General features: G+C 29.1%; 1 protein-coding gene across 2 annotated transcripts; it reads right to left on the reverse strand.

Moving 5' to 3' along the window:
• Positions 1-2,752: 2,752 nt before the first annotated feature.
• On the reverse strand, positions 2,753-94,890 carry LOC129989050 (fibroblast growth factor 8b-like). Of its 2 annotated transcripts, none has more exons than XM_056097364.1 (5): positions 94,527-94,890; positions 27,910-27,961; positions 18,727-18,895; positions 11,434-11,549; positions 2,753-5,241 (listed from the first exon to the last, which is right to left on the reverse strand). In XM_056097364.1, exons 1-5 carry the CDS (start codon positions 94,538-94,540, stop codon positions 4,921-4,923), a joined length of 672 nt encoding a protein of 223 aa, XP_055953339.1. In that variant the 5' UTR covers positions 94,541-94,890; the 3' UTR covers positions 2,753-4,920. The 2 variants fall into 2 exon arrangements, with proteins under 2 accessions (XP_055953339.1, XP_055953340.1); XM_056097365.1 differs by lacking the exon at positions 94,527-94,890 and adding an exon at positions 33,548-33,655.
• Positions 94,891-144,179: the final 49,289 nt, after the last annotated feature.

Consider the following 144,179-nt stretch of genomic DNA (forward strand, 5'->3'; position numbering starts at 1 on the left):
ATGAACAAACAATTTCTTTTTAAATAACCTTGCCCATTAGGAAATTAAAGAAATTATGCATGTGCTTAAAAAATTATTAATTATAAATTAATGAAGAGATGTGTTTTATTAAATAAGCATTTGTTTCTTAACTTTCTCTTGTAAAACCTTTCTTTTTTTATATAAATAAAATTATTGACGGCCATTTTGAAACTGACTAGACCTACAATATTATCATTCATTCAATGAATTTAGTTAATTTTTTTGTCCTGTTATTAAAAAATTAAAGTTCTCAGAAGGGGATAATATATTAACAGCAATTAGTTATAGATGTATATCTCTTGGGTCTTCAAACATATAGCATTATATAAAAATTAATAACATACGCTTGAATCTCAAACTATTTCCATACTAAGAAACAACCACTTTCTATCTTTTAAACATTATTAAATAGAGGTGTTGAAATATCTGCAGTCGAACTGATGATTTTCGATAAAATATTTTGGATTCAGAGTTTTTGTGCGTGTTTAAAAATGAAGAATAATCCAAAATTAATGTTATATTATTATTGCACAATTCCTTAGAAAAAAAAATATGTGGGTACATGAAACTTTACACATGAGAATATTAATTGTCGTTCATAGAGATCCGTTTTAATGTTTTTCAAATTTTAGCTTCCATTTTTTTTTTTTTTTTGTAAAATCTAAATAATTGTGATGTGAAAAGTAGGAAATTGAAACAATATTCATGATTTAAAATCAAAACCTATATGTTGCAGTTACTAAAAGTAAATGATAGAATACAGGAAGAGCAGAGGTTTTTTTCAGCAGTATTCAATTTTTGGGACTTTCCACCAAACCGCAGGCTACAGGTTACTGGCCTCACCAAAGTTATACGACTCTGCTTTTTAAGTGCAACCCCGAAGATGACTGTTACCACTCCAAGAGTAACGAGTCGTGTGACCAGCTGTCTCCAGCCTAACCATATGATGATAACAAAATCGCTATTAATCGAAAGCCCTTATTTTACCCTCTTCATGGCCCCTTTATTCACATCTTTTATTGACATTTCATGAGGGGGGAGGGAGATTACGATTACCCCCCTTAGAAGTGGATAGCGCTTTGCCATCTGTTGCTTTTAAATGGAAATCGCTGCATGCATTCTATCGACAGCAACGATCTATCATGTTCAATACATAATTCGATAAACGGTTCAAATGCAAAATATCCAAATAATTATTCAATTTAAGTTAAAATGCAATGTATAATAAAGTGGAATTTATATGCCGACAGATGCTAGTCCTATTTCTATCCATAAAGTGTTTAGAAAGATGTCTATACTTTTCCCTTCCCAATAACATTCGAGATTTAATTTTTTTTTTATTGTGTTAAATCTCTTGATCTGTCTTTGCAAAGTTGATTGAAGTTGAATGCTGTATAAAAATCGACTGATATCTTAAAATAAAGAAACAATTATTTTTCTAAATATAATTGAATTGTTAAAAAGATTTAACACTCTAATGAAATAGCATGGATATATTAAACAAATTTTAAAAGTCAGATGTTTTACTTCGTTTACAATTGTCAACTCTAAAAATTGAAGAACGTTACGTTTACGTTTTCTAAAAAATCATTAAAAATATTCTATTTAATTTTTCTAAAAAGGAAGCAACCTTTAATAAAAAAATATTCTTTTCTATAATTCTAAAATTTTTGATTTAGAAAGTCATTACTACTTCTCAAATTTGATTTGGTTTTCATCCTTTTCGTTATTAATAGGGTTATGATTTCAGTAGTTAAAAGTAATTGGATGCGTTTGAGAGACAGAAGAGTTGGTTTCTTAATTCAAGAAAATTCATCATTGTCACTGATTGTGAGATAAAATTCAAATTACGATTAATTAAAATTTTTATTGCATATATTTTAACGTCATTTAGCGATATAAAATAGAAAATGTAATAAATATTATAATTTGATACAATTCCTTCACAATCAACTTTTCTGATCATTTCTTTTCATTATTTATAGCCTAATTAAAATTGATTTGTTAAGTAATGTGTTATGTAATTTTAGCTCCGTAGGGAAAAAAAAAAAAAAAACTCGTCACATGATTTAAATTTTATCTTTCCACATTAATATTCATTCATCGTTCTTCCTGGGTTTAAAGTAAAGTTTCATTGTGAATTCAAAGTAAGCCAAAATAATACGAAGTATTATTTTTTTTATAACTTTTATTGGATATAAACATTCCAGTAAAAGAATTTACCGAATAATAAGTGAATTCAAGCATTCATTACTGTTTGATATTCTTTTCGTATCGTAACGACCAAGATTATGCCATTTATATATTTGAATGCATGTTTTTTTCCGTTACCTGTTTTATAATATTGATTGAATGCCTTTTGTGCTCCCTATAGTGGAGGAAAAAATGCAATATTGTTAAAGTAAATGTAACAGTTTAAAAAGCTGCGAATATCTCTTTCCCCTCCTCTTCAATTTGTAGTGAGGAAAAGGACATGTGTTAGTCAGAATAGTGGGGGGGGGGGGTAAAAGGGACAGAAGTATGTAAAAGCATAATGGTACCAGCATGAGTGATATTTATAAGTATAAGGAAAAAATAAATATCTTTGAAAAAAAAAAGAATAAAATAAAACAACAGAGCATTTAAAAAAATTCAACAAAAATTCTGTTTCAAAGACTTTTCTATTTATTTTTTTTTACAACATTTACAACTCAGAATGAAAAGAGGTCTTTTTTTTTTTTTTTGAATGAACAGAAATGAAAGATGATAAAATACAAAATGGCAGTGTATAAAATGCAAAGAATTGCACAATTATTAAAACAATGTGGAGATTTTGAAAAATCATCCAATTTCAAAAACAATAAACATAATAGTTGAGATTTCTGTACTCTTCATAGCATTTTAAGATTTATATAACTATATTCATTTATATAGGGAAGAAAGCATAACTTTAAGGTTCCTTTCTTTTTACAATAACATCAAAGAAAGTAAAGTTATGCACTCTTCTTTTCCAAAAGACAAAATTTCTAATTTGGCTCTTTTCTCCTTTTATTAATTTCTGATTTTGAAATAAATGAAAGGAGAAATTAACCAATATGACAGAGATTAAATTAAAAAAGATAAAAAGGAGAAGAATCAAATAACTAATCCAAAAAATATTTAAAAATTACGATAACCATTTGAAGTAATAGTATGATTAAAAATTAGTTTTTTTTTTTAATTGGAAGCAAAAAATTTTATTTCATATGAAATAAAAACAAATTGTCTCTGAGTTGTTGCTTTTAAATTAAAATTATATAAATATACATAACCTTTAAAATAACAATTGAGTAATTGCGTTCAATTTTTTTTTTTTAATTTTAATATTCCTTTTTTTTTTTTCACGTATAAGTGATTTTTTCGAAATAGGAATTAGCACGTATAAAAACATGGTTTGAATATCATGAATATATATAGTAATTTCACATGGAATTTTTAAAAAAAAATTAAGTAGATATGAATCAGCAAGTAATCTAAATCTAGCTAATTATTATGACAACTATTTCCCTTCTTCAGAATTAAGGTTCGGTTCAAACTTTTGTGCAGTAGAACACTCTCAAATCCTTTGTTAATTTTCAAACAGCCCCCCTCCCCCCACAAAAAAAAAATTCAATGTTAAATATACATAAAGTTAAATAAGTTATTTAACTGTCATAAGTATCCGATAATTGTTAAAAACGTTCTAACATATTAAGCTATACAAAAATGTTCTAAAAAGATAAGTTAATATTGTTACTTCTATTAAAATCATAAAACATCAAGTTCATTAACTTAGAATAACTATGTACAAATTTATACATAAAACAATTAACAATACAACTTGGAAATGTAACATTTGTTTACGATTTCAGGCTTGATGTCAAGCGCACTTTTTTTGTTTTTACAAAATTCTGGACTGGCCACAGTTTGGAATGATTTGAAACAAACGTAAGTCATCTAAAAATATGAAAACAAAATACCATCAGAAAAGAATCTTAACCGATGGCACATGAATCGAACAACACACAAAACGAAAAATGTTCTGTACAGAAGTGGGAGACAATGTTTTCACATACATGACTCAGGTTGTCTACAGTCAGACTACAACCATTTCGCACCGATATTGTTATTTTGAATTGAGTACACTTAGATCTTTCTGTTGAAAAGATGTTATCCCTTCGAGAGAATATATCCTTCAATCACTTTCTTGGATTTTTGTTTAGTACTTTGCAGGGCTGGAGAGCATTTAAATGCTAGAAAACTGCAGCATGTACTGACGTGAGAATTTCTTGTATATTTTTGTCTAGTGCGAGATATATTGAAGATAGAAGAGGATGGATCATAATTTTAAGGAAGTTTTCCAATTTCAGTCATCAATAACCAGAAAAGAAAAATCACTTTATGAATCTAGTTTCACTCGGAACAACTTTCTGAACACAGTTAATTGTAACAATTCCTAAAAGGTACTAACATTGCAATAAATAAATTTCTACTCTGAGGATAAATAACATTTACTTCAGGAAAATACTACGTATAACATTAATGTCCTATTCTAAGGTAAGAACTTCTGAGAATACCTAGTTGCATTTGAACATCGAGGAAAATCCGAAGAGATATTAGTTTAATACTCTTAGGGGGTTCCTAAGAACACAAAATTGGCACTTCATTTGCAATAACACAAAGCCGATCCCCAGCTAATGTCCTCAAAACAGATTTTAAGCATGATCAGCCACACACTGGTGAACATCGAAGCGTCAACGAACAGGAAAACGCACAAGGCCTGCCCTGGCATCTTCATCTATTTCGAAAAATTTTAGTTAGAGGAAAAAGAAGCAACAACCAAAAAAATTCGAAATCTAATATCTGAAGCACGACATTTATGTCGGGAATTCCACAGAAGTTTCACCTCGTTGGCGTTTTTGGCACTTTTCTTTGAGGCCGAGATCGATGTTGGCCATTTCCAGTCAACAAGTCTTTTAGTTTCCACGGATTTTTGATCTTGGGGCCAGGTGGTGTGTATTCATCCATGCCATAGGAATAATCTCTTTTGACGAAGTGAAAACAACGCTGCATTTTCGCTTTGGAGTACAGACTTCCTTTGAGAGGTTTACCTCTCCTATTGAAGCCAATAAACCATGTTGAATCGTATAGTGACTGTAACACTGTGTAGTGATCTTCGCCAAAGGTTTCTCGAAAAAGGCATAACTTCTTCCTTCCATTGAACTGAAAAGAAATAAATAAAAAGTTTTAGCATGACTATAGATATGGCGATAAAAGTTGTATTTCATTAAAGTGAGAGAGAAAAAAAACACTATTATATTTATATGAAAATAAATTATTTTTCATGAACAAACATCTTTAATTCCTACGTCGGCAACCATACATTATAAAATCCAGAGTCGTATACGAATAATCCATTACATGTGATCCTAGCTTCGTAAATAATACTTAATTTGGTTGCATTAAGCTGTTTTGCAAATTTACTTGGGATTTAATAATTTAGTAATTTCAGAGTAATGGGCTGAGGCTGAAGAGAAAAAAGGAACACCCGGATGCTTGCTGTGAGATGCAATTCTTAGAAATTAGCAACGTCACAAAATTAACCATAAGTAAACCTTATTTGGCTAATGTGACAATAATAATTGCCGTCACATGTTGCGACAGCACGGCAATCTCACAGAGAAATAAAATTTTTAAATTTTTAACAGTGCAGATGATTCAGGTATTACCAGAGATTTCCCAAACCGCGACGCCCCCGAAATGGGCACATACATTGCAATTCGTCACCATTTCTCATTCATAATGCGACTTTTTCAACACACACCCACGCTGTGAGGTTATGAATGTAAACACGTATGCGTGCACAGAAAGATGGGACAAAAAGTGGTCTAATATAAATGGAATCTGAAGAAAGACGTCGGAGACTGAAAGTCTGACGCCCCAGTGGGAGGAAGAGAATAATAAATCGGTAGCACTACGAAATTTCTAATCGTGTCGTGCTTTTATGGTCACCTTCATTAGTATGCTTAGCCCGCCGTTTGATGACTCCCTCTTTAATTGTTTAATATATTTTGTTTCCAAAATCTTGATCATAAGATAATTACCATAGCGCAAAATTATATTTGCCCGCGTCATTAACAATAGACATCGAAACTTATTTTAGCCCTAACGATTTTCACATATGCTCTTTTAAATATGTTTCAAGAAATATTCCAATATAAATGCAAAATTATGAAGAAATAATAAGGAAAAAGTTATTTGCTTATTTTATTCAGAAGTGATGATTCTCATGATTATATTATTTAGTTTGATGAATTTAAAAGAAATATTTTCATTCCCTTCATTTAACATTAATTTTTAAGGGCATATAAATGACATCCATTCAATGAGTTTGATTTTTTCCCCCTTAAAGGGTTTGCTAATGGAACGAAAACTAAATATGTAATCCATTTAAAACACTAGTATGCCAGATAGGTAGTAATTAAAGAAAAGTATAAGTCACAAATAAGTTAATTTTCAGTTCAATACTTAGTACTCGGAGGAGAAAAAAAAATTCTAATTTAAATGATATCAGATTTAAATGATGATAATGATAACAAATCGATAATAAAAGAAATTCAGTCATCACAGAGAAGAACTTAAAAATTTCTAAGGGAAAACATATTTTTAAAGCTGTATTATTTATTATTTCATTGTGCTGCAAATTTGTATTATTCCATCCATTATAACTAAAAAAAAAACAAGTCCAAGAATGTATCAAAAATTTCCACAATTGTTAACTAATTCTCAGTGGGAGAGAAAAAAAATGTATCCAAAATATCCGGTTTTCAAATAATGATACAGTTGCACGGTAGCAGTAATAATAACAGTAAAAATGGACTTGAACTTCTTAAGGTACTCATGAACGATAATAAGTTATTACACGATCGTAAGATGGCAGCACTGTCAATCATTTCAGAGCGATGAGTTGAAAAGTAAATTAGCGCTGAATTGAGACATAATAGGACCAAGAAGAAATAAAAGTGAAGCAGACTACCTTGATGTCTGTGTTTGAACCTGGGTGGTCAATAGTCATGTCGGCAGTTACATAATTGACCATTAGGGTGGCGTCTATGCGATTGGCGTTTTGCTATTCCAACCAATTAAGCCAGCATTAGGATTCTTTACTTGCGGGAAACGAATACGATTGTGAACATTATTGAATAACTAAGTTGATCCACGCAAGGTGGGGAACGAGGGGTGAGCTAAGTATTGCTTATCATGAAGAAATAAATATGTAAACATGATCTTTAAAAAACATTTGATTTACATTAATAAGAATTTTTTGCATTTGATTGCATTATAGAAGTGTTGTTTCACCATCTTAAAAAGATTTGCTAACGTATATCTAATGAGAATATTTTTTTCTTAATGAAATGAATTTTCATGACGTCGCAGTTTAAAAACAATGTTTAAATCAATCTTTAAATTGTCTTTAAATTGATGTCATGGTGACATCATGAAATATTTCCTCCTATAAGATGAGCAGTCGATTCTAAATGTAAAACATTGCATTTGACGTGCATCATGCGAGCTTAAACTAATTCCTCTTAATATTTATTTATAGTCATTGATCAGACATACGCATACTATGCTTTAGAAAGCATATTAGAAATAACAATGTGTAAATAGGATACAATAGGTACAGACAAAATATTACATTTCATTTATGATAGATAGTGCTTTCTATATTTTTTAATGTTTTATTATTATAATATTACACTATTTTATTTGCTAACATTTTATTGATATAATCTTACAAGCAATTGCTGCTATAACAAAGAAGAAAAAAACTAATAGAACAAGTTTTACTATAAGGGGCCTGAGTTATTCATATTTTTAATCACCTCTTTTGCAAACAGTTACTGAGCGCCAGCCAAATAAAAAAAAGGGGCCTTTGATTCTCTAATTATGATTATGATTTCATTCTTTAATTACTTCAATTTGTAAAATCAATTCTCAACAAAATGCATGTGCGTGAAAATAATTCAGCACATAATTAAATTAACCACCGCCATTAACGATTTATAGTAAAATTCTCAAATGAAGTCAATGCTATAGAAAGACACATACCTAGATAAACAATAATAACAATTTTTGTTCCGATCAGAGATAAAAGGTCGTCTCTATCATCAGTGGAAAAACGCCACTTTGGTTTGCCAAATGATGGACAAATCTGTGACCAGATATCGCCACTGATGGCTGATTCCGCACTTTTGTGGCAGATAAGTGCTGTTTACAGATTAGTTCCAGGTCTCAGAGAGAGAGAGAGAGAGATAATAAGAGAAGAAAAGTGATAACAAAACAAAGAATTTTCTACGAATTCAAAGAAAATTTTCTAAAAGTGTAAAAAAAAAAAAAAAAAAGTTCCACCAAAAAACCTCTAGAAAAGAGAAACTTCTGCATTTCTCAATCCAGTTTCTCGGCAGTATATGAAGAAGTTCTTTTTATAATAACTGGTTTTCTTCAAAATATTGACACTATGAAAATTGCCTTTTCCTGCAGAAAGTTATTTCTTTCACAAAATTCGTTCCGCTTTATTACCAAAGAGGAATAAAAATCAATTTATACTATTTATTTAATATTTCTGACATTTATGTCAGTGCAAATAGCAATAAAATAACATAATTACGCTCTTCAAAGAGGATATTAAAACATAATTTTCATAATCAAAAACGCTAAGAAAAAGAACTTAAAAACTACCTCTGTAATAAAATTATGCAAATATTTTTTTAAAAAGAGAAACAATATTTATTTTATCTGTTTTATAAAATTGTAACATATTACCTATAAATTACAAAAACAATATATATATAAAAAATGTTTTGTGAAATGTATAATTTGGTCATCAAATTAAACAAATATTTAAAAAAAAATCAAATTTAAGTAAGTGATAATTATTTTTATGAATATTATGCTCTATAAAGAAGAGCATCACTGTAAAAAACTAGAATGTTACACATTGCATAATGCAAAATTACAGGGTGTGTACAAGTGTTGGACCTGATTTTAAAAATCTTATTTTCGAAACTACCGCACATATTACAATAAATGATACCAAGTTTTTTTCAGTTACAAATATTCGATGTGAAACCCTCTTGTTACTCGGCATACGTCCAATCTGTAATCCAGTTCGTTCCAAACATTTTGTAACATCACTCTGTTAATGGTTCTGAATGCTGCATAAATGCGTTCTTTAAGTTCTGGTAGTGTTTTCGGCATTGATGGCATATAAACAATGTCTTGTCTCAATTATTTCTTTGTGTAGGGTCATGTCAAACATAACAGACAAAACAAAATGCTTCAAAATGTTTGGAACGAACTGGATTGCAGATTCGACGTATGCCGTGTAACAAGAGGGTCACACATCGAACATTTACATCTGAAAAAAAAACCTTGGTATATTTCACTTATTGTAATATGTGCAGTAGTTTCAAAAATAGGATTTTTTAAAATCTGGTCCATCATTTCTACTCACCATGTATTTCCATTCTTATCTTTTCAACTAGAGAGGGAGAGAAAGAGAGAGAGAGAGAGAGAGAGAGAGAGAAAAATACCACCGAGATTTTTCTTTCGCCCTTTATGGCTAAAGCAAACAGCAAGAATTGAGTGGGGAAATACCGTCCTTGGTCTCGTACAAGGAATACCTTTAAATAACTAACCCTCTAAAACGAATAAAGTAACTACCTTTGATCAGGTGAGTTATATGAAAAGAACTGCTTTCAGCCCATGGAAGCCATCTTGTTGTTTACTACCCAAATGGGATATAGTAAGTAAGATGTCAAACAGCGAGGTGCCAGGTTCTTTGGGGCAGTCGCGGTTGGTGTTCAGGGGGTTAGCCCCTTTTTTACTCATACAAAAAAGGTGATAGATGTTGGACTCAGCATGGAGTTCGCTTCCGTCGTGATTTAAATGAATCCCGAATTTTCCTGAAACACGACCTCCATAAATTTCGCTGGTTAGTTAGGAACAAAAAGGATGGAAAGAGTGTCAAAAGATTTATAGTCGCGATGTTATTGTAAAAGAAAATAGAAAACTCTATATTAAAATGGTGTTGGAAGATTTCCTTAGTAATAAACAGAAACAAGGGCTTAACTTTTTTCAAAATTTATCTTTTTATTGGCGAATGAATAGTTTAAGGCGCTCAATAATTTAAAGACAAATCGGACAGATGAAAAATGAAATCTCATACTAATGTCTTTGTGATAAAAATATGCCGTCAAATAATATACAAACTTATTTGTAAAATAGCTGAATTTAATATTAACTAAATATTCCTTCAAAACTGATTTGCTTATTGAAATATTGTATAAAAAATGTGTTATTGAATTTGATTCTAAAATTATAGTTATATTTCTTTTCACATACAGTATTCGATGTTACAATTCAGACATGAAATATGCACGTACAGTTCTTTAAGAAGATAAGAGTCGCGGTTGATTTGATATTTTTTCAAACACCATTATTTTAAGTTACATAAGTTTGAAAAATATAAATATAAAATCAACATTATTAAAGCGTAAAGTAGAATGCTTAGCAAAAAACCATAATAGAAGATAGATAAATAAGAAGGCGTTTTCTTTATATTAAAAGAAATTCTTCGCCAATTCGTGATTGTAAGAAGTGGCTATCGGCCATTCAGATGACCTTATATCATTACGCTCTGGCCATTTATTCCAAAGTAATTCCATTCAATTTTATACCCACTCCGCGTTGTCCTCTTTTGTTAACATCCGAAACTCTGTAAACGCAAAAAACAGCAAGAAGAAAGTTTAAGAACTAAATGAAAAGGAAAGCTAGTCTAAAATAGACGTCAAGCAGTGACAGTAAAAGCGGCGGTGGCGCCCGATAGATAGGGACCCTTGTAGGGAAGAGTGTTATTTATTTACTTTTTTTCCTGAAAACACGCACAACCCGAGCTAGAGTGATAGATATCTCAGGTAACTCAAGACCTGTTTTAGTCAATAGAAGGCAACCGTGAATGATTGCGACGGCTGACACTCGCACCTTGGCGGGAAAAAGACACACTATAAAATGCTCCAAATACAAGTGCCGTTTCTTTTTAATGCGATGCGACTGGTGATATATGCCAAAACAAAGGGGTCGGGAATTCAGTTTCTGCTTAAAATATCACTTATTTAAAAGATATTAAATTAATAAGGAATATCTGTTAAAAAGAAAATCCTTTTAATATTTCTCTAAACATTAAAAATCATTCTCCTGAAATATAAGCAAAAGAGAATTTTCCGTAAACGTTCTAATAAATTACATAATTTATTAATAATTAAATTACGAGTAATACTAATTTCAATCATATCTAATAAAATATATCAGTCATTAATAAAGTTTTTATTATTAAAAAAATATGATACTCACCCTGACTATTAGTTTTCCTTTCTTGTTAAAGCATAGATAACGACCAGATTTTTGTCCCATAATATTAATGGCATTGAAATGATGCCTAGAACGGGCAGATATGAAGCTCATATTGGCTGAAAATAAAGAAGGAAAAATGAAGTAATAAATATTTCTGATTTAAAAAATATTTTATGATATTTAATAATATTTGTTAATTACCTTTTAAAAATTTAGGAGAACTATATATAATGTTTGTTATTAAAGTATTAATTATCATCACTTGCTATTTATGGCAGTAATATGCTACAAAAGACTGTTAATTACAAAGGGTCGATAAATGTACAGGCACATAACGAAAGTTGACTCTTTTTTTACTTTTTTAATGAAAATATACAACGTCAGTTTTGTGTATAACTAGTCTCGAAAAAAATTTTAAAAATTCGAAATTATTCACATTTTTATCATAAATGAAGTCAAAAGCGCTCTTTCATTTCTGCATCAATGGCAAATTGCTTTAAAGCTACGCATGTTTTCTTTACGGCAGGTATAGTATAAATTTGTAAATCACCTTATCAGTGGACAAAGCACACCGTAAAAGAACATAGTAACAAGAGAATGTTAAGACTAGAGAAAGCAGTACAGAGGACATCAGTTCCCGCACTGCTCTGTAACAGGGAAAAAAATTACTTTGGATACGTCACTAGTTCCTCGTTTACAGAATTTCAAAAGCAAGTCTAATTTCCTTCACGTTTTCAGAATTCTTTTGCTCGTCAAGAAAGAATGTGATACGAATGATAAACTAGAATGACGTAGACGGGGAAATTCTTGAGCGTATTTTCTAAAAATATAAACTCATAAAATGCTATTTCATTGTGAAATTTCTGCCGTTTCGAGTTTAGTGAAATTTAATGTTTTACCAACCAACCAACATTGAAAACCAACCTTTTTCAGACAAACTGATAGGAAAATGTTTAAATCAATAAATTCTGACACTTTAATAGTTAAAAACATTTTTTTTTATTTAAAATATTTTTCGCAATAATTTTAAAGTATGATTATCTAATTTCACTAAGTACAGAATCGTGCTTTAGAGAACATAGTTCAGAGCAAATCTTTTATTTATTTACGAACATGAGACAAATGGAGTATTTTACGTCTCTAAATATAAATAAAAAATGTTATTCTGTAATATTAAAATGATTTTATCATTACAATATTATAACAAATTGTTAATACGCTAATTTTTGAATCAAAGTATTGTTGCTATTTCGATCTTTATAAATTTTTGAAACAACATTTCGTATTATTAAATTCATTTGGTCTTTCTGACTATTTTCCCGAGACAAATGTCCCACTCGTTTCACTTTTAGCTCTTTTCTGATATATTTCTTTGCTTATATCAACATGAAAAGAATTTCATGCATTTCTTTTTATAAAGAAATTAACTGTCAATCGAGTGTTTTTTGTACTTTCAATGCAAGCATTATTACATTATAAATATTAATGACAAAAAATTGTCGAATATAGAACAGAATTTTGTGCTTTTCGCGATATAATTACATTTTTTTACTTTTAAAGAGTGTATAAGGAACATTCTTTTTAAGACTTTATACTTATGAGTGCTTATTTTAAGAGGGAATACTTTTCCTTACAAGTGCTACATACTTTTAAAGAATGTATACATTTACTTACAAGTGCCACATACTTGTAAAGAGCATATAAGGAAAACTCATTTCAATAAATCAGTGACAAACAGAAAAAAAAAGATCATTCATATTTTATCTGAAAGTTATCAGTTCATTATACACTATGCCACACACATTCAGGCTGAAGCGAAAGGCGTCTAACTTCTATTCCTCAAACGAAATATCTTAATTAGCAGCCAAGCAAAGCTGCCTTTCCAACATGGAATTTGGCGCATAGCTAACTGCGTGATGCCATTTTAAACAGGAAGGTGGTAAATGTTCATGTGGTTTCGCTCTCTCATTTTCTACAGAACGGGCGGCAATACAGAATTTAGTGCGAGATCATAATTTAACTCTTCTTTTTTACTCCTTCACCTCGCTACATTGGATAGATATATTTCATGCTAATCAGGGAATCTTAAAAAGAATTTGTTGTCGCTGCAAGAGGTCATAAAACGTGTACTTCCTTTTCTCAAGCGGCATGCACCAAAGGAGGCTTATCTGATACTTAAATTAAATATAACTAAACATTTGAGGCTTAGTAAAAGAGTTTAAAACAGGATACAATATTCAATCAAAAAATTGTTCTTACATTTGTAATAAATAATTTTTAGGGTTGTCAGTCTAGATCAGTTAAATTAAGTGGACGGTGAACTCTATTAGGCATTTTTTTGAATTTTTCATTTAGAGTTATGAATTTTTTTAGATATATGTATTAAAATATAAATACGTCAAATTTCTTTTTTTTAAAATTGAAACGAAATATTATTTTTTAAATTGAAAGATATATAATTTTTCTAAAAGTTCAAAATATTCCAAACGACTCAATTTTTAATTTTTTCTATTATTTTTTTCCATATTACCCGATATAAATTTATTTCAAATAAAACTGTGAATTATTTTGGAATTCTAATAAAATGCCAATTTCTTAAAAATATTTTTATCCATTCTTACTGAATTTTCATAAAAATTTTATATTTGTCGGAACTAAAATTGACTTTTAACAATCTAAAAAAAATCGAATTATAAAATTCATACCTTATTCTCTTTTAATGTTCAATAGAAATCTTTATTAACAATTCTATTTAATGGAAAGTTTTAAAGATATTTAAATCTTATTACAATATCATTTTGAAGAAAGTAATCAAAACATGTTTTTTTTTTAATTTGGCTTTTAAAAAAATATATCTTTTATGTTTATATTCAACTAAAATAGTGTTATATTTTTGTGAGGAGGCGATAAAAATAAAGTTTCATGTTTCTGTTCGATTTTTGCTTATTTCAAATTTTACCGTCTCCTTAAGTTTTAGAAGCATAACATAAAAGAATCTTATTTTATGTAATAAAAGCTTTTCAAATATGTTATCTATACTTATATATTCGTAAAGTTATAGCTTCATGTGCCACTTTTGGGTTTTGTAGGCAGTGACAATATAGAAATACATGCTTGAATAAAGACATCCATATCTTTATAGAGTATAAGAACATTCAATGAGAGAAAAAAAAAAACATTTATTCCTTTACAAGATTTACACATTCATGTAATCTCTTTTACCTTCTTCTTTTTTTTTTTTTTTGTAATCTTATATTTTATGCACCTTACTATTAATTTCGAGTTACATTTCAATCCCAGTAATTACTTTGCATAAAAGTAAAAATTAAATCAGTCAAAAGTTGGATATATATAAAACTGATTGTATTAAATCTATCTCCTTCAGCCAAGCTATTGAAGTATAAGACGAATTTTGCAAATAAGATTGTATTTTAAAATTTCCATGTAATTTTATAAACAAAATTTATTCAAATGACATAGGAATATAAGAAGATAATATTATTCTGAAACTTCAAGATATTTTTCATGGAGTAGTTCATTTGGCTTCGTTACATCCGGAGCACGAACAACTGAAGCTGAAGAGTCTCTGCTTGTGTCAATAGGGGGGACAAAGGAAAGAAAGCATCTCGTGAAGTGGGGAGGGGGAAGTAAAAAAAAAAAAGAACCATAAATTTATGGAAGAAGAAATAAGAAGATGTTTCTAGATAGATAAGGAAGTGAAGATAAAAAAAAAAAGTAGAGAGAGGGGGAAAATATATAGTCTTCTATCAGATTAGATCCCAAGATTTATGATTTTGGGCCCCTTATTGATTTTTTGCCTTCCGTTTCAACAGTGTTTGTGAAAGATGCCACATAAGGTAGAGGAGAGGGGTTATTGAAAGCTTTTATTTCGGTTTAAAATCCCCTACCGTGTAAAATAGCTTTGTTTGTCTAAGTGAAACACCTCATTCTCGCTCCCATCATCAGATGGAGGGGGAAAAAAAAAAAAAGAGAAAAAGTTTGTGATGTCATACAGTTTATCGCTGTATCAAAATCAGTTTTAGTTGTATTTACAAAAGCGGTAATTAATTTGATATAAAACTAATTTCAGCCATTTTATTCATTTAATACAGTAAAATATCACACAAAATTACTTTATTTAAAAATTAAAAATACTTAATAAAAAATCCCAGCCTTCATGAATTATTTTTCTTTGCTTAATATAATACCACACCATTCTTATGTCCCAGTTCAAAAGTAAATAAAACATTAACCTGTTAACCGAAATTAAATTATATTCAATTCGTTTTGCATTGAAATATTTCGTCATACCCAGATCACAAATTAAAATCGTCCTAGAAATTTTCAATTTCTCCCACGCCTGTTTGACAGAAAATCACATTGTTGTAGTATATTTAGGGGCCTGCCTAAGACCGTTTCTCCTTTTTAACAGCAGTCCTTGTAAAAAAGTTCAAATTTGTCTATATCTTTTCAAACCCTTATTTGAACAAGTCTATTCTAATATTGCTGTTTTAAAAATTGTATTAAACAATCAATACGGTCTGTAAACATTTATTTTCTTAAGTGCAAACATCAAAATGAATGTTATCAAAAACATTTAATAAAAGATTATTTTAAAAGAGAATTTTCATATATCAAAATAAATTTAAACAAGCAAAATTAGGAGAAAGATTCATTATAATTACCGATTTATTTATTATTTTTAAACACTTCAACAGAATCTTACATAAGCAGTAAACTATATTTAAAGCTGACCAATATTTGCATTAGAGTTTATTACACAAGCGCTTGAAACACCGTTTATATTTTATGTCCATCACCTGAATATTTTTTTTTTTAAGCAAAGAAAGCACGCTTTTTAGCTTCAAGGGAGAGACATTGTCTTCTGAAGAGGAAACAGCAGAGCATCTTGAAACCGAGTGCAGGTCAAAGGTACTTTTTTCTAACAAGGTCGTTCTCATTGTGATTCGTCAAATGACAGCGAAGGTGAGGAGACCCCACGCGGTCTAGAAGAAGCACCCTCGCTTGCTTATCGAGAGGTTCCAAGTCCATCTGCCTCCCGCGTTGTTGATATCACGCGCTCTGTTAAGCTTCTTATCGGTGAATACCTCCACAATTACTGTGACGTCAGCGCATGTCACGTTTACAATTTTGGAGTATTTTTAGTTGAATTTTCTCGTAACTCTGGGAGAAAAATAAAATTACGGATGAAACTGTTTATGAATAAACTTAATGTTTTCAAAAACCGTCAAAAATACCTTACCGCTGTTTTTTATTTTTTTTAGGGGGGGCGGGAGGATTAAGTTCCATAATTTTGCTGTTTAGTTTTGAAATGTTTACAAAATTTAACTAATTGAAGGAGACAGTTTTTTACAGTAAATAATGAGAATACTGTATGTAAAAACGTAAATGAAACGTTTATGAAAAAACTTAGTGTTTTCACAATTCGTCAAAATTATACGGCATTTTTTTTGTTTTGTTTTTTTGGAAAAATTGCATTCTATAATTTTGCTGCTTTGAAATTTTTTACGAAATTCAACTAGTTGAAGGAAACTGTTTTCTGCCTTTAAAAAAAAGAATATTGTACGTAAAAACGTAAATAATAATTAAAAAATAAAACTAATTAAAAAATTACCAATAATCTGTTTGAATAATTTTACAGCATCTTTTTAAAATTATTTATTCCGATTTGTATTTCCGACTTTTTTTTTAAGTTTGAATAAATTGATAATGAATGGTTACATTTTTGTAACTGAAGAATAAATAATAATCTATTTTCTAAAAACATAACTAAGCAAGAAAAGAAATAGTAATTGTTATTGACATTAAGTTAATTGAAAATAAAATTACAAATGAACCTGTTAATGAAAAAAAAAACTTAATGTTTCCAAAAACCGTCAAAAATACCTTACCGCTTTTATTATCATTATTTGAGGGGGAGGGATTACGTGCAATAATTTTGCTGTTTAACTTTGAAATTTTTACGAAATTTAACTAACTGAAAGAAACAGTTTTCTGCCGTAAAAAAATGAATAATGTACGTAAAAACGTAAAAAAAATAAGAAAAAAATAAAACTAATTAAAAAAAGTAACAATAGCTTGTTTGAATAATTTTATAAAATTCTTTTATTTATTCTGATACGTATAGAAATAAACATCCACATTAATTTATAGGATAAATTGATAGTAAATGGTTACATTTTTGTACTTGAAACATATAATAATCTATTTTCCAAAAAGTAATAATGCAAGAAAAGAAACAATAATTGTTACTCCGAATTAATTGAAATTTGTATGATCTGTTAGTTGTTAGTTAAGAATGTTACTAATAATGATGTTCAGAAGAAGTTAACAGAAATAAACATTCATTTACACAGTTATTTTCCCCATCAGCAAAATTGGTAACAGGTGTGGATAGATTAAAACACGATGCCATTCTGTCGATGCAGTTTGAGACCACAGTTCAAATAATAACATTCAGTGCATACATTTTGGAATGAATGCATGGAATGCACAAGTTATACGTTTTTAAAACTAAACCATCCTTGCATTCATTCTTTAAAAGAAAATAACGAAACTGAATAATTTTATGCGTTAATTGCTCAAAACACAAAAAGAAAAAACCTTATACCTGACATCCAAATTGTATACAAACTTGAAAGCTGAGATTATTTACTGTCAAGCATAATAAGGTTGCTCGTTAGAAATATTCAGCTGCCATTAACAGTAAAAAAAATTCAACTGCCATTGTCAGTAAGTAAGATTTTATTTCGGGAAAATCAAACGAAATAATAAAAAAGTTTTATTAAAAAGAAAATTTTTTTAACAAGAAACTTAGTTAAGTATCATTGTATAAACTGAATAAACGGATGAGCTCGAAAATAAACATATGAGAATATTCTTATTTAAGAGGTCAGTAGGTTGTAAAATTGCAAAAAAATATGTAGATGTTATACATTTAATAGAATCTAAGACTTAGGGGGAAACTGGAGAAAATACAAACGCGTTACGTTTTCATTCATTTTTCAAATGGGCATTTTTATTGTTATTAGAAATAAAAACATATTTTCATTTGAAAACATTCAATGCTTTATTCATATGGTACTTGCTACAAATTGAAATCAACAGAGCTCTAATCAACTCATAGTATGTTTATACACAATAAAAGATTCTATCATCAATATATCAATTTTGTAGCCAATATTTTTGTTGCAATAACTTATAATCATAAAAAGAAATCACTATTTAAAAAGATAATGGGAGATTACCCAGCGTACAGTTTGCTACACTTACCATTTGGGCTGTCGGGACTACCCTTGGCGTTGACTGTTTTACCGATGATCTGTATGTGGTTTCCACTGCACTGATTGTAGAGCTTATACGTCCTGCGGACGTCGTGGGAATTTTTCAGAATCGACGGAGCTCCCCCCTCCAAATCGACGGAAAAACTCTGACACGATGCCTGAAATGAAATATTTTCGGTTAATTCATATAGAAGTTTATTGAGATAATTTTCAAATTAAAAATATGAAGTTAAAAGAGAGAATAGCTTTGATAAAATGAGAAGTTTTGACTCTAGAGAAAAACGTAATTTTCAGAATCTCAGATAGATGGACGTATCATAATGATCTGAGTTATCTTTATTATTAACTGACTTAGAACTGCTGAAATTTTTGATACAGATACAGTCACTCGACTTTTTCTAGATACTGTTGTACCTCGACACAGTTTTTAAGGGAGAATTTCAGTTAAAATTAAAATCTATTTAAAATTTTATAAAGGTCATGCCAGTTTGGAAAGAATTTAAATTTTTACAATATATTTGACAGCGCAATATAGCCGTACCAAACTCTTCTGTCTTCAAATATTATCTAATTTTTTTTTCACTTGTCTTGAAGAAGTTTGGTTGAGATCATTTAATATTGTTTTAATCATATATGCATATCTATAATGATTTTTGTTTATAAAGAGATTAAATAATCACATTTGCATTTAAGTTTTTAAACGAAAAATTTCATTTAAATCTAATTTGTTCATTAACTCTATAATTAAAATTATAACATTTGTTCAAATATTTTATAAAACAGAGCACACAAAGGCTTACTTATAAAATATCCTACTGCCACTAATCATTAACTATTCATTTAACGATTTTATTTCCACAAAATTACTTTTTTTCTTTCTCTTTCCTTTTTGCAAAATAACAGTCCATTTAATTATGTTTGAAATCTCAAAAAGCAAAACTTCCTTTCCCTTAGAAATGTCTTCATTCAAAATGTTTAAGGAGAAGAGGAAAATCAATCAATTTTTCTTTTAAAGATTCACAAAACTGTCACGTTCTGGCAAGAGCCCACGCTTCCAAAAACATCTATTCCCTCATGCCAACAAGTTACATCTTGTCATAACAACATGTTTCACGAGCGGGAAACAATGTCACACGCAGAAAGGTATTAAATTGTTCTTCGAAAGATTCAATAGTCAGTTGCCCCCTCCTACCCTGCTGCATCTTGTCGCAATTTGATTGCACAGTTCTGGCAGCAGTATCGGCAATCCAGACCGTCCCAGCAGTTGCTTATTCGAAGCACGCGGCATGATGAATTGTCGGGAGTCAAACCAGGGGGATGGTGTACCGAATACTTGACATGCAGAGCCGCATCATGCCGCCGATAAGGCTTGAAATGAATGATCTGACAAGTTGGTTTCGAGATCTGTCCCCGGCTGTAACGTTAACCAACCGATTCGAGGAAAAGGCGTAGGATGGTGGGGCGTCATTCAAAGGTCTAGTCGAGGTATCTATCGGTGCGATTTATATGCGCTGCATGTGGCTGAATATGGATCAAACGGTTTGCGGTAATTTAATGGGTACGCTTAAAAGGAATGTCTCGACATCTTTTGAACAAAGTGCGATTTATCGACAAGATCAGGAAAGCTGATGACTCTTATGTTCGTAAGATTTGAATGTAAATGGGTTGAGACGAGGTCTTTTATACTTTTTAATATAAATTGATGTCTATATTACAACTACCAATTCAGTTAGCAAAACCAGAAGTTGGCAAAACCTCTGTTTAAAAGTCTTCGAATCATTAGATTAATTTGCTTTTTATTTATCCTTTAATACAGAGGTTTTTTTTTGTTTATTTTTTGTGTGAATTAAATGCCTGCATAATGCGTGAATTAAATATTTTGCATCTATTTATTACAAAATTATTTTAAATGAGTGATTAATAGATTGTCAATATTTCGAGCACATTTTAACTTTAATTAGGTTGCGAAATCGAAGGTTTGTTGGAATTTCTTTTATATTTTTCAACAATTTGAGTTAGCAAAACCAGAATTTGGCAAATTCTCGATTTAAAAGACTTCGAATCAATAAACAAATTTGCTTTTTATTCATATTTGTAATACAGAGATTTTTTTGTTATTAATATAATACGTGAATTAAATATTTTGCATTTATTTATTACAAAAATATTTTAAATGGATGATTGAATAGATTGCCAATTTTTCGAGTACCTTTTATCTTCAAATACTCTGTGGAATCGAAGGTTTGTTGCAATTCCCTTTTTTAAAATCATTATAAAATATTTGTTGACAATAATCTGATTCACTCATCCTCAAAGAAGTCTTTGGAATAACATTATTAATTTTGAAAAACTTAAAATTTTCAATGGAAATTTCATAAAAGTATGTTTTCTTTAAAGATTCTTAATAAAAGATGAAAACCAAGGCACACTTTTCCTATATCTTCTCTGTTTTATTTTTCTTTTAAAATATTCAAGAAAACTATTTGATTAAAATATCAAAATATTTTGTAATTTTAAAATCCAGTTTATTTTAAAGTCAAGACAATAAAATACTCGTTGCCTTTATTCTGTTCCGAATAAGCATATATCATAAATAGAGAGAGAAAAAAAAACATAGTCAGTCACATGTCATATATATTTTATGTATGTCTGGAATTTTACTTTTGAAGAAGCGGTCGTAAAACTCATTCAAGACCTGAACACGAAGATATGATCTAACTGTACTAAGTCTCAGAGCGCATGGCTCAAGCCCATTCAGACATTTTCTTCTACGAGAATTTTCTTCTTTCTCAAAATCCGGCTCGTTTCCCGATGATTTGTAAGCCTATATATCAAACTAAAACAAAGCACATAACCATGAGCACTGTGCGTGTGGAAGGGAATATTTTAGATAGCGCACAAGAATGAAATAATATAGATATATATTGAGTATTATAGATTTATCATTTTCAATGAAAATTACGCTGTCACACGCGAAAACTTTTCTTGCCGTTTTCAAATCTTTATTTGCCCTTTTAACTTCAATCGGCGTTCGAATATCACAATGGGCGTAACTCTTTTGGAAAAGTGCCAAGTAATGAGGAGAAAAGTAATAATTCATGTCTTCCAATATACATATCTATGTAACAATAAAAACAGACAGGCGTTCATTGAAACATAAAAGGATAACTGTTATTAAGGCCAGAGTTCAGAATTCTTTTTTGTATTTCAAACCCGTTCATTACCCCTTCTAGTCTCAGCTGCCGCGTTTGATATTACTCTGACTGTCCACTGACAAAAAAACATTTGTTGCAATTCAATTATCACTTTCATAAAATTAAATTCTAAATTGTAAATTTTGTTGTTGTTGATGATGTTATCTTTTGTGAACAAAAATGCACCTAAATAGTAGCCACTCAATTATTATAAAATAGTTACCAATTTTCCAATATTTAAATATATACCATTTAGAGGAATTAGATACGACTGAAATTGATTAATAGTTTAGAAAAGGATTATAATATCTCGTGCTTTTTACTTGTTTTCTAGTACTACAACTGTCTTTATAAAACAAGTTTTTAAAAAATAAATATGATGCCTTGGAAAATGAATAATAATGATTATATTCAATATTTTCGATATTAAAAGAAAACTCATTCCGTTTGGCACAAAATTTTATATACAATTTTTTCAATGCATTTTCTTTTAGAACTTATGAGAGTTAGTTTCTAGAAGCATCATCTAAAGATTTTTTTTATTTAAATATTTTATCAGATAAGACCAGGTATTCAGTGCTAAATACAAATAGCAAGCACAACTATCGTTGCCATTAAATATCAAAGCTTAGATCACCAGACGTATAACCCTTATGTTCATTTTGTATTATATACCATACATACAACTTTATAAAAGTATACTACCATTATAAAATAAAAATATAAAAAAAAAAAGCTAAATAGATACATTTTTTTTTTTTTTTTTGCTTTTCGTCAAAAAAGCAATCTTGCCACGATAAGGGTTAATTAAAAGCCAAAAGACTATTTTTCGAGAAATAATCATGTGTTCTTGTATTTTTTCGACTAGTTTCTATAAGCGTCATCTAAAGAATTTTTTTTAAATGTTTTATCAGATAAGATCAGATATTCAATTTGCAATACAGATAGTCAGCAAAGCAATCATTGTCATTAAATGTCAAAGCTTAGATCACTATACATTTAATAGTAAAAAAAAAAAAAAAACGACTATTTTTTAAAAAATAACCATGCGTTTTTGTATTTTTTCGACTGATGCTAAAGAAGAAAATTTCATGTTCCACCTCTCTCTTTGTTTAATGACTTTCGAAAAAAAAAAGAAAGAAAGAAAAAAAAAGTCAAAGATTCTTGTGCCTGTTTTGTAGCCGCTAATTTTTCAATTTTTATTGCGCTTAATAACAGTAAAGTATGTAGAGGAATTTTTTCAATGAACATTATCAGCAACAATCATAGGTATACACCAAGGACTACAAAAGTGCAGTCTGAAGACTTCATGACAAATGAGCAAGTAATTTCAGGCAAGAAAAAGTAATTAATACCTCGAAGGTGACGTAACTTCAAAGCTAGACTCGCGTCCCATTAAGATAGAACAAATAATTACAAGTACTTAGCTGGGTGTAACTTTATATCCCCTTCAAGGAATGCTATAGCTCGCGGAATAAGCTAGCTCAGTTTAAAGATCTTATCTCCTAATTCTGATTCATTAAAGTTTATTTAAACATTGCAGCTTCATCATAAAATTTATGTACAAAATTAAAAAAATTAAATTATTAAAAAAATTCCCTTTATTTCGAAACTTTTTGTCCAGGTAATTACTGAATTGGAGGAAAATACAGACAATTACTATTCTCTTTTGGGACCTAGATATTGTAATATATGTAATTCAAGCATTCTAAAAAAATTCGACAAAATATGACGTACTGATTTTATTACTATATTTTACAAAATTCTAAAACATAGAATTCCAGATGTTATTATAGATTATCAAATACATAAGTAAAAAAGAATAAGCATTTGAAAGCATAAAAAATACACAATGAAAATTATGATATTTTTCTATCAGTTAAAGGTGTGAATTCTAATAGGATCAAAGGAGAAATTCTTTGTATTGCATTAGTTTCCTATCTAAAGAAACGCTTGATCTGCAAAATGCATTTTAACCTTTTGGACTCCACTGGGACATATATGTCCTGCTGATATTTTTAAATCACCCCAAGGAATAAATAAGTGGGGAATTTATCGAAGTGCATGTCCTAATGGTTTTTTGTGTTAGTGCAATTTTTTTCATATCCACTGTGTTTTATTTGATCACCTCAACCCCAACTGGACACATATGTCCCATTTAAAAAGACCACTGAGACACATATGTCCCACCTCCAAAATTGCACATATAGTTAATTTGTGTTTTTATTTTAGTAGAATATAACTATTTTTACTTTATTTGACCCTTTAGAACCCTAAATTATCTTAATTTTGAAAAAACAAAACAAAAAAACTTGGTACTGAAAGAATTCAGAATCTTAACAACGAATTCAAAACCGGATATGAGATGTCGAAACACAATGTACGTTCCATATTGTTCTGAATTCAAGAATTAGTGACACATTTCAATAATAAATAAAACTCCCAGCCTTCAATGGTACCGAAGTTAGACTTTCTGACTTTATAGCGTGAATAACCGACATTAAATTAAGATGCGCATCTTATTTACTTGTAAGATTCGGAAAAGGAAAAGAAAGTGGCGGGGGGGGGGGGTGGAATCAGTTTGAATTATCATTCCATGTTTATAATCTGAACCAAATCTAGCGGATGTCGGTGAAAATGAAGTCTTTAATCACGATAATGCTTCCGAGTTCTTTCTTCACCCCCAAGATTAAGATCGAAATGAAACCGGACACCCAGTTATTGTGCACTTTTCAAAATGGCTACCTCGGTGGCTTATAATATCTGATTTCAATGGTAGTAAAGTATAAAATATAAAACCTTGATAAAAAGTGAGCTTTCCTGATAAATAAAGAAATTATACTGCGGCCTTGATTTCACTCAAGTTGTGCCGCAATATATAAGGTTTTATAGATATTTATTTATCATTTGCCTGAGTAGATTTCCAACCAACATCCAACTTATTTTATAGTTTGCAGAGGGACAGTAGCCTGCGCTAGTTAGCAGAATCGGCATATACGAAAAGAAATTCTTTTTACAAAAGAACGGAGGGGGAAAAAAAGATAAATCCTTTGTTCTTGGATTCTTACGTGATTGCAGTTCATAAATTTAGCAGACGATATAATCAAATACTTCATAGCATTCCTCAGAAAGCTGGTTTGTAGAAGATGGCGTTTCTACAATTCAAATAAAATTGCTTTGCAGATGTTTAGATGAAAGAATATCTTTGAAAATATCATAGATAATAATAAATTTTGAAAGCAATTTATTCAAAGAAATAAAACTTTTAAAGAATTTTCAACGAAAAAGTTCATAAACACAAAGAAATCTACTTTAATCTTTAAATTTTAATAAAAATTTTCTTAGTGAACCTCATATGAAGTATAGTTGATAATTCGATATAAAATCTGTACAATTTTCCTGCAAAAATAAAACTAATTTTAAAAGAATTACATTATTTAATCTGTTTATACTTTTCGTTATCAAGAAATATTATTGAAGGAATTCTTAAGATTTACTATCACAAACAAATTCGCTATAAAGCTTTACAAACAAATTCGCTATAAAGCTTTAAAAACATGTGTAATATACATTTATAATAAACTCAGATATGTGTTTTCTGCCTGTAATTCATCTATAGCTTAATTATTTTCAATAAATTTCACAGATAATTGAAATTTCTCCAATTGTGAAAAACTAAAGGAAACTAGAACTTTTAAATTATACTTGGAAAGATATAAAAGGCGAATTAAAGATATCAAGTATTTAAGCATCAAATTTATAAATTTTCCATCATAATTTCAATTTGTAGTAGAATCTGCAAACTTGTATATGGCCGACAAAATTTTTACAATACCTCATATTCCCATTTTTAAAAAAAGAATGCATTTCAAGTCGTAAAACTTTTACAAAGAGAACGATGAAGAATGGAATGCCGAATAGATTTTAGAAATCATTGAAGCATTTTAAAAATTCCTGCATTCTTTTTTAATTTTAGGAATAAAAAGATAAGAATTTTGATAGTCTCTATTCTCGAGAGTCTCTATAAAAGGTATTCTGAAGCTTCATGGTTTAGGATTCACCATTGTTCCAAAAATGTACATGACAGGAAATGTTTTCTTTAACTCCTCTCATATTTTACACAAAAACAATTCGTTTCAGAACTTAAACGTTCAAATAATTTTCTATTCTTTCTCTCAAGCTTTCGATTGCACTGTAAAACGAAAAGCGCATAAAAATGTATCCATGCAGAACTGCAAGGGAAAGAGAAGACGTTGAGAACAAGCAAATCTTAAATCGATAAACTTTCCTTTCATAGTTTTATTGTAGTTGTAGATGAAGTCCAACAAGAATTCTTTTCATAATGAGCGTTTGCTGAAATCATAACTCTTTAACGTCAGAAAGTAAGGAATATCGTCTGATCTTTCTTTTTGATTGTTTCTATGGGGAAACATGAATAATTATAAAGAATATACATAACAAAAGCAAATACTACAAAAAGTCTGTTTATATTTTATTATACAGATAGCCCTGTTTTTCAAAATATTTGATACAAATTGCATGAAATTAAAAAAAAAAATGTTTGAATATTTTTTGGAGTGTTTTTGTAATGGAAATACTGATTACATTGGAAGACCAAAGATTTATAAAAATATTTTTTAAATAAATACTACTATCATAGAAAAGTTATCATTTTAAATAAGGTTACAGTAGGAATAATTCTTGTACATCTTTTAATGTACGTCCGAGAGATAACATTTATTATGCATCGCCTCAAATGACTGCTGATTTCTGTCAAATATATTTTATCAGTCTTAAACGCTATTTGCCTACCTTTCAAATTCGAACTAAATTTAGAAAGAAAAAAAAACAACCTTAGTTAAAAACCATGGTTTAAAATAGCATTCTTCTCATTATATCTTTTCCATTTCTTTAGTAGACAAATAATAGTCTAAAGAACAGCATATTCTTTTGCACTAATTCCTTTTCTAAATTTTAATTTTTAAGCGTTATTTCTACCAATAAATTTTTGCCAAGGAAATAACAGTTTTAATGAAACATAATATTCGTTGTAAAATGAATGCTGGTTAAGTAAAACTGCGCATCTGAAAGATTTGGCATCAGACTCCTCGATTTGTGCGGATTGGAATACTACAGAATGAGCAGGAAACTCAGTAAAAGTTTATTCGCTTGACACATCAAGGTCGAGTTCTATATGCGCATATTTTATTCTCAGCTTTTTCACTTTCACAATAGTTGTGTTTGGGTCGACTTTAAACAAAGAAATAAGAATCGCACAGTTCTACATTTGACAAACTCGTACTTGAACCTTTGATAATAAGAAATGACAGAAAGAAAAGAAACATTGACCGAAAACAATTACCTATTCCACCTTTCACCAAAAATTTAAAAAAAAAAAAAATCTTTACTTTGTTAGCTACATCAGGTAAATTGAAACTACTTGGGAATCTTAAATGGATCCTCATTAAAATGATTGTATTTCCGTAGCAGAAGCTTATAATTTATTTTTGCCTACCACCTACCAGCTTATCAGGAGATCCTTCTAATAACCATCCACGAAGCACTCGGGCATTCAAAAAGTGATTCTTATAATAATAACTTCTGACTTAACAACCTGTTAGATGGTAGATGGTTCTTTCGAGACTAAACCGACACCTTTTATTTCCCTTTTAACGAGTGGCAATGGCGTAATCGTGATGAAGACCGTGTCGTGGTTTCTTTTGTCTTTTTAGCGTCAATTCTTTTATGACACTCGAACTGTTCTAGAGCGAGAACTCCCTTTAATGTCTCTTGACAATGGCTTATTTTTCATTCTTCTTTCCGCACGTTAATTGTAAGTTTGTTATGATCTATACAAGTCGAACGTCAAGAGGAAAAATAATATTGGAGATCACTGGAATACTAGAATTTCTCTTTTTCATACCAGATTTTTTTCACAAGAAATAATGCTTATTTTTGAAGTAAGTAACAAAACTTACCATTTTGAAGAATATACTACACAGGTACGCTAGGGAGGCAATTTGAAGAAACCTGAAAAAAAATGCATCTTTGAGATTTGTGCACACATTCCACATAATTAAAAATGCGCATAAATGAAATACATTCGCCCACAGTGTAAAAGGTCGTATATCAGAATTTTATTCATTTAAAATTAACAAATTGGTATCCATTCATATTGCCAATGGATGCCAAGTTGTCGCCAATGTCATCTTGCTTTCAGGCAATGGTGATTTAGCAATATATCTTCGTGATATGAAAGAGGAAGACGGCGGAATAAAATTTTTCACATACGACCTTTTGCACTTTGGTTTTATATATTTGTATTATATTATGTATATTATTTTATATATATTATATATTTGATTCTTTGTACCCTGATAACTTTTAAAATGTATCATATGAGTACTTTCATTCAAGTACAGAAAGATAATTTAAATTACAAATATAATAATTTTTATTTATTGTGAAAAATCAGTATTCAATTTCTGAGTAAAACTTGAAATTCTACAAAACAATAATAATAATAAAAACACATTAGAAACACAGTACTATTTTCATTACTATTTATGAAAATAACAACGTATTTCAAAAGAGGAAGAAAAGAAGAATTCGCTACAATTTGAAAAAAGAAAAAAGAAACATAGCAAAAATATTTGTATATCGTATACACACATTTCTTTCTTCATTTCCAGAAAAAAAAAACTACAAAAAAAAAAAAAAATCAAAACAATCATGAAACCAACCCCCAACATACTTTTAACAACATTCTTAAGTATCAAAAACACGAAGGTAAATATTTTCTGCAACTTAAAGCAATAAATCTTTGCTCAAAGAAATGTAATCCGATTTCAACAAAAAAAGAAATAGCAGGCGTGAATAATGGAGCTTCCTTTCTAAAAACTCATTGTGATTCGTTTCTCGCCTCATTAGATATCTAAAACATTTAAATTGCGCAGCGCGAAAGAAAAATGAGAGAGAGAGACAGGACGAAATATTCACAGCTTCTTATCAGTCGAGAGATTGTTTGACGAATCTTCCAGTTTGTCAATCGAATGTTTTCACAGAGCCGACGCGTGTTGGTTTACCAAAACATGTTGTCGTGGGATATATTACAAGAGCTCCTACTGTTGAAATGTCAAAAAGAAAGAAAGAAAGAAAAATATGGCTCTAAATTAAGACTTCAGTTCATCATCAGTTTTGCATTAGAATATTTATTTTTCTTTCTATCTTTTTGTAATATACGTCGAATCTCGAAGAGAGAATTTTCCTTGATTATAATATGAAACCGAATTTCTGGATTTTAAATGTTTTAAATTATACATATCTACTCCTCAAATAAAATAATAAATAAATAAATAAAAATAAAAAGTAAAAAAAAATAGGATCCTATTAACATAAGATATTATACGATATCTACAAGATGCTATTAAATGTTCTGAATTCTGCACAAAATTGCAAAAATATTGCTAGGATTTTGTATTAATGAAAGAACAACAAATTTTCAAAAAATTAAATTCTTCGATTGTTTCAAAATTTATTTTAGGAAATACAACAAAACTGTTACCTTAGATACATTTTATCAAAAATGCTTTACTTTTTGAAATTGACTTTCAAATCCAGTAATATCTAGGTCGATCCAATATATTTAGGTTAAAACATCAGTTAGATCTTAGTCAATTTATCTCCATTTTTTTTCCTAGATTTATAATAGAAATTTTTTTTAAAAATATAATTAATAACGAATACATATTTGTTTCATATTTAGTAGACTTATTGAATTCCGCATAAATTTGTAAATTATTTCCAAAATAAAAAACTGAATAATTAACTCATTTTGCTTTAAATAAGTATTAAATAAAATCTTTCAAATTCAAAAATACATGATATTCTTCAAACATTTAAATTACATTTAGTTGAAAAGAAAGACTTTGACATTCACAATTTGAGAAATTTTGGAAAATTTGTTCAAGTATAGCTTATGAATAAAAATGTATAATGAGAGGCGATTTTTCTTAGATTAAATAAAATTATATATTAAAGTGCAGACGAAAAAGAAAACTCCTGGATTACAAGTTTTTTTATCACTTCCAGCAATCTAAACACAGATTTCCAACGACCCTGTTGAGAGACTTCACCACAATAATTTCCAAGACTCCTTTATTTAAAGAGAAGCACCTTAATAAGCGAGTTTCGCAGCTTTTAATTGGCTGCAGTGTACCGCCCGAAGATTTAAAGCAAGCTCAATTATTTCTCGCAGGTGTCTATCATTTCAACTTGTCTTCAATTTTCTCTCCCCACCCCACCACAAACCATCCTTTCCACTCTCTTTCTCACTAACCTGATGAAATTCTTGACATGTTATTGAAGTCGCTTGTCGGCACTGGTTCGAAAGAATTATTTTTTTCTACGTTGATCAATATCAAGAGGGATGCTGCTGTTTAATTAGCTTCGATGGTAGATAACGGAAGACTGTGTAGAAGACATTTTTCCATGAAATTTATGGTAGTTATTGCATTTGCTTTTTGGGAAATAAATTTATTGGGGATATTAGGAAAAGAAGTCTGCAGACAGGAAGCTATGAGGAAGTATGACTGCATAACCAAGACATATCAAAATAAATTATTATATAAAAATGTTTGATCTTACCGAATGTTGAATTAAAGTATATTAGTTAGATGATTTTAAATATAACGACTGCTGTTGTTCTGAAATAGTTATTTCACTTGCACTAAAATAATCGATTAAATAAATAAAAAAGAAACTAATATGTTTGAAATAGCCATCTTTTAACAGCAAAAATAAATAAATAAAATATAATACAACATTCATTTTTTTATTTTTTATATTTTCATACCCAGAAGATAAATTAAACATCAGAAAGTATTTCTATATTAAAACCAAGAAAATAATAATAAATTGTTTGCATTTCGTCAAAAATTAGAATAGTCTTTCACAAACATTTCAAATTCCGAATGAATAGTAATAAATAATAATGGATGGAAATAATAAGATCATAAATTTATATATTTTATATTATGTTTTTCAAAATTTTTATAGTTTTTGACACATTTAGTTTTGATACAAACTAAAATAAGCTAAGGCTATTTTTTTCTCATCTTGTTTTAATTGTATTCTCCTAAATAAATGGGTCATTAAATTTATATTTAAAGCTAATGTACATTGTGTATCGTTTAATCCTTCATATTGTGTATCTTTTAATATTTTTCATAACTAATATCTCAAATAATATGATCATAAATCGATTTATATTTAAAAAATTTTTTTAATTCTCTGATGCCAATTCTATGGGTTCTCCTGAATTGATTTCTCATAACCACTTTCATAGAGCCAGTTCAAGCTCATGCGATATACGACATATGCAGCCCTACTCAGACTTAATTCTGGAACACATTGTACGTCTTGCGGGGGGGGGGGGAGAATTCAGCATTACAGCAAAACGTAAGAAAACGCCCCGTTAGAAGTTACACTATAGGAGCAGTTCCGATGGTAGATTAATTCAAAATTTATGAGAAATGATTTCATTAATTACCGAATATTACATATGGTTTATCAAAAGCATATAAGCAAGAATACTCCAAAACAGAAAGACGAGAATTCGGAAAAAGAGACCCACCCATCAAATAATGCATTCGTAAGTATTCAAAATATAAACCATTACATTTGATTGCATACCCTATGATATTTACACTTTTCATTATTTTCAACCAAATACTGTATAAAACAACGACTCTAAATCAATTAAACGCCAAAAGTGGAAGTTCCTTATCGTACTGAAGTCACATGTGTTCATTATTGAAAACCAAGCCAACACATGGGTGACAAAAAAAAAAAAAAAAAAAAAAAAAAAAAAAAATCGAGCCAGAGCAGCATATTGGCAGCATTCAGCAAATAGCTTTCCTCCCCTTATTAACGAGGTTAGCCTTGATCCGTCACAAGTGTAAACATTAAGCACTTACACCTGTCTCGCTCTAACAGCCTTTAAGCTCCGCATGTCAGCTGCCAAAATGAATGGAGTTATTAGAGGGGAATAAATTACTCGACGCGCCTCTCTTCTAGTTAGTACGCTTTTCCTACCCCTACAGCTCGCTTCCCAACGTCTTCATCCAGCATTTGATCGAGTACGAGCGCCAGCTTCTTTCTTTCATTCATGCCGCATTAAACTGAATCTCATTAATAACAGTTCTATGATTACCCAATACAGAAATGCGACAAATTATTTTTTTCTTAAAATGAAATGGCGCTACGTTTGAATGCTATCAACAGGTTGCCGTTTAAATTTGAGAGTCAGGAAAATTGTACTTTTATTTATTGAAACTGATAAATTTAAACATGAATAAATTATTATATTTAATAATTTATTTTTATTTATTATAATAACATTGTCTGATGTAAGATAGGTAATTTTCCGTTTCCGAGGGAGGGCCGTAAAAAATCGCCAAACTGTTAACGATTTTTTTTGGTGGCGATTTGGCGAAAATAATTGAATTGTTGCCAAAGGCCCTCGGAATATAATGGTACTTTTTCGTTTCTGAGAGCCGTAAAGAAAGTCGCCAAACTGTTGGCTATTTTTTTTTTTTTTGACGATTTGGCGGAAGTAATTTTATTCCCGCTAACGGCCCTCAGAACCGGGAAAGTACCGAATTAACTATTGCAATAATTAATCTAATTTTGATTAGGCATTTATAATGTTTTGCCAATGTAAAATGAAATCATATAATTACATTATCATTGCATTAAAATCTATGGAAATGGTTCTTTATTTTTGAAATTTCAATATACAATACAAAATCATGATAATTAACTATATATTTTATTTCCTTATATTTATTTTACATTATTTTCTATAATATAGCTGAAAAATATAAATTTGAAATACAAATATATTCGAGCTTAATTTGTCCATATAATCTGACATTTTAGGGAAACAAAAAGGATTTAACTACTTTTAAATCCCATATTCAATTAATCTTTATATTCTATTCTTAAAACAATTCAATATATGCAACTACAGGGAACTATAGACTAAATATACACAAAAAGATTTAACTGTTGCAATAATTAATCTAATTTTGATTAGGCATTTATGATATTTTGCCAATGCAAAATGAATAAAATGAAATCATATAATTACATTATCATTGTATTAAAATTTACGAAAATACTTCTTTATCTTTGAAATTTCCATATACTATAAAAATTATAATATTTTATTATTTTATATTTAATTTATGTCTTTAATACAGCTGAAAAATGTAAATTTGAAATACAAATATAACCGAGCTTAATCTGTCCACATAATTTAACATTTCAGATTTAAAAAAAGATTTAGCTACTTTTAAATTCCATATTTAATTAATTTTTATATCCTCTTCTTAAAGCCGAATTCAGTACATTCATCTACAGGAAATCTATAGTTAATCAATTGCAAAATCTCACGCCTCTTGTAATTGGAAACACATAATTTGTAACAGATAGGAATTTTCGAATGTGCAAACACTCCAATTGGAGAGAAACGCATTTTCAATATTTTACCGTTATGACATGTAATAAATAAAGATTCTTAGTATTTAGAACATCATAATATAAAAATATTACCCATTTTCATAAAAGGTCCAATAAGAAGGGTTTCACTTATTTTTCATCAATTTATTTCTCAGACGATGCGAGTGCTCATCTTCTGGATTCTCAGGCTGGACCACACCCGTCCTTTAGTCACCAAACTCACATAAATAACTCCGGTACCGTTTTATTAATAACGATATCGTTAGCAGCATAATTCAGGCACATGATCGACGCATTGTGAGCCCCAATCGTGCCTGGCGCCAATATCACTCACACTCGTCTCCACCGCTGTTAATAACCTCCGAAAGACACGTAACAATGAGAGGTCCGAAAAAAAATATGAAAACAAGAGGAGAAGACGGATGAGTTTTTAGACGCAGACGACGAAAACGGAAGCTTTTGCGTTGTGATGGATTGGGCAAAAGATCTTTTTACACTATCATTGTATGCATGAGAAGGAGAGGGCAGTCGGGGTTAACTATAAGAGAAAAATTTCTCCATTCACATCTTAACCGATTGATTGCAGTCATTTATTATTGGAACCGATTGTTAACATACATTTTAATTTGTATTTGGGATGAAGGAAGTAGGACAAAAGTATGTCGTATAGTTTTAAAAATATCAAGGAAAACTGTTTTTAAATATGAAATGCTTTGAACTTACAAAAGAGAACATTTTTTTTCCAAGACAAAGGACTAAATAAAGGCCGTAGACTTTGCAAGTCATGCCAGTTTTAAATATCTGGAATTTATCTAAATTTTACACATTCTGTTGTTAGGATGTTATGAATTGCATATGGTAGCACTTTTCACAGAATTTTAAAGAAAAGTATCACAATCAGAATTATTTTATAAGATATACATATTTAGGACATTTGAATTGTCTGGTGACTTTCTTTAATTTTTTTTTTTGTTCCTTATCTCTTTTTTAAAATCTATTTCTGTATTTATTAAAGATGATGGATTGCTATAATTGTTATCATGCAAGAAAAGTATCACAAATATAATTATTTTTATGATTGTTGAGATAATTCATATTTAGGACATTTGAATCGCTTGGTGCCTTTTCTTAATCTTTTTTGTTCCTTATCACTTTCTTAATTCTATTTCTGTATTTATTAAAGAAGATTGATTGCTACTGATTGTCATCATGCACTCCGAATGACAAAGCCTTGATGGAATAATCATAATTTCACAACATTTATTTATATTTTATTTCTTTTACGCATTTTAAACACTACATTCTAATGGATTCTTCATACATTTTATTTTCTAAGTGCGTTAGAGGGTGGATTACAATTGATTGTTATCATGTACTCCGAATTACAAAGGTCTGATAGAAGGATCATAATTTCACGTCATTTATTTATATTTTATTTCTTTTGCTCATATTAAATAGCACATTCTAATGGATTCTTCATGCATTTTATTTTCTAAGTGCGTTAGAGGATGGATTGAAATTGATTATTATCATGTAATTCGAATTATAAATGCTTGCTAGAATAACCATAATTCCACAAGATTTATTTATTTGCTCATGTTAAACAGAACATTCTTATGGATTCTTCGAGCCTTTTATCTTTTAAATGCGTTAGTTCTGTGACAAATTAATTTTTTTTATATTTTATTATCAAATACAATTATGCAATTATAAAACATAACGGATTTTTCCGATTGGGATTTGAAATATCTTTAGGAAAGAATCCATTCGCTATGGAATAATATGACTGTATCTCTGAATAGATGGAGTGCCAATTAAAAATAGTTTTCTTTTTTTGTCATACATTCTCAAAATAACACTACAAAATTCGTATAAAACTCATAAAAAGACGTCAAATGTCATTTTAAATAATTAACAACCCAAGTAGCATAGAATGTTGCGCAATATTGTACAATACTGTGCGATGTTATAATATATCATTAAATATTCAACAATATTATACAATATTGCGAATATTGTTTAATGTCATAAAATATTGTACAATACTGTGCGATGTTATAATATACCATTAAATATTCAACAATATTATACAATATTGAAAATATTGTTTAATGTCATAAAATATTGTACAATACTGTGCGATGTTATAATATATCATTAAATATTCAACAATATTATACAATATTGCGAATATTGTTTAATGTCATAAAATATTGTACAATATACGTACTTTTGCTTTTGTGGAATGAAAATTCTAAGTTACAAGAAATGCTATGATTTTAACATTAGATTTAATATTAATATTAATTAAACTTTCAATATTAATAAACGAAATCTTTAGATTTTCAGATTTTTCTGAAATATAGTTACATTTTAAGAGCAATTTTACTAAGTTCAAAACTGAGCATTCCCGTGCTAGTATCGGCTGAAAGGCAAAATCAAGTCAACCTAAGCACCATGTTCTTTTCAACAAGCACGCGCCGACGAACAATTGGAAGGAAGTACTGAATGAATATTTAAAAACTCCAAGAGAATAAAGAACAATTATGCAGCCAGCTGAAAGGAAAAGAAGAAGAGAAAAAAAATAGTTACGACAACGTAAACGTTCCGAGTTTCATTCATGAAATTCAAGCCATATCTCATCCGAGACCACAGTTGAAAAGTCACTTTAAATACTCCTCATCCTCATCTTACTCACGAGCCACCGGGAGACTGTGAGGATTTTGATTCAGAATCTCAGCAATGAAAAGAATAATAAAGAGTAGTAGAAGAAAAAAAAAATGACGGGAAAGAGAAAATGTTAAACCAGCTACAACAATAGAAAAAGACGTCACAACAAAAAGCTATAAATAAAAAAATAAGCGTGGGAGAAGACGAGATTAAAATATAAACAAAACAAAGCGAAGTTTCTTTCTTCCAGTGGCGCCGAAAGGCTGCCCCATTCAGACAACTGCGCCCCTTCCGTGGATTTCGCTTTCCCTTCATCTCCAGTTATCCTGCCTATCTCCCTTTTAGATAAATACAATAATATATGGTCCTATATATATTCTCGAGGATGTTTCAATATTTATCTGTTTGATGTGACGTAATTTATGGGATGGACGGGAGGCATCATTTTAATTTGTAAATGCGAAAAGTGAGAAAAATAAAATAAAGCACCTGTTAGTAAAAGTAACTCAAGCATATACCGATATATTTTCTGATATATAGATGGCATACCATATATTTTCATATGTACAATTTAAAATATAAACAATTTGAAAAAATTAATTTTTTTTTATAATTTACATATTAAGATAAATAATTAGTATAATTAAAAACCTTTTAATTTCCAAATTATATTTTGCAAATAAAATTTCAGCAATATGAATATTCCTACTAAAAAGCATTTCGTTCACACTCATAACCAATTAGCATCTGTATAAATTTAGATTAAACAATAAAATTTACTATTCAAGGAAAATGTATTTTATATATGTATCGATCGTATAAGCATATATATCAGTATAAGCACATACCGATGTATTTTCCGAGGTATGGATCGTTATGGATTTTCCGAGTATACGATATATTTTCATATGTATAGCTTAAAATATAAACAATTTGCACAGATTAATTTTTTTTAATAATTTATATATTATGATAAATTATTTGTATAATTGTCAAGTTTTTTTTTATTTCCAAATTATATTTTGCTAATAAAATTTCAGCAATATGAATATTTCTACTATAAAGCATTTCGTTCACACTAATAACCAATTCGCATCAATATAAACAGATTAAAAAATAAAATTTACTATTCAAGGAAAATTTATTTTGTATATATCGATCAGTATAATCATATGTCGATATATATCGGTATAAGTATATACCGATATATGCTTTTATATATCAGTATAATATATATCATATCCCGATATATATTGGTATATATTTTACAATAGTAGCAATTTAGTGAATCTGAAAAAACTAAATTCACTCTTCAATTTTTTTTTGAATATAAATTCGAAAAATTTCATGTGAATTATAATATTAAAGAAACATAACTAAATAAAAACATAATTTAATTCAGCGGTATCTTCGTAGAAATTAAAAAGTTGCGGTGCCAACATACAATGATTTGAAAATACGGATTATTAAACTTGAAGGAAGTGCTATTTATAGCACTAAAAAAAGTATGACATGTATTTACTTTTTATTTAGGTGCATTATAAGGCGAGAGTTACCACGAAAAATCTTTCTTCAGAAAATATTCAAAAATATATAAGAAATTAATTCAAGAATGTTCTCTTATTTTAAAGAATTTTTTAAGTCGTTACAATATAATGTAAATAATGATTAATAATATTTCATTATAAATATTAGCGATTCTCTGAAATTTATCATGACCGGAAATGGTTAACTCCAGTAATCATTAAAAATTAATCACCACATTCTGATGTGGTGATTATGAAGAATCAGAATGTGGTAGGCTGAAGAAAAGTAATACATGTAATGCACATAGATATTTACTTATTATTTATGAAAAATCTTCGGAAAATATGAAAGAATATATAAGAAATTAATTTAAAAATGTTCCTTTATTTAAAAGAATTTTTTAACTAGTTACAATATAAAATAAATAATGATTAATAATACTTCAATATAAATATTAGCTATTTTCAGAAATTTATCTTGACCGAAAATGGTTAATTCCAGTAATCATTAAAAATTAATCACCACATCAGAATGTAGTGATTAATAGAAGAATCAGAATGTGGTAGGCTGAAGAAAAGTAATACATGTAATGCACATAGGTATTTACTTATTATTTATGAAAAATCTTCGGAAAATATGAAAGAATATATAAGAAATTAATTTAAAAATGTTCCTTTATTTAAAAGAATTTTTTAACTAGTTACAATATAAAATAAATAATGATTAATAATACTTCAATATAAATATTAGCTATTTTCAGAAATTTATCTTGACCGAAAATGGTTAATTCCAGTAATCATTAAAAATTAATCACCACATCAGAATGTAGTGATTAATAGAAGAATCAGAATGTGGTAGGCTGAAGAAAAGTAATACATGTAATGCACATAGGTATTTACTTATTATTTATGAAAAATCTTCGGAAAATATGAAAGAATATATAAGAAATTAATTTAAAAATGTTCCTTTATTTAAAAGAATTTTTTAACTCATTACAATATAAAATAAATAATGATTAATAATACTTCAATATAAATATTAGCTATTCGCCGAAATTTATCATGACCGAAAATGGTTAATTCCAGTAATCATTAAAAATTAATCACCACATCAGAATGTAGTGATTAATAGAAGAATCAGAATGTGGTAGGCTGAAGAAAAGTAATACATGTAATGCACATAGGTATTTACTTATTATTTATGAAAAATCTTCGGAAAATATGAAAGAATATATAAGAAATTAATTTAAAAATGTTCCTTTATTTAAAAGAATTTTTTAACTCGTTACAATATAAAATAAATAATGATTAATAATACTTCAATATAAATATTAGCTATTCGCCGAAATTTATCATGACCGAAAATGGTTAATTCCAGTAATCATTAAAAATTAATCACCACATCAGAATGTAGTGATTAATAGAAGAATCAGAATGTGGTAGGCTGAAGAAAAGTAATACATGTAATGCACATAGGTATTTACTTATTATTTATGAAAAATCTTCGGAAAATATGAAAGAATATATAAGAAATTAATTTAAAAATGTTCCTTTATTTAAAAGAATTTTTTAACTCGTTACAATATAAAATAAATAATGATTAATAATACTTCAATATAAATATTAGCTATTCTCCGAAATTTATCATGACCTAAAATGGTTAATTCCAGTAATCATTAAAAATTAATCACCACATCAGAATGTAGTGATTAATAGAAGAATCAGAATGTGGTAGGCTGAAGAAAAGTAATACATGTAATGCACATAGGTATTTACTTATTATTTATGAAAAATCTTCGGAAAATATGAAAGAATATATAAGAAATTAATTTAAAAATGTTCCTTTATTTAAAAGAATTTTTTAACTCGTTACAATATAAAATAAATAATGATTAATAATACTTCAATATAAATATTAGCTATTCTCCGAAATTTATCATGACCTAAAATGGTTAATTCCAGTAATCATTAAAAATTAATCACCACATCAGAATGTAGTGATTAATAGAAGAATCAGAATGTGGTAGGCTGAAGAAAAGTAATACATGTAATGCACATAGGTATTTACTTATTATTTATGAAAAATCTTCGGAAAATATGAAAGAATATATAAGAAATTAATTTAAAAATGTTCCTTTATTTAAAAGAATTTTTTAACTCGTTACAATATAAAATAAATAATGATTAATAATACTTCAATATAAATATTAGCTATTCGCCGAAATTTATCATGACCTAAAATGGTTAATTCCAGTAATCATTAAAAATTAATCACCAAATCAGAATGCTTATTTCTTCTTGCCAATGAAACTGTGCTTATTACTAGTGTTCTTCTGTTATGGAAATGGTTGCCTAATATGTAGGCCATTTTAGTCCGGTAGTCTCGAAGGTCGCTGGGGTTATCAAACAAAGTATTCGAGAATTTTTCTGCTGTGGCAGACGATGGATGCAAAGAGGATCCTCCGAGTAAATTATAGTTCCTGTCCCCCTCGTGTCCCTCCTTGTGTCTAAATCGGGCAGTGTCCATTTCACAAATACACAGCAGTCAGCCGGCGCCTCACCGAATTATGACGTCAGAACTCTTTTTCCGATAAGGTCCGATAAACTTCGGACACAAAAAGAGAAGAATCATTCATGACGTCACCGTCCCTGGTCTTTTTATACACACCAACGCTGTTATGGCTGACATTGCTTCTCTTATTTATACACATATTTTTTTATTTATTTATGCGGACTAAACAACTTAGTAGTGGGACTATTCGTATATTACGCCGTTGCTTTGATGGATGTTCTGTCTGATGCACAACTTTCAAAACAACCTTGTCATTCTGTGAAACAAATTACTCAAAGTGGATTGAAAAAGAAAAAGAAAAAAAAAAAAAAAAAAAAGGGGGACATGGGCGTTGGTGCATGAGTTTTAAAAAATTCATTCTCACTCACTTCGCTTTTGATATGAGTGGAGTTATTTATCAGCCAGCATTTTATAGTATTCGAGATAACTCCCCCATCCCTTTATCGTGTATTCTCATAGATCGCTCTTAAAACTATGGATTTGTATTTTTCTTTTCGTATTTCATTCTTAAAAAAAAAGAGATTTTTTATATTATATATATTTAATATATAATATAAAATATAATTATAATAATATTATATATTATTTTATATATTATATTACATATTAATTATATTAATTAACATATATTATAGAATATAGAATAACATATAATTAAATAAAAAAATTAACTATTATTTCACTTCAATTGTTATTTTAATTCATTCATAGCAATAGACAGAAATTAATATGGCAGACTTCGTAAGTTGTACTGATATTCTTACAAGAAATATTAATTATAACGCTGAACTTCCTATATATCATATATTAAAAAAATCGATGAAATTGAGTTTCTGTTAATCGATATACATCTATCCATTCGAAATGGTATAATTCACATTATGTCGGGTTTACACTCTTCCAATTATAAGATGGCTAGTATTCAGCTCATGCGTAAAAAGGAATTGATTTATGTTTGCCACAATTTCATAAGATAGATTCAGGTATTTCATTATTGGCTATAAATTGCCTTTTTGAAGTGCCTGAATTTTTCTTTTTCATTGCATATCGCATTAGAATGATAGATATTTACACAAAGAAACATGGTTAAAAAATTTTTTTTAAAAAAAAAGGACACCATACCTTAATTTGGAAAGATATAGAAATAAAACATGCCAAATAAAATGAGGGGAAAAAAAAAAAAAAAAAACGTCGCATCAGAAAAAACAAAGGCGAAAAAAAATGTTGGAATTAATCTAAGATGAGTGATAAATTTTTTCACGCCAAAAAAACCCCGCCAAATTCTACAAACGCATGCGCAGTAAGAAAAAAATACAATGCAGCGGCATATTGTTGTCCCGTCGGGACAATTGCTTGCTATTGACCGAACAGCATTTTTCAGTCTTTCTATGCGTGCGCCTGCCTACTGGCCGTCTTATAACTGGCTGAGTGGCATTACACTTTTTATTGTTTAAAACTTCGGCTAAAGTAATGAAAGAAAGAAAAAAAATCAGTGTACTTCAATTCCTTCTAACGATTTTTATGTGTGAAACATTTGGTACAGCTTTCATAACCTTTTACGAAACATTTTCCTAGCAAGCTCGAAGAAAATGGTTCTCATACAATTATATCAAAAGAAAAAAAAAAAAAAATAAGAAGAAATATATTGAAGAAGGTGAAGAGAAAACAACTTCTAAGTAAAAATAAATCTCGTCTTTCCGCACCGAGCGGACGGATATGATGGAAGCAATTATTCGCTTTGCAGCTTGTTCCCACTAGTTTTTGAGGACACACATAAACAAAAAAGAGGATAAAAAGTGTTTGTTTATTGATTTTTTATCTTGTGAAATGATCTTTTCTAAGTCGTTTGCAGAAAATATCGCGGGGAAAAAAAAACTAGTGATAGGGGAATGTTTCGGTGAGCTAAATGCCAGATAAAATTCCAGCTTTCGGAAAGTTGCGGAGATAATAGACGTTCACTAACTAGAACTCAAAAAATAGAGAAAATAGGCATTAAATTCTTGATTTTTTTGTTCTTTTTTTTTTTATTGATAGAGACCTCTCACTGCGTACAGGAAAGCGCAAATTGTCTATTTTATGAAATCAAAATTCGAAATTTTAAAATAATAAACAAAACTATGCGAACTTTAGTTCGAACGCTAAACAAAGCAGCACGCCGCCTTATATTTATATTTCGGTTTCTGTTTGAAGTTCGGAGCATCTTTTCGAAGAGGAAAAATATGATGAATCCAAAAATCATTTTCATACCCTTATGATAAGCATTTCACATTTTTTTGAAAGACTATACCGAAAAGAATGAGGACAAAATAAGGCTTTTATTGATATCATTTCACTTATTTAAGCCCATGTTTTTTGTTTTTTTTTTCTTTGCGAAGGCAGTTACGTGAAAGCAGTTTTCTACTGTGATTGGTTTGTTGAAAGTAATTGTAAATAAATAAATAAATAAAGTATTTTTAAGTTTTTGAAATGGCGGAAAGTTTTTATTTGCCAAAGGTAGCATATTTCTAGAGCAATAATATGAAAATGTATCAGGTTATTGTCCCTGGCAGAATTTCTTTTATTCAAATTAAATGCATCCGTATTTGCAGCTAAAACAATGAAATAACTCAGTGAAAAATAATTAAAAAACGGTAATGAATTCTAGAGTATGAATTTAATTATTTTCATGTGGCGGAAATGTTAATGATTGCTTAAAAAAACATGTGAAATATAAAAACATTAAAAAAATATGATGAATTTCGAAATGTCTATATTAAGAGGAAGAGGTTAATAATTTTCCACAAGAAAAAAAAATGTAAAATTGTAACATTAATTAAACAACTTTGAAACTGCAATTCTTACATTAATGGTATTTTTTAATTAATTTGAAAAAATTCTTTCATTAAAAAGTTTATAAATATCAGTCTTTCAAGTTATTAAATAATTTCAGTGTTTAAATCATGAAACATATAATGTAGTTCTCATCTAATATTCAGATAAATTTTATGTCCAGAAAACATGTTTGAACTTAACCTCTCCGCTTTAGTATTTACTTTACGGACAACAAACAAGGGCTCCAGTGGTCTGATGTAAAGTATGGGCTTCGGAATTGGAAGGTTTCAAATTCGAGACCTGATTCCACTGAAGAACCGTCGTGTAAGCGTGTCTTGTGCACGTTCAATCTGACGCGGCCAAACGTCCCCCATTGATCCACTGATGCGTGTGGAAGTTTGGAAAGGAGGGGGGGGGGGAGTGCCAGCTCAGGTGTCGTCCTCGTCATCTCCCTACGGTTCAAAATTACGAGGTCCATCCCAAAATAGCCCTAGTGTTGCTTTAAAAACGGAACGCTAATATAAATAAACCAAACTGCAGTTTATTTCATTGCTAGCCGCCTTTGGCGATCTACTGGTAAGCTGGGACTATTAACTGTGTCCAATTTCAATTAAAATTCCTATGCATAACTTTATAGTAATCAATAAGGCATTTTAAACATCGAATTATGATTGGCATTATAACGGTGTTATTTTAAAAGCTTTATGACTGTTCTATTTATTGTCTAAATGAAATAACCAAATGGAACCAAGTCTCTTGTTTTCTTAGTTCAGTTAAAAAGATAACTAGGGAGGGGGTGCCAATTCAGGTGTCGTCCTCGTCATCTGATTGTGGTTCTAAATTACAAGGTCCTTCTCAAAATAGCCCGAGTGTTGCTTTAAAACGGGTCGTTAATATCACTAAACTAAACCACACACATGATGCAAAATGCGCATACAGTTACAATAAAAGTGCAGCCACTTTTAAAATGAGTTAATTGTCCCCAGAACATTTGGAATGGTCTCTATCCTCCTAGGAAATAAATAATAAAAACAGCGATATAAAGTAGATTGTTTAATATAAAATAGAAAGCGATAAGACACACTTTTCAATAGCCGTCAGCCGTCGAAAGATGATTGTTTAATCAGATGCGCGCTGCAACAAAAGCTTCAAAGGGTTCGGAAGCGATATACTTGTCCACTATCTCAAGACGAAGTTGCAGTTAAAAAGAACAAATAGAAGGGGGAAAAAAATACAAATGAAAGAACAACTCGGAAATCGAAGAAAGGACATCGCGTCGATTGGTTCCGGGATAAGAAATGTTACCTCCTGCGGAGTCGATTTCAACACCATTGTTGTCATTTCATGCATTTAAAAATAATAATCGTTTCGATTGCTTTTATCGTTGTAGCAGAAATGGAATTCAGATTATGATGTAATGTATGGGTTGATAAAAGAAAATGTCAATAATAGCTTAACTTTCGCTAAATTGCTGTAGTTATGTTCTAGAATAACAGAATAATTGTACAGCGTAAAGATAAAAAATGATAATTCATATTTTCACGCTTGTTGAGAACAGGGATGATAACACACAGAAAAATTATTGTTATATACACCTTCTAGTTAAGTTTAAAAATATTCAAGCCGCTTTAGGCGACCAAATTGCTCCCCAGTCCCATCACTTCTGTTTCCCCTAATCTACAGAACTTAGAATAAACCTTATTGAGTTGTAATATTTTATATGATTTTATTGAATATTTGCATAAAAGCATTGAGATTCATAAATACAGAGCTATAATACTTTAAAACAAACTGTTTAAATCATTTATAACAATTTATTTGAAAAGCTACATTGATTGTTAAACCACAGAGAAAAAAAAGGTAGAATTCCAGTTAGTTAGCTACATTTGAAAGTGACGATATTAATTGGCGAAATGAGTCGGCTGTTAAGGCTGGGGCTTCTATCAAACTTCCTTTTGTATCGCTTGAAAATGTGAGTGGGGCAGACAACTATTGATAACGTTGTATAACTATAGATTAAGGGGCTTTCATACGAAATAAAAATTAACGAAATCAGTTACAATTATTGTGACTGGAGGCTTTGCAACGTTTTTGTGGAGGATTGTTTTAAAATACGCTTAAAGCATTTTTTTAAAAATTGATTAAAATGGAAAAAATTATGCAGAAAAAATTGCATCAATGAAAAGATAATTTATTGCATTTTAAGAGGATGTAAAAATTATTTACGTGCGATAATATTTTCGGAAATTATCGCAGAAAAATGGTAAAATATAACTTAAATTTTTAAATAGCTAAAATTCTATTAAAAAAAATTTTAAAAACCGCCTCCGCAGAGCAAATTAAAAAAAAATAATCGTTCTGCTGTGGGTATTCTCATCCTTCAAAGTATATATCTGCAATTTTTCGTAGTTCTAAGTCGAATGGTCAGAACATCAACATACATTTACCAATAACACCGACATAATCATTATAATTAGTAGAGATTATCATTCATAACCATAATTTATGTTTCATTATCATTAATTATAAAATCTGTTTTTTTTTTGTTGTTTGTTTTTTTATGTGCTATGCTTGGATTTTAGAAAATTTCTCAACCTCAATAGCATTACTCATTTTCTTTCTTTAATTGACTAACTGAATAAAAATAGAGCAATAAAAACTTCCAGCCTCCTGCACTTGCTTTAGATTCTGCAGGCAAATTTCTGTCAAATTTCTACCTCCATACTTAAAGAAGTTAATAAAATAAAACTAGAATAAAAATAAAAATATTTTAAATATCATATGCTGTTTGTAACGACCTGGATATTCAGTTCCCTGTAGTGGAAGCCTAAATTGGCAACAAGTTTCGAAAAATGTTTTCAATCAAAACCAAATACTTCACTTTCGAAAAAGCCAAAATCAGTTGTTTCAAAAAATTTCACTTTTCAAAAAATTGTATAAAGAAATTCTATCACATTCTGGATATATTGTTCACTTCTTAGAAATTGTGACAAAATTTGCATGTGCCAGTAGACTTGTGAAACACAATAACAATAAATCGTTTAAGGGAAACCTAAAAAAAATCACGAGCATAGTGAGTCATTGTCACGATGTGTGTCAAAAACTTTTAACTATGAGATCCCAGACACTTACCTCTCTAAAAAAGTCATATTTTCTAAAATTTTCATGCGTATATGGTCATTTTTTTTTCTCGAAAATGTACGGGATAGACGAAGCTACAATTGTTTGGTGGACAATAGTTGCTGAAGTCTGTAAAATCAGTTAAGTATTTTTCGAAAACAAATGAAAAAACAAAAAAACTAGTCAATAAATTTTTCTTATTTTTATAATTTGTCCACCGTTTAGGCTGATTGCACTTAACACTAAGTTTACCATGAGTTGGCATATACCTATTTCTACCAAAAGGGTCAAAAAACGAACCCTTTTCGATATTTAATTAGAAAAAATATAAATTGACCTATGTATTATGTAGTAGGAAAAACTTTTATATTTTCAATATATTTGTTGAGGTGTGATGTGATGAAAGGGTAGTACCTCTGCGTTTATTTACTACAAAAAAAAGTGTTTATTTTCTAATTTAAGTCTTCAATATCATCTATTTTTCTACCTTCATCTTCTACCTAAACATTGACTCCCACACGTCTTCTTACTAACAATCTATAATAGCTTCTATCTGACTGTCTTTCGGCTGCATCTTCTTGCTTCGTATACACACACATTTTACTAACACATACTTATTTATATATTTATGCCTATTCTATGTGCGTCGCTATCAAGCCGTTACATATTTAAATACAAATGTATGCATTCTCAACAATATTTATTTGAATGGTCAAAATGACCCCTTCGGTAAAATTAGGTATACTACGTACATTCCTCCGAAACTAGAAAAGAAAAAGATAATATTTGCGATTATATGTATTATAAATGTAAGAAAAAATTAATTAAAATATTCTCATAAAATACGACAATAATTTCCTTGAAGAAAATTAACGATAAGTTTTCTCAAAAGGGTCAAGGGCCGAGGTGGCCTGGTGGTAAGGTCTCGGCTCGGAGGGTTTCAGGTTCGTGACCCGATTCCACCGAAGAACCGTCGTGTAAGGGGGTCTGTTGCACGTTAAATCCGCCTGACCAAACGTCCTCCCGCAGGTGTGGAGAGGGGGGTGCCAGCTCAGGTGTCGTCCTCGTCATCTGACCGCGGTTCAAAATTACGCGGTCCGTCCCAAAATAGCCCTAGTGTTGCTTCAAACGGGACGTTAATATAACCAAATCAAACCAAAAGGATCAAAACGACACCTTGATTCTTGATGATGTTACATAGAAATAAAGATTCAGAAAACATCTCTTTGATAATGATGCCTAAAATTTTCTTCTAGGTAACATTTGAACGTAGTATTGTATGTTCAATTAGTAATCAATACTTTCCAATAACAGCGAATCAGTAAGTTTTAAAGTAAAAGAAAGATGTTTAAATAAGATATCTCTTTTTATGTAATTCAATACTGCAGGCATTCTAGTCAACATATTGTTGACAGATTCTTGAAAATTACTGAAAAGTTAACTAACACGAGCGATCAAATTTTTCTAATAAAAGAAATAAAAACGAGATAAAAATAGAAAGTATATAAATAAAACTTGAGCTCGCAGTTAATTGAGTATCAAGAGAAGCATGATATGCTATTCATATTTAACTTCTTTGAAATTACTTCAGTAAGTAATTTTTCTTTCAACACTAAATTATTATCAAATTGCCAGTTCAAATAATGATACTTTTTATTAATTTTTCGAAGCAAAAATTACATCAAGAATATTATTATTATTTTTTTTAAATCTCTCATCTATTCCATACCATAATTGCCAAGAAGAGAGAAAGAGAGATAGAAAAAAAAGAAAAAAAAAGAAACAGACTTTCTTAATCATGCCGCATCATTTATCACAAGGGTATATATAGCATTCACCAAAGTTCATAAAATTCCATAAAAAAAAGATTAAGAGGAAAAAAAAAAGAAAGAAAAAAACTAGAAAGAAAAGTAACGGAATCCTATATTTTGTAATCAAAAAGGCCGTAATAATAAAGACAAGTATTCCCACGCATTTCGCTGTCGGAATGCAACGCAAATTAAAAACTGCAGCCGAGTCATTCGTCATCCAAGCGATAGATGTCTTATGAGATAGTGATCAAATTTCCAGGTACTTTTCGACAATCCTTGGAAGAGAACACACGTCATTATCGTTTGACACCAAAGAAAATCACCTCGACGACGGAGGGGATCGAATGCGCTGATGTTTTATTTATACATCGAATGCGCCATGTTTATTTGTTTTTGTCCCGGGATTAAAAGAGAAATACGCGCATACTTTTTTTTTTTTTTTTGGCACTGACCTCTTTCACCAGATCAATTTCTTGATTACTTCTGATTATCGTTTGGTTTGTTGACTCGTGAAACTAGTTTTCCATTCGGACAGCTGTGTTCCTAATAGGAAAGGAGCAGAGTGCGAATTGCTGAAAATTTCCAAGAACCTACAGAACATCTGCTTATGAGGCAAATATGTAAAAGGTCAATAATGCGTAGGAGACGATCATTTTTCTCACGTGTGATGAAATACGGTTTTCTCAATCACCGAAATTGAAAAATGATAAATTATTTACCATTATTACTCAGATGTGTTGTTGCTTCTAAAATATCACATCTCGGTATACTGCATTTAACCAGGTTTATCAAGAATCTCCGCATTTTATTAATATCTTCATCGAAATTACGAAATATTATACATAATACGAAAAAAAATCACAAGTAAGTTGAATCAATTGATTAAAAAAAATGCCATCTCTATTTTTACTAATAATAAAAGAGAATGTTTCCGTGTTGGCGATCTACTGGTCAAACTATTAGATTTACAGTTACCAAATTTGGTACAATTAAAAATACAAAAAATTTTAGCACATATATACACATACACAAATACGAAAAAAAAAAATCATATCTATTTCTACTACTAAAAAAAGAGTTTGTGTGCATGTTGGCGGTCTACCGGCTAGATCATTAGACTTACAGCTGCCAAATTTGGCGCGTATATATCTTGAAGGTTGGGAATGGTTACCTAGGATTGATTTTAAATTTTAATTAATTAAAAATGAAGTTGAATTTCAGCGGTTTTATTTGTGATAATTTCCGAAAATATTATCGCACAGAAATAAATTTTACATCGTTTCAAAATTTTAAATAATTTCTCTTTTAATGGTACATTTTATGCTGGATCTCATTTTTCCTAAATGTTGGTAATTTCTTAAAAATATTATTTTTCTCATTTTCAACTGTAAAATACATTGTTGCTTTGAAATTCAAATTTTTCATTGTTGCACAAATATTAAACGCGTGATTTTCTTATACTGTTGAAAGTTAAAGAAAAAATCTCTCTATATATAAGACGCTTATGCAATGAATAATAAGAAAAAAAAATCAGTGTAATCGAAGATCGATAATAAATACGAAATCATCGGAAACGAGAAGCTGGTCACCAGAGGCGACTAATGTTCAATAAATTTAACATTTTGAGCGTACCGTTTGGATATAGTTCTGATGCGAAATCAATAATGAAAGTAATAAATAATTCTAATATTGTATAAGCTGTTATAGCCACATTTTTAAATATATATATATATATATATATATATATATATATATATATATATATATATATATATATATATATATATATATATATATATATAATGAAAGGTAGTATATAATAATATTGTGGTATACATTGTTATATAGTTGTATATAATAAGTGTTGAAAATATGATCAATTTTTTTATCATTATTTCCATTAAGCATAGTTTGATTATAGAAAATTTAAAAAATAAATAAAAATATCGAGTTTTCATATGTAGATTAAAATGAATGTCATTTAAGAAAAAGCAAAAATAATTTTTTTAGCGACGAAGAATACACAATAAACAAACACACAAAAAAAGCCTTCAGTATTTTGGTATAAACATAGAGCTCATGCCAGTTTTTCGAATACTTTTACTGGATATATTAGAATTACGCAATTTCATACAGTAAACTTTTCAATATGTTAGTTATTCTATAATTATTGCATATTTATACTTCAACAATTTTATTGTTCTTCACTTCGTTCCTTTTTACGACAGTCTACTAAATGATTTTTGTCTCAATAGTCAAAAGTAGACATAATTTCGTTCCTCTCCTATGAAGTTGGAGCGTGGTTACAGAAATAGTTTGTGCAAAATTTAAAATGCATTGTTTGTAACACTGTCTGCACCCCATGGACTACCAACGCATGGAATGACAATAGAACAAGTCGGCTGACATTGCCAGAAATTGTGTACTCTTGCCTGCATCTTCAGACAAACCACTGAATGGGAATAGTTTTATTTCTTTTTAAAATATGGTTTCCTATCACAAACGACGATAAACGTCAAATACGAAAGGCAGTGCAATTCAAATTTTCGAAACATGTGTAATATTTCCTGTTCTTAAGGTACGATGAAGCCTGTGTTTGTGCAGGTAGTTGTCGCATTGTCTTTTGATATCCAATTGTTTGACATGTGATTTATGCCCCGAATAGACGGGTCCCGAACACACTAAACATATTTTCAAGCGGTAAGGATAATACATAACTAACGCATATAAGGGAATTTAAAACCTATCTCCTTCATGATGTAACATACAAGTAGAAACAGAGAGCATCAAAGTGTTTATCGAATGTTTTACTTTTCTAACAACTGTTTGGATTTTTTAAAAAAGCTTTTTTCTAAATTGGATGATTTTTTTGTAACGTGAAAATTATTTGTGAAATATTTCTTTCTTTTCAAAAAAATACTGCGAATTTCTACAGTAAGATAAATTGCAAAAACATATTTAAGAAAAAAGAAGAAAAAAAGTATCTGACTATTGGATATTTTTAAAATTTTGTAATAAATTTTTGTTTCATTGTAAAATTTGACTAGAGTAAATCTTAGCATTATTTATTTTAAAATACAAATAGATTTATTGTAAAAATTCAGTTATGACTTTGGAATCTTTAAAATATAAATTATTTATAATAAAATAGAAATCATTTCGAAATGGCTTAAACAGAAACAATGATTTCTTAATTCAGAAAAACACATTTTCTAATCATTCAGCTATTATTTAAGTGATCGAAAAAATTTTTCCCATGTAATGCAATGACGCAATGTTTGGAAAACTGCTATTTGCAAAATTTAAAATAAACTTTTATCAAAATTTATTAAATACAATATCTAAAATAGTTTTCTTTAATTTTTAAATTAAACTGTAACTATATCTATTTTCATATGCATTTATTGAATAGTATATCTTCACGTGACTTTAGAATTGTACTACAAGTGTAAAAGCTCAAGCCATTTAATATTTTATCACACTTCATATATATTACACTCGACTATGATGTCACGCCCTTTTCTCTTCCATAAATTGCGCAATGAATTGATTCCAAAATTAAATTGGCATGTCACCACTCGCCTGAGATTAATCACATATGGTTTAAAGACTTTATTCGCAATGTATCGAGAAATATAAGAATTTATACATTCTTTTTTGTCTATAGAAAAAAGGTAAAAGAGATTCAAAACTCTAGTTCAAAATATGGCAGCTTCAAAATGCTTTAGGCTTCATTCCTGTATCTTTATTTCCTTTTTAAAATATACTCTTGATTATATAGCATGTATAAAATGTAAACTAAAAATGTATAAATATCGTAATGAAAACACTAAAAAGCACTGACGCAAAATATATTTACAAATAATTTTTATTAAAATTAGAGAAGAAAAATTGTAGGCAAATAAAATCGGTACCAATGAAAAACTTATTTTGCGCCTTTTAAAATGGTTTTAAAATGTTTTTACTGGAGTAATATGTTCCGAAACCCCAGCAAGAAACGCAGTTAAAATTTAAATCACGTTTTAATAGAAAAATTAAAAATTTGAAATTTTTTAGCACTTATTACCCTAGAAATAACTACATGCCAAAAGCGGTAGTTTTAGACCGAATTTGCCCCGTAGAGAAGTTTCAACAAATTTTAATGATGCATGTTGCATCGTGTAATTTATATATAATATACAAGTCTATAAACATAATCTTTATTTAAACATTTTTTTTTTATTTTAAACAGCTTGACGAGCAGCGTTTCTTTAAGCACTTAAATATCTAATTTTGTTTCTTGTTGAATGAAATAATTTGCTATAAATTTGGTAAGAAGATTTAATTAGTTTCGAAATCGTTTTATGTATCACATGAAATATTATGCACAAAAATGATAATAACTATTGAATTTTGCTAAATTTGATCTTTTAAACCTCTTATTTAGTAATTATTTTACCATAAATTTTTTAATTTATTTTTGAACCATTAATTAATATATTTATTTTTGAATCATTAATTAATTTATTTATTTTTGAACCATTAATTATTTAATTTATTTTTGAACCATTAATTAATTAATTTATTTTTGAACCATTAATTATGGTACAGAATAAACCCAGGAAGAAAAAAAACATTTTTAATTAATTAAATTAATAACAAATATTTTTATTGTTGTGAGGTCGTTAAGGGGTGGAAGCGTATTTAAATAAAAATCAATGCTTTGTTTATAATCAAATTAGTAATAGCATTCACAGCTTCATTACTGAAATTTGTCGAAATACGTTAGCTCAATTACTCTTATTATATACGAGATAAACAATGCTATTTAGAAGGCGCTTCTTACACATTTGAAACTCATAACCAACTATTTGTTTTTTCCCGCTTCTGTAAAAGATCTCTTTCTGCTTTTCTTCTTTCTTCCAAGCAGTTGTAAATATGTCGTTAGCACTTCCTCTTAAATAAATGATACAGGGAACTTAAACTGACAAATGTGAGTTTAATGAATATTAAGTGACTGCGTCGTTTTAACTTGATAACCATTCGATCAACCCTTCCTCCCACCCTGTTGCGCATTCGATAAAAGATTCTTGACCCTGTTTCGAAGAACGGAATAGTTTTTCTCAGGAGACATGGAATACAGGACGAATTAATCGTTCGTGGCACCGCATCATTCCAAATGGAAATATTTTCCGTAGGAATACTTTTGCTTTGTTTTGATTTATGGTTCTGGTTAAATATTTCCATTGTTTGGATGAAAAACATGAATCTAAACAAATATTATTTTCTTTTTAACTGTTTGTTATTTATCTATTTTTTTTTTTAAAGAACAAGTATTTAGATGTAGATGTACACATATTTATAATTGAAACTAGTAGCAGAACGAAAACAGGTGTTAATTCGCATTAAGTAAAATAAAAATAAACAGAAGCTCATACATAAATCCACTACTGCGCATTTATGTGTTTTGAGACAAAATAAACAGGATAAAATAAACTTGAAAATGATCCAACATTTTTTAAGAATGAATGCTACGTATCTGAGTATTGATTTACGCACTTAGAATACAACGTATTAGTTTCACTTCCTTGTAATAATATGCAAGACAAATGATTATGCTATTTTCTCAACCTTTACCAACAAAAGTAGTTTATTAGAGGCCTTTTAATTTAAATTATTAATAAAGAAGGAAAACATTCAGTAATTTAGCTAACAGTAGCATTATTATTAGTTAAATTACTGAATGTTGCAGAAGATTATTAGTCAATTACAGAATGTTGCAGAATATTATTAGTCAATTACTGAATGTTGCAGAAGATTCTTAGTCAATTACTGAATGTTGCAGAAGAATAAATTAAAGAAATTGTTGCAGTCAGTACTTTTAAGGGGCTTGTGAACTCCATTATGTACTTTTGCGAATTATTCACTTAGGGTTATGAAATTGTTTATGCATATGTACTAAAATATTTAAATACGTTAAATTTCTTTAAAAACAAAATATATTATTTTTTAAAAAAAAATTTGGAACAAAACTGTGTATGATTTTGTAATTCCAACTAAATACTAATTTTTCAGAAATATTTTTATACACACTTACTGAATTTTCATACTTTTTTTTTCTGAATTAAAATTAACTATTAACTATTTAAAAAGCCTCGAAATATAAAATGATTAAACTGTTTTCTTTTAATGTTTAACCTAAATCTTTATTACCAATTCTACTTAATTTAATTAAGACAATATTTAAGACATCTGAAAGATTTTAAAGATATTTAAATTTAATGACAATATCATTTTGACAAAAGTCATTAAAATGTACTTTTTTTCTCTAGGTTCTTTTGACATCCATTTTATCTAATTATGCATTTTATGGCACTATTTTAGTTGAATATAAACATATATTTTGGTGATAAAACGATAAAAATAAAATTTCATGTTTTCGTTCATTTTTGCTTAATTGAAAGTCCACTGTCCCCTTAAGGCACTGCAGTTTATCAGTCTGATACTGTGAAATAAATAAATAAATAACAGCACTGGAGATTTTATTGAAAAATTAGGATTTCATTTTCACGTAGGCGGAACTAAATAAGAAACTTTTTATTGATTATGAAAAACAAAAGGGATTTTATACATTTATATCATACTCTTGATAGTTCAATTTATAATTATGTCAAATCTTCATTCATTTTAAACCGTAGGAGGACAACAGGATGCTGAATAAAGGAAGTCTTTAACACTTTAAAAAAAAATCTGTATAGAAAGATAGATAATTTGCATAATGGACATTTGGTGAAAGAAGTTATTCAAATGATTCGCTGCGAAATGAAACATTATTTTGATAATCCACCGGAAAGTCTGCAACATAAATATTATACATACATAATATCTCTCCACAATTATTCACCGCTTTCAACAACAGCATAAATTTCGGGTGACATATGTAAATAGCTTATCAGGGTTCTCTGGATTGCGCGATGACGCCGCACAGTCCAAGGCAGATAAACGTTTGTAGAGTTCTTTTCAAAAACCCCGAGGAGATTTATTACAGAGTGCGATAAATATAACATATGCGAGGTCCAGTAGAAATCTCATCGCGCGGTTTTTCAAAGATGGCATAAATAACCCCGCCGGGGGTCCACGTGCGGCGTGTCAAGAAAGTGACGGGGTAATTATCACTGTAATTGAGCCTGAATTTATATCTGCGCCCATACGCGTGCCCAATTAATAGCTCGTATCATCCGCCATTACAATGACGGGCTTTGTTTAGTTAAGAAGAGGCTTGTTGGCCAGGCATGAAAGCGAATGATAAATGGGTCGGTTTAAAGATCCGCTGATTAGGTGGGAACAGTGTATATTTGTCTATCTTAAATAAATAATCAAAAACTGAATAAAGCATGCATGCCTTTAAGGGGACAAATGGAATGCAATTGCTTTTTTTTATTTAAAAATGTAATAATGATATAATAGTAAATGAGTTGATCTTTTCTAATAAGTGGTTGATGTATTTTAAAATTTAAAATACAAACAATTATCCCGTCTATCTCCCTTTTAGATAAATACAAATATCCTATATATATTCTCGAGGATCGTTCAATATTTATTTATCTGTTCGATGTGATGTAATTTAAGGAGTGGACGGAGAGCACCATTTTAATTTGTAAATGTTATAAGTTAGAAAAATGAAATAAAGCACCTGTCAGTAGAAGTAACTCACGCATATACAGATGTATTTTCCGAGGTATGAGATATATTTTCATATATAAAGTGATTGCATATATTTTAATCAGAGACATTTAATAATAAACATGCGATGAATCTAAATAAACGACAATGGTTTTGGGTTTTACCCACTTACTATTACTTTACTGTTATCATTTTGAAAGTTTTCCATTTAGTATTATTGAGTTATTCAATGTATAAAGACTCCAATCACAGAACGCTCCAAATTGCATTCTCGACATTCATTTTGCTTTTTTTGTTTGGTTTGGAAGAAATCTGCTGTCGAAGTCCACTTATGGTGGTGCTGTTCCGTCATATCCCGATAGTTTTGATTGTTGGTTTCAACTATTTAAGAGTGGTGATTTCGATGTCAATGACAAAGAGTGGGCCTGGAGGACCAAAAAAATTCGAAAACGATCCATTGCAAGACTTATTGGACGATACTAAGAAAAAGTTGTAGAAAATGGTGGAATATATTTTGATTGATATATATACTGTACCAAATTTTTTCAGTAATTGAATTTTTGAAGTGAAAAAACTGATCAAAATACATGCAAGCACCTAACATAAAAAAATGCACTGTTTTCACCTTCCTTCTTTCGTATTAAAAATTGGATGTATTAAATTAGCCCAATTCATAGGAAGGCGGGAGGGAAATAAACAAAAATAAACAGGTCTCACAGTTTTCTGAAAACGATGCTTAATTGATAGTAACGATTTTTTTCATCTATATTTAATTTAACTAGAGATTGTGAAACAAACTTTTAAGACAGAAAACTGCTTAAACGATTTTTCTATCGATTTTTTTAGGTTTATTATAATTGTATCTTTGTCATAAAATATCATTGAATATTGCATGTTATTTCAAAAATGTAAAACTCATTTCCAATTCTAATATTTCCTAAAAAGTTTTGGTACTTACAAATTAAAATACCTTCTTACTCAGTTTTATACTTCAGTCAAAAATCGATATGATTATTAATGTTTAAACCACCAAAACAACACACAATATACAGATTTAATATTTAATTATTTTTTATTGAAAACTAATAGCCAATAGTAACATTAAATCATCTTAGTAATAAAGTTTTAATTCGTACTTTAAGCATTATTTATTGCTTTAAAATTTCTTTTCAACTGTTTCAATTATAAAAAAATTTCAATCTTTTTCAATAGTTAATGTCATCAATTTTCCGTACAAATTGTTGGCTCCTGCCAGTTATAAGAAAACCAATAGGCAGCGCATGCGTAGAAAGGGAATGATTTATATTTGCCACAATTTCTTAAGATAGATTCAGGCATTCAAAGCTTGACTATAAATTGTCATTTTGGTGTACCTACATTTTTCTTTCTCACAGCGTATCGTATTAAAATGATGGATATTTACGCAAAGAAACATGGTAAAATAAAAAAAAAGGTCAACATACCTAAATTTCGAAAACTATAAGGAAAAAAATGGCAAAAAAAAAAAAAAATGAAAACACACAAACTCGCATCAGAAAGAACAAAAGCAAAAATGTTGGAATTAATCTATGGTATCAATTTTTTTAGGCCAAAAAAACCGCCAGTAAAAAAAAAAAAAAAGATATACAATACAGCGGCATGTTGTTGTCCTTTCGGGACAATTAATTGGCCATGGAGCGAACAGCATTTTTCAGCCTTTCTACTATAAACAGGAAGACTGAATAGAAGAACAACTAGAAGACGAATATTGAATGGCATTCAAGTTTTCAAATTCCTGAAACTCGAAAGCTTCATAAAAATTACGAAAGCTTTCTCGTCTCGTTTTGCACAGATTTATGAGTTTTCTATTCTAAACTGATTGTTTCTTTAAACAATGGAGCTAGCTTCAATTAATATTTAATATCCAAGAAAATTGTGCAACTTTTAAACATATTTTATTTTACAACCTTTTGATAGAGTGCTTAATAGATTAAAAAAAAATCTAGAGATTTGATTCTCCAGATACTGGCTACAATCTCTTGAGGTTTTATGATCCATTAAAACAGCAACATTTTGTGACATCACTAGGAAGTGTCAGAAAGTTCTGTAATATCTTCTAGTAGTTGGGCGAAAACCATTAAACATGTTATGCAGGAGCTTCCAGAGATCCTTGTCTGATCCATAAAGTTTATTAGAAGTAGAAGTGAACGCCCTTTGAGAGGACTCTCCGACATGTTTTTGGCTGTAGTTGCAAAAATAAGTCGAAATTTAAATTATTCGTAACGTTTTAAATTTGCACTTTAGTACAAAGTGTTAGGGTTATATTGTTGATACTTCACGTTAAAGACAAATTTTATTTTCACAATTAAGGAAATGAAGTTGATGAGCCATGAAAATCGAATTAAATTAATAGTAAAGACCACTTGTGATTTTAAAAAAAATTGCTACTTATTTGATTTAGATTGTAGTTTTATGGGGGGGGGATTTTTTATTACGATCTTAAACACGAAAAATAAAATGAAAAAAGATCATTTGCTTAATCGTTCTTGCCATATATATTAAATAGGTTTGTTTTATGCTAGAAATTAAAATTTTATAATAAATAGCATAGAATATTTTTTTATTAAGTGATTAATAAAAAAATACACGAACATAATGAATGCGAAGTATTATATGAAAATATTATAAAGTGGTATGCCAATTTGGCTTTTTTTTTTTTTTTTGGCGAATTTAAATGTATTGTTAATAGAAATACTTGTATTTGAGATCAGGAAGAAAGGATCATACAAGGATCTTAAATTATGTGGAACTAATCCATATTCTCCAAACGAGTTCAAAATAGTTTGAAAATTTGGATGATCCAGAGAAGTCCCGGTATGACAAGATAAGTAAGCGTTTTCAGATTAGATGAATCAAGGTATATTGTTGTCAGTTAGAGAAACAGAATATCTTTATCAAGAAATAAAGAAGCGCATTTAAAGAGATAGCTGGCTAGAAAATCAAGTATTGGAAGGTAGTTACAATGAAATAATAGTATAGGAAAATGTAATACTTTTGGTTTACATAAAAAAACAATGAATGTTAAATTATTTTATTTACTTGCATTGTCTCAATAAATCTAATATATAAAAAGAAATTTTTGTTTGTTCATATTTTATGCGCTACCGTACTGTTCATCTGATTGCGATAAAACTTTGTTAACTTAATGCTTGCACTTGCGCGAAGGTTTTAGGCATTGTACAATGATTAAATATAAAGTAAAAAAAAAAAAAGAATAAATGTTATTATAGTTCTCCATTATATATCATTCAATTTCAATGAATGTATTCATTGTCGACAAGAAATTAAATATCATTCTTTCTATCATTCCTAATTAAACAAGATAGCTATTTCAAATTTCAAACAGTATCTCCAAAATTACTACCTCGCGATTACTATCTTACCAACGCGCCGGATACCAACTAGTATGCAAATAAATTTTTATACATTCTTTAACATTACCCTGTCAGTACAGGTTACCGTATGCAGATTGAAAACGTAAATTATTTGATTAAAATAAAAGAAATGTAACATATAGATATTAAACCAGAATCGAGAATTTGCAAAGCAATTAATCTGGTAAAAAATTAAAGAATAAATTAAGAATTGTGTAACGTCAAACGTATATACTCTACAAAAACTATTAATCAAAAATTAACAAATAAGTGGTCAGTTAGAGGGCTACAAAGAACAATGGCTCAAAGATCAACTAGATAATCATTAGTAACCAATAACACAGAACTCATTCTTTCAACAACGCGTATAAATTACCAATTCCTAAATGACAACAATCTTAATGATAGCCACCATTTTTTTAACATCTTGTCTCGCGATGCGGGCTTCCTATTAGCGGCGATCAGATGAGTTGGCCAGAAGAAGATGCACCTCAAATCGGAAACTTGAAAAGCTTCAGCGTAATTACTACGCCCGCCAGTTCAAGGCAGGTATAGAGAAGGGAGGGGACCCCCTTTAATCGAATCGGCGGAATTCTCTTTCTTTTTTTATTCGCTTGTTTAGTTTCGCCCATGTGCACTTCGTTAATTGTTGGGGATTTCGGAGGGGTTTGAACTGTACAACAGTAAATAACGTTTTGCCTTCTTATCCCCCCCCCCTCCTACTAGAGGATTAATCTTGTATGATGAGAGCGGACTGATAAGAAAATTGAATTCGGATTTTTACTTGAGAGTTAACTTGACTTGTTATTATGTTATACAAGAGTGATTAAATTAATGGTTAATTGGAATTAATATAAAAAGTAATTTATAGCGATTCTGAAGATTATAATAGATTTGCTCAGTTTCTAGCATTTGGATTTGGGATTAACTGGGTCATTCGGAAATTACGGACGCATAACTCGTTAATATTGTATTTCTTTTAAAACAACAACAAAAAAAAATGTTCAAATAGAAGAATTCTTTTTCTTCTGATATAATTCTACTTTGTTTTAACAGCATTATCAAACGGCCTTAAAAAAGTTTTTTTTTTTTTTTTAATAAAGGTTTTCAAGGCAGTAGACTAGACGCAATGCAATGCAATGCAAATTAATGTAAAATAATTTTTTACGATCTAATTTGACTAATAGATACACGTATTTCGGTCGAAACTGAAATGCAAGTATTTAATCATTATCTCATATTCAAATTCTAAATCCTATGAATTAAATCCAAATAGGGTCAAATATAATTAAACATTTTTTTTTTCGACTAGGTGGTGGTAATTTGCAAAATATCAAATATAATGCAATAGGTGAAAAGACAATTTATTGATTATATAATAAAAATGAATGCAATGCTTCTTATTCTTATCATTAATAATGACTTTAATATCATTATTTCTTTTTATGTGATAGTACCTAATATATAAAAATGAATTTTTGTTTGTTCGTATTTTATGCGCTCCTTACCAATCATCCGATTACGATAAAACTTTACCAACTTATTGCTGGAACTTGCTCCAAGGTTATAGGCATAGTACAATTATTACATCTAATATATAAAAAATGAATTTTTGTTCGTATTTTATGTGCTGCCGTACCATTCATTCGTCCGATGACATAAAACTTTACCATCTTATTGCTGAAACTTGCGCCAAGGTTATAGGCATAGTACAATTATTACATCTAATATATAAAAAATGAATTTTTGTTCGTATTTTATGCGCTGCCGCATCGTTCATCCGACTGCGAAAAAAATTTGCCAAATTATTGCTTTGAACCTAGAAAATCTATGTTTTCATATGGCCAGTTGTATGTTGGATGATCACGAGTCTGACAGCCAAGAAATTTATTCGTTTTTGCTGAAGACGGGAAAAAAAATATTGTCTACCCTAAAACACTCGAATAATAAAGTTAAAAAAAAAGAATAAATATTAATTATATTCTGAAAACGATATTTCAAAAATTATTTCTTCTGCGGCTGTAACACGCCGGGTACCAGCTAGTAAAACATAAAAAAACTCTGAAAAATAATAAATATTTAAAGTTTTCAGAGTATTATATAAAAGTTTTGAAAATATGACTTATTTTCATAGGCAAACCGTAAGTAACACATACACGGAAGACTGACTGTAAAGGGCAAAGTAAATGAACCTACGTAATATGAAATTACAGCGACAGCGATGTTGGGACGGACATCCTAATTCTGAGCTGTGGTCAGACGCATGAGCGAAGAAATACGGAAGTATGTGAAAATGTAGGAACGGGAAGGGAGAAAAGAAAAAAAGAACTGTTTTTAGTTGGAAATTGCAATACTTTGTAATTCCCAGTATACGTACTTCCGATATGATAGCTGAAGAAAGAGAGGAGTTTGGTGTGGCTTTAATATGTTGTACTAAGGTCATTGACACATCAGTAGCTTATGTATGTCCATAGAAAAGCGTCCACGGGAGAAAAAAAGATAAATTAAAAAAATAAAACATATATGAAATACACGGGCGCAAACACAGTGCGATGGTTTTATCGAATAAAATTTCATTTTTGCTTGTTAGACAAATAATAATAGCTTCTATCAGCACGATCGTTTGTCGGTACAGAGGACGAAGAGTCTTGGGTATTGTTTGAAATCCCTATCGTATTCTGTTTTTCCCCGTCTCTGAAGCAAACACAGTTTATCAGTGCAACACTTATGCAGCTTGTTGACCTACATCTTGTACCTCTTATTACTTAGTAGATTGTTTTGTTTAACATTTTTCCACAGATTCTATCGGAAGAAAAATATATAACTGAACCGCAAAAATTTGCATTTTATTAGAATGACAGATTTAACAAGTTAACTGTTTCGACCTCATTTATATGAGAGTTTTTTTCGATAATAATTATTAATAATCTTTTATTTCGACTTGGTTTCAGAATATTTTAAACATCTTGAAATCGACTAATATGTTTGAGCTTTTACTAAAATTGTAATTCAAACTACAAATTGTCGTTATTTATTACTCACTGACGAATAAACTCGTCATAACGCAAAACGTTGTACTTTTTCCATGACGAGTATACTCGTCAAAAACAGTTAACTGGTTAACATACTGAATATAATGGAATGCATAAAAAAACTACATAAGCATGAAAATAAGCTGATTGATAATTTTTGTTTAGTAAAATAATTATAATTCCTGTTCTAAGTTAAGATAATAACTACATATTAATGTAATGTAGATAAATGGAAGCAACTTTTTTTTAGGAATGTTTTATACCAAAATAGGGCATTAAAATTTTATTTATATTTAAAAACAAAAGAACTAACAGTTTTTATCTTTTGCAAGAAAAGGTAATATATAATAAGAAAAAACGAAAGGAAATAAAAATAACTTTAAGAAAATTCAATAAATGATGCAGTAAAAGAATGTTGAAGTGAAATAACTTTTGAATCAAAATAATAAAAATAAGATCCACTAAAATTTAGTAAAAAGAGTTAAACAGTTAGAAATAAAATAACTGATTTTCATGATTTAATATTTTTCAAAATGCTAAGTCCGAATTGGATTAGCTTTGAAAATAATATTTTACTGAATATAAAAACATTTCGTATTTTTGTCCCAGCGAAATTTGAATTGCATCTTTTGACTTAAAACCTTTTGTATTTTCGAATAAAAAAATAGATAAAATTACTTTATTTCATAGAAAGATGAGACCGACCAAATTCGACAAAACTGGTCTACAAAGAATTGTGGTTACAAACAACAGAGAAAGTTTAAAGAAATTTTAAATAATAGCAGTAGGTCATTTTTTTAAACCGCAAACAGCAGTGTTATGGTTTACGCATGTTGGAAGATATCATATGCCTTTTTATCTGAATATAATTAAATTAATAATATCCCTTAACACTTCTTAGTCTGATATTTATACATTAGAAAAGTGAAACTGCTGAAACGTAATATATTTTTTTATCTATTGTATTTAGTGTGCATCCTGTTTGAGGCTTCCATTAAGGAGTATTTAAGCAACTTCCAACAGGAACATAAAGCTTCTCATCCTGAAGAGTGTGCTATCTAAGAAGTTCATCGTGTAATTTTCCTGATAAAGATAGGAATGGCACTATCGAGGATGACGGCTAGGTACAAAGTAAAATACAGTTGGGCCCAGAAAAGCAGCTGTGTTTACAGCTAACATGTATACATGCACGCGCTTTTGAGTTGTTTTATGGAAGCGAACATCGTTCAAGGTTTGTGTGAGAGAGATAAACGTCGCGGTGTTGTTTTAATCGTTAGCAAAAGCGAAAGCTATTTTGAAAGCGATTGGGCTCCATTAAGCTGGACAAATATCGAACATCAAAAAGTAAAATTATTGAGGAATTTCTCGTTCTCTTAGTCACATTTGTTGATGTTTATCTTTCGTTAGTTCTGCAATTATCCTTTTTTTAATAGTTGTTGCCACTCATTTTATATTTCGCACTTCCTGTTGTCTTTTCTAATTATGCAACTTGTTATTCAGCTGGCGATACTGGCAACGGAAGAGGTTTTGGTTATATTAACGTCCCTTTTGGAGCAACGCTAGGGCTATTTTAAACGGAAGAGAAATTAGTGTAGAATTTTATCCGTGTTTACGTTTTTGATATAGTTCCTGTACATAATGTAAAATAAATAGTTTATAGATAAAAGATCGTCTTCAGTCACAACAATAATAAACTTCCATTATTTTTGAGTGAAGGATTGCTCAATTTATCATCACGGACTTCAACAAATAAATTTTAAATTTCAATTAAAAATTTTAAAAAATCTAGTTCGAAAATTCGCTTTTTTAAACATAAGAAGGAGAAATGAATGGGGAAATCAATCATAACATTCATTTCAGTTGTTTTATTTCTTCACAAAAAATAAATAAATAAAATTCGTTTGAACAAATACGATTCCAAGTATCAGAAAACAGTTAAATATTTTTTTAAACAAAATTTGTCAATTAGAGGAAGTCACATTTTGTGAGTTTCATACAATCTTACATCTAGCTTAATAACAAAATACTAATATTAAAACACATGATATAAAAATTCTGAATTCTATCCTTTTTTATTTCATATTCTTCACTTCGCAAAGGATATTATATATATATATATATATATATATATATATATATATATATATATATATATATATATATAATATCCTTTGCGAATTCCATCCTTTATATATATATATTTATCTTTTATTGGAGGAAGAGAAAAATTCTCGCCTACACAAAACAAAAACATCCCACGGAACTTAAGAATTTTATGACATAAACCTCCAAAAAATCTCACATCTTAACCCTTCTTTTACACTGACCTATGATAAAAACAGAGCGTCATTCCAACATGACAATGCTCCCGACTAAAGAGTCGCAGCACTCCAGCGAAAACTAAACATAAGATTAAATTTACGGATGTATTTCAAGACGGACGTTTCTCAAAGAGAAGTGCATCCTTGTTTTAGGACTTGTGTTGCCTTTTTTCTTATTTCTTATCTATTGCCCGCTCTTCCGGGCAAGGAGCTCTTGTTTTTCTGTTTGCCAAGGCACGATATTTTTCTCTATTGTTTAATTTCCGAAGGCCACCAATGGCACAGTTCAGACGTATAGTTTTCTTTTGTTATTACAGCTGTTTTTTATTATTATTTTTATTACTTTACATATTTCTGTTAATCTCGTGGCGACAGCTGCTGAAGCAGACGCCACTATGCCCGGAGAAGGACGCTAATTTAGTAGAATGCGATGACCACAGGAGACGGCAAAAGAATGTCAGATTGATATTTTTATTTCATATGTGGGTCACATTAAGAGGGAGAAATTTCTCCCAAGCGATAAAAAGGACAATTTCGTTTCATGCAATGAGATGCTCGAAAAGAATGTCGAATAATCAAATATTTGTAAAATTATTTCACTTTCAAATTTCTTATAACTTTTGTCATTTTTTTTAGCTGTCATTATTTTTTTCCTGTTTTATAACTGCAAACATAAAACTAATGGTTAAGTTGTCAGAATTTATTAAAAATCTGGTTTTAATATTCATATGTGTTGTCTAAAATTGTTTTCATTGAGCAGAATGCATACGAAAGACACTAAACAAAAACCTTCTAAACCTTCTAGACATAAAACCTTCTTAGAAGATTTATATAATATTAGCCGTATTATTATAATAATAGATAAAAACCAGAAGTTTTAAAAAGCACCAAGACTAAGTATGAAATGCTTGTTTTATTTTAATAATTACGTGCAATCCTTAACCATTCGTATTCTCGCAAGACCCTTAATATGAACAGGGAAATAAATAAAATTTTAAATGCTATTCCAGTCTCTGTTTTAGCAGTTTAAATTTTAACACTGATCTTGCTTTTCCGTAGAAAACTTTAACATTTTTATTTTCCATTAATTACATCTTTACATATAAATAATCTTTTCAATCTAAATTTTTTTTTCATTTTTTTTTTTTTTCACCTACGTTCCTTATGACACAATAGTCGTGAAAAGAGTTGTCAGCAACAACCAATTTACAGTACAACTGCTTTCAGTACAATTTTTTGTTCACTAAATGCTATAATGGAATTTCTTTCATCATGCAAAGAAGGGTTAAGTCAATAAACTGCCGGTTAACATCCATAAGCGTAATTCTTATGAACCTAATTGTTATTTATTTAATTCGGAATGTAAAGCCATAAAAAAGCCACACCATAACATTTTTTCAAAAAAAAAAAAAAAAAAAATCAAACTGAGATCTTACTTGAGAAAATACATGGGAACTCCCCCCATCTGCAAGTCTTTGAACAAGTTAGAGCCCTGCCTAGTCGGCAACTTAAAAGACTCCTTACTCCTTTTTACAACTCTGTATTACCCTTTGTAGAAGCGAGAGTCTGGAGGAAAAATTTACGGTTTTCTGACATGGCCCCTCTCTATCAATCACCCGGCCCATGTCCCCTCTTTGTGAGCCCTTTCACCATTCCAGTGTGTCAGATCAAGAGATCGTGGAAATTCAAGAGGATGCCGGACAATACCTCACCAAGGAGTTACAGAGCTTACCAAGTGCTTGTCAATGAAAATTGTTATTTGTGGGTTTTTGTGCTTCCGCCAGTGAAATGGGCATTCGGGGAGCTGAGAGCTTCGAACGAACCCTCGGAATTGATGATAGGCTAGAAAATTATTTTGAACCGGAATAATTCTTCTTTTACAGTTCATTCGTCTAATGAAATGTTTCAATAAATATATGGTTTTTAATCTTAGAAAAGTTACCATGGTTTTCTTTCCCTCTTTTTTTTTAATAATAAATTATTGAGTTAATAACTTTGTTACAAGCAGTAACATGTACGACAGTTGGAAATTTAATTGAACAATCATATAATTGCAATCCATATAAAATTAAATACAATCCATATTAGCTTGTAACTACAACTTGAATAAGTACAATATGATAGTGAACCCGTTCTTCTGACGGTTCAGTTTGGGCCTTAATTCGGGTTGAACAAAGAATATCTTGAACAGTTCAGTAGTAACTCGTGAATGATTTGCGGGATTAAGAGTTGCTCTACCCAGATTTGAGCCCATATGTATGTGATTTGATACTAAATAAGAAAGAATCATTTAGTGGCATCACTACCGAACATACTTAGAGATTCTTAAGCCGATAAATTGTTTATTAAAAACAATTATTAGAAAAGGCCTGCTTCAGGTATTCTACTAGTTGTTCAAACATTAATAGCTATATATATATATATATATATATATATATATATATATATATATATATATATATATATATATATATATATATATATATATATATATATATATATATATATATATATATATATATATATATATAAAGTTTTAAACTAAGACCAATGTTGTACAGGCTGCAATTATATAGTTGCCATTACCATATATCTTACTCTTATAATATTGGATGGATACAACTTTTTATATGTTATTTCAATGTACATGAAAATAATAATGGGAAATTTATCAAAAATCAAGAAATAGTGGTTTCGTGCAATGGCGTAACAAAGATAAATGGCGCCCGGGGTATGAAATTATTTTTTCGCCCTCCTATGATATTTATCTTAAAAAAAGTGACATACACGTATTAATGTTTGGTTCTCATGATGTCCTCTACGACTGGCGCATGGGGCATCTATACCCTCCCCCTTGCCCCTGACATCTACGCTACTGATCTCAAAACAAACAAGATTTAATCTGCTCTCCCTAAATTATTAAATAACATGTTAATCTATAGTTCAGTTGATGGTTCGGAATGAGCGGTCTATCGTTTTAAGAATCTCTGGAACTATTCGGTTGTAAAACAAGTTGGTTAAGACAATTCAATAAAACAATTCCCACATAGTTTATTCTTACTTTGTTTGTCTGATTTTTTCCAATCATCTTTACTGTTGCTTTCATCGGTCGCACCCCTCCCCCCCCCCCTCCATCCACCTCCTCAAAAAGAAGATAAAACAAATACTGTCAATAGTTATTGAGTTAGGACTACTGTACTTAGAATACTTTTAATAGTTATTGAGTTAGAAATAGTTACGGAGGAAGAACAAGTTTGAATCCTGACTTGTAAAAGATCTCCGGACCTTTTAGAGAGGTTTTGGAAGAAAAATTTCAAGAAGACAAGGATAATTTCAAGCGATTAATAATGTTTAAAAAATATCTCGATGCTGATATCTGTGGCCAAAATACCGAAATCCGTCCTGATATATACAAGAAAAATATCGAATTAAGTCGACATTTCGAAATGAATCACGAATAAAGTTTAAAAGTGAATTTTGAAAGATAAGGAATACACGCAACACAACTTTTTAGCAGTTTAGTTATATTAACGTCCCGTTTGAAGCAACACTAGGGCTATTTTGGGACGCACCTCGTAATTCTGAACCGTGGTCAGATGCCGAGGACGACGCCTGAACTGGCATCCCCCTCTCCACACCACACCAGCGGGAGGACGTTTGGTCAGGACGGATTTAACGTGCAACAGACCCCCCTTACACGACGATTCTTTCGGTGGAATCGGGTCTCGAACCTGAAATCCTCCGGTTACGAAGCCGAGACCTTACCACCAGGCCACCGCGGCCCCAACTTTTTAGCAGAAAAATAATTTTAATAAAAGAAAAGAGGGAAATCCAAACGATGCAAATGAAGAAAAGTGAATTTCGTCTACATAGTTGATAAACACAGAGGAAATAAAAGCAGGAGAAAAAAAAGTAAGATATTTTTATATGAAAAACTATTTTTACCGTAAATATCTCATCGGATCCGGTACTTATGAGTTTTATTTAAATGTCATATATCAGCCTAGCACAATATTTTAAAAGAACATCTTTCCTACAATAGATCATTCTTTTCATAATAGATAACTCTTAGATTTCTTTTTATTCTTTTGCTACTTAAGATTTCAAGAAGGATGTTTGTCGACAAAATTATCAGCGACTATTTTTCTTTTCGCTTTTTAACATCCACTGTTTTCTTGCTATTATAGTCTACTTAAGGAGACACTCTATTAAGAAGATCCTTTCACGATATCTCTCTTGCTTCTTAACACACGTTCACAGTAATTTTAGAACTTATAGTCAAGAATAGGAGTTCATTATTATTTGTGAGAAAAAATGCTCAAAATATTTTGGCAAAATACTTTAATCTGTTTTTATATTCTTTTTTAAAATTTTTTTTATGAATAATCATTTCAATCATGTTCCTATATTACTTATGCTTTGTAAAAATGATCTTTATTTAGAAATATGTTTAGGAGTTCTTCACATTATTTCCCTCCAAAATAATATCACATACTACATTGTTATTGCTTTCTGGTGCATAAAAAAATTATTACATCTAGAAACAATAATGACTTTTCGTTTGATTAGACACTATAATGACTTTTTCGTTTAATATATCTCTACTAATAATAAAGATGAATGTGCGCCCCTTGCTCTTTGCAGGTCAAATCATTGGACTTGCACTATGAAATGTGGACATATATACCTTCCAGAGTAAGTGCACCGCTTGGGATGTTTTTGAAATTTAAAGTAAGATTTTTATTTATTAAGCTGAATTTTGGGATTTTCCACGACAACGTCCAAAAATATAATTGCATAAAAATTTTTTTTTATATAATTTCAAAATTTAAAAAATTGTCTTTTTAATGATTATTTTTTAAAGAGTCATGCAGAATTTTCTGACTCTTATTACTATTTTAAATATACATATATGTTTTTTGCCTAATTTTCAACAATAGATTAAATTGTTACGCTGAAATTGAAACCTTTTTCTATTGTTCCATCAAATATTCAATTGCGCTACTTTCTTCCATTATAAAAAAAAAAGAATTCCGTTTAAAATCGTTGTACTTTATCCGACCAATAATAATTAAAATTACAGTATCGTAAGAGTTAGAAGATATATGAAACACAGGTAATTACGTTTTTAGGACAATCGTGATATTATATATAGAATATATGGAAGACTATTAAAATGGCATGGTTTTAATGCCTGACAATTTAAAGGAATCATAGACATGAAGTTAAGTTTAGGTAATTTAATGAAATTAAATATAATTAATATATTCGGCGTATTAGCTTCTCACCTAAAGTGACTAATATATGATACATATTCATTCAGGTTTTTAAGAATATTAAATGTTTTATAATTATGAAAATAATTGTAAATGCGTATCATGTATAAAATGTATTTTCAAGTCTGTCTGGTATTCGTCTATTAATATGGTGCATGTTTGCAATGTTGCAGGCTAGATATTAAGAATAAAAGGAAACACTAAATACTTGTGCAAATTCAAATTGATTTCACTGTTCGATTGTATGAAAAAAGTGTACTAAATTTCGACTATTCAGCAAAAATTTATGCATCGACATTATATGTATCAAAGCTCTCATTTTTCATCCACTTTATTCAAGGCTAGCTAAAGACAGACCTATTTCTATAGTGAAAAAAAGTTCAATCCGTAGGTCACTAAGGGATGTATGAGAGAATTGAAAAGCAGGGGAAAAAATAAAGATAGAAAGAGAGTTTTTAATAAAAATATACAAATGATTCTAATATTTTTTTAAATTTTAATTGTTGGAAATTCCGAAATTTAACTAAATTTTCGAAATAACAGCTGGAGAAATACAGATATTTTGAGTTTCAAATGCTGAAAGGTTTTGTCGTAAAGAGAGATTTAATGACTAGTTGCTTATGTTACAATTAAAAAAAAATCTAAAATGTTACTCTAAATATAAGTAAATACATACAAATAACGATAAATATTTTTTTTATTTGAAATTATTTGAAAGTTTAACTAAATTTATGGAATAACAGCTGAAGAAATATAGATGTTTTGAGTCCTAAATACTAAAAAGTTTGGTCATAAAACGATAACTAGTTGCTCATATAACAATAAAGAAAAATCTAAAGTTTTATAATCAAAATAAACAGCATTTTGTATTGTTAATCGATACATTAGTGTATCGAGAACCTCAGTCTTTGAGGAAGAGGGAACAGAATAGCGGAGAATACCAAAACTGACGATTCCATGGGCAACAGGCACGTCGATGGGAAGAAAAAAAAAAATAACGAGGCAGGATTAAGACTTCAAAACCTCTCTCCATCTATGGGGAAAAAGAGTGCATCTCCGTTGCAAGTTCCGCCTGTCCACTTGGCGTGTCATCCATGTCACAACCTTCTGGACCTCCCATTTCCTTCAGCGAAACGAGAGCAGGGAGGGATGGAATTCTTCTCCAAGGCATCTCACTCTCTTTTTCCTCCCCCGTAACGTGTGTGTGTTCTTGTCGTTCTACGTTCAGCTGGATTGTGAAAGAAAGAAAGGATGGAATTTTCGACATACTTTTTTGGCCACACAGAGTTTCTACACAGTTTTACAAAAATCGACTAGAAAAAGTATGACATCGAAAATAAACAAATGAAAGTTGCTATCAAATTCTCGATTGTGTTTTAATTTTTGTAATTTATAAAATTTTAATTGAAAACAGTGGCAATCATCATCGCAAGTTTCTACGTTCAGCTGGATTGTGAAAGAAAGGGTGGAATTTCCGACATACTATTTTTTGGCCGCAGAGAGCTTCTACACAGTTTTACAAATACCGACTCGCCAAAAAAAAACTATGACTAGTCAAAAATAAACAAACGAGAATTGCTATCAGCTTCTGAATTGTGTTTTAATTCTTGTATTATTTATATTTTATGTTTGTATATTTTATTTATATAACATTCAATATTTTAATGTCAACAGAGGCTAGGCAATTGCTTAGTTCCCCTGGAATAAGGTGGGACCACAGGCAGGTTAAAAAACTATTATTAGACTGGGTCAGGTAACTAAATTTGTAAAAGAGCAAATTCTTTGAATTATAAAATATTAGGATTACAGTGAATTATTAAATCATTAAGTAACCACAATCTGGTTACTCCGACCTGTTATTAAATCATTAAGTAACCACAATCTGGTTACTCCGACCTGCCGGAAGACACACGGAAAGGTCCGGAATAACCGGACATCCGGAACAGCAAAACAGGAGGGAACTGGGGTTGAGACCTAAGGGCCATCATCAGCCACGGTACAACCCTTCCATAAGGAAGTACTTCCCATCATCGATGGGATGAACTAGACCCCCACCTTTTTGTGCACACACAAGGGTGGTGAGAACCAACCACCATACCGGAAGCTTCTCATCCTCAATTACAAAGTGCCACCCATGAGACAAAATCATTAAGTAAAATATAATTAATAATTTTTTACTATATACAGAAACATTAATCCTTCATTAAATCTTTATGTTACATTCTATTTGGCAGGTTCCGCAACATGTCTTATACTATGTTATGTTTGTTAGAAATTCATTATTTATCATAATAATTAAATGCTTTTATTTGCAAGTAAGTAAACATTGACCAATAATTACAGTTAGTAGATGAAGATTTTTGTTTTTAGTCAATTTTCCTAAGATATACGTATTAAGTTTTTAATGAATAAAAATATAATTTCACATGGCTACTAAAATAAAGAAATCACACTTAAATGAGTATTTAAATTAAACATGCATTTAAATGTGAAATTTAATTACCTCGTAATTAAAAGAGGGGCTTCACTGCGCTGCCTGGGAATGCAAAGTGTTTAAATGTGTCAAGACAGCAATAATAAGAAGGACGATAGTTTCTTTAATATATAGCTTTGAATAAATTCGTTTTACATTAAATAATACATTTAATAAGATTTAATCATTAATTTTAAATCTAAATACTATAATTTTTTTAGAGATTTCAGGGAGAGAAACCACATTTTTTACCCGAAGCGTTCTTTGAAAATCTCCATAAAAAATCGAAAGGGTAATCGTTGAAAAAAAATTTATATTCTAATAATAATCTCAATGTATCATAAATCATTTTCATAAATTTAAAATATTTTTTTTTAATTTCAATTAACACTTATATTTTCTAATTTTGCCTATAAAATGGTATGCAACATGAATTTAATTCCAAAATTCTTTTAAAAAATTCCCCCAGTCTTTTATTAAAAATATCCAAGATAAGTATAATACTGATTAAAAGCCTTTTTATAACTTTTCAAATAACCAAATATAATATCTAATATCATATCATTAACTATGATTGGCGGATTGCAAAATTAATTTAAAAATGGAAATTGGAAAAATTATATGATTGATGCTTTTTGGCAACACTGAATCTATAGAAGGAAAAACGAATTATGGGAGAATTCGTGGAAATATGGGAGAGAAAAGCGAATAAAAGCTTTACGAACAATGAATATAACATGCACAATAATCTATTTAATGAATAATAAATATGTTGCTTCTTAAACGATTCGTTAGATTTCCAAATTATTTCAATAAAAACTGCTATTATTTACCTGAAATAAGTACTTAAGGACACTGATTAAGACAAATGATCTATGTAAGAGAACAATCATCAATTAAAACTTATAAAGCCTTGCCTTAACTGAAATCAATATCAAGAATAATAATGGCATCCAAGCAACTGTTATTACGATAATAATTCATATTATTAGCTACGAGTGTAAATAACAGATGCCAAAACCGTCGAAATAGAGAAAATTTTATATACACTTTATTTATCAACGAATTTTTATAAGAATAAATGTTTAAATGCAGTTTTCAAAAATAAAAATGTTCAACAAAATCTTTCAAATAAAGTTTTTTTTTAAAATTAATTCCTCACTTAATAAATCCCTAGTACTTTATTTATATTTATTTACCAAATATAAATAACATTTTCAAAAATAAAACATGAAAGCAATGAATAGTTACCATTTTATAATCGAACATCAAGCTTAAGAAAACCCACACATGTGTTTTCAAAAAAAGATTGCCCTCGGCAATCCCAAAGAGCATTCTTAGAACTGAATGGATATTTATTTACTCGGAATAAGAGCATTTAAAAAAATCCACATTATCCCTACACGGTGTCCAGTTCCATCATTTCTTGACGATTCCAGCGAGCAGTGCGTTGCTCTTGTATAACATACCGCCAACTTTACCTGTAGGGAGGACACAAAAAATAAAAATAACAAAAAAGGGGAACGGTTTCTTTCAATTCTATCCAACCTGTCAACCGAGTCAATTCTAGGAAAAGCTGGTGGAAAGGGGCGTTGGAATCGTACCCTATTCCCTTGTGGCGGTACCTTTCACCGGTACACGACACACCTCATTACCCTTTGGCCATTCTTAGACGGACGACAATTCCCTTTGCCCTACAACCCATTTCTTCTGCCGACCTTGTACCACCATTTTCATCAAAAAATAGGAGGTAACCCCCGCTACCTCGTATTACAGTCCGGAACTAGTCCGGCCACGAGTCTCGTCCAGCTAACGAGATCACAGAAAGGAAAAAGATTACCGTTAACGAGACTGAGAAAGAAAAAAAAGAATAACAGACGTTAAGAAATAAAAGCCGTACATCCATTTTTGATGGCGAATAAAAGGCCGATATATCATTTTCAGCACCACTGATCACACTTTTTGCCATACTTGGCGGAGAAAGGAATAAATGGCGTACCTCTGATTTCTCTTGCGGTATAAGCAATTACCTCAGTAGATCGCCAAAGTGTCCATTAGTTAAACGGATTGATTCCCTTTTTTCTTACAAAGGAAAAATGTTGTGGTAGATTCTTCCTAGTTAGAAATGTATGTGAGTTTATTTTTGTGAAACAGTACCTAGGATACTGAATGTTGCGGAAAGATTTTTCTTTTTCCTTTTTTCGCAGAATTATGAAAGCCTAACTAAAAGTAAATTGGATGTTATTGGATGCCACTGTTTATTTCCTTTATTGTTTAGTCTAAAGTAATAAAATATACATATAAAAGTGTAACATTTTAAGTTTAAAAGTTATGTAAATTTATTTATTTATTACAAGTGCCCAGAAGATTGGTTATAGCGCCATTAGATCTCTAGCCTTCCAATATTTCTGAACTTTACAATTTAAAAACTCAAGTGCAGAGTACGAGTCAAGATGAGTAACATATGGACAGAGGACATACGTCACAAAACCCAAGCCAATACAAATATGCTGGCAAACAGTTATGGCCTGTAGTAAGGCGAAAAAATGCCACAGTTACGTAAATAATTAGATTTAATTTCAGGCCCTCACTAAGTTTTCGAGAGCAAACTAGAAAACCAAATCTTCTAATGGAAGTTTAACATTCTTTTTTTTTTTTTTTTTTTTTTTTTTTTTTTTTTTTTTTTACATTAGGCAACAAAAAAATTTAAAAAAAAATGTAAAAAATTTTAATGAAAAATCTATTCATCATCACTATCACTACACCATCATCAATATCATCATTAAAAAAGAATTCCATAATAATTCATTGTAAGGATTTTAAATATTAAAAACCGTTTCTCTATTCCTCTTAATTGGCGAATGTGCTGTGATCATTGTTTCTGTCTTTAATCCATCGCTGAGATAGATTATATGACATTTATGAGAGGTTTGAACTCAAAATCTATCCTTTTTTTCAAATGTTCACCATCAGCTATGGCAAGAATTCGGTTTATCTTCAAATAACTTATGAATATTAGTATTTAAGAAACTGTGACAGGCCCAATAATAAAATTCCACAAAAATGACAATTGGCTTATTTTTCCGGATTTTGAACAAAAACATAAATATAATTTTTCTTGGCATTTATATGTGTGTTTTCTTAAAGAATAAATTAAAAAAAATAACGTTTAACCTCTAAAAGATATAAAATCAAAATGAAAAATTTGTTTATCCATTTTCAAAGCCGGCTATTGAAAAACTAAACAAAGCCCAATAAATTTTTCCCATCAATCGGATATTATTTTGAGCTCGATTTCACTTGGGACCGTTAAATCTAATCGATAAATCATCAGGTTTAAAACTGCCGATCTGAATAGGATACGAATGTTTTGTATTATTGTGAGATGAAGAAAGTATCAATGGTACTTCTGTGACAGCATGAATGATATATATATTTATTATATTACCGAACGTTTGAGAAAACTTTCAAAACGTAAATAACAATCTAACATTAAGAAGTGGATTTTGAGTTTTTGGATTTAGCGTAGTTTAATCTCGTTTCAAAACGGATACACCAGGTGTATTCGAATGGACCTTGTAATTCAGAGCGATAGTCAACTGAACTGGCACCCTTTTTTTCAAGATGACGAATCTTCGTCCGAATCAGGTCTTAAATCTTTTGTCTTCAGATTCAAAGTTGAAATCTTAACATTAGGACATCACTGCTCTTAATATTAAAGAAAATACGTGTTTTAAATAAACAAACAAATTATAGTACACTCCCGAATATCTGACCTAACGTGGCGCAAGGGGAGGCCAAATAACAAAAAAAAAAAAAAAAAAAAAAACCCGGATAGGCCTGAGTTTTATGAAATCATTTCTTTGTCCAACAATACCAGAAGACAAAGTTTTTATACCAAAACTCACAGTAGTCATACGTATTTTCTCACTTCTTATTGAGTATTAAGCCCTCCATTTATCTCAATGTGAATGCAGCCGCTGCCAGGTGAATCATAGAAGCAATTGTCGGTATCGCGTCAAGTTTAAATAGAAGGCTCTGTACTGATAATTTATATATTGTAGAGCAAGTTCCAAGAATTTATTAGAGAAAACGTAAGTTAAAGGATTAAACTGTTCTAATGTTAACATAAATTCTGCAATGCCTAACTTAAACGCATTAAACAAAAACAAAACATTAATACAAATCGCAGACCTAATTCTTAAGAAAATGGATCCAAACTGATTTTATTTTTCACTGATAAATAATTACACAGAATACTGTAAGTACGTGTTTGAGTGTAAAACATTTGAGGTCCATTACACACTGGCGAAACAATGTACAACGAGCAGAACGCTGCTCTTTTCCTGTCACAATATGTATTTTGTACAAGACATGTAAGAGGATCTTAGTAGATGCCAGCTTCCAATGCCTTTTACTGCTGCCAATAGAACAACTTGTCTTCATTTAGTTACGATAAAAGAAAACTAGGCCGGATAGTCACGAACCGGATACTCGGGAGTGTACGGTAACTATTTTTCTTTTTATTTCTAAATGGATTTATTTTCATTCAAAATTAAATTCTTGGGGCAAATCAACTTCCGTATCAGAAGTCAATATATTGAAAACAAATTATAGCTACTACTTGTATTTATAAACATAATTAAATATAATAGTGGTAGCAAATAATGTAAATATTATTCATAAAATGCTTGTGAAGGAGAAACAGTATATTTAAGATATTATTCAAACCAGCTGCTCTAACTTGGATCATCTGCGTCCAGAATTTATTATGAAACTTTTTATAGCTAATAACTGCAGGAATGCTTTTCAAACGTCTCATTTTTCTCATTTTAGTATCTTTTTTATGTGCGAAGCTGTAAAATTGCTTTCTCTTCGCAATTTCGGCATTAATTTGACTTTTTCTTCTCTTTTCTTCAAAATTTGGGAATTCAAAATATTTCTCAGTGTTCTGTATCTCAGTATTCGATTACGTAATTCTACGTATAATTTGTATAATTGAACAGATCAAAATTATGCAAAATCTGAAGAATTGAACTCAAATATCCTCAAATATGTGGATGTAACAATATAAATATAATGTTTTAATTCTTGTTTAGTAAAAGTTTCTTATTAATTAGAAATTAAAAAATATATAAAAATGAATAAATAATTATAAAAGTCATATATCATCTATTGTAAATATTTCAATAAATTATTGCTTCATACAGTTCTATACATAAATATTTCAATAAAATATTGTTTTGTACAGTTCTCTACATAAATATTTCAACAAATTATTGTTTTGTACAGTTCTATATTTATTGATTTGTACAATTGCAATATAACATCTATATTGTTTTGTTACATTTACATAGTCCATGCAAGGAAAATGTGTAATATGATAAAGTTTACTTGTTGGAGTTTTATATAACAAACAAATTAATTACACGTAAGCAGATTTCAATGCATGAAAAAAAAATGAATAACTTTAATTATACACTGTTAAGAAATAAAATTTTTAATACTTTTCCTGCACTACAAAGTTATTCCTGACTTTAAAAAAAAATTTGTGTGTGAGAAAATACAATTTTGATGACTAAATCAATTGAACTGAATGAACAAATAACAAAAATTTAAATCTATAAATAACAAATATATACCTTTTATTATTACATAAAAAATAAGCATAAAATATATTTTTAATATATTTTCGGAATAAGTATTTTACGAATACTTTAGGAATAAGTAAACATATTTTACTAGAGAGTAAAAAATATTTTATTTACAATTTCAAATTTTTACTAAATAAAAATTGAAATGTGAATTCGACAGAAAATATAAATGATTTATGAAGCAATGAAGTGAATTCTTTCAGATGAAGGTGAAAAGCACTTTATCACAGGTATTGATTTTCACTTTCACAGATCAACACCCCCAGTTCTCTAAACTAAGTTTAGATGCGCAAGTGGGAAATGAATAAACACATTTCTCCATAAAATGAAAAAGAGGGTAGCGAACGCACTTTAAAAGAAAAGCGCCGCGGAGCAAACTTTTATACCACAACTTTAGTCTCATGTTACTGAATGATTCCAGCAAAAAACACTACAACGAAAAGCCATCCACCACAACTTTTTTTCCACGAGACCTAACACACGCATCCCGCGTCGCTTGCTGTTTGAGATCCCCGTCCTCAGTGGAATTCCGAAACAAACCGTGAACAAAAAGAAAATTTCCTTGCAACAACCCGCCAGACACACACACTTACCTACGCGCGCAAATGTAAAAGGAATAAAATATTCAAAGAGGGGGAAAAGGAATGGCGGTACAAAAGTAAACCGAGATTTCCGCAGTGGCAGGAGAGGAAAAAAAGTGTTAAAAAATGGCTCTTAGCTAGAAAATCAAGTAACGCACAATGCAAGCATCAATCTCTTTGACTTTGGAAACAACAAATATACGTAAAGAAATGCGTACTCTTCTCGGGGGTTGTACAAACATGAAGACGGAGACACTCGTACAATAGATCTGGGCCTCTAAGAGTGATCATCTGATATGGCAGAAATGCAATATTCAATCAAACTATATCTGCTTGGCTGGAATTGGTTTCCTGTTTATTGTTAGACAAATCTATTCCGTTTACTGAATTGCAAATAATTTACTTCACCAAAATTTACTTTGAAAAATAAACATTTTCAGTTTGTTTGAAAGAAATGTTTGAAAAATAAATATTTCTCATTTAAATAAGGAAAAAAAATGCATGGAAGAAACTTTATTTTTTTTATTAAAAATGCAACAAAATACTTTAATTTCAGCTGTGGTAATTCTAAACTTACTTGATTAATTTTAATCTAAAATAATTCCCTACGATAAAATATTGATATTTCTGCTATGAATTAAATTGTTATGATGTAAAATAAATGTTTGAAAAACTAATATTTCTTATTTAAATAAGGGGAAAAAATGCATGGAAGAAAATTTATATTTTTATTAAAAATGCAACAATTTCAGCAGTGGTAATTCTGTACTTACTTGGTTAATTTTAATCTAAAATAATTCCCTACGATAAAATATTGATATTTCTGCTATGAATCAAATTGTTATGAACTAATTAACTGTTTTTGACGAGTATACTCGTCGTGGAAAAAGTACAACATTTTGCTTTATGACGAGTTTATTCGTCAGGAGTAAAAAGTAGTGACAATTTGCAATTTGAATTACAATTTTAGTAAAAAACTTAAACATATTCATAAATTTCCAGATGTTTAAAATATTTTGAGACCAAGTCGAAATCAAAGAAACAAATAAAAGATATTATGCGTTGTACAATTCTCTAATAGCAAATCATTTTTTTTTATATTTCTTTTCGTTCATATGCAATAAATGTATGTTAGTTTAATTAAGTAAATAAATGCAATTATTGAAATAAAAAATAATTCATTTCATTACAACATAGTTTCATATTATACATACTCTGTGTTTGATGAGTGTACTCGTCATGGCTAAATTTTTGTAACGCACTTTAGATACGTATTTTCGAAATAATTAACTGGTGAATTAATATTTTATTTCTGATGATTATTTATAAAATACTATACCATATTAGTAGCTTGTGATGATTCATTTGAATTCAGTTATCAGTGCAAGTACTGATATATCACTGAGAATTTTTCAGTAATTTAAAATTAAGATAATTTTTGCATTTAATTAACCAAATTTTCTTGTATGTTAATTAAATGCTCTTATCCTATATAAATTATTGTATAAGTAAAAATTAATTAATCAGTCCACTTAGATGGCAAGACTTACGAAAAGAAATAATTGTATTATCCTTTCCATACATAAATAAACACTATTTACTTATATTCGGACATATTTTGGCGAAAATAAATGATGATGTCATTTAAACTGGTAGCCTAAATTTCTACCTTTTCAGCATGCTCATTATCATGATTAAAAAAAATCCGGAATACTCTAACATGCTCAAAGATTGGTTGTTTATCTTACAAATGGAATGACAAACATTTCAGTAATAAATATTTTATGGAAATAACATTTTAATTATAATCCAACTAAGAAGCTGAAATTGAAAATCCTCCAATTTATGCTTGACTGAATAAATGATTTCCATTCTGCATTCATGCATAAATTCCCATTCTCCCCACCCGCCAGAATTTCCAAGTATTCAATTTACACGGAAGACGGAAGTCAACAACTGAAAAAGAAAATTTCTCCGGCTAAATCTTCCCCGCTTTGCTGACCAAATCGAAAAAGAATTTTTCAAATTATACGGCAACCAACATTTAGCCTTTTTAACAAACTCATTTTTGAATCTCATTGGGTAGGATGGAATACATTTTCAGGAATTCTATAACAATTTAATCTTTTTAAATCAAAATCTTTTATAAGTGAAATTATAAGCATTAATTACTTTTAAATATATGTGTCTTTTAAAAATTTTAAATGAGTTTTCACAGTTCGGTTTTGTTCTGAACTGAAAATAATATGAGCCTTCTTTTCAGAGTTCAAGTTCAATTTCCTTTAAATTTTCTATACAGGTTAAAACAAATACTGTAAATATTTATATAAAAGTTTAAAAAAATAAAAAAATAACCTAATTTTAAGTAATACACAATTAAGAAAATACATAATTAAGAAAAGTAATACATGCGTAAGAAAAAAGTAATTACATAATTACTTTTTGCATAATATTCATGTAAAATAAGAAATTAATGTGCAGTGCTATTCAATTTTATAAATATAGATTTATGGGAGGTAAAATAAATGAAAAAAAATGATGCATTTTTTTTACAAGCAGTCTATTTTTTTATTAGATTAGTCTAATAAAACTTTTTTTTATTAGAATAGATTTTTTTATTAGTTAAATTTACAATTAAATGGGATACATATATTTCAATAATTTTTTTTTTTTACATATTGTAAAAAAAGAAAAAAAAACATTTACATATTGTGCATAAAGTAAACTTAGTTTTTTTTTTTTTTTTTTTCCATTTCGTTCAAAGTTAAAACAAATTATAAACACATAAAGCAATAATAATAATAATGCAGATTTCTCATCGATATTTTTTTTTATATATTTAGACAATTTGTAAAGAAAATTAAAAGAATCTTTACAACTATTAATTTAATCATTTCCGTAGAGGTTCCTATTTGACATATATTCAACTCCGTATTTACTGACTGCAATTTGAGATCGACCCCTTTTGCGTCTAAATCGAGGTCGGGATTTGGATAGATAGAAAAGTAGCGAAATGATTTTACTATTGTTTCTTCTCTTTTATTACATTTGTCTCACTTCTCGGTCGCTTCCCTCCTGGTTCTTTAAAATAAAATAAAAAATAGCATAATTACAATGATTATTTTATATTTGTGTAGCTGATTTCGGCGATTTTCTAGTCTTAATTTCTTCATTCCGGGTACAGCTTTTACACTTCCAAAAAAAAAAAAAAAAAGTGAACGAATATAATCTTGGCAGTGAACAGAACTTGCAACGATGTCATTAAAAACACAACAACAATGGCGTAATTTATTTAAAGAACAAAGTTTTCTAGGTGACCAAGATGTCTCCTATTTTTTTAATCTGTTTGCATGTGCCGTTAAAAGTTGTATTATCTGTAATAAAAATAAAAAGTAGAAGATTTATTATCTACGGTTCAATCTTCATGAAAAATAAATTATCCGAATAACTTGTATATTTGATGTTTAATAATGTAAATATTTGGTAATATTTGTCAATAATTCCAAATGAGTAGATTTTGGGCAATAGTTTTTGTTCGATTACTAGATTGACCGCTCTTGTATATATACAGGGTGTCCCAAAAAATGTATACACACTTTAAATAATTGTAAATTTGGGGTTTATTATAATTCGAATAATTTTCATGATATAAAAGATTCTACAAATATCATTCTATTGTCTTGTTATCGCATGTTCTCAAACTGATGTCCGTTCTGCTCCAGACACTGCTGACAACGCGAAGCGATGGAATAGCACACATGCTGGAACAATTCCCTTGGGATATTCGTACATTCATGTTCAATGGTTGCCCTCAATTGAACAACTGTTGCAGGTTTATGGACATCCTGAACAGTTCCATCAGCTTCAAATTTATCTCTAATTCGAGTGATGGTAACTCGTGTAGGTGGTTCTTTGTTAAACTCCCTCTTAAATTGTCTTTGCACTTCTACTGCATTTTCATACTTCCAGTAGCATTTTAGAATAAATTTCCTTTCTTCAAATTCAAGTCCGTCTGCCATCACTCGGTTCTATGGGTTCAGTTTGTAAAGAAATAAGAAGTAACTTAGTTATCAGCTGCTAAAATGTGTATACATTTTTTTGGGACACCCTGTATATTTAAATATTTCATGAAATACATTTTTTTTAAATAGCTAAGTTAGATAAATTAATTTCATAATAGGAATTTTCTTTAAAATATCATAATTTCCTTAGAAATTAAAAGATAAAAATAGAAAAAAAAAAAATCAAATCTACTGCATCAGAAATATTAATGAAATAATATTTTGACAGTAAAAACCAGTAAGAAACAAATCTTTTTAAAGATATGAAATCGAAAGATGTGTTAGTTAAAATCACATTACAATATTTGAAACTGTTTAATATATTAACAATGAAAGTAAATTATTTATTAAAAGTTTTTGTTAATGGTTTCATTTAGAAAATTAAATTATTAACTATATTAATATTTTTAGCGAAATATTTGCAAATATTAGCAATTCAGACTTCAAAGAATTCTTGAATTAGTCTGATTCTAAGAAAATAAAATTCAAACTATTATTTCTATCGGAAAAACAAAAGAAAAGAATCGATAATATTACCTGCGACATAAAATTATTTATTGCATACGCATAATGAAAAGCTTAAACTTTTTCGAAAGTCTGAAAATTTTAGAGAGGCGCCTGAATTTCCGAGAATATGAATGTTTTTCTCAATCATCAACAAAAACATTTCAAATGAATTTCCCACAAAATCGCCAATAATACGGATAACTTCAAAATAACAGCTATTAAAAATATTTCAAACAGAAAAACCGCTCTGCCACAATTCCATTTCAATTACTGTACTCTTCCAGGATTGCGAAAGAATGCGATTTTGTTATATTAATTCATTTCTTCGCATTTTTGTCATCGGTAGAAAAAAGTGAAGCACCCAGACAAGCAGACCGATAATGAAAGAAATAAATAAGCAGATAAATAAATAACAATAGTAATAAAATCTTAGACTGACAGAAAAGGTATTATTGAACAAAACCTACCCAGAGGGGGGAGGGGGGGAGGACGAACCGATTTCAAAAGATCCCGGTTCCGGGATCTTTTCAAACGATTAAAGTAATGACAGGAATTTCGTTCCGCGAAGGGGAAATCGTGAGCTTGCACCTTGTCAACTACTCCTAAATAATACGTATTAATACCTCTAAAGACCACGGCTGTAATCAATATGGAAATTGATTGGCCATGCATCATTTCTTTTTTTTAATCAGACTGTCCCATGTAATACTGAACGAAAAAAGAGATATCATGACCATTTGATAATAAAAAAAGCGAGCTTAGAAATTAACGGTAAAATATGCAGCTTAATTATTGTAACCGCAAACTTCCTCATGTTTTCTTCAAATGAGAACGAAAATTATTTAATTTGTTAAACGCTCACCCGTACAAATTGAATATACGAAAAGAACTATACATTTAGAAGTAAAACTGGAATTAAAAACGGAAACATTTCTGGATTACTTCCGTTTAAATTTTTTAAATAAAAAAATTCCAATTCAGTATTAGCATATACACATTTAAACTGTATCACATTTCTAACTTCATTAAGTGCAGCTGAATAGCAAAGGACAATATTTGAAAAATGCCTAAATTTAAAATATATGATGCTTTAAACCTCATTAAGTGCAGCTGAATAGCAAAGGACAATATTTGAAAAATGTCCAAATTTAAAATATATCACGCTTTAAATTTCATTAAGTGCAGCTGAATAGCAAAGGACAATATTTGAAAAATGCCCAAATTTAAAATATATCACGCTTTAAATTTCATTAAGTGCAGCTGAATAGCAAAGGACAATATTTGAAAAATGCCCAAATTTAAAATATATCACACTTTAAACTTCATTAAGTGCAGCTGAATAGCAAAGGACAATATTGGAAAAATGCCCAAATTTAAAATATATTACACTTTAAACTTCATTAAGTGCAGCTGAATAGCAAAGGACAATATTTGAAAAATGCCTAAATTTAAAATATATCACGCTTCAAATTTCATTAAGTGCAGCTGAGTAGCAAAGGACAATATTTGAAAAACGCCTAAATTTAAAATATATCACGGTTCAAATTTCATTAAGTGCAGCTGAATAGTAAAGGACAATATTTGAAAAATGCCTATCTGATGGTTTACTCAAAGGTGAAATAAAATGAATGACAAAACATAACCATAATATTATTTTAATTCATATTTTAAAACATCTTATAAAAATAAATCTATTTACTAAACTTCTTTAGGAATTTTTATTACAAAACTTATGCAGGAATGACGTCAAAACTAAGGAATGTTGGATCAAAGGTCCTCAACCAGCATTTAATTTTTCCATAATTTTACGAAACAACCACTTTTCGGCTTTGTTAAAACACTATCAAAGAGAGTTCATAGAATACATACAACATTTGTGCCATCATTTTCTGATAATTAGTATGCATTTCGCAAGATTTTTTTTTCTGCTCATGGGTAGATGTTGCATCATATTCCGTTACCTAACTTCGACAGTATCGTCAGAACACGTTTTCTTTACAAGCCGTACCCGTAAATCAGTAATAAAAGACAACTTCATATCGAATAAAAAGTGTGAAGTGTAGTTCCAATTACTTAGGAATCCGGACGATATCTGCGGTGCACACTCAAAAACTCACATAAAGCTCTTGGGTGACTGATAAACGCGAAGAATAAAAACCTACTGGATTGTTGCTAGAGTGTAAGAGAACACGTTTTGGAAGAAAAATATCTAAATGTGCTTTCCCTAAGATTTGCTCCAGGAATTGTATTACAAATATTTCTGATTACAGAGGAAAAGGAATTTTTTAAAATGATTTTTTCCCTAAAAAAGCCTCAATATTATAGAAGAAAGTTCGGATTCTTCAGAGATATGGACTGAGTTGATTTTGTATTGAAACCTGTATGTTTTTTTTCTGTATTTCTTAGTATAACATTTTTAAAATAAAAAATATTTAGTGCGCTGGCTTCTGAAAGTGATAGTTATTTCGACCAAGTAGACCCTTCTACTGAAATTTTACTTTAATATCACTAAATAAAATCATAAAAGTAATCCAAATAATTCTTTTTACATATTAATGTTTCTGTAAAAAAACTTTACAAAAAATAGAATTAAAATTAGAAAAAAAATTATTGTTTGCCAACGGATTCTAAAACCCTCCGCACTTTTGCGCATGCGTTAGGATAGGTTTAATTCGAGAAAAAGGATGGGGGAAAGATGAAAGAACGGATGTTTACATTTAACAAAAAAGTAAATTCCGGAAATGCGCACATTCTTTCGCGTCTCACCCTATACTGAGATAGAAATGTTGAAAAGTGAGAATCTCGGATACAGAAACAAACAGTATATATATATAAAAAAAGTCTTGCTTCAAAAACAACAAACAGTGCTTTGGTGCCAGAATGAGACTTTAGTAACGCTTTCAATACGATACCTTTGCATTTACAGTACACTTCCGAGTATCCGGCCTAATGTGACGGACGGGAAGACCGGATAACAAAAAAAAAAAAAAAAAAAAAAAAAAAAAGCCAAATAGGCCGGAGTTTTATGAACTCGTTTCTTTGCCCACCAATACCAGAAGACAAAGTTTTTATACCAAAAACTCACTGTTATAATATGTAATTTCTCACTTCCTATTGAGTACTAAATCCCCCATTTATCTCAATGTGAACGCAGCCGCGGACAGGTGAATCATAGAAGCAATTGTCGGTATCGCATCGAATTAAAATAGAAGGCTCTATACTGGTAGTTTATATACTGCACTGCACGTTTCAAGAATTTACTAGAGAAAAAATAAGTTCAAGGATGTAAACGGTACACATGTTAACATAAATTCTGTAATGTTTAACTTAAATGCAAGAAAGGAAAACAAGACATTAACGTAAATAGTAGGTCTAATTCTTAAGAAAATTCACTCACACAGTTTTTATTTTTCGCTGATAAATGGTTACAGATATGAAAAGTTAACCCTAAGATAAGTGTCAAAAATTACAGTTTTCAGTTTTTTTTTTAAGTCCTTAATAAATTACTGCTTCTGCGTTTTACCTCAAGTATCAGGCTAAAATGCATTGACAACATTTCCAAGGCCTTGACAATATTTGCAACTCAACGTCTTCCACATTTAATTACGATGAAAGAAAACTAGGCCGGATAGTACGGAAGCCGGATACTCGTGAGTGTACTGTGTATACACTCACATCTCCCCCTCCTAATTTTATGTTGTAGAAGTTAACATACTCAATGGAATTTGCTATCATTTTTATTACTGTGATAGTAAATAAAAGAAAATTTATGAAACTTTTTAGTTTCCATCCTCTATACGTGGTCAGAAATTCGGAATAAACGTAACATTTCTCTTAAAAGAACAATCCTTCAAACAATTCCATAAATTTCGGAAGATAAGCAAGCACACTTTGCCTTACAAGGCGATAGTAAATTGTTTGGTTTCAAAATACCTCACCAGTGACATCAGTACAAAAGAGAGAGAGGTTAAGAGAATTTTTGATGGACGGACTGACTCCAGGGAGAGTTGGTTCTCACACAATAGATAAGTGAACGGTCTGAGAAAGAGGCGAATTTCGTAAGTTACTGGAAATCTGACAAAGGTTCCTTAGATGTATATCTGGCATGAAGAATGTTCGGACTTCGGTAGTAAAAACAGTACAACGACAATTCATCGCCAAGTGAAACATGTGTAGAAAAAAATCCTAGAAAATCTTTCCAAAAACGGAGTAACATTAATAGTTCTTTTACGACAGTTGAAAAATGGCTAGGGGCACTTTCAGAACTCTGAACAGGTAAGGGATTTAATGTATTTTTCAGTTCCTCAAAGTAGAATTATTTTGTAAAAATATTATCTATTTAACAAAATACAGTGCACTCCCGAGTATCCGATTCGCAACTTACGCTTCCTTATTTTTAAGTTAGGCATTGCAGAATTTATGTTAGATTTTGAACAGTTTATATCCTACAACTTACTTTTTCTCTAATGAATTCTTAAAAAGTGTAGTACAGTATATAAACTGCCACCATTGAATTCTAACTCGACACGTTACCGGCAATTGCTTCCGATTCATCTGGCCGCGGCTGCGTTCACATTGGGATAAATGGGGGGGGGGGCTTAGCATTCAATTAAAAGTGGGGAAATACGTATTATTACATTAAGTTTTGGTATAGACACTTTGTCTTCTGGTATTGGTGAGCAAAGAAATGAGTTCATAGAACTCCGGCCTATCTGGCCTTTTTGTTATCCGACACATTAGGATGGATACTCGGGAGTGTACTGTATATCTATTTAAAAAGAATTTTTATATTCAAGGACAACCCAAGATAAGCGTAGATAAACTAACACAATGTATACTTATTCCCAATCTTGAATACAATCTAATGTACAAGTAAAAGATAGAATACATCTGACAAAATTTAGCTTTTAGCATCAATAACCGGTCCTCATTGAAATACAGGGTGTTCATTAATTATTGTCGGGGTTTCCGTACCTCATAACTTTCGAATAAAAACTATTACGCAAAAACCGATTACGTATTCGTAAATTACAATTCAAAGAATTTTATTAATGATATTAAAGTGTAAAGCTTGCACAATTTGCACTTTGTAGGCATTCAGTTGAAGGCGATTATGTATTCGTAAATTACAACTCAAAGAATTATGAATACGTAAATTACAACTCAAAGAATTATGAATACGTAAATTACAACTCAAAGAATTATATATTCGTAAATTACAACTCAAAGAATTATGAATACGTAAATTACAACTCAAAGAATTATGTATTCGTAAAGTACAAGTCAAAGAATCGCCTTCAGCTGAATACCTACAAAATGCAAATTGTGCAAGCTTTACACTTTAATATCATTAATAAAATTCTTTGAGTTGTAATTTACGAATACGTAATCGGTTTTTGCGTAATATTTTTTAATCGAAAGTTATGAGGTACGGAAACCCCGACAATAATTAATGAACACCCTGTAAATCTCCACATTTAAAACGAAAGATTCCGTTTAAAGAAATTTTCCTTTCGTACTACTAAGACGAGTAGGAATTGATGTCACGTTATTTAATGATGTTGTCCGATAATTCGCTCTCTACTTGAATTGTCTTTAACTTTTTGTATAATGAATTCCAAGCACAGTGATTGTCAATTTTTTTAACAGCAAACCTATTACATCAAATAATCTTTATATAAAAGAATAATGTTTTTTTTACATATATCAATTTAAATTATGAAGTTTAAATTGTTTTTAATTATACTAATTTAGTAAAAAAAATTTTAAACTCAACTCGAGTATCATATTGAGAAAAATAGATACTTCCTGGAACTGCTACATGAAAAAACGAATAGAGTCACTAGATAGAAAGAGAGAGAGTCTAGGGTCACTAGAAGATAAATTGAAGAAGCTAATATATCAAGTAGCTGGAAGGTTAATTTAATTGCAATTCTAAACCTGCCATTTTAAATAAATTGTAAAAATATTATCGACAATTACATAGATATCATCGAAAAATATTATCGACAATAATTAACCATAGCCTAACGGACTAAATGAATTATGTCTCCACTGGTATAAAAAATTTTCTTTAAAAATTTTAATCAGTTTCATCACCATAAATTTTACATCATGTTTGCTCTTAATATACAATTCAAATAAAAATGTATTGAATAGGCTAATTTCAATATAGCAAAATAAGGAAATGCCGCGAAAGTTTATATCGGTAAAGAATTTCAACTTTCTCAGGTAGGTCGATAGGATAGCTCTCAGACAGGTTATGAATGGGCAGAGGATAATTACCGAGTTCGCTGCCCGTACTGCCGTCCCTGAAAGCAGGTTGAAGCTCCCTTCAAGACGGGGGTGATAGAAAAACTTCAAAACTTGAAACGGAGGCGGGGACAAGAAATAAAAGTATTAACTGACTTACAAAGAAATAAAGCTACGAAAGGGGTCAGGAAGTTAGGGTTAACCTTCACCAGCTGGGAAAGATAGCACACCTGAGATTTTAAGAAGGAATTTCCGCTTCTAACGAGCTTGGAATGAAAAGCCAATCTTTTGGTCATTGTTGGCTTGGCTTCTGTAGTGTCACAGTACTGTAAGACGGACACCTGAAGACTGTTATTTTTATGTTTGTCAAATAAATAACTTAAAGTAATCCTTTTCGTTAAAAGAATTTTTAAAAAAATATTCTTTACGATTTCACCTAATATTCTATAAATATACGAATCTATATTGAAACTCATTTTATCTTATTCAATACATTCAGAATATTCAGAAGAATATATATTTCTAATTTAAGCACTGTTTTGAATCCCCACCCTAATTATTTAGATTTGATTACTTCAATGATTCCTGTTGTAAATATAATTATTTCTTCATAACCCAAATCTCTGTATATTTCAGAATTTACAAATGACTGTAAACAACGCCCTTAATGTTAGTTTTCTTAATTCTTCTGCCTTTGGCCGTGACAACAAGAATTCATGTCCGCGAGATGTATAAAAGGAATGTACATATTTTTTAAAATATTTATTTTAAAATTTTAAAACATATTCAAATAAAAGAGATATAGAAATAAAAATTTATAAATGTTATTTTCATTTATTTAATTTGCACTTCTGTACACTATCGAGTATCCTGTTCGGGACTAACCGGCTTCCGTACCATCAGACCTAGTTTTCTTTTATCGTAATTAAATGAGGAAGGCAAGGCGTTCTATTGACAACAGTAACAAGGCATTAGAAGCAGGCTCTACTAAGATCCTCATACGTGTAGTGTGCAAAATATATATTGTGACAGGAAAAGAGCAGCGTTCTGCTCGTTGTACATTGTTTCGCCAGTGTGTAATGCACCTCAATTGTTCCCGCTGTTCCCGATTATAAATGCACAGTACGAACAGTATTCTGTATAATTATTTATCAGTGAAAAATAAAATCAATTTCACTCATTTTTCTTAAGAATTAGGCCTAAGATTTATATTAATGTTTTGTTTACGTTTAATGCATTTAAGTTGGGTATTACAGAATTTATATTAAAATGTGAACAGTTTATATCCTTTAACTAACTTTTTCTCTAATAAATTCTTGGAACATGCAGTACAGTATATAAATTACAAAGCCTACTATTTTAATTCGACGCGATACCGACAATTGCTTCTATGATTTACCTAGCCACGGCTGCGTTCACATTGAGATAAATGGAGGATTTAGTACTCAATAAGATGTGAGAAATTACGTAGTATAACAGTGAGTTTTTGGTATAAAAAACTTTGTTTTCTGGTATTGGTGAGCAAAGAAAGGAATTCACAAAACTTCAGCCAATCCGGCCTGCCCTTCCGCCACATTAGGTTGGGTACTTGGTAGTGTACTGCACATGGAATAATATTTCAAGATATACAGTATTTGCGATGGTCTAGAATTTACACAAAAGCCACCGGGAAAAATAATAGCACTTGTTATTTACGTTTCGTGCACCAGAATACCTTTTTTTCTCTGATCATTAATTATGAATTATAATAAATCATTTCTCTCATGCCTTATCGCTCGTAGTTGCGTTTACTCAGTTCTGCAAACACCGAACATTTGAGTACACACTTACAAAACGGTGAAACAAAGGACCTACTTTTATTACAGATTAATAGAGATGAGCATTTACACAGAGAAAACTTCATTTCCTAGAGATCAATGCCCTAGTGAGACAGACAGACATGAAACTGCGATTCTCTAATCGGAAAAACATAGAAAGTGCACCCCAGTCATCTGACAAAATTGAACAGGTGGCGTGTGCTGCTCAAATGATGGTACACATCTGTGCGTGCGAGACTTAAAAACGCTTACCATCGTGTTTACAGTTTGGCAATCACGATTTATCGACACCCAATAGCCATTTTTCGACTTTTTTTTCGTGTCTTTATTTTTTATTTTTTAATTATTTCTCTCTTCCGAACGAAAAGTAATTCGGCCTACATACACGTGGAAAATTAATGGGACCTCATGACATGAACTCGGGTTAACGAGTTCGGACCTTGGACCCTAGTCTGGTCGGGGTTTTCTTTCATCTTGTTCCATTTACATGATTTGTTGACCACGTTTTGATCGACACTTGTCCTCTCATTTCCTACGGGTGACGGGTAAGATTTTTTTAATTAATTTTTTTCCCGCAAAGTTTTATCAAAACGAAAAGACTTATGATCCCTCAAAAAAATACTTACAAAGAATTCTAATTTGAAAATTAACATTTAAATTAATCATTAGCTGTTTGATTTATTGTTTAATTGGAAATTTAATTGGAATTAATTTCTTTAATTAAGAAAAATAACGGAATCAAAAAATGATAATTTATTTACTTTATTTACAATTTATCTTTAAAGAAACTAATCAATATTGGTGATAATCAGTATCATAACAGGACACTACATTCAATATATCACAGAAGTAAATTCAATGAATCGAAGATAGAAAGATCAATCAAAAATGTTTTTTATCTTCCTGCTAGAAAAGCTGTTTATAAAGTACATTTTGTAACGTTACCAGAACTATTTTTAACTATAGTAAAAACTTAACTACATTATATTAAATTCCAAACACAGAAAAGCCAGAAATGTTACAAAAAAATGGCATATCGTAGCGAAAATTTTCTTTTAAATATAGTAATTATTAACTTCTGTTAGCAATTATATCAAATTTTCATAATTATAACGGTCAGCTACAAAAAATTTTGCTAATTGAGGAGAAAATGCATTTTGACATACTTTTGAAAATATGCTCGGACCGTGGTAGTTGGCTGGCAAGCGCAAGAAGTGACCTTGAATTATTTCAGGTAGGTCATTTCGTCTTCACAGAAATATGCCAGGGGGGATGGACAGCCTTTCCTATGTGAGAGAGACAGACCTCACACTCTGCAAGTCACTGTTGCCCAAACTACCTTTTCCCCATTCAAATACCCTCAGATCGTCTAATACCTATAGCGTTCGATTCTATTGGTCAGAAGGGTAACAAAATGGACACGACGAGAAATGATGGTTTCATTCTTTTCTATGTTCGTCCCAGCGTGATTTACAGTTGATCACCACAGGAATGTAAAGCACGGTGAAAGTTTCTTTTAAATCCCTTTATTGTAAAACAAGATCAAACTTTCAATTAGCAGGTGAGAAACATCGAAGAGACCATGCCTTATTTTTTTTCTTATAAGAACTAATATCATTATTTTCAAAATTATTGACACTTATTTAGAAGGAAGTAGCATCTTAATGAATTTTAACATGAGAATATACTTTGCGATATTCAAAATATTTAGTTAAAATGTTTAAAATTATATTAACCGTTATATTTCCATACATATATTTAAAAAATTCTGAAATCTTTGCAGTATATTACAATACACTCATATATTATAATTCTACATTAAAAAGAGATACTTTTAAAAAGTATTTTTGATAATCACATTAGAACAATTATTATATAATATAAAATACTCAATAAGAACAAGGAATAAAATGAAAAATGATAAATCTCATTATATGTAACGAAAAAAAAAATGATAAAACTGAAAGCCATTTTATTGACGAAAACACGTGACACTTTAAAAAAAAAATCCACGATTTTTCTTCAGAATTCTTAGTTATATAAATACAATGTATATAATAAAACAGTATTTAGAATAACATTGATAAATAATGCAATATATAAAGAATGTAGCAAACGATAAAATTCTATAAAAATTAATAAATAAAACCGATAAAATTCTGTCCAAATCAGTAATTCTTTCTCACATGAATTTAGAGAATAATGCTATTTTATGGTTGATACGGGCATCTATTGTTTATAACAGACGAAAGTGGAAAGTAGCATTTATAAATGGTAAATTTAAATTATGAAATCAAAGGCATTTTTAATCAATTGTTTCTTTTAAAATTCTTCATTATGAAAAAAAAAATAATCAATTTTTTAAAGATATTTAACTTTTAAATATTTGAATTAAAAGAAATCTAAGATTCAATAGAATTTTAAATCATTAATATTTTATTTGAAACTTTCATTTTACTTAATGTTTACTAGAATGAATTGATGCAGTTATTTTTTTTATGCAACATTCGTCCATGGATATTATGATCAGAATAAATCATTTAAATGTTTAAAACTCTCTACTATTAATGCCTTTCTTGTTAAAAAGCTTTTCACAACAGTCAATATCAGTAAAAATCCATATATCTATAATATCAATTTTTAAAGATAATTAACTTTTAATCAGGAGAAATCTATGATTCAGTTTTAAATCAGTAATATTTTTATATGAAATTAACATAAATGACACAAATCTTATTACTTATTTTCATTCTTCAACAATTATTTACTTAATGCCGGAATATTCTATAAAAATATACTGTAAGTATTGCTATGTTGTTGTCATGCCTTTTCCGATAAATAATATTACTCAAAATAATAAAATAACTATGCGCATGCAACTGAACACTGCCAATAATTCAGATAAAGCTTTCTTTTACATAATTTTTACAATTAAGATTTGCTTCAAACCGATGTTAATTTTTATCTTTTTTCAAGCAACTTTCGTCTATGAATATTATGTTCAGAACAGAAACATTTAAATGTTAAAACTCTTTACTGCAATTGCCTTTACTGCTAAAAACTTTTTCAAAAAGTTAATATTAATAATATTTCTTATAATTCATAATATCCCACAAGTAAAGCACAAAATCTGTGACACTCTCTAAGTGATATGCTGAAGATATTGCTATGTTGTTGTCATGTCTCTTTCGATAAATAATATTATACTAGTAAAATAACTATATGTATACAACTGAATACTGCTAATTATTCAGATGAAGAATTTTTTACTTAACTTTTACAAGAAATATTTGTTTCAAACCGACATCAATTTTTATGCAATTTTCACACATGGACATTATGTTCTGTTCAGAACATTGAAATGTTTAAAACTTGCTACTACAACTGTCTTATCTGCTAAACAGCATTTCATAAAGTTAATGTCAGTAACAGTTTTATAACGCATAATTTCATACAAGAAAAACACGAAATCTGTAACATTCTCTAAGTGATAAAAAAATGAGGAAAATTTACCTGAATATTAACATGTGGCATCAACAAGTAACCAAGGAGACATATGTCTCCTAATGGATCCGCTGGCACGCATCGAAATTTTAAAGAGTCACTTCTCTTGTACAATCCAGCACGCACCAAAAATGTATAAAAGACATCTAACAAAATCCACACACACACACACTTGTTCAAAGAAACTTTCAAAAAAAAAATTATCCTTTAAGTTATATTTATCCGGAAGAGAAGACCGGGGAAAAAAAACTACATCATGCACAAGAATTTTCTTTTTGATGGATATTTCCTGCGCTTGTCACACACGCGAGCGCAGTCCGTTCGCTCAACCACTGCTAGAGGGAGGAATAAAGATGTGAAGAACTACGGACTCGGTATACCTCTAATAATCGCACCGACTCCGCCGGTAGAGCTTGTTTTTATCCGACTTCTGGTCACGTGACGACCACTGCTTGCCAATGGGAAGTGAGTACGGGATATTTGGCGCTGGATGTTCCGTTTTTTTCCACGACGTTGTCTAGTTAGCGACCAACTCTCTAACAGAGTGATGCGGAGAACTTTATTGTAAGAGACTGGAATTTATCGGCATCGTGGGTGGGTGCGAGACAGTTATCGGAAAAGAAAAAAAATAGTTTGCTCTTCATTTCAGTATTATTTTTTTTTGCTCGTTGAGTAGTTGCGTTTTTGTGAAACAATGTTGCAAGTCACTCTTGTCTGTATCTATGAGATCGTGCGGTGTCAAAAGGCTAAAAGTTTTAACTTCTTCTTTTATCTATTCTTTTATTTTAAAAAGAGTTATTAAGCTGCGCCATTTCAACTCTTTTGATTCCAAAATATAAATATAATATAAACTGTCTTGTAATGCAATTATGGCAGTCATCTTTGACAGTATTATGTAAATCCTTTGTACGAAACAGATTTTTTTCCCCACCTTTGCCAGTAGGCATGAGATACGCAAAATAATTATCTGAAATTTTTTCCCCATCCTTTGAAACAGTATAGTAAATAGCTCTGGCTGCATTTGATTCCGTTATCAAAATCAATATAATTAAAGAGCAACATGTTTTTTTAGCTGTTTTGTATAATAGTTACAGTATTAAATAATCGTTCCTAAAAATTAAAATGTAACAATGAGACAGTTATCGGGGGAAAAAAAGTTTGCTCTTCATTTCAAAATTATTATTATTTTACTCGTTGAGTATTTACGTTTTTATGAAACAATGTTGCAAGTCACTGTTGTCTGTATTTATCAAATCGTGCGGTGTCAAAAGGCTAAAAGTTTTAACTTCTTCCCTAACTCTTTTTTCAAAAAAATAGTTATTAAGCCTAGCCATTCCAATTCTTTTGATTCCAAAATATAAATATAATATAATAGTACAATTGTGCCAAACATTTTTGATAGATTTTATGGAAATCCTTTGTATGAGAATGGATTTTTTTATTTCACTTTTGTCTGTAGATGTGAGAAATGCAACATAATTACCAGAAAAAGTTTTCCACTGTATTGTTTTTTTTTCACCATTTGAGACAACATTGCTAATAGCTTTGACTACATTTGCTGAATACAAAGATATTGAAGAACTTTTTAATATATACTGTACAGTATTTTGAATATGATAAATAAAATAATTGAACAATCATATTATTAACGATATTTTTGAAACTGGAATGTCTTTTATACATTTTAATGCGTTTTCTCATGATGTAAATAATTATAATATTTACATCAGAATTTATAAGTTCTATAACTAGTTTAATAGTGAAAGCCGAATAAGATGTTTCGAATAATTTTATTTACAGCAATCAATGCAATATAATTAATATATAAGTAACTTCTAAAACATAAAAATTCATTAATTGAGGTATGCAAAATAATTATCAGAAAATGTTTCCCACCGTATTATTGTTTTTCCCCCACCACTTGAAACCGAATTTTAAATACCTTTGGTACATTTGATTTCATTTATTAAAATCAAAATAATTAAAGTGCAACGCGTTTCTCTAGCTGTTTTGCAGAATAATTAGAGTTAAAATAATCGTTTTTAAAAATTAAAATGCAAGATTTTATAACTTGACTAATTTTTATCCCAAAACCTTCATTCTCATTTTAGGTTTTAAATTATACATTAAGAAAAAAAAATAATTTAAAGAAATGACATGTATTTATCGGATAACAGAACAAAAAATAAAAAATAAATAACGGTCATGATTTCTCAATTAACTATAAGAAATATAACTTTTCTAAACTACATTTAATTCTCCATCTAAAGAGAATAAATAGAAATACTATTCTTTAGTTGTATTGATATCTTTTTCTGTTTTAATAGCTTCTCTATTATTTAAAAAAATCAATTAATGAATTATAAACTAAACGGTTCAGTTAAATCTATTTATTTAGAAAAAGTCTTACTATGAAATATTTCAAATCAACATAGTTTTCTAAATTATTTTTTTCGTTCCTAATACGGTAGAATTTTACTATGTATTTGATAAGAGTTCTGAATTTTTCGAACCAACCTAGTTTTCCAAATTACTTTTTTTGTTCCTAATATGGTAAAATTTAATGAAAAAGCATTATCAATATTTTAATGACTCATCAGAAGGTCAGGACGCATAGTTGATGAATTTTAATATAAATGATGTATTTTATTAAATAATTTATTTGAATGAAGTGTCTTACATCGGAATACCAAACTGTTTGCTTTAGTTGGAGATGCACAGATTATTTTGATTATTTATTTAAACCTATCTTATTATTGTTATCGTGACTTCATCTGTAAATGCATTTTTCTGAAACAAAGTTGCAAACGATAGTTGGTTATATCCAATTGCAAGTTGTCAAAAAGCAAATAATTAAAGTTTAACTTCTTTTCTAACCGGTTTTTAGAGTGATACGCCGACCTTTTTGATATCAAATTATATGAAATTATAATCTCATTTTGAATATTTTTTTTGTCTGTCAAGAGACAACACTCTTTAATTAAAAGGCAATCCAATTTTAACCGTTGTTTGTCGGTCTCGTTCCTCCACGGTTTTGTATCTTCGTTGATTTTAGTTCCCAAGAGACGAATGGATTATTATTATTTTATTTTTGAAACCTTGAGGAACATGCTTTGTTAGTATTATTAGTTTTCTTTGTTAGTTTCGAATCGGTGATTTTATTATTAAAAGTATGTAAAAAGAAATATTATGAAGTGTCTAGAAAAATTGATAGATATTTTTACAACAGAACGAAATAAGGCACACCAAGATGTTAAATAGCTTCAGTTTATTCAAATGGCAAGGTAAAAAAAAAATGTTGCACAGTGTAAAAAAAAAAAAATATTCTATAGCCTTCATCTGTAATGAAATGAGAAACCTTTTAAAATGAAACAGAAAGAAATCAAAATATTCTGAGACCGTTTAAATCGTTTGCAATTTTTTTCCATTGAAGTTTTATTAGAAATTTAGTAGAGTAGTTGGTAAAGAAAATGTTCCGTTATCAATGCATTCATAATATCTTTTTCTGCATAAATGATAACATTTTCAGGTGTGTTTGACGATGCATATATTATTTAAAGAACTTATCTTAACCCTTCTTTGCATGATGATGGAAATTTACATCATACTATTTAGTGAACAATAAATTGTACTCCATAACAGGTGTATTTTAAATTTGTTGTTGCTGGCAACTTTTTTTGCATAATAAGAAACGTAGCTGTAAAAAAAAAAAAAAAAAAAAAAAAAAAAAAAATCAAATATCACAATCATTATAGCGGATGTGAACTTGTCATTCCGCTGTTTGTTGTGGTTGGAAGAAATGTGAGATTTCTTGAATATTTTTTCATAACTACTCTGAGAATTTTTTGCTAATAAACGCGATAATGAGTGGTAAAATTTATAAGAGAGGGACATTGAAGATTTTGTACTGATCTTAACATGTAAATTTGCATGATGATGGATATTTCCATCATACTGTTTTTTAATTATTTTATATTATATATTTGTAATAGGATTTTTTAAAACATTTTTCCTTTAATCTAAAGCATGAATTATATCACCCTTATTTATTTCACAAAAAAGAAAAAAAAATCATGCAACGAACAGTTAAGAATAATACAAACAACTCCGTGACAATAAAAGTGCTCTTTTTGTTTCGCTTTACGAAATAAATATAAAAGCATTTAATTGTACGTGCTAATGGAAAAATAGTCCTAAAACCAAAACACATGGTTGAATTTAAATATTAAAAACATGAAAGAGCAAAAAAATTGAATTATTACCTTTTTTTTTACAGTCATGTATTAGAAATTATCATATTATGATTAATATAATAGTATAAAAAAAATTCTTACAGAAAAATTCACATTTTTTTCTGAACAGAAAATTGTTTGTATATAAATCTAAAAAAATTACTCATCAGAAATTTGAGTAAATTCAGATAAAAATGTATTGAACATAAAATTAATTGTATACTAATCAAAAGCAAAATTAATCATCAGAAATTTGAGTAAATTCAGATAAAAATTTATTGAACAGAAAATTAGTTGTATACTAATCAAAAGCAAAATTAGTCATCAGAAATTTGTGTAAATACAGATAAAAAATTATTGAACAGAAAATTAGTTGTATACTAATCAAAAGCAAAATTAGTCATCAGAAATTTGTGTAAATACAGATAAAAAATAATTGAACAGAAAATTAGTTGTATACTAATCAAAAGCAAAATTAATCATCAGAAATTTGGGTAAATTCAGATAAAAATTTATTGAACAGAAAATTAGTTGTATATTAATCAAAAGCAAAATTAATCATCAGAAATTTGAGTAAATTCAGATAAAAATTTATTGAACAGAAAATTAGTTGTATACTAATCAAAAGCAAAATTAGTCATCAGAAATTTGTGTAAATACAGATAAAAAATTATTGAACAGAAAATTGGTTGCATACTAATCTAAGGTAAATTAATCATTAAATTATCATAAAATTAATATAAGTAAATACAGATAAAAATTATTATTAATATACTTACATAATAAAATAAAATGGTGAGATCTTGTTAAAAATCCACATGTTGATCAACTTTTAAAATTGAAACACTTTTTTTTTCACAGGCATATAAAATCTGCTCTAAAATTCCAAATATAAGGATCTTTGTATTCTTTTGACGATATTTCACTTATTCTTAAAATAAATTATATATTTATATATAAAAAAAATTCTTCTTTTCTAGTGAAAGTATATATAATTGTCAATAATTATACATTTAATCTCTTGCAATAAATCTTCAACATTCCAGATTGCTGTATTCCAGCAAAATCCCGCAAGGCAAATGGCGAGTGACATCTTAGAATGGCTTTTTATGCTCGAAAAGAAGTGAAAAGAAATAATGCCAAATTGATGATGGAATTGCTGATGTAAGAGACCGAGAGAACATTTTTCATTTTATTCTTATTAGATTAATACTAAACAAATCTTAATTTGTCTAGTTATAAAAAAAACAGTTTTCATTTTTTTTTTCTTTATGATCTTTTACAGTATATACATTCTTAAGAAACTGTTGAAGTTAATGGAAAAAGTAAATAAATCCAAATAACAATACCTTTCTGCAACTGACTCAATTGATGTGTTTTCCTCGATATATTTATATTTATTTTGAAAAATACAAACATGCGGTTCTTAAAACTGGTACTGCACACTTCAGTCACTACCTGGCCGTGACAAATAGAGCGAATTAAACCACATTCTTTTTTCTTCATTTCTAAAACCATTAGTTGAAATTTTTTTAAAAAAAAATAAGCTAAAAATTTATGCAAAGACAGATCTAAAAAGTTAACTCAGACTTCAAGACTTAATTAAAATAATTTATAAAGATAAGATTATAAAGAAAAATAAAATTAGTTTGAACGAATTTGCTTAAGAATTAGGCCTATTATTTATGTTAATATTTTGTTCATGTTTCCTGCCTTTCAGTTCAGCATTACGAATTTGTGTTAATAAGTGAAAAGTTTATATCCTTTAACTTACTTTTTCTCTAATAAATTTTTGAAACGTGCGATGCAATATATAAACATATATAAACCACCAGTACAGAGCCTTCAACTTTAACTCGACACGATACTGACAACTGCTTCTATGATTCACTGAGCCACGGTTGCGTTCACATTGAGGTAAATGGAAGGCTTAGAACTCAATAAGAAGTGAGAAAATACATATCATAACAGTAAGGTTTGGTATAACAACTTTGTCTTCTGGTATTGATGGTCAAGGAAATGAATTCTGCACGGCTTTTTTGTTATCCGGCCAGTTGTTCCACCACATTAGAACTAAAACTAGGGCGTGTGTTGTAATGCAAAAATTTGCGTTGATCTGAAAGAATTTCCGTATGAAAATTTATTTATACACTCAATAACCATTTTTTACGATGTTAAAAACATTCATCAAAATTCAGAGTTCTTCTGTATTTTTTTTTTCATCAAAACGGCTTCAATGTATTATAAAATATTAAATCGTTCAATTAGCATTAAAATGTAATATAAGATCCATTTTTAAATAGATCTACATGATAGTTTTCACACAATTTGTACTTAAAATTCCGAATCAGATTATTTGTGTTTATAGAAATCTTAGCAGTAAGAAAATAGAAGCCATCGCAACAAAAATATTTATAAATAACTTAATTATGCAAAATTATACCAATACATATTCATACTTCAAAAAATTTCACAGTGTAAGTAAAAATAGGATGTTCATGTATTTTAAAATTTTATTCATAAAACTCCGTTATATAAAATATTAAAAATATGCATAAAATGTCCATTTGGTAATCCCCACAGTATAAAAGTAGGATGATTCCAATTGAGTAAACAAATAAAGCCACCCTCAAAAATTAATTTTTTTTTATGTATGCAAATGCTGGGCATCAGAAGTTTTCGAACACCGAGCTTCTGTTATCTTTTCCTCTCTTAAATAATCTTAATTCGTCTTAAAAATGCACAATGCATTTTATGATACAATCGTTCTTTTTTGATATATTTATCTTTATAAATAACTATAACAATTTCAATGAGCCTTTGGAATTAAAAATGTAATAAGATAAAAGTAAACCAGAGAGGTATAAAAGAAATTAACGGGATCTGAAATATGTTATCTAATTAGATATTGTGATTAAAGAAGAAAATAATAACACATTCAAATAAATACTATTTTGAAACACGATCTTCACATTTTGAAAATGTACTGTAATCTGAAACGAAAACTCAAAGATCCCCCTTTTTTTATAGTTTTCTTAAAAATGCAAGATAATGCATGTGCCTGAACATATAAATCATGCCCTTAAAATATAATCACAAACGGACTACTCCGACCCGCCGGAACACATACGGAAAAACTTGAATGACCGGACAGCAGCAACAGCAATACTGGAAGGGAGCTGTGGTTGAATCCTAAGGGCCATCACCGGCCATGGTATAACCCTTCCCGAAGGAAGTACGCCCCATCATCGATGGAAGGAACCAGAACCCCCCTTCCTTTTCGTGTATCCACAGGGGTGGCGAGAACCAACTCCCATACCGGAAGCTTCTCATCCTCAATTATGAGGTCCCCCCCCCGTTGGGAAGCTTGAAAAATATAAAGTGAAACTCGATTAATTCTAAACTGATAGAAGCATAACAAAAATTCGGTTTCTCGAAAAACTCAATTCAAAACTTTGTCTGCAATCAGTGTCGAATTTCGACATGTTGCGGTACTAGGAAATATTTTGGGTGAAATATTAATTTTATTTTACCACCTTTATAAATATATATTTATTTATCTATTATGACTCCAAACTATTCTGGATACATTCTATATACAATATTTTTGAAGCAGCTGTTATATTTTATAAATATTCTGTGAGTGTAATGAAGCTTATAAAAATCTGGCCAATTATATTTGATAAAGGGTTAATATTATCCTACCATTTTTATCATTTGTAGAATATATAATTTTGCAATCTAAGGAATCATAGATTGGCCAGTCCGACCTACCTGAAGGCACACGGAAAAACTTGAATGACAAGACCGCCGCAACAGCAACACTGGCGGAAACTGTGTTTGAATCCAAAGGGCCATCACCGACCACGGTACAACCTTTCCCTAAGGAAGTACATCCTGTTATCGATAGGAGGAGACAAACCCCCACCTTTTCCTATACCCACAGGAATGGGGAGAACCAACCACCATGCTGGAAGCTCCTCATCCTCAATTACGGAATGCCCGCCTCCCCCTCGTGGGAATGCAATCTAGAAAATAAAGTTTTTTAATTGATTTATTTTCTATCCTTTCTCAGTTAGCTTTCCTCGCTGTTTTGTTGAAAATCCACCACTGTCAACAATGAGGTACACATCACAGAAGAAAGAACAATGCCTTTAGATTGAAAACATCCATAAAAATATATTTTCATATTTAACAGTTAAAAAAATTCTTAATAACTAATAAAACTTTTCTTATTATATAAGTGATTTCAATAAAAAAAAATCACAATGATTATTAGTTAAAGTTTAGTAACTTTTAAAAAATAATATCAATAATTAAATTAATGATTTTAAATAATAAAGACTACAATGAATACAACAGTTGTGCGATGAATCTTCAAACTAAGCTACGATCGAAAGTTTCGTTTATAATCCTCCACTCGCAGTTTTCAACAATATTTGGAATCAATAATTTTATATTTTATGTATCCTCATTTTATTTATTTTGTTGATCTAAACGAGTAACGAAGCTGAATCATGCGCGAAATTGCGCCATGTGCAAGCAAGCAATAGAGCTATTATCACATCTTACATAATATTAATATCAGTTCAAAGAATGCAGTGTCATAATCTGAAACATCATATTTTCTTACATAAAAAGAACTTTGTGATATAAAGCAAATTCAAGGAAATCATTTAGATGTAAAATACTAAATATCAAAATAAAATTGTATTTGTGCATTTATTAGCTTATGCTTTTAAAAGTAACTGTTTTTTTTCCAATGAATACAATACGCTTGCTTTAATTTTGGTTTCGGCAATTAGTGATTTTTTTTTTCTCATACTTTTTTTTTCCAATTCATACCTTTCTTGTGGTCATGCGGTTCAGGCAGAAAAACATCAATTCCAAACAATGATTAAAGTTAATATATAACAATTAATACGATCAATTTTCCTTGAGTCAGTACAAAATTCTTTTTAATTTATCTTCTTTATTGACTATAAACAATCGTTTATTTACATGGCATTTAAATCTAACATTTTTGAGTGAATGCTCTTGATGAAATGGTGTAAACTTGATACATCATTTTCAATTTAGCTCTACCAAAAAAAATGCCAAAAATATTAGGTAATGGATTATATGTGACGTCATAAATGCATGATATACGTAATTGTGAATGCTATGTAATTATTTAACTAAGCCTTATCCTGTATATTGAAGAGACTACGCAATTTCTTATGCTGCGACATTACTTTCTTGATTCCATTTGCAGTATGTACATTGACTTTCAAAATTAAATTGGCGTTGTTAAAAATGATATGAACATGTATTGGATCCATTATATTATGAACATAATTTTAAAATATACTTTTCAACTTCAAAAATAAATAATGCTATTTATTAAGGATTCGTTAAATTATATGTTTTTTTTTAAGATTCTCATAACGTTTATATTGATAGTGAAATGATCTAAATAATGCATTTGATGTTGCCAATATCAAAGTATAAATTCTTAATTAAATATTTTATTTCATAATAAATTGTAGATTTGAATAACACGCTATTAGTGGAAAATTAATTCGTACCGTAAAACAAGATTAAACGTTTTAATAATAACTTTTACTTATTGATTAAAATGAAAACTTTAAATAAACTTAAAATAAAAACTTAAACTAAAACATGATACATAGGAAAAAAAGAAAAAAGAGTAAAAATAACAATAGCTGCTTAGAAAAAAATTATTATTTTCTCACGAGAAGATATTTTTTTTAACCACCTTCAGAAATTATACGAGTTCCTAGTAGATAAAGTAATTGAACTTTTAGTCTAAAGTTCGTTGAGTTCCAATTTAGAGTGCGACAAATTAGTATCGTTCAGATTGTCCTGTAATTGGGCATCCTGAAGAAAATCTTTATTGAGAATTAGCTTCCCTTAAGTATTTTTCTTTACTTGTTTGTAAATATGGAATTGTTGAAAGATATGAAATTGATTTTTTTTCCTTGAATTTCGAACATAATAACGAAGATCGTGAGAAAGTGTACTGGCCTCATTTAATTTGTTCAGATGTGGGAAATAGAGTTTTAAATATCAAACATTGTTTCTGCGAAAATCTGTAATGCATTCGCCTTAATTTCTTGGAAAAACACAATTACAGATTTTATCCTTTCGCTATATTTTATACAAGAAATTGGACAAATTTTTGATTTCACAGAATTATTTCTTAACATACACGGATGATGAGACTTTTTTTTTTGGTAGTTAAATCATAATTTTAACGTTTGATTTCCTGAAATTTCATTTCTAGTGATTACTTTCCAAGATAACCAAAATAGTAGAATTGGATAAACCAAGAAAAAATCCAGTAATTAAAGAAATTCCGTAGTGTTTATATTACTTATTATATATTTAATTGGATTTCTTCAAGAAAAAAATTATAGAAATGATAAAAATCCAGTATTTAAAGGAATTCTGTACAGTTTATATTACTTATTATATATTTAATTGGATTCTTCAAGAAAAATAATTATAGAAACTATAAAAATCAAGTATTTAAAAAAATTCTGTACTGCTTATATTACTTATTATATAATTGGATTCTTTAAGAAAAAAATATAGAAAGGATAAAAATTCAGCATTTAAACGAATTCCGTAGTGTTTATATTACTTATTATATATTTAATTGGATTTCTTCAAGAAAAAATTTAGAGAAAGGATAAAAATCCAGTATTTAAAGGAATTCTGTACTGTTTATATTACTTATTATATAACTGGATTCTTTAAGAAAAAATATAGAAAGGATAAAATCCAGTATTTGAAGGAATTCCGTAGTGTTTATATTACTTATTATATATTTAATTGGATTTCTTCAAGAAAAAATTTAGAGAAAGGATAAAAATCCAGTATTTAAAGGAATTCTGTACTGTTTATATTACTTATTATATAACTGGATTCTTTAAGAAAAAATATAGAAAGGATAAAATCCAGTATTTGAAGGAATTCCGTAGTGTTTATATTACTTATTATATATTTAATTGGATTTCTTCAAGAAAAAATTTAGAGAAAGGATAAAAATCCAGTATTTAAAGGAATTCTGTACTGTTTATATTACTTATTATATAACTGGATTCTTTAAGAAAAAATATAGAAAGGATAAAATCCAGTATTTGAAGGAATTCCGTAGTGTTTATATTACTTATTATATATTTATTTAGATTTCTTCAAGAAAAATTTATAGAAAGGATAAAACTCCAGTATTTAAAAGAATTCTGTACTGTTTATATTGCTTATTATATATTTAATTGGATTCTTCAAGAAAAAATTATAGAAAGAATAAAAATCCAATATTTAAAGGAATACTGCACTGTTTATATTACTTATTATATATTTAAGCTTATTTGATTTTCCAACAGATACAATGATAATATTTAGAGACAGAAAACAGTGTATTTTCCTTCATTACTTTAATTTTGAATGAAATATAAAAGGTAACAAATTACAGGTTACAATTCATATCATATAGATACAATAATATATCTTGTATTTAAATACAATAATATATTTTTGTATTTAAATAAAAGAATATGCCATTGCATATATTTCAGGTACATTTTTACAATTTTAATTCTCTGGAATACAGAGATATCGAAATTTTTTTTAATTATACTGTTCAGTGTTTTGAGTGTGATAAATAATACAGCTGAACACTAATATGATTAAAGATATTTTCAAGATTGAAATGCCTTTTATACATTTTAATGAATTTTTTTAATGATGTAAATAATTATAATATCAACACCAGAATTCAGAAATGCTATAATTAATTTGTTTCCTTAATTAAAGGCGAATAATTTTAAGATGATTCGTATAATTTTATTTACAGCAATCAATACAATATAATTAATATATAAGTAACAACTAGTAAAACATAAAAATTAATTAATTGCGAAATTCAAAATCTCTAAAAATTCTAAATATATATAAAACAATTAATTAAAGTAAAGAAGTTGAAGAAAATAAATATTCGTATAAAAATAGTGAAAATTAAAAGAAATAACAATTCCAGTATAAAGTGATAAATATTAGATATATCTTAATAGCATACTCAAATCTTTGAATGAAAGCCCTTTAAGGATATTCAACAATTTAGTTACATTTGTTGAGGGGAATATTTTTTTTAAATATAATGATTTTAAATTTTATTTATCCAATTCGCATTGCTTGTTACTTATTTAAAGGAATAGTTATTGTTACTAATTTAAGTATTTCGATATCGACAACTCAATATTTGAAATAATGATCACAGAATTTGGATAAGTTAATGGAAATTAAAAAAAAATAAACAAATGACAATTACCACGAAAAAAATCGTTTGATTATAACTATTCAATATCATTCTTAAAGTGTTTATAATTTATGGTTTTTTAGGTCGAAAAAGTACGCGCTCTGTTAATCTTGCACTTTAAATAAATAAACAATCATTTGAACTTTATGGATTTTTGTTGGAGTGAAAAGCTAATAATGTAATGAATAAAAATGATATCGACTAATAGTTAAGCATTTTTTTTACTTGCGTTATTTTCGTTAACTAAAAAGTATGTCATGATTTTTATGTATAAAAATTTAAAATATAACGATATTCTTATGAAAAGCAATAAGAAATTAAAAATTTTATTAGATTATATATTAGATATATGCAATTTCACGCTCGGTAACTTGTATATCAACGAATTTTTTTTTGAACAGCTTATTTTAATAATTCAAAAGAAGTAAATATTTGTATTAAAATGAGATACCGTTATATTAAAAGATTGAAACTCTTTGTTATTTTTTGAATGAACAAATCTGTTGAGGCAAACTCAGTAGAGGCATTTCTGTTTAAAATATAACTATCACATAGAAAATGTCAAAATTAAGTTTTTGAAATTTAAAAAGCTTTAATCAAAATACGTGTATAATTTTGTAATTTGAAAGGTTCCTTTGGACATTCAATATTTTGGCCGCAGATACTCCGATAAATGCAAGCACGTCTGATGAAAACCCACTCAAATTAATCAACAACAAAGCAAATTGCAGTAGGCAATAATTTTGTTCGTTTATTTAAACTGTAGTTATTTTGGTTTGGATCTCGTAATTTAAGGCGTGATCAGATGCTGAGGGCGATACCTGAACTGGCTGTATTTCTCCAAATTTCTGTACCATATTAGAACGGATGACGGATTTAAAGTGCACCAGATCCGAGTACATCGAGGTTCTTCGATAGAATCAGGTTTTAACACTGGCGTTCTTCAGTACCGAAATCGAGACCTTATCTCTAGATCACCGTGGCCCCAGTAAGCGATAGATCGGTGGGCGTATGAAGACAAACCTGTAACAAACTCGGCATTGAAATTTACAAGCAATTGCTTGAACTATCATTTCTATTAAACAAAATCAAAATAACAATTTATAACTCAAGATAAGCGGCTTCAAAAAACACTTGCTAAAATTAAGCAAACTTAGCCATAAAAATTAGAAATTTCACGTTTAAATATTCCCCCCTCCATTGCATTATTTCTTTATTTATTAAAAAATCAAAATAATAAAATTTGCAACAGTTATAAGAAAAACTATCCTGGATGGATTAAAAATTAATTCATTCCTAAAGTTATTTCTTTGCTTGAAATAAGGAAATCATCAATTTATATCTACTTTCTTCTGTTCTTGTGTTGTTGTTGTTGTTTCTTATGGCATTTGCCATAGGCAAGCCCGCTGTTCGAAGACAGCGGATTTAAGCCTGGGGGGGAGCGTCTCTTGTTTCAATAGTAGCGCCATCTAGGGCCAAGAGAACGACTTAGCTACACACACGTCACAACCCTTTTTACGGGGCGGACTTCATTCACGCATTTCATTCACTCAAACACAGATCGTAATTTAGACCTGAATCAGAGAACGATCACCCCTGATCCAGTACCCCCCAGTGACCACGACAGATTTAACGCGCTTCAGCCACCAAGCACGCGGGGAATCTTTGGCCGGCGGGGTTCGAACTCGCAACCTAAGGGACGCGAATCCGACGCTCTACCAACCAGACTTTGTGTAAAAATATGTAAAGTTCATCAATGTAGTTTTGCTTTTTCACTTTTTTGCTTACTGTTATATTTATCCATTATCTACAGGAAGAAAAATCTTTCTAAAAATAAAATGCCATTTCATTGAATATTTAAATGTGGCCCGAAATAGTATCTCAAAAGAACAAATTTGATAGTAAAATCCTTTTTTCTTGTATTAAATTTGTTTTCATTATTTTGTCTATTTGTTTTAACCGTTCAGTCCATCGTGTAGTCCTTAGGTTACATGTTTTTATTTCCACTAGAAATCCACTAGAAGTATTCCAAAAGGTAACAATCACTTTTTAGAAATCCTTTTTAAATGCTTTTTGATAAAAATTTGTAGAAAAGATCGACAGATTATAATAGCGGCAATAGAATTAGATTTAAACTGGAAACGTGGGAAAAAACCAGGGCGGCTGTTATATGAATAATTCTAGCATTTAAAATACAATTAAAACAACAGACGCTCCCCTACCGGCTTAAAATCGTTGTCTTCGTAACAGCGGACTTGCCCATGGCAAGTACCATAAGAAACAACAACAAACATTTAACAATTTATTTTCTCTGAATTGTTTTATCCTTTTCTAAAAGAATGAAACATTATCCAATTTGCATTTATTTCTAGTAAAATATAAGTAAAAATTTATCATTAAAAAATTTCGATATTAATTAATTTCGTATAAAACGAGATGCTCTGACTGTGCATAAAATTTAAATCATATCTTAAACAAACACGTGCTTTTGAAACTTTTTGCAGTTCAAGGCCACAAATCAAAAAAATACTTGTACATCTTACATGAAATTGAAATAATATTGTTAGTTTATTCTTTTTAATCAGACTTTGATTAACGATCTAAAATTCCTTCATTCAACCATTTTAAAGAAATGAAATTTACACCTTTCCGATCATTAAAATTCTTCTTTCACTCTCTTTTTTTGATAAGATTGATGGTGTGATAAGATAAGCAGAATTCATATACTCGGGCAGAATAATAACGAACTATTTTGCATATTTTTATATTTAATAATCAATTATCATTTTTTCTATCCCCTAAGATGCAAAATGAAAAATGGTTAAACTAACAATTAGCGTTGCAAAGATATTGTATGTAAAAAAATGAGTTACTCAGATGAATTACTTTTTAAGATTTAGAGACAAGAGTAATTAAGGTAATTAGAAGGGTTTTTCGAATTGACCTTTATTCATCCTAAAGACAATATAAAAAACCTGTTCTATCTTGTAATATCTTGACTAGTTAAAATGGTAACAACATTTATACTCCCAAAAAATAATAATAAATTTATTATTAAAAACTATACTAATTTTGAAGTCATTGAAATAGAAACAATTTAATTTTTTTTGTCTTCATAAAGATAAATTAAATAATATGAAATTTTGTATTATTTATCATGATTCACTACTTCATGTTAAAGTTTTTACTCTCCCTAATGTTTATTTTTTTCACTAACATTTATAAAAATCTAATAAATGTATGAAATGCAGAAAAACAATTTATAAAATAAATTTTAATTATAAACAAAATTAATTATGAAAGGTATAAAAAGTGGAATTATCTTAACTTCTAAAATTAACTTTCTTCAAATAAAAAATTCGCTTAGTAAATGATATTATTTATGAAATATTAAACTATCCAAAGTTATTTGAGAAATCATAAAAATCATGGCAATGCAAATATGAAACAGTTCGCAGTGTAGAGTTAATGTAAGAATTTTCGAATATAAAAAACCAATTGCACAATATTTTTTTAAAAAATATTTAATAACTTATACTGATTCTATTTTAATTTAATTAACAAAATTAATTTTGAAAAATTTGAAAATCTGTTAGCAACGTATTTTTTTTAAATTCAATATATTGATCGTTATGTGCTTGTAAATTTTCAATAATTTTTTTCAACACAAAATATTATATATAATAAATACATCCAGAAATGCAAGAAATAATAGTTTATTACAGTGCATTTTTTAAAAATTTATTTTACTTCTTGCCATAAATTTTAATTCTTTTTTAATTATATATCAGAATCTGGATTGCTGGATTTAAAATTTAATGATACTAATGCAGCAAGATATTTCAATGGTTACTCTCATGAAATCCACAATTACAATCCTAGAAAATGAATTTTGTATCCATATGCATTTTAGGTTTCGATAGTTTGATTGTAAATATATTGCTATGATTGTTCAGTAATTATTATTTAGTCTTTTAAAATATAATTATGTTCCATAAACAACATTTTAATTTTTTCCTATTTTAGGTCGTATCCAATAAACTGAATTTAAAAAAATGCATTATATATTGATAGTTTAATAACCTAAAAAATTCAATAATCTTAGCGAGCGCTGGTCGCCAAAGTCGGCTAGTTAATTTTAATAGCGATAATTTGAAATTCTCCATTAAATATTTTCCTTCATATATCTGTATGAATAAATAAGTTTAAAATGTTTTTTTTTAAATAAAAGTTTGTATAGTAGTTAAGGCGACACGGTACCTCAAAATTTTTTTAAAATTTTAATGTTCAAAATTTATGTAAATTTTATGTAAAATAGTCCCATAAATTTTTTTGAAATAATTTAAATTATTTAAAAACTTTTGAGCTTTTTAAAAAAAGTTAAGGCTTTTTTAAATATGAAGATTTTACTTCAAATTTTTTTTCCAGGAGCTATCAATATACTACATAAAACTTAGTATGGATTTTCTCTTGCCAACAGTATTTAATTTTTTATAATTTTTTTTTTGTAAAAAACACAAAAAAATATAAAAAATGCAGAAATTCTGACTTTGGACCTATTTTAAATAAATTTCTACACTCTTAAAGCTAATTCCACACTAAGTTTTATAAAACATATATTTCTAAACATTCACAAAAAATTTCACATCTCTACCTCCATTTTTAAGAAAATCTTAGGCTTTCGAATTGTAACATATAAGCAAAAACTCAACATGGGAAAAAAAGCATTCAAAGTTTTGATTCCTCTAAATCATAATATAAAATCTATCTATTTTGCCTGTAACTTTTACAAAATGTGATTCAAGTTATTCTAAATTGTTTAAAATTAAAAAATTCAAAAACTTATTGAAACAAAATATTGTATTTGTATGTTGAAGATATAAAGAAAAACTAACGGAAGATCAAAACTTCACAAATTTTTATCACAACACTTTTAAAAAATTTATAAGCATATCAAAATTGATTTAATGTACGTTTATGTTATTCTGCTTAATCGTTGCAGTTGTAACTTTTGAGCATTTACTCCAAATGTCACCATGGAGAGTCTCATTGGAGATTTATGTCATGCACCGAATACATCGCTCTAATAGCTCATTTGATGAAAGCCTTTGGTAAATTGGCAATATTTTTGCCAAATAAGCTTTTTTTACAGGTGTTTGAATATGGAAAGTGGGCGTGGCACCATAGCTAACTCTTCTGTCATGAAACAAAATTTTTTCAATAACTTAAAAAATAAAGCTACAGCTCTAAAATTTGCAGACACATTTAGAAAGACTCAATTTATCATATAAACCAATAGAATAAAACCCGATTATGATTTTTCGAGTACCGTGTCGCCTTAAAACAGATAAAACGTGTATCTCATGAAAAGCTCGAATACAAATCATAGCGAAAATATACATCCCTTTTCTGACCGTGAAAGGTTTCTGTTTATCAACCCTATTTTTACTAAATCCACAACCCCTTACTCCATTCCTCTCTGTTCTTTCGAGAGAAAAACAAATTTCTTTCTTGACCTTATTTTTCTGCACAAGGGTAAGGTAAAACAAGAACTATAAATTAGCTTAACTCATAATTTTTATTTCAACAATCATCATCTTGCATTAGAATTTGAATTAAAAAAAATCCTATTTCAATTCTTCGTATTTTTAATGGAGAATGATTGCCATTTATAGCTAAAAATAATTTTAAAAAAATCAAATTTAACTTCGAAAAAGAAATTCTAAATCATGTACTTCTGTTTTCCAAATTATACGTGTTGATTTCAAATAAAAAAGTTTTCCTCATTGTATTAGGGCATACTAGGCACAATTAGAAATTCCGAGGAAAAAATTTCACAAAACATAAAAAATAATATATATATATATATTAGTTATAGTCATCATCGATGTGATTTGTGGTTATTAACTAATCATTTCAGTGCGAAAAAATGCGACCACAAATTGCTTTAATTTTTTTATTATTTTATCTTCAATAAATTGAAAATTAAAACTGTATATAGTGCATTTTTTTCTTATTTTTTTAGTTACCAAGCACTGCATTGTTTTTTTTTTTACACAAAAAGAAAAATGATTTAATTTTTTTAAAAGCGTGTTGAGTGCAAAGTAAAAATGCATAAAACAACAACTGAACAATTTTAGTATAATTGGTTTCCTTAATGGTTGAATAAAATTTTCTATATTAAACTCTCTTTTTCCTCAGATCAAAGATTTAATGAACAAGTAATTTATTTAATTAAAAATCCTGCCCTTTCATTTTTTTCATTTTTTTTTAAAACAAAAGTCGATTAAATCTGTTTTAAATAAATAAATAAAAAAAATTATAAAAAATTTAACTTTTGAACTGAATTTTAGTTTAATTAATATCATTAATTGCTTAAGGAAAATATCTTTATTAACCCTTTATTTATCACATTATTTCACCATTAAATTTTTAATTTTATCTTGCATCAATAGATAAATTTTTACACCGAATAATCCCAGTAAAGGGGAAAAAAAACTTTTAAAATTAATCAAAATAACTTAATTAATTTAATTAATAATTAGAAATTTTTAATTTCTCTCTTTAGCTGATATCTACTGCTTGCTAACGGAGTTACGCTCTTTGTATTCTTTTGAATATCGTCAGAAAAAAATAGTCATATTCAAAAATAGTCAGCCAAAATAGCGTGATTCAAGCGGTACTTTTAAGCACCGTCTGCGTAGAAAGGGCATTGATTCTTTTCTTCTTAAGGGCCGCTGTGGCCTGGTGGCAAGGTCTTGGCTTCGGAACCGGAGGGGTTAAGGTTCGAGACCCGATTTCATCGAATACCGTCGTGTAAGTGGGTCTGGTGCAAGTTAAAGTCGTCGGGGAAAGGTCCTCACTCTGGTGTGATGTGGAAGTTTGGAGAGGGAGAGAGCTCAGGTATCGTCCTCGCCATCTGACAGCGGTTCAAAATTACGAGGTCCGTCCCAAAATAGCCCTAGTGTTGCTTTAAAACGGGAAGTTCATATAACTAAACTAAATTAAATCTTTTCTTCTAAAAATCAAAGATTTAAGAGTTAAGTCATTTGGTTAATCAATAATTTAATTTTTATTGAAAATGAATTTGAAAATGGCTGAAAGGGCAATGTTCTAAATAACACTTATCGCGCAGAGTGTAGTCAAATTATACTCTTTTAACTATCAATTTTCGAAAATCAGCATATTCGGTTTTGACCAAGAAAGAACGGTTCAAACACTCTTCAGAACTGTTTAGAACTCCTGCTCATCAGATAGGGAAGAATAGTGCAACGAATAATTATAATTAGTGACAGATGAGGAATGCATATTCAACAGGAAGTAATTGACACAGCCTGCCGAGAAATTATTGCACGTGCGAACATGTTATGTACATTTAATAGAGGGATTATTGTATAGAACTTATAGACGTAAAGAAAACTATCAGGGGTGGAGTGTTTTAAAAGGTCGTGTTCTATGGAATGTATTTTTTTTTTTTCACGTAGAACGTTTAGAAAATCCATAATTAAGTTTTCATGACTTTAAAATAAATGTATAATAAAAAGAGAGAAAAATTAATTGCCTTTTGTATCTGTTTCGAGATAAGAATTTTCTAATTCCTTTTTTCAATAATAAAATTCTTGAAATTTCAATGCAAAAAAGCATTGCATGACGATTAAAACTATAATTTTCAATGCCTAGAATTTGTTTTACATGTTTATGTTTTTATTTTAAATAATATATAAGATTTAAAGAATCTGAGTTTAGAATCTGAAATTTAGAAAAAAGTAATGATTTTACTGTCGACTTTTTCAAAAAAAATCAATTTTAATTGAGCAATTGCATTAAAATTATAACTGTGCCTTAAATACAAAAATATAGTCTAATCCAACTTTTTCCTATTTTGCACATTATTGTGCAGATTGCTATTTATTTTGAAAATCAGAGAAATACATTTGTTCCAGAGCCAACGCAAGAACTTAAATCTTGATCTGGCAACAACTTTTTCCTGCCTGAGTACTTTCGCTTTACCGCGAGAAAAGATGTGCCTCCTGTAGCTGCGTGTGCGTGTGCGTGTGCTTTTGTGATGTTATGTTAATGTTGTACCCATGCTTTAGATGTCTTCTTCAGTAGTTGCCATACGTATAATAAATGAAAAAAAGACAGATCAGGTCTCTTTTATTTGATTACCCACGAACAACATTTTTAATAAAGAATTTTTAAAATTAATTTTTTAATATAGTAGTCATTTTTAAGTATCCATGAAAAATTCATTTTTAGAAAATATTTTTTTTTATCTTTTCTTATCTTTTATATATATTATCTTATGAATATGCCCTTTCGTCATTGTTAAAGAACACAAAAAGTTTTAAGTTAGATTCCTCATTAGTCTGTAGAAACAAAAGAAAAATTAAGGGAGTTGAATGCATGCCTTTGTGTATTTGGATTATAACGCATATTTCTGAATTTAAAATTCATTCCCTTACTGGCATAATTCAGTTTATCTAACTTTCAGAAATGTTTCTTTATTTATAAATTTAGAAAGAAAAGATGAAATAATTTATCAAAACGAATTTATCTGATTAATTTTTAGAGATATTCTATTTCTTTAGTGACAAGGAAGTATCATATACATATTATTATATTCTAGCTATGAAAAGTATAAAGTGAAAGCATTGCAATTATCAAAAAATTCTTATATATAAGGTTTAATTCGATTATATTTGTTTTATTTTTAAGAATTTAATTTTTAATCAATTAATTTTTTTAATAAATTGAATAAAAATTATTGAGAAATTAAGTAAAATTACTGAATTACGAACTGGTTATAACTAAAAAGCTTATTTTTTAAATTTAGGATGTTATTAATATAGTTTTTGTGCAATAATATGCTCAAAATTATTTAACAAAAACCGTTCGGTTTTCCATTAATATTAAATAAAAATTCTAATTAAAATGATAGAAATTTTATCCTATGAGCATCTGTCAACTAAGAAGTAGCTACATACCAAAATTGGTAGCCAAATTTACCAAAATTGGTAAATTTACAGGCCAAATGGTCTGGCCTGTAAATCATTTTTATTTTTTCATGATACATGCCACTTATTAATATCCCATTTTTTTCCCAACAAAGATTTAAAGTGAATACAAATAAAATGTATCTTTTCGATAGAATGCATTAATTAAATTAGTGATAAAGGATTGATTTTTAAATCTTATATCTGAAATAAAATATCTGAAAAAGTAAAGCCTTTTGTAAAACCTTTTCAAAAATTCATTTTTTCATTTCACCGATTTCACCTTTTACATAAATTGTTTTATTAGTATATTAAATGTAAAATAATTGTGCAACTTTCAATTTACAATTATCGAATTATTAAGATAATTTGGAGAATTGAAAGTGAATTCATTGCGTTATCAATTAACAAACATAATTGGTACAAAAACGATGTCGATTCGTTCAAGGAAAACACTTATATTAAACTTAACTCAGATTTATCCAAAGGTTATATAGAACTTTCTGTTTATAAATCTTTTAATCATGGAATAAATCCAGAAATAATTAAATTCACTTTCTCGAATATAGAACGGTATTAAGAATGAAGTTTAAGAGTACTGAAAAAACAGTAAGAGACGTTTTTGAATTCCGTTATCGAAAAAAATGTTTGAATGGACTAAATTTTTTTTTAATTTTAAGAAAGTGTTAACTACGATCTGTGCCCAACCCTCAGACTGTTTGACCTTGAGCTATCAAACTTGTCAATTTATACGCTGAAGGGGAAAAAGCTGCACCTCGAAGCATTTTTTTTGAAATTTTAATTAGAATTCTAATAAAAATTAAGTGAAACTTTGGATTTTTTTTCACAGCAATTATCAATATAAAAAGGAAATTTAAATTATTTCATAATTTAAGAAATTGTTTTATCAATAATATCAATTTAACAATCGTCAAACTGTTTTCTAAATTTTCGCAATATTTAAAAAATATTAGATTATATTGTTGCTCTGAAATTCAAACCATTTTCATTTTTTTAATCAAATACTTAATTGCATTATTTTCTTCTATTGTTTAAAATTGAAAAAAGAAACATTATATTTAATATAAGTGTTATTTATAATGCAAATAAAAAAATGAAGATAGATGAATCAGATATTTAAATTTTTAATGGCGTTATGATTTTATGGGACTGTCTCCATTAAAAAAGTTCATGTATACACGCACAAACACAAAAAAGCAATTAAGACAATTTAAATAGCAGGGTGTTAATGGCCTACCATTTAACGGAATCATTAACATAAAATTATATCCAAATGATTTAACTGAAATGGAATATAACCAGTATTCCCATTGAACCAACTGGTCGCCTGAGGCAAGTAGTGCATAATAAAGGGGAATGTACGTGTGGTTGAATGGTGGCGCTCTTCAGGTTATAAAAATCAAACTATTCACCCTAGAGCGACCCATCATGACTTTGGAAGACATAAATGAGAACTTCAAGGTAAATTTTTAATATTTTAAATAGTACTTGATATAAAATTTGAATTAATTAAATATTAAGCAGAATTTTGGTGTTTTTTCCAGGATTTTTTTGAAAAATATTTCAAAACAAGTATAATTTTTACAAGATTTTAAAGTCAAAAATGTTTAATTTTTGAAATTGAATTAATAATGTTTTCGATTAGTTGATTCAACGTAAGCGTGCAATTTTTTTTTTCTAAATTTTGACAATTAAAATTTTTTTAATATAATTTTTAAGAATACATTTCATTGTACAACAATGCATTCATTCGCAATCAAAATATTCAGCCTAGAGCAAACAAACAGGGCATAAATATACTTTGGAAGATATAAATGAGAAGTTCAAGGTAAATTTTTAATATTTTAAATAGAATTTGAATTAATTAAAAATTAAGCAGAATTTTAGAGTTTTTCTGAGATAATTTCGGAAAACATTACAGTACCAGTATAGTTTTTACAAGATTTTTAAAGTTCCAAAAATTCCCTTTTAAGAATGCATTAGCAATGCTTTTAAATTATTTGATTTAACTCAACCATGGAATTTTTTTCTTCTAAATTTTGACAATTAGAAAATTTTGTATAATTTTCAACAATACATTTCATTGTTTCAATAATATTCAAACACCATAGCATCGTTTTTTCAAATATTTAATCTGTGATTTTTTACCAATGGGAAAATAAGAAGAGATTCTTTATTACCTTTGCAGTTTTATAAGAAAAAGCAGTTGCAATACTATAGCAAATAAATAGAAAAAATAGAAAATTGATAACTCGGACGATTACATTTTTATGGTATTTTGGTGCCACGGAACTGACACCATTAGATAGGTTCATGCACACAATAAACAGAACAGTTTTAGTCTCTTAAATCAGCATGGCTATAATATCTATCACAACTTGATGTCTATCACAATTACTTCATAATCGATTTATGAATCGAAATGTATGCCGCCAATATTCTTGGCGAATCAGCAATTTGTCAATGGAGGCCATTGCGTCTATAAATGGCGTCAGCCATAGCGTCTTTCACCCATTTCCATCATCAGCTCATATATGAGCAGAATTTTCATGGTCATTATCAACAAAGCGCTGATATAAGCATTAGTTTTATGCGTATATGAGCATAGCATTAAAGCACATAGCCACATCATGCATACACACAATTCGTGGAAAATCATGATTGCAACAATGAGATCAAATTACAAGTGATGCGACGATTTCAGGTAGGTCAACAAAAAGAAATCTTTACATGATTCTTTTAAACAGTTAACATTATTTTAAAAAGTATTGTGAAGACAAAGCATTACTCGTCTTCAAGCAAAAATTAGTAGAAGAAATAATTGAACAAAATAAATAAAAAATAGAACAACAACATGAAAAATTACACTTTTTCCATCAAGATTTATTGGCCAATACATTTTTAATACATATTGAAATCATTTCCTCTCAGGTGGCTGGTAAATGGTGTGTAATTTGCTAATCACCAAAAAAGGAGAACTAACTAAATGTAATGATGTGTGGCTATATGACTATTAACTATAAATAACTATATAACTATTAAATTTAATTCCATAGATTATTTTCAATGCATAACTTTACTGAACCAAATAAAATTAGAAATACTTTGCATATGCAATTTCGTTTTTCATTTTTTAAAAATCCTTTTCAGTTTTTATTTTTTATCTTTATACAAAAAAAAAAAAAAAAGGTGATATGGGTCAATTTTTCATTTTTTAGATTGATGCAAAAGGATTAAATCACACATTTTATTTTTATGAGAAAAAGTTTACAGGAAAATATTAAACATTTTGTGTCTTTTATTATTTTTGAAATCGTACAAGTGTTTAGAGGAACCATGACATGCATTGTATAATGCCTGCATTGCATTATTATGTAAATAAATCCAATTATTTTATGCAATAATTTTTAAGGATATTTTAATAAAAGAAATATTTAACATCCCGCTTGTTTTTTGATAAATATGCATGCAAATTTTCTTACTAGGCCACTGATTTTAGCAACTAACAAATATGAATTACTCGGGAATAATTACGATTACTTTTAAAGGTAATTGTGAACATAACAGCACAGTTGCCTCCAATGCATTTGAATAAACACAAAGAGTATTAAAGAATGTGATATCAAAGACTTCACTTTATGCCTTAAAATTTATGTTTCTTAATCAAATAAAGCAAAATAACAAATTGAATTAAAATACCACTTTTTTATAAAAACAAATTTTGTTGGAATAGTTGCTAATGCTGTGTTCGTTTATCTTGTGAAAAGATGATGCTTTATGCTGAAAGGTCCAATTCAATAGCAGTTTATAAAGAAAGCTATTAAATTTTTAAACAATTTCGGAAGGAAATGCAAATGTTTATGAAAACGCGCGTAAATTATTTTATTATCATGTCTTTAGGGCACCTTCTTTAAAGCACAAAAGACTTGATTAATGGCAGTCGGAAAACAAGAGAGGGTGTGTTCTTCATTTCCAAGTAATTACTTCTTTAGAAAACATACATTCAAAACACTAATTTTTTTTAAATAGTTGGTCATTTGGGCGATTTCTTAAGGTTTTCTCTTAGATCCAAATTAGGAAGTCATCGGAAACTAAAATTAAAATATAATCTTTCTCATATATTTGCTTTTATGTTATGTTTGCACGCTTTTATTATACATATTTATGCTAAAATGCTGCAAAATCTATTAGATTTTTTTGAAAACATTTTTTGACCTAAATTAATTTAAAATTAATCATATTTTAACTAGTTTTAAAGACAAAATTATTTTTACTGAATATTCAATGAGAAAAAAAAAGCAAAAAAACGTTTGAAATTATGGAATAAATTTTATTTGTTATTTAAAAAACGCACGATTTAAAATAAAAGCCCTTTCAAATTTGACATTACTTTCTATACTGCAATGCAATTTTATCAGAGCATATCTGAATAGCATTGTGATTTTTACCGGCCAAGAAACAATTCTTTGGTGGAGGGTCAGTGGAGGGTTGGGAAGGGGGCAAAGGCCACGAAACATTTGCAAAAAAATTAATGAAGAGAAGAAAAACTACATTCTATTGGTTAAAAAAATAAAATGGAATTTTTGAAATATCGTACGAATATTTTTATACTGAATTCTTATACTCATAAATACATTGGAAGTAAGCAACACTTATGAAAATTTGTCACGTGAGAAAATCATATGTAAGTAATACGGAATGTTGAAAGTATTACATAATAAAATATTATTAGTCCCAAAATATTAAAAAGTTGATAACAGTTTAAAATGCCATTAAACATTTAAATGCAAAATAAGCGTTAAAAGAGTTTGAAAAACGGAATAGTAAAAAATCAAAATATGATCATTACTGGTATGACAGATACTACTTTAAAATAATTTGAAAATTTTTGCCGCAGTTGCAATACATCGGTCAAATTCTTTTCTAAACAGAAATAATAATAATAATAATAATCAATCATAATAACAATCATAATCAGTCATAATAACAATCATAATCAGTCATAATAATAATCAAAATCATCATTTAATAATCATAGCAATAATTTTAAGCATTGCAAATCAATGTATATAAAGATGCATGTTTGTTTGTGCTATGATTTTTTTATACAAATCCAGAATTTTTTTTGTCTCATCTTAATGAAATTTGCCATACGTGCTCTTCAAAACAAGAGAGAATACACAGTCAATTTTAGTCCAAAAGTTTATTAAATATTAGTTTATTAATATTTAAGCTGTTTTTAAAAACTATATTTTCCCGAAAAAATTGTTTTATAAAAATAATTTTGCATTATTTTCTTCAAAAAATTATGTTATTAATGATATCAATTTCATTCCTGTTTATTGTTTCATTTTATGCTAATAAATGTTTAAAATTTAATTTTTTTACACCATCTATTACCAAAAAAAATTTCTGCTATATTCTCCAAAAATAATGTTTCTTAAAAATCATTTTTACATTATTTTCTTAAAAAAAAATTATCTTCTTAATGATTTCAATTTCATTTCTGCAAATTTTTTTCATTTTATGCTAATACATTTTTAAATTTTTTTTTTTTTAAACCATTTGTTACCAAAGTTACCAAAAAATTTTCTGCTATATTCTCCAAAAAATAATGTTTCTTAAAAATTATTTTTTCATTATTTTCTTCAAAAATTATCTTCTTAATGATAACAATTTCATTTCTGCATATTTTTTTCATCGTAAGTTAATAAATTTTTAAAATTTAATATTTTTACACCATCTGTAGCAATATTTTTACTGTTGTTACTAGTTTCACCATTTCATAAAACTGTAATTCACAAGCCTTTGCCAGTGTTAAATTAAGAGAAAAAAATTGCTTTTTTGGGCATTGACTTCGAAGTAGAATTGTTACTTCTGTTTTTATTACTCAGAACATGTTCATTATCAATTGCCCACACAATGATTTATAATTTATTATATTTTATTCATATTTTTATCAAATAACAAAGTGGAATCTTTAAAAAATCCAACATTCTAGGTGAATAAGCTGATCAGCAAAGGTGGACAAAGCGTAGTAAAAAATTGTAATGTAAAAGTTAAATTACAATTTTATATAGTAAGTTATTGAAAATGAATCGCGCTTGTGGGTAAATATATTTAAAAAAAAGTTATTCATGCAAAAATTTTAGGAAAATTCATTCTCAAAAAGCACAGCTTGAAAAATATGAAATATCGTAAATATCCAGAATTGTTTGGTTTTATTTTTAAGAAGACAAAATATAGTAATTTTTCTAAAGAATTATAAGTTATATACCAAACACTGAAAATAAATCTCATCGCATAATCTTTGATTTTAAATGATTTTCTTCATTAAATTTGCATGAAAATACCTGGTAAATTTTACAGAGGCATGATAACCATATTTCAAAAATCCATCTAATATCCTCTAAAGATGTAATTTAGGAAAATTAACGTTTGAAGTAAAAAAAAAAAAAAATATGAAAAAAATTCTGTCACAGAGATGTACAAATATATCTTATATGTTTTGAGTGATTTAAATTTTAAATAACAGTATATAAAAAAGGAAACTTTATCACCCTTCACAGCGGAAGAAATACAAAAATTTAAAGCACATCAAACTTTTATATAATGAAATAAAAATTAAGATTTACTAAATTATAATATGAACAATAAAAGCTACTATATAGAAGAAATAACATAGAATGTTGTTGATCTCAAGGAAAACCTCCTAGGGCATTAAATTTTTAAAAAAAATTTGTTCTTCATGAACAGTTAATAACCTAAAGAAATGCTACTGATCTTTCCAAAAATGAAACTCCTTGAAATAGGTTATAGAAATTAAATTAAGGAGAAGAATTAAATATACTCCTTGAAATAGGTTATAGAAGTTAAACGCAAAGAAAAACTACATATAAAGTACCACCAACAGATGAAAAAAAAACATGACGAACTTTTGAACTAGAAAACAAAAAACCTTTGTGTGTATGTGCGGTTATATATAACTTCAGGCAGTCCAAAAAATTAAAGAAACAATACAAATCTAAATTTACTCAAGTTTATCTTTAAGATAGATTTATAACTGAAAAGATAGATCAAAAGAATAGAACTCAACGATTCCTTCAGTACATGAAAATTCTGCCATATTGATGTGAGTGACCTACTGAAAAAATTTGCCCATACAATACTGACAGAACACTTTAGCGCACGTGTCAGACGCTTTTTATCACTTTGTGCTTACTTTCCCCAAAACTTTCTCCAGACGGTAATATATCTCTCGCCTTTCCACTCCTAACATCCAGACCTATTTATTCCAAGCGACGATTACCTATCATAACTGCTCCGCCGAAGTTTGGAATTTCAAATGGGACGCTGGAATACGGCCTCCAAATTTTAATATCATGCCCTCGGGAAGTCTTGGCGGAACTTTTCAAATATGACTACCAAAGATGGCAGCGTCAATGACTCATTCTTTAATAATACTAAGTTGACGCGTCAGATTCCGCAGTAATGTATACCCCTATCAGTCACCAAAACCTTCTTTTTTTTATATTTTAATTCCCTCCCCACCACTTCTTTGATATTTGTCCGTTGGATCAGAGATGAAGTGGGAAAGAAAGAGTGATTTTTATTTTTGTTGGGACTGTCTATCTTCCGTTTCAGCTGGCTATATTTCCTGTTTCATTTATTTATTTGGATGTTTTCATTGAACAAATGATAACTTTTTTTTTCTCTCCCGTCGTAATGTGTACGAACGAACGAACTCTAGTGTCGGTCTCCCGTACTTCCTGCATTGTTGAACTGGGTGCGGTTTGCTCAGAAGAAATTTTACTGTAAATGAAGTGGGATGCTTTCGTTTTTGTTTCTAAACTTCCAGGGCAAACATTCACTGTAGAGACACATTTAAATATTTCACCGGCCCACAACTGTAAGCTCTTGTGTAAAAGAAAGCATAAAAATACCCAGCCGGGGTGAAGAAACTCATAAATATATATATAAATTTATTTTAAGCTTAGTTTTTATTTAAAATAACAAGCATAACGAATTCAAAGGTTGATTCAAGCTAGATAAATAAAATTTTAAATTTATGCAAGTTAATAAAAGTTTAAATTTTTATAGACATATAAGTTTATTTCACAGCAAAACGGCATTAAAAATTGTTTCCAATCTGATAGTTGGTATTCTGTTCCCTGGTACCATTCTATCGACTTTCTGGTCCTCAAGCATCTTTTTGATAAATGCGTCTAGCCCTGAGTTTCCGACAAGTCTTTCTACTGTTAATAAAGGTCAAGCAACTGTTGGGACCATTTGCATTTATTTATAAGCGCTCATATAGTTTGAATGCAAATTTTCAAAACTCGTTGACATATAAATAGTTATTAAATTTATATACCACAACCTAACTAATTTCCTACAAAAAATTACAAGGAACAGGATTATAATTATATAATTAAACTACTGGAGAGTATTTATGGATGAATAAGAGATAATATGTAAACAGCATTATAGAAAAAAAAATGAAAGAATCTTCCTTCTAAAATCCACTCGTCTTGGTTCCGACCACCGAAAAGTTGCAGAGAAATTAAAAATCGTTTTCTATTTTGGAAAGTAATGCAATTTTTTTTTTAAAAAAAAGATATATTCGGGCTTTTAAATATTGTTAGTTTCTGCAAACGATTTATGTATTTCTAATTTTTTTTTTATTATTTCGAGTTCAAGGATTTAAAAAAAAAATAACGCGGTTAAAAAAAATCTTATTTTTGAACTTATGGTTTTCAGTTACTTTAATTAATTAAAGATCATTAATGTAATTAATGAATTGTCGATTTTTTAATTACTTGAACTATAAAGAGAAGTAGATGTATAATGATTTTTTGAAAAGGCTTTTCGGTCTGACAGAGAAAAGTAATAATGGATTTCAAAAACATGACGAATTTTGAATGATATTTATAGAACGACTGAGAAAAGACTAAGTTGTTTCCATTTAGTTACATCGTATTTTAATGTAATTTAAAGTTATTTTCCGGGAAAAGTTGTTTTTGTGTTTTACAGAAAAGAAAAAAAAAATACCTACAGAAATCCAAAATATCTCAAATATCACGATATTATTGAGAGATATATTTGAATCATTTCCATTGTTTACATCGTCATGGAATTCATTTGTTACCATCCTTACATTAACAACAATTTCAAGTAATTGATTATTTCCAACCCAATGACTGAACTCTCGATCGATGTCATTATCATTACGAATCTTAATCGATATCGATCTTCGATAATGATAAAGAATATAATTATTCTGTAATGGGTTAATTTAGGGACAGAAACAAGAACATTAAAAACGCTTTGCAATTTTTAATTTTATTTTTCTGTGTAATAATTGAAATCTTTTAATTATTACAAATTGTTTATATTTTTGTCCCTTATTATTTTTTACGTTTCTAAAAAGGAGATATTGCAGTTTACTGAAAATATTTGAAATGTGTAAGAATTACCAATAAAAACTAATTTTTAAGTATCTGTTTATTTAATTACTAACCTTGGAATATCAAATGTTAATTTTGAAAATTTTATTTCTGCTACAAGTTTATTTATCCGTATTTTGTTAAGTGCATATTAAGAAATGGAAGAATAAAATAACAAAAACATCATATTTATCTAGGAAAGTAACAGTGAATATTCTAGAACAGTTCTAGAATAGAATATAATAAGTGATGATGTGAAAAAACGATCAGTATTCTTTGTAATTGAATAAAACATTCCTTGTAAAATGACTAACATTTTGACATATTTAAAAGAATAGAGACGTAATGCTAGTGATTCTATGAAACTATTTATTATTATTATAATTAAAATTATTAGAAAATATCAAACTTAACTACTTTTTTTATGACAGCATAACTTTAAGATTTAAAATGATAATGAGAAAGCATTTTCTTTTCTAATTTGATGATTATCATACTTGCGATAGGTAACAGGTTATTTGCTACTATTCAAACTCAAAAAAATTCCTGTGATACTGGTGAGAATCAATAAATTTTTTCCTTTTATCTATAATTGTTAAAAGAAATTTTTCTCGACATTATTAGAAATTCTTTAGAACAGTAACATAAGATAATGCAAAATTGTTATACAGTAAAGTTTATAAAATAATTCTTGATACTTTATTGTCTCGTTCTCCGGAATTATAAGTTAAATATCAAAGTTAAATTTGATCCTGAAGCATTCATTAGATTGATAAATGATTTTTCAATTTAATTTTTTTTCATGTTTATTATCAAAAGTGACATGATATTTTCTTTTTACGATTAAAAATAATTTTTAACATGATAATATTTGTAAACTTATACAGTATTTTTAAATTGCGACATAAGTAATGCAAAATTCATGATTAAAAACGATTCAAAAGGCCCTACAAGGCAGATTATTGGATATAAAGTATCAAATTTTAGCATTTAAGAATTCTAAAAAAAATTTAGATTTTTAATTAAAAATTATTCAAAATCTCAACGCTTTGACTCAATCTCTTCACAGCCTGTTAATGCATAAAATCTATTTTGTATTACATTAAAAGTTAAAATAATAAGTCATTCAATGGTAATTATTGTATTTCCATGTAGTTCTTACTTTCATTTTAATAGTTTTAACAAATATTTTTAAATATATTTTGCAATTGTTATAATTGCTAAATTTATAATCACATATTTTGTGATGGCCTTAAATACCATAAAATGTATTTAAGATGATCGCAATCTTCGATCGTTACTATTGATTATTATCGTTTCCTATATTTATATTATTTATATTATATTATATATATTTGCATTATACAGGGTGTTTATAAAGTCCCGGACCCATTTTGATGTTTAATAACTCATAAAATAATAAAGATAGATTAAAATTAATAACATAAATGGTTAAATAGACTCAAAAAGTTTCATGACCCTTGTGAATGAACTTCCACGTGTGCCCCCTTCGTCGCACGGAGAATATCAAGTCGATAGTCAATTTCACGCCAGGTAGCGACAAGCATGTCGGCATCCACAGAGCCATTTGCGCACATTATGGCGATTAACAATGCCAAAAACATAAAAGGATGCTTCATCGGAGAACATTATGCTCTTCAGAAAATCAGCAGCATCTTCTATCCTCCTTAGCATATCTGTTGCAAAGGCCATCCTCCTAGGCCTATCGTTCGGTTCCAAAACTTGAACAATTTGAACTTTGTATGCATGCAGTCTTAATTTTTTCTTAATAACCTTGTACACCGTCGAAATTGGCATATCCAATTCTGTTGCCGCTGATCTCACAGATATTCTAGGATTGTGTAAAAATGTCTCTCTGACACGCTCAACATCAAAATCACTTGTGCAAGGACATCTGGAACGTATCTTATCTTCGATACTTCCAATTTCTAGAAAATTCTTTTTCCACCGCAAGATGCTGTTTTTGGATGGAGGATCTTTTTGGTAAATTCTTCTGAAATTTCTTTGTGCTTGCACTATCGATTTCATTTCTATGAACCACCATAAAATCTGTGCTTTCTCTTGTGGTGTATGCATTCTCCTTAATATCCGCTCGAATAAAACATCACATACAAAAGTACTACATAGAACAAACGCATCAAAAGTAAACATAACATTGCAATAGTTGCCAAAAACAAAAGAGAGAAAAATGCAACTAATAAGCAGACAATATTTAGAAAAGTGCAGATATTTAGACTGGAAAATGAAATTATCTGAAAATAACGACACGTGCAGACGATATTTACAAAAGTAAAAATATTCAAACCTGAAAAGGAAAATATATGAGTTATTCCATCAATAAATGCCATAAGTTTGTTTATATCTTTATTATTTTACGAGTTATTAAACATCAAAATGGGTCCGGGACTTTATAAACACCCTGTATAATAGCAAATTTTTTAAGTTGCGTAAAAAAAGATGAATGAAGTCTAAATCATTATCATGTAATCGGACTCGGAAGTTCGAAACTGTTAAATTTTTATTTGTCGTTTAGTTTACATCTCTAACGTTTTTGTAAAATAATAATGTTAAAAATTACAGTTTAGGAAAGGTTGCGCAGTAATTATATAAATAAAGAAATAACTTCAATAACTTCATCTGCAATAACATATCAATATCAAAAAGTAATTTTGTATTGAAAGAGGATTTTGTTTCTGGCAATCAATGGAAACAAAAATTATCAAGCTATATAACATTCTAATACTTAATTCAAAATACTTTTTAAGTTTGGAATCAAATAAAAAAATTCTTCTGGAAAACAAATGGTTAAAATATAATCTGATAACAAAAAGAATTTCCTACAAAATTAATGTTGTCATAATATCATGCAAAGATTATCTCAAAAAGTACTCCAAACGTTCTTCCTTTTAAAGATTATAAATAGATTGATGGAAAAATTAATTATTTAACAAAAATACGACACGGAAAACAAGATCTCTTTAAAGCATCCAATTATAATTATTTTTAATCGCATAAATTTATAATATAACAAAGTAACTCCCACACTTCCACTGAGTGTCGCCTCTCGTTCTTATCAGTGGCCATTTCATTTCAAGTTATCCTACATTTTTATTCATCTCAGAAAGTGTGGCTTCCCCCCATTCCAAGCAATAATTTGCTCCGTCGTCTGATAGACGAAATGAAGAGATAAAATTTGACTCCGGCGGACGTACGGCCGACGCCCTATACGTCCTACAGTTTGTGGTCTTTTTTTCCTCCTTTTTTGATTAACTAGGAATTATGATAGCCGGAGGTTTCATTAAATAGTACATCGGCGCCACGGTTGATGGCTGTTCTCAATAAGTTAGAGTGTGTTGTTAAAAACAATTCAATTGCTATGAAGTCTTTTTTCCAGGAACCCCAATCACAGAGAGAAATGGAAATCCAGTAGCTTAGCGTTCTGACCTTCGTGGTCTCCTAATGGTAGATCATTGAAAGATGTTTCATACATAGTTTTTCAAAAAATAGAAAATTCTTTGAAAATGACGCTTTGGCATATTTTTTATTACATATTCTTTAAAATCAGTATTCAAATAAAAGAGTTTAATATCAGTACTTTACAAATCTTATTTTAAATATTTTCTGTCTTTTAATCTTTAATTTATAATCTACTAGCTGGAACATGGCGCGTTGCTATCGCAGAAGAAATAATTTTGGAAATATCATTTGAAATTTGAAATAATTATTTTGCTTAATTAGGAATAAAAGAAAGAATGATATTTATTTTCTTGTCGATTATGAATTCATCCATTGAAATTTAATGATATAAAAAAGGAGAAGTTTAAATTAGAACGTTAAATCCGTCATGACCAAACGTCCTCCCGCTGGTGTGGTGTGGTGTGGTGTGGAGAGAGGGGTGCCAGCTCAGGTGTCGCCCTCGTCATCTAATCGTGGTTCAAAATTCCGAGGTCCGTCCCAAAATGGCCCTAGTGTTGCTTCAAACGGGACGTTAATATAACCAAAACAACAACAAAAAACAACCAAAAGCCTTTTAATCTTTAGCTTATAATCTATTAGTATAAATATTTTCAATAAAAATAATCATAAAAGTTATAGAATCTTACAATAATTGTTATCTTTTTTAAATAGAAGTTTCACTGATAGCATGAAATCAAAACTTCTTTAAATTAATCGATTTAATGATGATGAGGTTCAAAAAATAATATATTGTATATTGTGTATTATATTGTAAATACTATATTGTATTGTAAATTTGGTAGATACAGTATACTGAGAGGTAAGTGAAAAAAGCATTGCAAGATTCGATCTTTACTAACTAGGCATGATTTTCTTGTTATATTGCAAAAATTTAAAAGTATTTAAAAATGTATTTATCTCTAATATAAAATCGCATTTTAAATTACAAGTCATATATCTTTCTGCCTAAGATTTTTTTTAATAAAACTTTTAAGTTAAAAAAGAATTGAAATCTGTTATCGCAAATTTCGAGTTATCATATGAGAACATTTTTTTTTTCACGTAGTATCAAAGTCACGTAGTATCAATCCGACAGAAAAGCAACATCATCTTCTCACATGACTCATATTTCGCAGTCATCAACATTTATAAAAGCGATGGCCTTTAATCATCTCAAAATCAATCGAGTTCTAAAATTTTTTTTCTAAAGGCCAGAATTCATTTTCGTGAAAAATCAGTTTAAACCGGTTTGAAACAATCACGTGACTATCAAATTACGAATGCATTGATATTTGGAAAACGATTTTTTTTTTTTTTCATCTCAAAATTGCTTGAGATCCAACACTTTTTTTTTTTTTTTTGCCACTAAGAAAAACTGACAATTAAAAAAGAAATTATAAACTACCTAATATACCTAACTCGCTGTTTCGCGTTGATTCCCATTTTCTTCTTCGGGAGATAACTTCTTGCGACCGTTCCTTTATTATCTGCTCATACTACAAAATTCCAAACTAAAACAACATCATGTGCATAAAACATCAACATGATAATTAACTTAAAATTCTTCTGACTTTGAGCAATTGAGATAATGCAGGAGAAATAATTTTCATTTTTTTATGCTTTTAGACAGAAATTTATAAAGAGATAAAATATGGGTGAAATTTTTGACCTTATTGCTATATATTTTGATCCGTCCCTACTTGGTTAAAGCTTAGATTAGATAGAGGATTTAAAAAAAATCATTTAAATTATATTACACAGATAATTATTTTTTTTGTTATATTGCAATATTCAAATCCTTTCATTTTCAGAAAAATCCCCTAATCTAAAATTAGGGGCCGCGGTGGCCTGGTGGTAAGGTCTCTGCTCGGAGGGTTTCAGGTTCGTGACCCGATTCCACCGAAGAACCGTCGTGTAAGGGGATCTGTTGCACGTTAAATCTGTCATGCCAAACGTCCTCCCGCTGGTGTGGTGTGGAGAGGGGGGTGCCAGCTCAGGTGTCGTCCTCGTCATCTGATCACGGTTCAAAATTACGAGGTCCGTCCCGAAATAGCCCTAGTGTTGCTTTAAACGGGTCGTTAATATAACTAAACTAAACTAAACCAAACCTAATCTAAAATTAGATAATAAACAATTTCTATATTTCTCTTCCGCTTACATATCTTGTAAAAATGTAAGGAAACGGAAATATGTAAGGTTTAATTTTCAAGTTAGCATAATCAAAGCAAATAAATAAATATTCAAATTCTGTTTGAAATTTACATATCTCTCTCTGTAATTTTCTTTCTTCCAAACCACAAAATAATTTAAATGTATTATTGCATATTGTTTTTAGATATATTATTTTTTTTATTCAGGAAACTCAAACGAATTCAAACTAATTATTTTTAGCAATATATGGCATCCTGAACCAAACTATTTGATTAAATAACTTCTAAACCGAAAGCATTCTTCTGTAAAGTATAAACAAAATTATTCTATATTTTAGCATTCATTCAATGAAAAGATTATTTAAAACTTACAAAAGAGATGCGACAAGAAGAAAATATGAAGTGATGCCTGGATTCTTCAAACACGACTTATCAATAGTAGCATCCCGAGGTCAGTCAAAACAAAACTAAGCGTCCATTTGAAAACAATATACACAAACAAATTTTGTTGCATTCCTTTTCATTTTATAAACGTGAAAGACTGTCTATACGCTCGATAGACATTCTTATCTAAAATTATATTTGGAATAACTCCAAAATTTCTAAATTGCCGCAATTTGATAAATCATATCATTATTGTGTCGGCATGTTTGATGAGGTAACAGGTGTTGTAAAAGGCCCACCTACAGGGAACATTTAGATTACTGACTAACGATTTTTTGGTTCTTGAAATCTAACACACACACATGTAATGATATTTAAAAATCTAATTTCAATTCTAATTAATTTCCAAAGTTTCTTCTTAATTTAGCCCATATTAACTTCATTCTAAAATATTCTCTTACAACAAAGGAAAAAAAAAGCGAGGCGGAACAATAAAAACGATTCAAATTTCACTTCGACTATTGATGATTATTTTTTAAAAATGCGCTTAAATTATTTTTTTAAAAACTAATTAATTATAGAAAATGGTAAAAAAAATTGGTATATTTACTCGATTAAATGGTAAAAAAAATTGGTATATTTAATTTTTTTTTTGAACTTTAAGATGATGTAAAAATCGTTTTTTGTCGTCGTTCTCAATCAAGCAATCTGGTCTATACAGCACGCACACACGCCTATTCATCTTTATTATTAGCAGAGAAATCCCATGAGTTGGAATCCCCATTTAAAAGTAAATATTATATCCTGATGATATCCTATGATATATTAAAGCTCATTTTAATTGCTTAGCCGTCGTTGCCAGTTTTCTCCTAACATCCATATCAGAAATTTTGAATTTGTATCGATGTACAATTTGTGAAAATAAAAATAATAAAATTAAAAGTAAAAAAGAGAGAAAAGAAAACGTTTATGTTTATTCACTTTGTGAGAGATAGGTTTGTAAAAGTAATAATATTGGTCGAAATGCCGGAATATGTTATGAAAACGTTAATAGGGCGTAGAAAGTAAACACGCACACACAGGCAAAAGAATTATATGGCAGCATTTTAACAAATGCAAGTCAGTTGTGGCATGATTTTATGAATTATTTCTTACTTTACCTTAGCCATCGCATAGTTGTATAAAAAAGCATACTCTTCTTCGACTTACAATTAAAGAGAAAATTAACGATATGATGATATTATATTTTGCAAACAATATAGATTTCCAAGCGAATACTTCAAGGAATTGTAAAAATCATTTTAGAATTTCGCTGACTTAGAAATAGTTTTTAAGTAACTCTGAATAAATCAAATGGAGACACCAACCGTAGATATCTATAGCGCAATAACGTAAGAATACTTAAATCAACACTATTTTTATCAAATCCGCTTAAACAACGACATTTTCGGGAAAAAGACTCCAAAGATTGCCATGGATAACGAAACACATTTTTCATTTAAAGTGCGGGAATTTTTTTTCTTTACCCCCCCCCCCTGAAAAAAGAACTGCTTTTTCATTCAAATATACCAAATCCGATCCTATTTGCATTTGAATGCGATCAATTTACCGATGAATCCCCAAAGCGAAATCAAAAATTTATCCGTTTAAATCTTTTATGGAAATTCTCCCACAAATGTTTATTGGCATGCTCTAAGACATATAGGAGCTGGTAATTACATTAAAAAACAGGGGTGTGTGTGTGTGTGTGTTTTATTTACCACGCAATAAAACAAGCCATAAAAATAGTCCCCCCCCCCTCCTGTTTCGGTCATTTTTAACATCAGCTTAAGAGTGCAATTTAAAGCAACACCGTTACCAGAATAAAAAAGACAAAAAAAAAAAAAAAATAAGGGCTTATTTCAGAGAAACAAATGCCACACGTACGCGATTTCAGCGCATTGATGCCCACGTACTCTTCATCACATCCCCCCCCCCCAATCTGTGCGAATCACCACTGTCTAGGCAGACTTTTCCCAAGCGGATTCTATCGAAAGCTATTTGGATAACACAGCAGCAACAACAACAGGAATAAAAAGAAAGAAATAAAAGCGAAAAACTGCAGCGAGTTCCGCGAAGCATCTCTTTTTCGTTCACTTTTCAAAAACGCACAAGCAGAATCGCTGTGAGTGTCCGTCCGAAAGTCGGAATTTTGTGCAGTTTGTCACGGAAAACCGCTCTTTCCCCTAACGTTCGCAGGCGCCATTCTTTTCGATTTGTCTCAAGCTTTTGTACGGACTCATAATGGCCTCCTATCGCATTCACAGTGGCTCGATTTCCGCATGAAGAGAAAACGCTTTTTACACGCTAGAGATATTTTCCACGCTTCAGGGACATGCGGGATTTATATAAATATACCTCTGTCTGGGGATGGCTCGTGAATCTATTTATTCGTTCTTCTCTCTGCGATTCCGAATACACCGTATTGTCGATTTTGGAATTTTCGCGGTCGTTTGAGTCTTTTATTCATATTGCTATTTCTCAAATCGTCGGCCATGATTTGTTTTCAGAAAGTAGCTAAGGAAATAAATGTTATGTTAATCGAATGATAGGTTTATTTTCTTATGAATTCGTACATTCCGTTTGTCTTTTTGACTTACCTTTAGAATGCATAAATTTTTTATAGTAAATTTATATTATAAAAATATTATATTTATTTTATATATATATAATGTAATGATATCTCTAATAAATTAAATCCTAATTAATTTCCTAATTATTATCTAAATTTAATCCTTATTAGATTCATTCTGAAATGTTCTCTTATTTCCTGATCCAATTCCACCTTTTTTATTTATTTAATGCTCCACGAGTTGTTTAAAAATGCATAAATCTGCACTTTCACACGCTCCGAGTGAAGGGATAAAAAACTGTAAAGACAAGCAAATTCTTCTAAAAGATACTTAAAATTAATTCCCTTACATAAATCGATACGTGTAAAGAAATCCCTATCAGAACCTCATAGTATATATAATGACTGGGGAAAATATTTCTGCCTCTTTCCGTTCTGGTCTGCTCTTGTATCGCATGTGAATGAACGTCGGTCGTCCTCGCTTCTTGTACATAAATTATGCTTCGCAGGATGGAATAACAGCAAAGTTTAAGAAATTTCAAAGTTTCTCTCTCTTCGGCCACGAACTGCTTAAAAAATTGTTATATATATATATATATATATATATATATATATATATATATATATATATATATATATATATATATATATATATATATATATATATATATATATATATATATATATATATATATATATATATATATATATTTATGTGTGTGTGTGTGTGTATTTTGATTAGTTGCATATATTGTAGGAAAATCATTTTAAGAAATTTAATTATTTTTCTTATAATTAAAAAATTAAAATAAGACAAAAAATTAAAAATTGACTACATTATGAATTAAATAATATTCCAATGAAACAAATCACATTATAATAACTCTGCAATAAAAATAAAAGTCCCTCTTTACCAATATATATTTTTACAATGCAAAAAAATATTTTTATATTTTTAATGTTAGAATTATTTATACAATAGCTATCTTAGTATTTTTCCAAGTTTCCAATTTAAATATAATTCTAGTACAGCTATTGACCTATGTGGGTCTTTTCTAAAAAGTTTTATCAAAAATCATTTAAAATATTATTTCCAAACACTCATTACTACCCTTTGGGACAGTCACGTAGAGCTTCTAAAATAGAAATAAAAACGTGTTGCCAAATAGTTACACGATGCATTGTAGGGTTAATGTAGAAATGATCTTATCTTTGAATGTAATATAGATGTTATAAATAGCATTACTGATAAAAAAAAATCGGTTATTACAATGCATTTAATTTTCAAATAAAGTTTATCATATAAAAGAAGAACTATACCATTCAAACTGAATCAAACTAAATGCGTCATAAATTTACAAATATGATGAAAATAGATAAACATGAAAACTTAATATGTTTACTGTTATAGCAGTTCTAGGAATGGTAAGTAAATGATTGGAATTGACATTTATTTAATAGCTTAAATTGGTAAATCTTATAGCAAGCCTAGATTCCTAAATAGGCAAAGCAAGCAACTGTTTAGGCATTGAAATTATATTTGTAAATTTCAGATTTCTTTAATTTTTTATTTTCATTTTCATTTTTTTTTTTTTTTTTTTTTTAGAATCATGTATATGAATTTATCCAAATTAACTCAAGTATCAGTTGAATTTAAGAGCGTTATCCTTAGAATGTTTTTCTTCTTGTGGTGTTCAGTGTGGCTTAATGCTTTATTTTTCTAATTGTTGACTGACACAAGCCAAAAGGCAAATTATGTATTAACAATTTGGATTTTATTGAAAATGTTTTGCAATCTTTTTACAGTTTTTTTCAAATTTAATTTTTTTTGTAGCCGAGATACTAAAATCAATTCTCTTGAAGATAAACCATATTCTTATGTACTGTTCGTTTCAGTATCCTGAAACGATCACTTTTCGACGATTCTATCTCAATAAGGGGTGAGGCACAGAAGGACGGGTCCATTTCCGGAATTTCTTTTATTATAAATGTAAACATCTCCTCCTTTCAATCTTTATTCTCACCCCTATTTTGTCGAATTAAACTCATCCTAACGCAAGTTCAAAACATCAGAGCGTTTTTGAAAATTCAGTATTGTTTGTCAACTTATTCTGCTTTTTTAATAATACTTTTTATTAAAATCTGATAAATAGGTTTGATAAAAGATATCCAATAAATGATATGTTGTCTTGAAAGTTGAGAAAGAGAAATGGAGATATTATTGGACAAAACTTGCAATCTCCAATAATATCTTCCTTAAATGGTTTAATCTAACTTTGTATCTCCGCAATGTTTCCGATAAAATAAAAATAAAAGGATTTTGTTTTTGTTTTTCAATAAAACAATATTAAATATTTTTCAAGAAATATTGCTGAAACCGATTATTGACAGTTTTAAGCCACTTGCTTATATAAATTTTAAATGGGGTGAATTACTGCTATGATATTGTTTATCTTACTCTGCAGAGGTTTCTGATAATTTTATTTAATTCAACCTCTAAAAATAAAATATCCATTTGAATTTTATCCAATTAATTTTGAAACTATCATTTTGAAACCTTTTATTCAATAGAGTAAGTTATATTACCATCAAATATATCAAATGCCTTGATATAATTTTAGAATCCATTGAATATCTTCTAAAGGAGGAAAAAACCGTGACATCAAACACAGACATACACAAAGGAGAAAGCAAAATGAAATTAAATCCCCATACTCTATGTGCTCTTATATTTATTTGTCACATGACTGTGTAAAAATAATAAGAGTGTGCAAATGTAAGTTCATATAACAATGAAATCATATCAGCTCCATTTTATTATGACTAAATATTAAAATATAAGAACAGATAAGTTAAGGATATTATAAGTAGAAATAAATGATAACTCCCTAATTTTAACTTTTTTCGTGAAATCGAATCATTGCGACTATCTACGTAAAAACAAATATTTGAAAATAGAAACTTCAGTTAAGCATCGGTGGCACAAGCGAATGTTTTTTACCTGCACATATCCCGTTGGCCCCATTGCAAAAACAAGATCATGTTTGCACGTGACAATAATGCCATCATTGCTTTCGATAACAATATTTTAATAAATATAAAAAAATAAAAAAAATAAGACGTATTTGTTTACACTTAATAAAACGCAGTTCAAAGAATATTGTATTTGACTACGTTTTTAGCTCATTTTTCAAATGAGACGACTTAAAAAAAAACCCATCAATATGTAGGACAAATTACATAAACATCAAAATACAAAGTTAGTCTACGTGATATTTACCATGCCAATGTTTCGATCTCTCCAGTTGGATTTAATCCTTTTCTTTATAACTCGTTAGGTATAGCCTAGACTTTATTGTTGAATAAGAATAAAAAGGCACAAACTAATTACTATCGGTTAGAAGTTCAGATTAGAGAAGAAAAATAAAAGACAATAAGAACAGTGCTGAAACTATTAATCAAATCTAAGAAAGTGAAAAGGGATATAATGGGAAAGAAATACATTCTTGAAACTTCTCTAGTTGTAAACAAATGAACGAAGAGCGATACAAGATCAATATATTGTACTAGCCGTCTTTGGTGACCAGCTTTCTCGTTAGGATTGTTGATTTTTTTTAGTTCATTAAACAATGAATATGAAATGCGTTTTTTTTTTAAAAAATTCAGTTTATTTGATAGACTTAAAAACAGGATTTTAACTGAATCATTCTACTACAAATTATTGAGAGCATAAATGAAAAGTGTATATATTATGAAATATAAGCGGAAGTGAAATTCCTATTTAGGAATTCATTTCAACATTAGCAAAATACTAGATTGAATATTTTGATGGACGAGTTTGAATTTCAAACTTTTTTTTCAAACCAAACCAAACCTAACATTAAACGCATCGTAACACTGTAAATTAAACTTGATGAATTTATTAAAATTGAAGAAAAAAAACTAAATAGAGATGAAATTGATATCATTAAAGAGATAATTTTTTCAGTTTTAAGATCAAGCAAAAACCTTTTTGGGAAATTAATAATTTTTGAAGTCATCTATTTCCGGCAGATAAGTCAAAGCGAATATCCGTAGTGATGGTTAAACCTATTTTCACTCTCGATTAAAACTTCCTGATTAAAGTTTATTTTTTAATTTCTTTCCCATCTTCTGACTGAATGAAGTGTTTGACACGGCGAGCAGCATGTATAATATAATATGCGTTAATGTTTTATATATATAGATAGCTTTTTTTTTGGTAGCAAAACTCAAATAGCAAACAAGTATTAGCATAATACAATTTTTTGATGTTGCGAAAAATTGTAATTTTGATGTTGCAACATCTATATATTGTAATTTTGATGCTGCAAGTATCTCTTGCTGCTAAATTTAAAAACTAGTTGCCGAATAAATAAGTTTGTAAAAATATATATTCTATGAATGAGAAAATATTATCATAATATTACAATTTTATCAGGTATAGTTTATTCGATTCCTATACGTTTCATTATGTTCTCTTAAGTTATTAGAATATAACCGAACATCTGCTTCAGTGATACTGTTTATACACACGTATATTTAAACGATATGGAGTCGCATTAGCTAAATAAAAACAAATGTATATTACAAATTAAAAAAATAATATTTATCTTAAATTAATATGCCAAAAATTGGCTAAAATGTGAAATAAAATGATCATTTTTTTAAAGAAAAGGCCCTCATAAGGTTTACTTCAAGGGGTGTAAGTTGCCTAAATCCGTCACTGATAAAAATTTCAAATATGAAACATTACGCATATTTTAAAAATAACAGTTTTCTTTAGGGATCAAAGAGCCTCGACATGCGTATTAAATCTTTATTTAGAGAACAATCTGTCGATATTGCACTGAAAGGTTTAATGCAACTTTATTCAATAATTACTTTGCCTTGCTTGCTCAGGTTTGCAACTCGTTCTGAAATTCCACTGCCAATATTCGTACTTAAGTTTAAATCGAGTCCAAAAAAGGCGGCAATGGCATCATTAATGACGCGTCACTTGAAATCAGAATGTGCACGCGCAACGCAGCATCTGACTCACTCCTATTGACTCGCGAATTGCTATCTCGTGACGCATTTTGTCACTTGCGAGAATTAAACTCTGTTAACACTGTCTACTCACATGAATCCGTTTTACGAGAACGACCATTTATCAAGCTCACGAGAGTAGAGTAGTCATTATTTTAACACAGATTAATCCTGCTGTGTGTTTAGAATAATACTTCTATTTTGTTTGCAGCTTGTTTGTTTCTTGTTAGATTGCTGTTCCATCTTGTAGCAGTGCAATAGATATACAGGACAAGTATTTTAAATATTCCATATTCCAAACTTGCGCATCATAATACTAAAATGCGTGCATTTGATTTGATCAGATCCAAATACACAATACAATACACTCCCGAGTATCCGTTTCGAGACTATCCGGCCTAGTTTTCTTTTATCGTAATTAAATGAGGAAGGCAAGGCGTTCTATTGGTAACATTGCCAAGGCATTGGAAGCGGGCGTCTGCTGCTATCTTCCTATGTGTCGTGTGCAAACGTTGTGACTGAAAAAAAAAAAAAAAACAGCGTTCTGCTCGTTGTTCATTGTTTCGTCAGTATGTAACGGATATTATAACTACACAGTACGTAAAATATTCGTAAACTGTTCTTGGTGTCTTACAATGAAAATTTCAAAATGGGTGATAAACGAAAAAAGTTGTGTATTGCTTTTAAGTTAGCCATTACAGAATTTATGCTAAAATGTAAAAAGCTTATACCCTTTAACTTACTTTTTCTCTAATAAATTTTTGAAACCCGCAGTGCATTATATAAACTTATATAAACTACAAGTACAGAGCCTTCTATTTTAACTCGACACGTTATCGGCAATTGCTTCTATGATTCACGGGGCCGCGTTCATATTGAGATATATGAAGGGCTTAGTACTCAAAAAGTGAGAAAATACATATTATAACAGTTTAGTTTAGTTTAATTATATTAACGTCCCATTGTAAAGCAACACTAGGGCTATTTTGGGACGGACCTCGTCATTTTGAACCGGGGTCAGATGACGAAGACGACACCTGAGCTGGCACCCTCCTCTCTATACACCAGCGGGAGGACGTTTGGTCTGACGGATTTAACGTGCAACAGACCCCTTTACATGACGGTTCTTCGGTGGAATCGGGTCTCGAACCTGAAACCCTACGGCTCACAAGCCGGGACCTTACGACCAGGCCACCGCGGCCCGTTATTATAACAATGAGTTTTGGTATAAAAACTTTGTTTTCCTGTATTGGAAACTCCATATAGATAGAACTTCGGCCAACCCTTCCGCCACATTAGGCCAAAAACTCGGGAGTGTACTGTACTTCTTCGCTTTGTTAATTTAGAATAATATTTTAAAGACACCTTATGCTTTCTCAAAATAAAATTCCATTGACACGTCTTGCATCAGTTAGATTAATTTGGTTTGATTCAGATCAATTTTGATGTAAAAAGAATGTATGATTTTGAAGGAACGTCAAAATTTGGAGCTTCAGTGATTTGAAGAGGAGACAGATGAATCGGAAACTCTTCCCAAAATTACCATAGCAGACTAATGAAAAAACGTTTGGCCCTCAATAAATGTAAAGTGTACAAATTCCGTAAACGCAGTACATAATCCAAACAACCAGATCTCGAATTTGCAACCCTCCTTCAAATCAGCCGCTTTCAAATTTAACTCATTTATGTCTGTGGCCCGTTCCATCAAATAAATATGATAAAAGCGATCATCAAAAAATTCCAACTCGAGATTTTGACGAATCTCCACGCTTTATCCCTGAATCTCCCTGAGTTTTCAAAAACGCTTTGAGCTAGAAGGTTGAAATTTGGTATACGATCTTTCAACTAAATTTGCAGATTTCTTTCAAATTCTGAGTAAAATTTGTTTAGAGGAATTCTGCCTATACGTCTGTTCGAATATAAGTCAGCACGATAATTACAAAATGAAGACAGCTAGATAGATGAAATTCAGTACACATATTTAACATATATTTTGAAGACTCCTGACAAATTTTGAGCCAAATCTAACAGCAAGTTGACCATCTGTCGGTTTTTACTTTTAGAAGCATGTAAATATGATAACTCAAAAACGCAAAGACTTAAATGGATCAAATTTGGTTTGGGATTTTGTGACTACAAGTGTAATTTTGTCACAAATTTTCATTTGAATCGGTTGAGAAAAACGTGTCTGAAACGGAAATTCGATTTTTGGATACTATTAATGCATGCCAAGAATTAATCGCCAAATAACTCGCCAAGGGTAACACGATAGATTCAGTAAAAATACAAAATTCACGTCGAAAGTTAGAATTTCATAACTATTGTATGCCAATGCCATGTAAGGAGTTCTCTGAAATGACAAGTTTATTAGAGAACGTGCGAGAAGGTTTTGGAGAGACCACTTCCACTGATTCTGTATAAAAAAAGATCAGTAACTTCATGTATTTTCATCCAAGAGCAAGGAATCACAGAAAAAAAAAAGATTTAAAAACAACTGTTAAAAAAAAATCTGCTTTCTTTTAAACACTCTATCAAGCAGAAATGCTAGTTAACAGGGAATGATTATAACCTTGATTTAAATACATATTGTATATTATGTTACATCAATATAGGTTATGCATTGTATTTAACATGTTAAGCGCAATGTCAGTTACCGGTGACTAACATTATGCTTTCCATTCGGACAGGATCAGACACCGATGACTGACAATATAGTTTTCATTCTGGTCACATTTGTTACTGACAATCTCAATATTTTTGTTTTGGATTATGCCAGTCATCGGTGATAGATAATATAATTTTCGCTCCGGCCTTGTCAGTTGCCAGTGACTGACAGCATACTTCTGGTCTCAAGCGGCTCCAGTCACTGTTGTTTAATGACGTACAAATAAAATAATTATATTCTTCTATTAATAAAATTTAAATAATTTGACTGCCATAGAAGAATTACATCGAAATATTACTTGTTATATCCCAAAAAATTTCAATGAGTATTATTGTACTTGTAAAGTAAAACCAAACTTTTAATTATCCTTCATTTACTTCGAAATTGTTTAAATCACATTGAAAAAAGTTTAATGGGTTGAAGAAAATAAATTATAAAATTGAATGAATAGAAATATTTTCGGCAACATTATGTAAACATAACCAGCTTTAAAGAAATCCAGAAGTTGTCCAGGTTTTAGTTTTTTTAGAACTATTTGATTATAATTTTTATACTAATATGAGAATATCTTTATTCACCTTTTCAAAAAGTGTATTTTCTTCGCTACAATAGACATAAAAAAATCTTCTTAACCATTAGGATTAGACGCTTAAAATCTGACAGATATTTGTTCCTTAGATTGTAGACTTCTTCTTTAAATATGATTAAATACTATAGAAAATATTTAATATTTTGCTATCCAAAGAAAAATGTGTGTCATAAGATTGATTTTTATATTGGTCAACCAATATACTAAACTGATATTAGTCACTATTTCAAAGTGTAAAACAGGTTACTGGTCACATTTTGAATTGCATTCTGTAATATTTATTATTAGAATCATTTTCATCACAATTATTCTATAAATAAGCATAAATTTTGTTTGTTATTTAAATGCATATTTTTGGATAAACCTTGTTAATCCGGAGCCTTTGTTGCGGTTCTTTAAATAGATATCTGCCACATACTATGACTATAGTATACTAAAAAAGCAACAGTTGTAGTCTTAACACAAATTATGAAAAAAATTATGATCTTTTTTTATTCCAATTAATAGTTGAAATATTCAAAAGTAAGGCTAATGAAATCTTAATTTTAATATTAATTAAAAGCATTTGATATTTTTCCCCGACAGAATTGAAAAACAAACGATAAAATCTTGATTTATATAAAAATATTATTTCCTGCATTTGAATGAAAGAATAATTTCTAACGATAATTATATTCGTCAAAAATGATTAAAATGCAGACGATAAATTTGTAACTTTTGCCTATTGATACAAATGTCATCTGCTTAAAAACTTCAAACTTTTTCAATAATATATCTTAAATTTTGAATGAGACAAACCCGTTTTTATTTTTATAATTGTTGATTTAATATTATTTATTTCGCAATGAATGATGAATTATGCTATAACAATAAAGCCATTATATAAAGTTGATTCAATATGCAGTATTTCGTTGTTTTTGTCTAAAAATTTGAAGGAATTTAAAATCATTAACTTGGATAATAAAGAATTTATCTATGCTTTCCAGTTCGCTAAGAGGTATATTTTATTTCATGTAGCAGCAAAATAAGGCATTTTTTGATATTTAAACTTGATAATTAAAGAAATATTTCAATTTTAAGGTTTATAGAACGGTAAATATTAGTTATTGCACAAACTGCGGAACCTTTTGATGCTTTATGGATGGATATTAAATAGTTTATTTGATTGTCCATTATAAAAGGCTAACCATTAATTGATTTAATAAAAGTTTGTGACACAGCAATCAAAGAAACAGCATAGCCACAAACAACAAAAATCAAAACTTCCTATTAAATGATTGTGTCCAATTTGATCATTGCATCATTTTGCTCCCTATTTTCCAATAATTGCTTTCTTTTTCTAAAAGACATAATTGAATGGAAAAATAATAAACCTTTCGTAAATGAAAGTGGTACGAAAGAAATGGGTTTGTAATGAAATAAATCGAATCTTTTTCCACTCAACCGAAATATCGGAACAAATAATCCGTAACGAAATCTGCAGTGTAGTCGTAACTTTAACCTCTCTTTCCATCAAATAGAAAAATATAACTGCATCGTTTTACTAGCGATATGATTTCATCAAGTGATCGTTTAGAGAGTAGGGGAATTGAATTGTCGCGTAATCTATTGTAACATTCCTTTTAAAGTTTTAACATTCCAAACAACATTCTTTAAAAAGTTTTACCACAAATGGAAATCGATGCCTTTTATTGACTAGATAGAAATTCACAAAACTGTTCC

The sequence above is a fragment of the Argiope bruennichi genome, chromosome 10, assembly GCF_947563725.1.
Source record: "Argiope bruennichi chromosome 10, qqArgBrue1.1, whole genome shotgun sequence".
Classification (NCBI taxonomy): domain Eukaryota; kingdom Metazoa; phylum Arthropoda; class Arachnida; order Araneae; family Araneidae; genus Argiope; species Argiope bruennichi.

What these genes read in the sequence shown, in the direction of transcription:
- LOC129989050 (XM_056097364.1), bottom strand. An exon ending in GTAGTATATTCTTCAAAATG is followed by an intron (nt 18,896 to 27,909) that starts GTAAGTTTTGTT and finishes ATTTCATTTCAG; the next exon opens with GCATCGTGTCAGAGTTTTTC. An exon ending in AAGGAAAACTAATAGTCAGG is followed by an intron (nt 5,242 to 11,433) that starts GTGAGTATCATA and finishes ATTTCTTTTCAG; the next exon opens with TTCAATGGAAGGAAGAAGTT.